General features: G+C 51.6%; 6 protein-coding genes across 17 annotated transcripts; 5 read left to right on the top strand and 1 right to left on the bottom strand.

Moving 5' to 3' along the window:
* Positions 1-20,947: 20,947 nt before the first annotated feature.
* On the top strand, positions 20,948-24,271 carry PSMG3 (proteasome assembly chaperone 3). 2 transcript variants are annotated; one of them, XM_075436897.1, is made up of 3 exons: positions 20,948-21,020; positions 21,701-21,918; positions 23,722-24,271. In XM_075436897.1, exons 2-3 carry the CDS (start codon positions 21,703-21,705, stop codon positions 23,872-23,874), a joined length of 369 nt encoding a protein of 122 aa, XP_075293012.1. In that variant the 5' UTR covers positions 20,948-21,020; positions 21,701-21,702; the 3' UTR covers positions 23,875-24,271. The 2 variants fall into 2 exon arrangements, with proteins under 2 accessions (XP_075293012.1, XP_075293010.1); XM_075436895.1 differs by lacking the exon at positions 20,948-21,020 and adding an exon at positions 21,133-21,317.
* Positions 24,272-26,057: 1,786 nt separating this feature from the next.
* On the top strand, positions 26,058-36,283 carry TMEM184A (transmembrane protein 184A). 3 transcript variants are annotated; one of them, XM_075436829.1, is made up of 9 exons: positions 26,058-26,140; positions 29,189-29,346; positions 30,038-30,203; positions 31,140-31,230; positions 31,323-31,398; positions 32,014-32,105; positions 32,500-32,669; positions 32,769-32,966; positions 33,399-36,283. In XM_075436829.1, the coding sequence occupies exons 2-9, from the start codon at positions 29,233-29,235 to the stop codon at positions 33,647-33,649; spliced, it is 1,158 nt and encodes a 385-aa protein (XP_075292944.1). In that variant the 5' UTR covers positions 26,058-26,140; positions 29,189-29,232; the 3' UTR covers positions 33,650-36,283. The 3 variants fall into 3 exon arrangements, with proteins under 3 accessions (XP_075292944.1, XP_075292942.1, XP_075292943.1); XM_075436827.1 differs by having other exon boundaries at positions 26,063-26,140; positions 29,122-29,346; XM_075436828.1 differs by having other exon boundaries at positions 26,078-26,140; positions 29,186-29,346.
* Positions 36,284-38,138: 1,855 nt separating this feature from the next.
* Positions 38,139-51,945, bottom strand: MAFK (MAF bZIP transcription factor K). Of its 5 annotated transcripts, XR_012765652.1 has the most exons (4): positions 50,036-50,057; positions 44,197-44,276; positions 42,100-43,002; positions 38,139-38,882 (listed from the first exon to the last, which is right to left on the bottom strand). XR_012765652.1 is itself a non-coding variant. In XM_075436832.1 (3 exons), the coding sequence occupies exons 2-3, from the start codon at positions 44,230-44,232 to the stop codon at positions 42,568-42,570; spliced, it is 471 nt and encodes a 156-aa protein (XP_075292947.1). In that variant the 5' UTR covers positions 44,233-44,276; positions 51,861-51,945; the 3' UTR covers positions 38,139-42,567. The 5 variants fall into 5 exon arrangements, 4 of the variants coding, with proteins under 4 accessions (XP_075292947.1, XP_075292948.1, XP_075292945.1 ...); XM_075436832.1 differs by lacking the exon at positions 50,036-50,057 and adding an exon at positions 51,861-51,945 and having other exon boundaries at positions 38,139-43,002; XM_075436833.1 differs by lacking the exon at positions 50,036-50,057 and adding an exon at positions 51,290-51,392 and having other exon boundaries at positions 38,139-43,002.
* Positions 50,982-65,729, top strand: LOC142363307 (lysosomal alpha-glucosidase-like). Its single transcript, XM_075436826.1, is given in 20 exon segments — positions 50,982-51,069; positions 56,032-56,569; positions 56,771-56,916; positions 57,821-57,986; positions 58,490-58,586; positions 59,622-59,741; positions 60,005-60,123; positions 60,196-60,327; positions 61,108-61,218; positions 62,044-62,157; positions 62,319-62,403; positions 62,765-62,882; positions 63,239-63,372; positions 63,493-63,644; positions 63,993-64,141; positions 64,222-64,363; positions 64,562-64,690; positions 64,692-64,949; positions 65,030-65,176; positions 65,422-65,729. Coding segments are annotated over 19 exon segments (2,913 nt in total). The 5' UTR covers positions 50,982-51,069; positions 56,032-56,038; the 3' UTR covers positions 65,485-65,729.
* A 766-nt stretch (positions 65,730-66,495) lies between these two features.
* INTS1 (integrator complex subunit 1) lies at positions 66,496-96,136 on the top strand. Of its 2 annotated transcripts, none has more exons than XM_075436316.1 (47): positions 66,496-66,650; positions 66,765-67,055; positions 68,004-68,200; positions 68,432-68,569; positions 69,299-69,458; positions 69,818-69,923; positions 70,208-70,394; positions 70,533-70,678; positions 70,981-71,122; positions 71,469-71,645; positions 71,916-72,024; positions 72,598-72,718; positions 73,383-73,460; positions 73,996-74,153; positions 75,314-75,410; positions 75,805-75,896; positions 76,221-76,281; positions 76,665-76,862; positions 77,117-77,246; positions 77,434-77,613; positions 77,705-77,854; positions 78,426-78,605; positions 78,790-78,894; positions 79,813-79,980; positions 80,334-80,445; positions 80,906-81,064; positions 82,219-82,365; positions 82,775-82,873; positions 83,255-83,379; positions 84,094-84,348; positions 85,037-85,196; positions 85,740-85,880; positions 86,292-86,472; positions 86,561-86,684; positions 87,224-87,342; positions 88,410-88,497; positions 89,146-89,372; positions 90,254-90,377; positions 90,861-90,994; positions 91,398-91,590; positions 91,850-91,977; positions 92,473-92,585; positions 93,174-93,287; positions 94,183-94,253; positions 94,785-94,876; positions 94,993-95,102; positions 95,523-96,136. In XM_075436316.1, the coding sequence occupies exons 1-47, from the start codon at positions 66,593-66,595 to the stop codon at positions 95,636-95,638; spliced, it is 6,561 nt and encodes a 2,186-aa protein (XP_075292431.1). In that variant the 5' UTR covers positions 66,496-66,592; the 3' UTR covers positions 95,639-96,136. The 2 variants fall into 2 exon arrangements, with proteins under 2 accessions (XP_075292431.1, XP_075292430.1); XM_075436315.1 differs by having other exon boundaries at positions 80,903-81,064.
* Positions 96,137-105,452: 9,316 nt separating this feature from the next.
* MICALL2 (MICAL like 2) lies at positions 105,453-130,136 on the top strand. 4 transcript variants are annotated; one of them, XM_075436818.1, is made up of 17 exons: positions 105,453-105,649; positions 111,992-112,040; positions 115,606-115,747; positions 118,226-118,386; positions 119,041-119,162; positions 119,539-120,204; positions 120,414-120,589; positions 121,450-121,525; positions 121,801-121,916; positions 122,434-122,583; positions 125,293-125,348; positions 125,856-125,979; positions 126,582-126,672; positions 127,035-127,108; positions 127,456-127,570; positions 128,541-128,587; positions 128,676-130,136. In XM_075436818.1, exons 1-17 carry the CDS (start codon positions 105,507-105,509, stop codon positions 128,771-128,773), a joined length of 2,406 nt encoding a protein of 801 aa, XP_075292933.1. In that variant the 5' UTR covers positions 105,453-105,506; the 3' UTR covers positions 128,774-130,136. The 4 variants fall into 4 exon arrangements, with proteins under 4 accessions (XP_075292933.1, XP_075292934.1, XP_075292935.1 ...); XM_075436819.1 differs by lacking the exon at positions 127,456-127,570 and having other exon boundaries at positions 128,676-128,759; XM_075436820.1 differs by lacking the exons at positions 105,453-105,649; positions 111,992-112,040 and adding an exon at positions 115,265-115,340 and having other exon boundaries at positions 128,676-130,135.
* Positions 130,137-137,580: the final 7,444 nt, after the last annotated feature.

Genomic DNA, 137,580 nt, shown 5'->3' with positions numbered 1-137,580 from the left:
TGAGGAGGTAGCGCAGGAGCTCCCAGGAAGGGCAGAGAGGTCACACAGGATCACGTCCTCAGTGTGCCGAACCCCAGGCACCCTGTCCCCCGGGCACATTGAGGTGTGCCAGGGAAGCCAAGAGCTGCAGGAGAGGTGAACGGCTTTGTGTCTTCAGGAAGCATGCTTTAAGCTTTCCATACTGAAAAGTCACATTTTTTGGAGGTCTGGAATAGATTCTTCAATGTATTTGTTTGGAGCAATAATGACATCCAGTGGCTGATTAGCTTAGTCCTCCAGGGGAATCGTGCATGAACATCCTCTGTCCTCTCCCTGTTCAAGGGTGTTCAAGTGGGACAGGCTGGTGCAGACAGAGATGTTGGCAGGTCACTCCAGGCTTCTCTTGCACCTGGAAGGAGCAGCACTAGGACAAGCCCTACGGCTCCTCCAGCAGAAGGACAAGCTGCTCCTAGGACACGCTCCCACTGAATCCTCTCTGGCAAGCCTCAGGCCAGCTTCTTTTGAAGTTAAAAGTCTCTTGGTTTCGGGGAGGGAGCAGGATGAGAGCCAAGAGCTCTATTTCTTCTGGCTGCCCCAGGCATACTCCAGGCTTGCTGGAGGAGCACATATGGTGAACACCAACCTACAGAAGCAAGTCACACAGTGTGGGCGCTATACACTGACCCAGTTTGTGGCATTGAGTGACAAGAGCTGAGATGTTTGAGGCCCAGCTCAGCTCTTTGTGTGCTCAGGGAAACCAGGGATCCCTGAAACACCGGGACACCATGACAGGGTATGTGAGCCACAGGATGCTAACAGAGGCTGACTCGGTGGGGTGTTGCTGTGCCCAAGCCAAGGGTGACACTGACTGCTGTGCCCCATAGCTACCTCAGCAACTGCCCCAGAAGGGGTCCCCAGGCGTGTACACCATGGGGAAGGGGACAATGCCTGGGGCACATCTCAATTCCAGCAATCTCAGCACAGGAGAAGCACCTTTGTCTGCATGGTGGGCAGGAGCACATCTCCTTAGTGTTGGAGGGATGGTCTGGATTCAGTACATCCTTCCAGCCATGCTGCCTCTCCATCAGTCCCGGACAGGCTGTGTGTGTGGCATTTCCAGAAGCAGTGACTGGAGATCCTCTTGGCAGCCTTTCTCCTGCAAGGTTAGGATCCCAAGCAGGCATCAAGCCAACCCAAAAAAAACCCAAGCAGCATCTCAGGGCCTTTGGCAAGACACAGGGAGTTCCTGTCCCTTTTGCCCAAACCCAGGACTGGGACAACACCATTTGGGGATCAGAGGCACAGTATATCAGCAGGATTTACATGGAATGAAATAAGACTCAGCATCTGCGCCTCAGCCACCACAGCGGCTTCATCACATCCCATGATGACAGCAAAGGCAGAAGAATGATTTATTTGAAGCCAGAGCCCAGCTGTTGGGTCTTTTAGGTCTCTGAATGCATCTCTCGCAGAAAGCTAGGTTGGCAAAGCCTGTCAGACGCGGTTTCTCTGCTCACCCCTGCCAATGATTACTGGGTCAGGCGAAGGTTTCACTCTGGAGCTGATGGCTTTACATGCATGGATGTCCCTGGTTCCCCTCAAGGCTCCAGCAGCAAACGCAGCTCAGCTCACGTGCGCCTGCCCAGACCCTGAGCAAGTCACTGAGATGTGAGGAATACAGTTACGCAAGCAGAGCAGCGAGCACTAGTGCCTCTACCCCAGCAGCTCGCAAGATGGGCTAAGCTGGCAGAGGGGCTGGAGGAGACCAGGCTGCCAGCACTGCCGGCTGCAGCCGAGCATCCCACGGTGGCTGCACTTGCCATGAGGGCTCTGGCACACCGCATCATTGCCAGAGTTGACTGGACAATTGGGATCAATATGGGTGCAGGCCATGGCCATGGCACTGTCTCAGCAGCCTCTCACCCCTTGGCAGCAGCCATGAAGCTCTCCCTCACGTGCACTGTAATAAAAGTATGAGGAGTGCTCCACATGTGCTTTTCATTTGCTTCTCGTCTCAGCTGTAACTGCATCTCAGGAAGAGCTGCCTTTGCCCTGGATTAGCAGATTGAGCCATTCATCTCAAAGGAGCCTAGGAGAATGCGAAAGTCGATTAAGCCAGGGGTTCTAATTGCAGAGGGTCAAGAGGCATCTCTTGCTGCCCTGAAGATGTGCAAAGAACCATGAACAGTCAGGGACCCAGAAGATTAGCTGATTTAAGGAATCACCTCTTTAAAAAGCCACCTCAGCAGTAAGGTCACCACCTTATTGCATGATCTGTGCTCTCCACAGTGACTTACATTTCCCCAGCACTGATTGCACCGGTTTCTGTCACAGTCTACAAGTGCTCATACACCTTCATTTCAGTGAGCCAGTTCCTGTGATGGCCTTGCTCACGCTTCTCCCCCCTTGGAGAGGATCGCTGTGGGTGCCCTGCACCCAGGCACTACTATGGGGAGAAGGTGCCTCCTGCCATTGCTGTTGGCAGGGCAAGTCCATGGGCCTCAAAACTGCCTCTCTCCAGCTGACAAGGGAAAGCGGCTCTGTCATTGTGGTGCTTCTCCACCGGGTGTTTCACGTAGGTGATGAATGAACAGGCTTCTTGTTCTTTTCTGCTCTTAAAATTACTAGCAAGTGCTCAGAGTCGTGTCTGCATGGGAGATGCACTGTAGAGCCCAACGTGTCTCTCTCCTGCTGTTTCTGGCAGTGTTTCAGCAACGCCAGGAGAAGAGAAGCCCTGAGGCTCTCCCCTTGAAGTGCCATGTGCCGGTGTGACAAGAAAACCTCTGCTGAAGCGAGGGAGAGATCAGCCACAGCTGGTCCAGATGTACTTTGGTCAATACATCAACTGGATGGGACGCCTTTGTCTTTGCAGAGCTTTGGCTGGACACTGGCTGGGCCCAGGAGCCTGGAGGTCGCAGCAGCTCTTCTTGCCCAGTGGCAGATGTGCGGAGAGCGGGAGGCAATCCAGGCTCTGCTGCACAGGTTTCTCCAGTGAGAAGCAGAAGAAAGAGATCATTGCACAAGTGCTGGAAAAACTCCTCAAATATTTGGTAGTGATTTTTTTCTAGGAGAGACATGAGGGAGAGGCAGCCTTTGTGAGTGTGCAGCACAGTGCGAGAGCAGGGAGTCAGGATGCAGGTCTGACCCCAGCAGTAAGCGGGTCCATGGCCACAGGTAATGCTGCCAGCTGGTCTGCAATCCCATTTCATCCAGACACTGCCTTCCATGTCTTTAGTTCACTGCTGTTGCTCATTTCTGGTCTGTGGGGAAGGGAAGTAAGTGGAAAGAAAAGGAAAGGGAGGGAAGAAAGAGGAAAAAAAGGAAAAAAAAAAGGAAAGGCAAAAAGGAAAGAAAAAAGAGAAAAGCTATTGCAGACCCAAAGGACCCTTTCAGCACAACATTTAATAGGCTTTCTCCTGTTATATTAGCACTAGACAATCAAACTGTTCAGCAGAAGGTTATTTCCCTCTAGGATAGAGCGGTGACTTGCCGAATGCTTAAGGAGATCTAACAGACATGTTATTGCATTCCTGAAGGCTGAGGGATCACCAACGACCCATGCTGGTCTCTAATAGCCTCTGTGCTGCTGGGCATGCTCGGTTTGGAGCGAGACAAACCGGAGGTCTCGGCTGAGGGTAGTCACCACAAGCCCTGCCTTTGCCCCGGGGAGGAAGGGATCCCAATCCCTGGCCAGCCTCTGATATTTGGCATTCCTCTCCCAGCTCACCTGTGCAGACACGCGGCTCCGCTGGGCTTCCCAACGCCCTATTGCCAGATGCTATTGAACAGCTGCCTCTTCGCCCCCCTGAGAGGTCTGTTTTCTAATGCCAGTATCAAATCTTCCATCACTTTGCAAAGTGCTGTGGGAACAAACACAAATTGTAATGACAGCATCCACCAATTACCCATAGCAACCCCTGCTGCCCACACCAGAGACCCACTGAGCACACTAAGTGCTGTGCACTGAGCAATCTGCTGCCCACTTCCACTGTGGGTCCCAAGCTCCAGGCAGTCTTACTGCTAAAAAGTGGGGTTTGGTTACGTAAACTGATCTTTTTCTCTTCCAGCTCATGCCTACAAGGTACAGTTTTGTCAGTCCTTAATTAAGGAAAATAATATCTTTCCTTCCTTTAGGCAGTGCTCCTTACAGACTTGCATCTTAGCCTGAATCTCCTCTAGTTTGCTGCACCGATTTAATTTCCTTAATCATTTGTCCTGTAATTCCTCACTGCAGCTTCCCACTCTGGTGCCTTCGTGCCATGCCCCAAGCTGGATGGGATTCCCCTGTGATCTCCCCTGTGCTGTACATTGCAAAACAGCTCCCGGGTCTTGCACACAGAACCTCCAAGTGGCACATCACCTGCCACAGGAACTTTTTGCTCTCTTTCTCACTCTTTATTTACCTCTGACTCCTTCCTTTTCGCTTTTTCTCTTTCTTTTCCTTCCTTCCTTCCTTTCTTCCTTCTTTCTTTTTTCTTTTCCTATTCTCTTTTTTCCTTTTTTCTTTATTCTTCTCTTCTCTTCTCTTCTCTTCTCATTTCCCTTTCTTCTTCTTTTTCTCTCATACCTCATTTCCTTTGAATGCTCTGACTTCAACCTACAGGCACCATTTCTGTCCTATTATCCTGTTGCCCCCGTCTCACCATGTTTCGTTTTAGACCTCTAATTTACCTGGATCAAGTTATATTATCAACAATAGAAATGTCCATGTAGTTATAGCTCTGGGTCTGAGAGACATGGGTTTAACTCTCAGCCCTGCCACGTTCTGTTTGTACAGTAAGGTGCTTAGATATGACAGCAGTGAGTCCCATAGAAAATCCCTTTTAGGCATATTTATAGAGGATGGTATGGTGCATTTGAACATCTAGTCCCGACAGGTGCAGAGTTGCTCAATCCCACTTTTTCCTAGTCCATGCAGCTCTTCTGTGGAGTTTAGAAACCTCAATACCTCCCCAGCCTGGCACTGCTATGTTGCTAGCATAAATCCTAGCTCCCCTGTGCTGCAGCAAGCCATTTAGACCTCTTTTAAATGACATTACCTTTCCCTTGTATATTTTTGATCCAAAGCACAGGCAAAAGCTAACAGAGGGAAATCAACATTTTAACTTGGTGATGTGGCAGTTCGTAAGCAAGTCAGCTTATACGTGGGTTTGGATGATAAAGAAATTGGCTAGTGGCAAGAATATTTACAGGAGTCTTTTCCCAGCTTTGGAATTAGAGAAAACAATCCTACTAAATTAAACAAAAGTGATAATAATATAAGAGAGTGCTTCTTAAACATAACAGCTTCCTTCCTTGCCAGCAACATAGAACTCAGTGTTTTCAACACATGTATAATGCATTTTTAATGTAAACAGCGGGAGGCATAATTCCAGCATAGGATGTGAAATAGAAAGAGAAATTGTTCAGGAAGGGAGCTGTGGAAATTGCTAACACTGCACACAGGATGAAACTTTCTCTAAATCCCAAGCCCTGTCTGCGGGGCATTACAGCATCAATACCATTATCTCTGCACACCACGGACAGCTTATTGCTATTAATTATGTTAGCAAAATAAAGGATCCTTTCTGGCCGGACTGGATGGACAATGTTAAGCCATGCTGGAAAAGCTGGATAAACCTCATTAAGGAGAATTTGGCACTGGGAGAGATAAGGCTGCGTGCTCACCAAGTTCAGGATACTTCAAAGGGAAAAATGGCTAGTGATAATGGATTTCTCAGGAGTCAGGACATGACTGGGCACTGTACATGATCATCCTGAAGCCAACTGCTCACAAAGGAGGGAAGGTCTTCCTGGGAAAGGGCCATCCACTTGCCTTGCCACCTTTTCAGCCACGTGCTGTAATAGTGCCGCACCATAACTATAATTTTGGGGTCACAAGCCTCTGCCTCTTTGCTTCAGGGCTCCTTTGCTAAAAAGCATGTGGTGAAAGGGCTGTGGCCCCAGGCATGCACACAACGGGATTGCAGATCCCTGGGGAGCTGCTGTTTCCAACGGTTTCGTGTCTGTATGGATGGCTGGGCTGCACATTCTCCTGGCTCCCGCTCCATCTTTTGTTTGCATTGAAGACACGGGTGAGGGATGAAGAAGTAGGTTTATTATGCATGCAGACAAAAGCGATCAGGGAGGGATGGCAAGGACACTTTGGGGACAAGGCTAGAATTCATAATGATTTAGACAAGCTGGATGAAATGGCCCCATATACTGAGGTGAAACGCAAACTGGGGACAACAGCAAGGCACTGCACTTCAGCGGGAGGCACAGACTGCTCACATTCAGGGTGGGAATGAACAGAGGCATGGCCTTTCCTCCAGAAAGGGGCTGGGATAACAGCAGACCCAGGGCAAGGGTCTGTTATGAGAAGACATGGAGTCCTGCAGCTCTGTGCCATATGAGGAATGGTCCCTCTCCTTACGTAGCCTAAGAAGTAGCAGAGGAGCGATGTTAGCCTCGTCTCTCCCCCAGCTTAACTGCTAAGTCTTTAAGGCCTTTAAAAGATAACCTTCAGGGGGGAGGGTACAGTCTGTTCTCCATCGCTGCAGCAGACAGGACAAGACGTCATGGGTTTAAAATGCAGTATGAGCAAATCAGGTTAGACACGGAGGACTGTTTAACAGGGTCTCTGGAGCCGATAACCTTGGGGTGCCGGGCAGTCTCCATGTCGAGGGACTCAACAGCACAAAAGCTGTAAATTTTTCTCTGCTGTTAGTGTACAGGTCTTTTCTCCCTTCTGTGGTGCCTAAAATGCCATCTGTGTGGCAAGCGGAATTTGGGAAATTTACCCATCCTCAAGGAGAGGTGCTGGTCTGGGATCCCCTGAAGCATTTTCCCTAGCACAGGGGAGGCAGGGCGAGCTCATGGTCCTATGTACTAATACTGCTCTGAATATTGGGAAAAGATAGAAGTAATGCTATTTTTGAAGGCAATATTGAACATAAATAGACATGGACAGGTGCCAGCTACAAAACATAACTGTTTCCAACAGAGCTGGGCGAGGCATTCAAAGAGTCTTTTGAAAAATACATTAAGGCTCCATCAAAACAAGGAGCTTTTCACAATGACAGACACATAGGTGCCTCCTTCAGCTCATTCATTGAAATAGAAAAATCAGGCACGTATTCTCCTCATTTTCTTTCATTCAGATTCAACCCCTCCAGGGGAAAAAAAAATCAATACAGTTTCTGTTGTGGGGAAGAAGGCAGCACCATTTCAAGTTTTAACAGATCTTCTATTGATCAGGCTTAAATTTGCTGTGCGCTGCCTGCAGTTGAGACCTTGGCTCCCTTGCTCTCGGCTCCGCTGCACTGCTGCTGACATGGAAGGGACTTAGCAGGCAAGCAGAGAGCTCACCAGTCCACAAGCCTCATCCGGTGCTCAAAGCTTCAACATGCAGAAGCCCTTCAAGGCTGAAAAGCCCAGGCTTTTGCCTTTCCACCAGTAGGTCGTTGAACACCTCTGGGTCTTTGTAATAGTGGCATCTGCTTCATCATTTCAATTTCTGCATGAGTCACGGTTCCCCTCATTTACTACTTTTCCTTCCCCATACTGCCTCGGAGATAAGATTTCAGTGTCCCAGAGCAGAGATTTAAGAAATCTCAGGCAATGGATTCACGTCAAGAAAAAAATGAATCTTATCTATGACAAAAAGAGAAAAGGAAGGGAGGGGAAAAATGGGTTTGTAGTAAAATTGTTAAGAGACCAAACTGGTGCTTCCTTAGGAAGTCCCTGGGATGTAAAGTACCAACTAATGTGCACATGACATGAAATATAAATAGGCCAGGGTTTTGACTCATCCCCCTATACAAACTAAGTGAAGAGCTTGAATTGGCGACACAAGTAACAATTTGAAGAGGGAAAAGCAAAGCTTTTCATCTGGTTCTGGATGTGCCTCTGGCCATAGCGGAGGGACAGAGGAAGAAACACGAGTTAGGAAATGCCAAGATGTGGAAACACGAGCCAAGGGTGCCTGTGGTCTGCCTTGGACACATGCCAGATGAAAGCCCTGGGTCCCCACAATCAATTCTTTCGCAGTCCTGAATCCAATGACTGTTGCAAACTTGTGCACGTGAGCAAGGACTTCAGACTGACAAGGAACAATACACACTTCAGCTGTGGATCCCCAAGCACTGCATCACACTAATCAACCAACCCACTCCATGCCTCTGGCAGTGAGGTATTTTTAAAAGACTATTTTAGGAGACAGGACAAGGACCAAATTGTTGAGAAAGTCACCCAGAATTCATCGTTTGATTCTTTAGAAGATGCTAGTTCTACATGTTTGCAAGGGAGCTGAACACTGGGGAGATTAGGCCCTGCTCCAGGAAAGATCCTCAGGACGCACCCTTGGTTGTGCCCTCCAGCTGTTCGAGGCAAGACAGCATCGGTGCCCATGTCCTGCCTGGCTGATTGATGCTCTGGACTGAGCAGCGCTGGTGCTTAGGAGCTGAGGACAAACCAAAGCCATTTTTGGTGCACGCTCTATTTACAGCTGCAGCACAATCAGATCCATCAAACAGGAAGAGGAGTTCAGTTGTCACTGCCACATCCCAGAGGAAGGCTGGGCTGACTCAATTAGAAGACGTATGCAAGTATTGATTATTACCAAGTACAAATTCTCTCTCTGTCTCAGATATGTGGTACACTGTTACTTTATTTGCCCCCTCCAGGTTATTCTTAATTTCAAAACAACATGATTGTTGTTGTTCCAAATGTACAATACAAATTGACACTGTAATATAGCTTGTATTACCGCAGTCCCTATTGGCCTCTGATGAGCTAGTAATTCAGCCATCTCATTTCCTCATTTTTTTTTTCCTTTTTGCTTGTGGGTTCCACACTCCTTGAAAATGTATTTCTTGTTTATGTTCAAAGAAAAGCCACCTCGCAGCAGTAGGCTGTCTGAAAGATTTTTTTTGCTCTTCCACTACACCATAGAGGAGGCCAGATCAGTTCCAAAGATCTCCTGTAATAGCAGCCACCATTCACTTATCTCATTCCCCATAAAACTTGTGCCTGAGGTGTGGGGTGAGGGCAGGTTCCTGGGAGCCAACCCCTCTCTGTATTGTAGGACAACTGTTCTGGAGGGGACAGTAGAACCTGTCGAGCTCCATACCTCAGTTTAGACACAAAACGCATAAGCTGGCCCTAAGCAAGGAATGGATGTAGCAAGCTAAGGTCTTCCAGGATAAAGAAAGTGTTATATCCTCACCGAATGCATCTGCCTACAGACCTGTTTCTTCAGGTGGGAATGCATCACCTCTGCCTCTGGAAATAAAGCCATTAGAGTATCTTGCTATAAACTTATGAGCATTTAGAGGGTCTCCCATGGCTGAAAACAGAGATCTGAAGGTCCTACAGCTCAGTCAGAGCAACCAGAAAGGTCCAACTTTCTACACAAGCATTATCACTCTCCTCTCCTTGCAGCACAATCTGGGACCCCAACTTCTCTTGCACCTGCAGTTTCTTGCATGGAACTGCCAAAATGCACTGACTGCTTTGGATAAGGTTAGGGACTCAGAGGTCCCATGATCTCACCAGAAGATATTAAAATTCTCCATCTTCCTCTTGCCTGATGAAGGAGGGATGAACTGTGCTTGGGCCAGTTAGAAATTGAACTATTTCAAGTGTATAACATCTATTGCTCTCCTTGGGGATGACTCCGGATGTGAGCTACACATTTCTGGTGGAATGGTACTGGAGAGGACAGCAGGGCCAGCACTTCAGCTCTATATTTATGGTTATAATCAGAAAAGCTTTATTGGATACATATTTTGCATCCCCCTCTCTGGAGGATCCAGCTGACTTTCACAATATTTTTGTTCTCTTGCTTTCGGCAACCGGTTTTATACATGTATGTATATACATGTATATATATATATGTTATACAGAGGGGATTTTGGTAAGAATTCCTTGAAGGAACAGTGGGTGTTTCCCACTTTACATAAGGAAGGAGCATGGAACTCCAAACTTGAGTGCAAGTCTAAAGGGCTGGAGTGGGTCTGACCCTTCTACCTGTTACAGCATCATGCTCCTCTTCTCTAAAGGAGAGCTGCCATGCACTCACCTCGCATAAAGGCTACCTGCCAAAGCTGCTTTTTCTTCTGGCTCCCTGCCGAGATGTGTTGCTTTCTCCATTTAAGCCACCTGTCAAGAGCACCCAAGTGCCCTACCTGAGTGCTAACTGTGAGAAGTGCCAGGTTCCCTGAAGGCTGAACGCCAAGGTGTACTCCTTCCACCAGTGATCCCTGCCAAGCAGCCTTGGGTTGCACTTCAGAGGGTGTGAAGTCTTCAGCAGGTGGCCCCAAAGACCTGCCTGCCAAGCACTGAGCCCAGCTTTCCCCAGGGACACTGCTCACACGGTGGCACGGCCAAAACATCCAACCACTGCATAGCTAAACAAGTGACCTCTCTGCGTCCAGATGTGCAACAGGGTGATTCAGTAACACCCCTGGTTTAGCACCTTGATTTTGGCCTCTGTACCAGATGCCCTCATCAGAGTGCATTCTGCTTTTTCCAAAGGGTGAGAGGTCCTAGGATTTCTTCCCAAGCTGGGAAAAAGAAAGCAATATTTTGAAAGTTTTCAAAGAAACAGCATGTCCCATGGGTAGTTTGGGTCAATCAAATGTTTTCTTTTGCTCTCTTTTCCCATGTAAGATAAAATGTGGATGAAAAATTGACATGAAGTGAAATGACTGCAACTTCATTTGAAAAATCATCAAAGCAGAACACCGTAACCTAAAAGTTACTTTTGAAAAGGGAGTGATCAAAACAATATGGCCTGGTCAAAATAACACTTCCAGCAAAAATTGCTTTGACAACATTTTTCTGAAAAGCTCTTCATTGCACCATTCCCAAAAGGACCATTCCTGGTGATAGCATGAAGAGATCATCCAGGAATTTTCTCCTCTTCTACTTCCTTTTAAGGCAGTGTCAATGTGCATTGGTCTCTCTTTCTTTCTTCCTCTGCTGTCTTTGAGACTTTTAGGCTCTTGTACAAAGGTCTTGTTATTATTGTTGGCCATGGGGAGCATGTGTGTGAGATAATACACAACATTATAGACCTTATGCCAACTTCACAGCTGTATCATGTTTGCCTGCAATAACAGTGGATAGGTCTGAACTGACACAGATGTCCCCAAGACAGCAGTGATTTATCAGGAGTGCAGGCACAGCAAGGAAAGCGAGCCTGACGTGAAGGTTGCACCTTCATATTCATAAGCCAAATGTCCATCTCTTAGCTGATGCACATGTATAGAGCAGATATTTAGAAAGGATGGTGTGTGCTTATGCATTCATCAGCATAGCATTGAGATGTCCGGCACGTAGTAGAAATATATATATAGGAAATGATAGTTGGAGCATGATTGTGTGATCCCTCAGCTCGAGACAGTACATGCAGAACTCTGTCCACACAAGCAGTATGGTACAGACCTGAACAGAGCGTAATGAATGCCCTTCTTCATCACGCAGGTGTCACTTCTCCTGACTCAGATTCAATTACACTCGTGGAGCTGATTGCAGATTTCAGCCTACTCTTGCATATCAAGAGCATATTCAATGTTCCAGGGACTTGATGAAACAAAATGTCAGCACGTGGTCTTCCTTACAGCCCTTGGGTCTTGTTCACCCCTGGTGGAGCTACATAAAGAACGAGTCTGGCCTATTTTGTCAGATGCAGGGATATCTGTGGAATAGTATGTTCAACCCTTTATGTCAGGCCATCTATCTCTTCTCAGCAAAATGCGTCTGTGATTACTCCTCTGTTTGCTGTTTTTCTTAAAATACAGAATTATACAGTAACCCTCAAATGGAAGGAGGGGGGAATGAAAATGTTTAATTTAAAAGTTTATCTCGTCAAAGTGAAGTCAGGGAAAGCACTAAGCATCTCAGATGCTGTTTAACCTATAAATGAAAAATAATGAAGAGAGGGAAGAGGAATATTAAATGAAGTGAATTCTTAGGCGAATCATTTCTTGGCTCACGTACAAGTCCAAGGTGCTGCATGAGAGGAATGGAAGGCTGGGCTGGAGGAGAGGGGACAATCAGTGACTTCCCATGGAAAACAAGCACAAACCTCGGTGGGGCTTGGGTAGGGTGGAAAATGGGTCCATTTACAAAACAGCCTAGGTCAGATTCACTCCACATAACAGTACTGATGGGTTTTGATATCAATAACAAATAGCAAAGCAAGTCCCACGCTCACATACAGCTTAACCGCACATGCAGCTGACATACAGCCCTGTAAGGGTTGTTCCCTTTGCACAGAATTCCTGCGGTGTCAGGAAAGCACCCACAGAGATGGAGTTGCTCTTTCTCCTCCAGACAGGGATCCTGTATCTTGGGAACACACACTGGCTTTTTGAAGATACAGAACCTTTCATAATTTACGGAGGGCTGCCTTGACATGGTCCCTGGATGCTTTCCTTTTACCACGCAGGCATGCAAGCCCCAGCACCAGGGCAAGAAATATCAAACGCCCCAGCAGGTCACTCATCTGGTGGCAAATATGGGCCCTGACAAATTTTTCTCTTAGTCCTGCTCTTTCCAGCTTCTCTGTTCAAGCTGACGCTGCGGGACCCATGTTGCATTTTTGTGTAGATAAGTAGCAACTCCTCCCAAAAGCTCTAGCTTGGCTTCCAAGTCAACAGCAAATAAACTTCTGCAAAGAATGCTGAGTTGTAGTGCAGGTCCCAGCTGGTTTTGGGAACACTGGTCCATCAGAAACCATATTTCACAGTATGTAACTGTGACAGGGTTTTCTGAAGAAGGCCAAACACGTGGGAACATTTCTCACTCCCTGGAAGTTAATGGTTGTTCCTCAGCACAGATTTACAATTTAATTGAAAAACTGAGAGCAAGAGAAGAAGTTTTGATTAATGCTGCGCTTAATCACCAAAGCTTTCACTGGGCACCACCTAGTTCTACCAGCACCACCCATAACATTTATTAGAGGAGTGACAGTAGAAACACTCAAAGAGGAGAATAAAACAAAAATGAGGCAAATGCTGTTCTTTTTTGCTCAGGAGTAACTCCATGACATAAGTAGCTATTCCACATCTATATGGCCACAGAAGCTCAGCTTGGCCAGGTGACTTCTCAGTACTGAACATTTTTCTTGTCTTCTAATCTTCAGGACCATTCCCGAACAAGCATCCCTTCAGGCTCCTTTTTGTAATGTTTGCATGATATATCAGGAAACATCTCTAAAAAGAGACATCATCCTACATGGAATCCTCTCTGGGAAATTATCTGCTGTGCTGCAGGCTGCGAAGGGGAGATCTGTTACCATTCAAGAGCTGCCCCATTCAAAAACTGCTGAAGCAAATAGCAAAAATTCTGAGTCAACCCTGAACCAAAGTCCCAGCCAATATCAGGGAGCCTTATTCTGTCAGAAGAGCCTCTTTTCAGATAAGACTTTCATCCAAGGTTATCCGAACGCTTGCAATCAAGTGGCATTTTGTGCTAACATTAATCCTGGTGTCCTGGCCACATTCCAGTTCAAGTAACAACGTTCTGCCAACCTAAATTCCTCCACAGTTTTCAGCAGGATGCAATTTTCTTCTTCCTTTTTGTCTTCCATTTCTGGGTAGTTAATTCTGGACAGTCTAAAAGACTGACCATGTTCCACCATGGCACTGGCTGCATTTCACTGATGGGTAAAGTGGACCTTGAAGTGAGCAGGACTAAAATACTGCATGAAAACACTTATTAATAATAAATGGCTTTTAAAACACATTTGTACTTTTCTTTTAAATCCTGACGTCAATTTAAAATGTAGAGCTGGATTACTACTGAGATCCTGAGAACGATTATTGGCAATCCCAGCAATCAGAACAGAGAAATGCATTTTAAGTTGTAATAAATATGTTTGCGACACAAATGGAAGGGAGATGTTATGTAAGGGTTTCTTCCACCGGAAAGAGCCTTGACAGGCAGTTATTGCAGTGAGGAAAGGAAGTCATCCAGATGGACTCTTCCGTCACACTAATGAAGCCGTCTCATAACTGTAACAGAGACCTCATGTATCTGCTGTGACACTTAGCAAATCCGGGCATGAATAAATAACCAAAGTCCAATTGAATTAACCTCCAGCTGATCAGCACTACTAAACAAATTATCCTAAACTCTGAACAAGATTAGAAGGACTGGCACAGGCCAGAATCATGTGGCAGGAGTGTTAATTCAGTTTAACAAGTTTAAACCTAATCCCCCAGTGTTCTCTGATCCTAGGGTTTCAGTGCAAACTGGTTCCAAAATGCTCTTGGAAGAGACAGGAAAGGAGGCTCACATGAAGTTAAGAGAAAAACATGAGCTCAGCCTAGAGTTGCCTAGAGAAACAGAAGTATTGCAAGTGCAGAGCAGAGAAGGACTTAGGCAGAGCATTTCTTACAGAGACAGAAGACAGTGGGAAAATGACATTGATTTCCTTATGGAATATTCCAACCTCATTTCCAGGATGAAACTTAAGGAGTTGATAGCACATCTGCTTTTCTTGATTATCTTGTTTCTTGTACAGAAACAGGAGATAGATACGCACCTGCGAAATAAGGGACAATACTTTATTTTAATGACATTTCCCCCAGTATGTAATTGTATTTTTCTCCTAAGAGTACAGTTGCACTGTCCATCAAATGCACAATTCAATTATCACAAACTTCAGTTCATTACTTAGAACGGCACTAACAAACAATTTCAGTACTTATTTCTTTTTATGTTGATTCATAAAATAATTTATGTGGTCAGTTAAAATTAACTTCAAACTTCAGCTTTAACAGACTCAACATTTTGCAGGTTTCTGAAATGTTAAATCTGCTTCCAAGACAAAACATTTATTTTATTACTCTCTAGAGACAGGATTAGATGTAATAAACTCTACAAGTTTTCTAAAATTGAGATAACTAGGATTTGAAGCACTTCTAAACACCAGTTCCTGCAGCATATGCACATGGCTCACAAATCTTTCAAATCACAATATTCCTCATAAATGTATTTCCAATCTACTCTCATAGGTGAATTCAATGTACTAGAAAAGAGGATGCATTCAGACACCAGGCATTTCCACCATCTCCATCTTCAACATCTATAAAGAACTTAAAAATCAGATGGGGCCAATCTTCACTTGATATTCAAGAGTAATTCATAATACCAAGCAATCATTTTGTTATTGTTTCATTGGCAAGGCACAGAGTTTCCCACTTTGTCGGGAAATGCCTAAGTATTTCCACATATTTAAGTTTTGCAAAATGAATACCTCCTGTAATTCTGAAACCTATGCTACACAACCCTCAAAATCAACTCATGACCTGTCTACTGCATACTTTGCTGTTATTTATGCAGCATATAAATGAAAAGTAAATATTTATTCTCATTTTCCACTGTGTGCACTGACTGATATCTCCCAAAGTTAACAGCAGCATTATGAACTGCAAATGATGATACATTGTCAAAGTTGAAACCATTTGGTTATATGCCTCTTACATTTTCAAATATTCCCAGTGCAATTTCATAACTGTCTTGAACATAATGAGACAACGGATTTTTCCTCTTTCAACTGTGTAATAATGAACAACTATTAGAAACACTTTATTATTTCCAGAGTTTGAGGGATCAGTGGCCACAGAGAAAATATGACCTTTTCAACCAAGTTTTTAATTGTTTTCTCACTTGAAAGAGGAGCTAATTTATTACCGGCAGCGCACAAGGCATTTGTCTCGTCAAGATACATCATTTTAACTATGGGCAAATTCTAGACAACAACACTATTTCATTTGCTGTCACAATTAAGTGATTTATACAACTGACTATACTATTAGCATCATACTAATATTCTGACATTCTCTTGTTGCTTCTGCAAGAGCCATGTTGTTATTTTCTGTGCTTTCACACTTCTTAGGGACAGAGCAGTATGAGTTTTGTTCTTAGAAGCTATGCCCCAATTATTTTTACAATCCACTCCATTTGCACGCTGCCTTTCATCTGACAGACCACCACGAGAAACTGAAAAACTCCTGCATAAACTATAGTGAGCTTTATGGCAATTACTGCTGTCTTTACTGATCCATGGAAATAATTTCTTCAGCCATTCCAGTAATGCAAAGCTTCTGCTGTTCACAGGGTGGATCTGTTGATGGATGATACCATCCACAGGCGCTGTCATGGTCATGATCTATGTACGGCTGTTATTTGACAAACGAAAATTATGTAAACAGCACTCAAACTCAATCTCGCCTCACGATGACTCTGTCTGCTCCATACCCCCTGGCTGCAGTGTCCAGTACAGCCAGCTGTTATCTCATGATAAATCTTGGGGATAAAATTATCATTAGACAGCACCAGGTTGACTGCATGATGTAATCCTGACTCTTATAGGTAGCTGGAGCTCTTATAACTCTCCTAGGTAGCCTGGAGCTATTCTGGAGATGCATTTAACACGTTTCCAGAATGTCATTTTCATTTCAGTGGTTGTTGAAATGATTTCTGGATATTTTTTGCAAAGAACTGTAGGATCTGCTGGTTTTAAAGGTACTGAATATATGAAAACTACTGCTGTTCGAGATCAAGCACCCAAGAAACTGTTATCAGCAACGTCCCTCTGTAGGTGTGACTTGCCTCACTTTTGCCAGGCTCTGCAATTTCAGCAGTAGCCCCCTTCTGATACCCTCCCCCAGCACGAAGGGAGCTCCTTTCTCAGCCCAGTTCCATGGATCCTCTGTCCTTCTACCCCAGCCTGCACAGCAGCTCAGAAAACACAAATGACACAGCATAACAAAGTTCTACAAGGGCTGGAGTACTCCTCTATTTATAGGTCGCTAAATCTGACAAAAAAAAAAACAACTTCCAGAGAGCTCCAGTCAAATTGCTACCTAGACGTTTCCAGGCCCAGCCAGAGTGTGCTGGCTTACTGCCATGTTTTTAAATCCTACCCTGCACAGTGAGCTTTCGCAAGAAAATATGCTTAGTGTTCATATGTGGGCAGTTACTATTTACACAGACATTAATGAACATTCCTATATTGTTTTCTTGCTAAGTTGCAAACGCAAGAAAACAAGACAATAGCATGACTTGACAGTCTCAGGCATGCAAAGACATCCGGCATTTCCATTTCAGATGTGCAGCTGAGTGCAGCTCACACAGAGGGGGAACAATTTGGGTTTGAGCTTTATGTTTGTTTTTTTTCTCAAAAGATTGTTGTTTTTTTCCGGCTGAATTCTACACTGGGGAAAAAAAGGTTTAATGAACAACTAAATAGCTTAGAGTGGTTATGCAATGCCTGATTGATTGGCTTAGCCTTCCTCTTACTCATGCAATGAATGAAATACGAGATGTCCCATACAATAAGAGCTGTGTGGACAACTTAAGAACAAAGCAAACCTCTTAGACTTGTACCTCAGAACAAGAAATGATACTACTCGTTATCCTAGGGAGCACAGAAAAGGGACCAATGCACGGAAGAGGCAGAATCCCCTCACCTTCCTTCTTCTCCCAAGTGACCAGTGATAGGACGAGAGGAAATCGCCTCAAGATGCATCATGGGAGGTTTAGATTGGATGTTAGGAAAAATTTCTTTACTGAAAGAGTTGTGAAGCATTGGAACGGGCTGCCCAGGGAAGTGGTGGAGTCACCATCCCTGGAGGTGTTCAAAAAACATGTAGATGTGGCACTTCGGGACATGGTTTAGCAGGCCTGGTGGTGATGGGTTGACAGTTGGATTTGATGATCCTAGAGGTCTTTTCCAACCTGAATGATTCTATGATTCTATGACAATCTGAGCACGTAAAAAGAGACCCTCAGAGCTTTAACTCTGAGAATGCTGTTCAGCTATCATCTAACCCTGGGCACATCTGAACTCCTCAGCTGCTCATATTTTAACATCAGGTTTCCCTGCAAACCCAATGTCCCGTTTCTGTCCATGTGCTGGAGCAGTTGGATTTTGGTCATGTTTGGCAGGCCCATACCTATGTCAGGCTGAGATCTAGAAACCAGGAGACAGAACAGCCAACTCCAGCCACAGCAGGCTTAACTCCTGACTGTGGAAAGACAAGTTCAAAGTTGTGTTTCCACTTTGCACCAAGCAATGACAAAGCCTCTCTCCACTGACTGCAGAGAGAGCCAGCCAAGGACTTGGCTTCTGGGGCTAAAGCTCGTCTTTGAGAACGGCCCCAGATATGCTCCTCTACCCACTTCCCCAAGGGCCTCAATTCAGTAGCATTTTCTGAACACCACCGCTGCCAGACTCTATTTAAATGCAGTGGGAACCACTTGAAAGCACCAGCAGGTGGATTTCTGCTACCCCTCCTACTCCTTTGACACAGCAGCCCCATGGAGCGAGTGCTCACGCCACCCCACACCACCCACAGCCCCCCGACCTTGCTGTGACAGTAAAAAGGGAAGAGGAGCACTCTAATATTGTCTGGCCAGAGGAACATACTTAAAAGGCAGCTCTGCTTCACATACCTGATTTATAACAAGGGTCAGAACAATTCCCAAGCAGCTCCCGCATCAGGGAGCAAACTAATTCCTTTCCGCTCTCCTTGGCTGCGCAGCCCAGAGCCCAGCTGCACCTGAGGTTCCAGCTCGCAGTCTATATTCTGCATCATAAAAGATACAAGAGAGAAATCTAAACTAGGGAAGTAATAACCTGTAAACTAATAAACCAACCCAGCACTTTGATAGCTAGGCGCTCCCAAGAGCAGGGATTATTAATGGATGTCCTGAAACACTGTGTATCTAGTTTTTGAGAGAAGTGGGAAACATTTCTGATGCTCTGTGGATCTTACGCATTTGCTCTATAAAACCAGTTCAGATAAATGCAAAGACTATTATAAAAAGCAGCCTCCTTCCAGTCTACACACACAGAGGCACTTAAGCAGTTTAAAAAGAAGAGCAGTAGGAAACTGCTCACATAAATAATGCTAAAGGTATAAAGCTGCAATATTATGGGTAGTTTTTCTTGTCAAAGCATAGGGCTGCACAGTCATTGATTTTGTCTGGTAATTGAGATAGCGACATGCACGGCTTATGTTTCTTCAGCAGCGAGTGCATGGGAGTGGAAGAAGGGATCCTGAAATCCTGCAGAATCTCCAGTCGAGGATTTGATGGCTCTGAACTGCCGTCTGTCTCAGTTCTTTATTTCCCTCAGAGCGTAAAGTGGGGTATATTAACAATCTGTTATGTCAAAAGAGAGTTTATGAAGCTAAATGTAATAATGTTTGCAATCTGATTAGGGATCTTTGGAGGAAAAGTGTTACAGGTAACAGGAGTATGAGTACAGACACATGTCCTTCTCAGGCAGAAAATGCTGGGAGGCAGGTGACAGGCAGACAGACCCCTTGGGAAAGGTCCCATTATCTGTCACGGCGTGTATTCTCAAATCTCCATCCCCTGCCTCAGTCACACAGACAATAGGCGCCTTCTCCTCAGTCCTTTTTTTTTTTTGATGTGTTTACTTTCAGTGATGAAGATTCAGTGCTCTTGCCACCTGCTTCTCAAGTTTGCTCTACCCCACCTCAGCTCCATCCCAAAAGGAGACATCCAATCGATTGAACCTGTTAAAGATAACTCTCTTGTCCTAAACTGATGAAAACCAGTGAAGTACAGTATTTCCATGTAAATCCGAACTAGAGTGGACTCTTTGTCCTCCTGTCATGTTAAAAATAAAATGGATGCTGGCAAGGATGGCAGGAAGAATCTGGGCCTTTGTGTTTCCTGAAGTAAAATTACTCTCCGGAGAAGGCAGAGCAGGAATAAACTTCTCTATGAGTCAGGAGGCTTTACTGACAAGAGCTGCTATTATCTCCTTCAAACAGGCAAAGTCTCGAGTGATTATGGTAAGCAAGAAAGAGGAATGTTGTTTTTTCACAGTGCTGGAAAACAGACTATTTGCCAAATTGCAAGGAGTGCTGAAAAAGTATCAAGCCTCCCTGTTTAAATTAACCACAAGAATAACCTAGTGAATTAAAAGCTTTTCCGTGGACCTCTGCTGCTCTCTAATGGTGTCTTCAAGGATTCTCAGCACAAAGCATACGTCCTCTTGCTGTAGCTAAGTTTTGTTGAAACTTTCAATGCAAAGCAAAAAAACATTCATGAGGTCCTTAAGAGATGTTACCTGAACAGACAACCCACAACTCAGGTAGCTGTTGCTGCAGCCACAGCCGGGCTATTTTCTGTGTGGTGGGAATGACACTAAAGGAGACCTAGCACTTAGACATGAAGGTTTGGAGCGTTACTTTGAATGCGGCAATTGCAGAAGTCTGGAAGGGTGCACACCTGTGAGAAACCCCAGTTTTCAGAGGTTTGTGTAACTTCGTACACACAATTATTATTCATGCGTACCAGCATTTCCAAGAAAACAAATTACCACTGAGTTAACCGTATGCAATTAAGAGAAACCAGTGTTTGCCTGTATTGCTCACGGGACACAAACATTTCTCTCTGCACCTTTGCGCAGATGTCCTCATCTCCCGTTCCAGCACCATCAGGCGGCCGCCATCCCCCGTCAGCCCCACGCTTCCCTCACGATGGAGCTGGGCCACGCGTGGAGGAGCCTTTCGGCGCCCATCGGTGTCCCATTGGCAGTGAGGCGCGAGACCGGCCGGCCTGTGACAGCGGGGCACAAGGCTGCTCCAACACCCCAAGCGTAGCCTTGTTTTGAGGGGAAAGCACGCTCGAGGGCTTGAAGTGCGGCCCAGCAACACCCAGTGGGCAAAAGCGGTTGCATCCCATCTGAAACTGGGGAGAAAAGCAAAAAACAAAAAAAAAAAGATCAAACTTAGCAGCCTGCCTCCAGCCCCCCACGTTCACCCTGGGCCCTCAAGGGCCTGAGGAGGGGCACACGCCGCTCCCTCACGGCCACAGGTGCGGCTCCTCCCGTGCGACATTCCCCCACACACGATGGGACCCGGTGTGAACCGGGCAGAAACCGGGCAGAGAATGGGCGAGGAGGGCGGGCCGGGGGCAGGGGCCCGGCCCTCGCCATGCCCCTGAGGCGCGCGGGGCCCGGTGCCGCCCGTGCCCCTGAGGCGAGGGGGGGCGCTGCAGCTGGCGTGAGCGGATAATGGCGGCGCGGCGCTGCGGGGAGGGGAGGATGGCGGCGGCCCTGCGCCATCTCTCCGCGCCGGGGGAGGGAGGGCAGAGGCTTCGCTTCCGCCGGGGCGGGCCCGGGCGGGGAGCGGCGGCGGGGGCCTCTCCTCAGGCTCGGCCGCGGCCCGGCGCGGGGGCTGCTGTTTCCCTCAGGAAGCGCCAGGCCTGAGGGGCTCGGGGGTCTCCCCGTCGGTGCCGGCGACCGGGAAGGCTGCGAGGGAGGGCGCGGCGCGGCGGGTCGGGCTCGGCCCGCTCCGGAGGTGCGATCGCTGTGAAGCCTTTAGCACGAAACCCTGCGAATGGCAGCTTGTTCGTGCGGGGGGGGGGGTGTGCGGGCCGTTGCTGTGGGGCGGTTAAATTCCCCCTCCCAGTCGGGGACGTGGGTGTTGACCGTTGTTCCTTCCCAGACTCACACCTCCAGATGCTTTTGTGCTCCGAAATCAGCTTAACCTATTTGAAATGAAGGGAAGGATTCCGGGTGTTTATAGCCTGTGGTCCGTGTTTTTAGTGTAATGTGAAGGATTCGGGGTTTTGATAGCCTGTGGTCTGTTTTTTTAATCTAACGTGAAGGATTTGGGGGTTTTATAGCCTGTGGTCCGTGTTTTTAATCTAACGTTATTTTATTGTTGTTGTTTCTCCGTAGCGATGGAAGCGAGTCCCATCGTGCCGTCCAAGCAGCGGGAGGAGGTGGTACACGGGGTCCCCACGGAGGTGGTGTGCACGGCGTTCTCCAACTCCGTCCTCGTGGTTGTCACCCAGTACGGCAAGATGGGGACGATCATCTACGTGGACCCCAACACAGTCGGTGACAACGTGGGCAGGCCCTCGCTCACCACGAAGGTGCTCCTGGGCAAGGATGAGGTGAGAGCGGATACGCAGCGCGCAGGCAGCGAGGAGAAGGGGGAGATGTAGTAGGTGGGGCTGTGCAAGTTGCCAGGGAGTTGATGAATCACAGCAGTTAAGCGGTGTTTGCACAGTGGTAAGATTAATTTTTAAATCTTTTCTGAGGGAAGAGGGGTTCATCAGGAAAGTATGCACGCTCATCTGCTCTGTGGCGTAATGAAAGTTTAACTAACCGTGAGTGGTTTGGGGATCTGCTGGGTTGTGTCCTACAGGATATGGATTGTTTCACCGTGTTCGTGGAAGGTTTGATAAAGCTCCTGTTGATTTGAGGGCTGCAAGATCAAACATGCAGCCTTTGATAACCTTTTTTGGGTTTCTCTTCCAGTGAGTTTGTTTTCCTTTTCAAGTCCCTTTTCTCACCCCCACCCCTCTCAATCTGTGCCAGTCCCGTAATGGACTTCCGTTGCCCTCTCCCAAGTGTGCCTGCCAGCACCTACCCTTGATAAAGTTTAATTTGTTTTGCTTCAACAAAATGAGTTTTTATCGACCACTTCACAAAGCTGGAGAGAAAGCAAGCAGAAGAAAATGTATTTCACAAAGCATCAACTAGTCAACTATTAAAACAGAAAGTTACACAGCTACAGGATTATGAGGCTTTCCATCAGGGTTGGAGCTATCAAACATTACTTGTTAACCTTAACCAGAAGAACTCTAGCAGCACAAAATCCTGATTCTATCTGTGGCTTCCCCTTATGGAGTTCATGTTCTTCAGCAACAGCCTTCCTTCTCTGGATGGGAGATACTTTCCTTTCCCTGGTGTGATGTCTGCTAGTTCTGATCACCTCCACTCCCAAGCTGGTTTTGTGTTTTATTTGGAAATGGGAAGTGCCTTTGTTTACTTTATTATTTTTAAATCATTTTATCAACTTAATTGATCTAAACTTTAAGAAAAGGCTTTCAGTAGTTTGCTGCCTTCCTGCTTGTCACCGTTAACAGCCCCATTTGTGATGATGCACGCTTCCAAACCACACTGGCAGTTAAAATCAGGCAAACTCATCCTTCTGATAAATACATAACTGTGGGTGTAAATAAAACCAAGCTGGATGGTCTTATTAAAGGAACCTCATTAAGAAGATTATATCCCTTTTCTTCCCTCCTTCAGCCTCACTACTTATTTCTGGTTTTCATTATTCTATTAAAATCAAAAACAACGTATCTTTCACACATGACATGCAATGACTGTGTATATAACACCGTTTTGGGGTCTCTAGGAATTGCAAAAATAACAGGTTTTTTCCAGAGCTTGTCAGCAGAACATACCCTCTTCAGCAAGGAGTTTTTAAAAGAAAATTGTATTTGGAGACTTCTTCAGAAATCTGGCTATGATGGAAATAGAAACATTTTGATCAATGGCATTTCATATAATTGATATTTGGTGACATAGTTTGGGTGGGAGGATTAGCGGAAGGAATGATTCTCCGTACCCACTTTCCAAGTTTTCCAAACCAGTGCAAAAATGGATTCGAGTGCAGCTCCAGTTAGGTGGTTTCAGGGTGGTCTGGGTGGCTGTCACTCATGGGTCCAAACTTCCCTTTTCAGCTGGTTGAGAAAGTGCTTTCCAAAGTTCTGCATACTGTGGCTTGGCTTTGCTGACCAGCCACACCGTGTCTGTTCCCAGTGATGTTGGAACCGCTCAGTCAGAGTCCAGTGTCGACAGGTTCTCAACGCGCCGCATGTCATTGCAGACTTCTCCTCTCCTGACTCGTGTGGGAGGGCTCTCCCAGCTGTGAGAGCGTACATCTGTATACCTTTGCTTTTCAGCCCCTCGTCCATGTTTGTGCCAAAAACCTGGTGGCGTTCGTGTCTCAGGAAGCTGGGAACAAACCTGTTCTTCTCGCCATGGCTTTAAAGGACAAGACCATGGAAGGAATACAAGCTCTACGGGAAGTGATCCGAAGTTGCCAAGTGTGGTGAAGTTGTGCCATCTGGATTCAAGGAAATGATCTTGAGTCCATGACTCATCACCACTTATTTAAAAGGACAAGAAATGAAAATGATGGAATGTCTTTGTGCTGGTTTTGGACCTACTGAGGAATTTCATGAATTTTTCTCTACTGTGTAGAACGCTTGTGGGTTTTGTTACTGTGACAGGTTTGCAGTCCATATAGTTAGTGATGAGATGAGAACAATTGTTTCGACATACACAAGAAGTATTATTTTTATCACATTGGGTGGGATGTGTATTTGGGAAACGGCACGGCTCTGCGTTTGTGTCCTGAGGAGTGATAGATGCCAGGCTCTGTAGCTACGCTGTACCGCAAAGGGGGAACACCCAGTGCAGAGTGAATAAAAGAAACATTGACGAGTCTAATTTTACCTGTTTTCTTTTTGCTCTGTGAAAATCGCTTCAATTGAAATACAAGCTTTGGTGACAAATCAACAGCAATTGCATAATAGCAAAGATTTTCTTGCCTGTTTTTAAGGAAAGGAGTCCTATATGACTGCTTTTGTCCTTATGTCAGTCCCTTCCTGATGTATTCTGAATTCATTTTCTACTTTCACTCCGATTTTAAAGAGAGGCAGATAATTATGCTCCGCAAATTTCATGAAAGCTGACATCAGGGTGGAAGACAGGAACCCAAATTAGTGGTGAGAAGAAGACAAAATAGCAGCTGCTTATGGATTGCATGGTACCAGCACATCAGAGAGGCAGCACATACATAGCTTGGACCATCTGCAAGAAGCTGTCCCTCTCCTAAAGCACCTGTCATAGGAGCCATGGGGACAGAAGGGTTTGAGGGGGGTTACACAGGAGTGTTTCTTTGAAGTCCTTTGGAAAAAAGCTTTAGATGAAGTTACGTGAGTTGATGCAATGCTTGATAGCCAAATTTTTGCCATTTGCTTGGAAAGCACATTTGGTTTTATTTCTTCTTGTAAAAAATAACACCAAGCAGTAAATTTTTCAGTGAGCTGTTACACCTTTGTCACTTGTGGACTTGGCAGAGCAGACAGAGGCCAGGTCTTGGATGCTGGGCAGGGAAGACTCGTGCTGTGTTAAGACCTGCTGGTATCGGCACTGTCAGCACAGAGCCTGTGCCTGCCCCACATAGACCCAGTTGCTGGGTCATGTCTGTTGCTGGAAAAAATCCCCTAAAAGTAGCAAATGCATTTCGAAAGGACTCTCTTCTCTGAAGTAAGGGTTATTTACAGTATTTACAGGATTATAGGAAATGAAACTCTTTTTTAAAAGTACATCCAAACACTACAGACTTGCAGCTGCCCTTGACAAGAAATTTATTCTAAAAATAATTTTCTGAACTGTGCTTCCAAGAATCAGAGATTTGCATCTGTCGGAACTCCAAATTTTCCCTCTTTTACACTTTGTTTGTGTATAGGAGGGCTGAGAGAGGCACATGGAATTTGTTAATGTCAATCCTGGTTTGCTAGTAGGGATTCTTTCCCAACACAAAATTCAATGTGATTCCCAAATCCTGGTGCTTTTAAGGTGTCCATAGCTCCAGCAACTTGTGGAAGCCATACATTCATTAGCAAACTGAATGTAAATCACATTTTCCACTATGGTGATACAGTGGCATACCGCTGCTATGCCCCTAACACCAGAGTGTTGCTACGTAAAAGCCAACCACAAGTTAACCCCCTTAATTTCCTGGCTCTGTGTGCCACCTGGTCTGTAAAGGGTGGTGGGTAAAGAGCCAGGGCAGGCTTGTCTTGTTGCCTTTCCACTGGCAATAAATTAAACCACAAGGAATTGGTCCTTTGACTTTGCTCCTTTCTGCTCTGCAGTGAACCAGGGGGAAGGCCTGCCCCAAAAACCATTCACAAGTCTGCCAGTATCACCAGCTGCCTGCCTTTTAGTCATCACTGTCCTCCGGGTAAGGATTAATTCCCAAATGCAGGAAAACCCACCTTTGCCACCCAGGCAGAGCGCTTGCCCCGGCCACAGACCATGCGTCGGGCTGCTCCGTGGCTTTCCATCTGTGTTTGCTTTCCGGGCGTGTGTGCCGAGCCCGGCAGACTGGAAGGGTAAGTTGGGCAGCTCTCCGTGGGAGGCAGAGCCCAGCCGGCCGCCCCAGCTCCCGCAGGGCCGGGGCGCAGCGAGGGGGAGCTGGGAGGGTGCCCGGAGGAGGAGTCTCCTGTGGGTGCAGGTGGAGGAGGAGGGCGCGGGGATGCGGAGGCAGGTGCCTGGCAGCCAGACCCGCTCCCGGAGGAACCCTGCAGGGTGAGTGGGGTCTGGGGGGTGCGGAGCAGCCGGGGACACCCCACGAGGAACAGAGGTTGCCACAGCTTTCGGCCCCGAACACGCGTGGGAGCTGCTGCAAGGGCAGAGCTGGCTGCAGGAGCCATGTGCATGCGTCACCCGCTCCTCCGGACGGGTTTGAGGGAGGGCTTGGTGCTGCCTTGCCTTAATTTATAGCCGTGTGCTGTAGGTCATTCCTCCTGGGTGGTGTGGGGGTGATAGAGGCTGATCAGGTGAATAACCCCCGTGTCCCGGCTTTATCTGAAAGCAGTCAGGAGGAAAGGCATGTCTCCTGCGCTGGTGGGGCTGAGCCTGGCTGCTCCCCTCCCCGGGGTGGGGGTCTGGGATCTCTGTCCCCTTGCCAGGGAGCGCAGCCAGCACTGCAGAGGCACTTTTGGGGGGATCGCCTTTGCTTTCCGGCCACCCAGCCCCGTGGTGGCTGCTGAGATGGGGATTTGTCCCGGGTGCTCCGGGCCGCTGGGAGCGATGTGAGCTGGGAGTCCAGGCTCTGGCAGCCTGTGGCTGGAGGGGAATCCCTGGCCAAGCGAAAAGCCCTATTTGCAGCTGGTCTGCCTGAACACAGGTGTCTCTGCTCAGTTTATTTTCTGCTGAGTGCTCACTTAGCATCTCTAATATCCCAGGGAGTGAGTGGAACAGGTACACACCTGTGCGTGGCAGGTATCTGCAAAGTGTCTGAAAACAGCCAGACTGGATATGGCACTGGCGCAGTCCCATCGAGGAGCTGGGTTTTGCAGCTAATATTATTCTCTTGTATCTTCTCGCTGCCTTTGTTTTGGAAGCAAATGGCCCTCTAGCTGCATTGAATTGCCCGACTACCTTGCATAGCCGGGATCTAATTACCTCTGGAGCTGGGAGCCCTGTCTCCAAGCGGCACCGAGGCTTTTGTTTTTAATGACTTGCTCTGCCGCGTTCAGAGTGTGACAATGTAGGAGAGCCTGCCAGGACCGGCTGCTGGTGCCACTGGGCTTGTACCGCGATGGCTGCAGCCAGGCTGGGAAAGCTGATAGGAGTCGGGATGTCTTGGGCCAAGAATCTGTGGCACGGCACTGGGTTGAAAACAGAGTAAATGGGTCTAGTGATGAGCACAGCTCTCTGCCGTGTCCTGGGAAGCAAGCTGGGTTCCAGCCTTCCCTATCATGATGCTTGGGCAGAGGGAAAGCGTGGCCAAATCCAGCCGTACAGCCCCAGTCCGTGGCAGGGCAGCCCCCAGAAAGAGCCAGGAGCGGCAGGAAATGGTGTGCAGTCAGGCTCTCGCCTCCCTCCCCACGCCATGAGCTATCTCTGGCCTCCTGTTAATGTTTACAAGGCAGGTCCGGCGTCATCATGGCCTGTCCAAAGACCAGATCCCTCCTGGCTTTCCCCGGGATCCTGCTTCCTGCAGGGCAGGGCTGTGGAATGGTCGCAGGGAGGAAAAACTCGGCTCCCCGCCATCTCTGTAACACTGTCATCGGCCCCGCTCTCTCTCCAGCTGTCTCCAGCTCCACTTCCCCGCTTGCGGGCGCAGGTACGCTGGGGTGAGCTGCTGGGACCTCGCCAGCACGCCGCCACCCCAGCTTCTCTGCTTACAGGCAGCTCCTGCCAGGCGGAGCAGGGGAAAGGTATTTTTAGGGCTGTTGATTTGACACCATCTGAGTTTCCTCTCCTGTGAGGCTGGAGTTCGGGGAGAGGGCAGGAGAGGAAGCCGCAGGGTGAGCTCCTGCTTTGGTTTGTTTTCTGTGTTTAATGGGACCGAGGTCATTCCCTATCACTCTTATCTGTGGCAGATATTTTCTTGCCTCTCACCAGTTCCTGCTTACCATTTTACCCCCAGGCAATAGTTACCCAGCAGCTAAAATCTTTGTTTATTAACAATGCACCGAGAAACATCTGTATTGTTAGAGCTCTGCTTGCAGGTTGTTGGTTTTATTTTTTTAAACTGCTATTGTTATACTGGGGAAAAAGCAGCTTTCCATAGATTAGCAGAAAGACAGGCCAGACATGGCAGTTTGTGCATCTGTTGGCCTTGAGATATGAAGCTGCCCTATAAATAAGAGCATATTATTAGGTTGGTCCTTGCTATCTGGAGCCACAGGGTACACAGTGCCCATACACCTCAGCCACGCTCTATGACGGGAATGCTCGGCGCCGTGGGGCAGCCGGCTTCGAGGGGAGCAGACCTGCGAGGGAGATGCCGGAGCACTTCAGCATCCCCAAAGGGCAGCAGCTCTGCCTGCTCTGCCTGTGGCACGGCAGACTTGCTCCCTGGTGCTTAATTCGGGTACAGGAGGGTACACATCGAGACCCTCACGATACCAAAATGGCCAAGGCTGGCCAAACGCCCTGGGTGATGCCAAACCTCCAGCTTGTTGGGCAGCCCTGGGGTTTACCCCAGCAGGCCACGCACAAGGAAAGGAGCTGAATTTGGGGGGTGGACCACAGGGATCCCTGTGTTTTCTGGGGTCCCAAGGAGGACATCAGTGTCCTGATGGCTTGTTGGTAAGGGGCTCATTATTATCATGGGTGAGGGATAACCTTAACCCTTAAGTCTCTGGTTCCTGATGGAAAAGGGTCCTAAGCCACCAGTGTGAACTCACAGGGGCACAAGTGCAGGCAGGTCTTTCCTTTTCAAGTGGGATGGTGACCCCTGAGAAAACGAGAAGCAAGGCTGGGAAGGAGGAGCAGGTGTTTTGGAGGACACAAGGACCGCATGCACCTCCTCACTGAAAAGAGGGTCTGCTTTTGAAGGACATTTAGATTTTCCTGCTAGGAGAAGCATACCCAGCCATGGTGAATAGGATGGTTTGGGTGAGGGACAGCCTGGAAAAAGCCTGGGGAGGAGATAAACCTTACAGGAGGTTTGTCCGTACTGTGTGGGCTGGGAAATCTGCTGGGGCCTTCCCCTTCATCAGCTTACCTCACTCCTGCCTTCCTGTGCCGCTCCCCTTGCCTCTCCCTCCCTGCAGATGAGTAATGCCACACGTGCCTTGCTCTCTCCCTTGCTGCCTGGCACCCTGGGGCCCGGCACAGCAGCCCGGCTGTCCTCAGCCCCTCCATCCCCAGCCCTTGCCCAGCTCATGGCCACCCACAACAACTCCCAGGACAGCCAGCAGCTTTTCCTGACCACGACAGCAGCGCAGGTCATCTCCGGCATCTTCGTGTGGTCAGCGCTGATCGTCACCTTCCACCAGGTATGGGCTCGAGCAGAGACAGGGCTCGGTGCCGGGACTGATGCAAGGGCAAGCCTATTGATTGCCCCCCAAGTTCATTGCAAATCACTCAGCTCCGGATGGATATTTCCTCCTGTTGGTGCCCGGAGGGGAAATCTCTGCTGTCGGGAGCCCGTGCTGGCAGCTGGGGAGGGTGGACTTTGTCCATGCACTCCCCAGGTGGCTGCCAGAGCCCGGAGCAGCTGCAGGGCATCGGCACTGCCCAAAGGCAGCACCCAGCGGGGTTTCTCATCTGGCACCCCGGGGTCTGTGGCTTTGGGGTGTGGGCTGCCGGCTGCCTTGAAATGTACTGCCAGCGGGCATGGCTTTGGGTGCTGTACGGATCCATGCTGCTGAAGGCAGCCCTGGGGAAAGCTGGTGCCTCTGAGCGCTGGGATGGGGCTGCACGTGGGCTGGCATGGAGGAGGGCACACTCCTTGCACAGTGCCGAGGAAGAGACCCAGTTTCCACGTGGAAAGGATTGCCCCGGGGACCAGGATGGAGCCTGTCTCATGTGTCTGTTCACCGCAATGGGGCTGTGGTGGAAAGCTGGCGGTGCTCTCACCCCCAGCGGGAGGGCTGACACGGGATGAGTCTGCTGCAGGCTGGGGGTACCTCTTGTTCCCCTCCTGACTGGCAGTAGCCACAGCTCTGCACACTGGGCACTTTGCAGATCTACACACACCTGAGGAATTACACCGTACCCAAGGAGCAGCGCTACATCATCCGCATCCTCTTCATTGTGCCCATCTATGCCTTCGACTCCTGGCTCAGCCTCCTCCTCCTCGGCAGCCACCAGTACTACGTCTACTTTGACTCGGTGCGCGACTGCTACGAAGGTGAGCAAAGCCTTTCCTTGGCAGGGAGGCTGATGGGCAAAGCAGGGCTCTCATCTTGCTGACCTGTGTCTCTGGAGTGTCCTGGATTGCACAAAGTGGCAAATCTCCATCTCTTTCGCTTCCCACTCTCCTTTTCCCTGTGCAGGGGTTTTCCCCTTCCTTCTCCAACAGCAGCAGGGAGGGGATGCCCCATGGGCAGACACGAGCTGGTGCCTTTCTGCTGCCTGCCTGCAGGCTCAGAGGGACCGCAGCGTCATGCTCCCGGGCAAAGAGGTTTTCTGGCTGCGTTTGGAGTAGAAATGCAGCTTCTCTGAAGTGTAAGGTAGACATACCTAAGAAATAGGGGAGCTGGGATGTTTTGAGATGCAGGGGAAGATTGTCACAGTTGAGGTTGAGGTTGCTCTTCCACCTTGATGCTCTGCCCCAGTGAACAGAGGGGTGTGGGCATGTGTATTACTTCAGGTTTGGAGTATATAGAAAGTAAGCGATGGTGATGTCCAAGAAAACCATTCAAGACCTGCTCCTTGCTGGCCACCAGCTGCTTGTGCTGCCCCTTGGCATTGTTGAGGTCCTTCCATGCAGATGGTCTCTGGCCGTTGCACTCCTGCCTGGGCTTGTCTGGCTCGAGGCTGGCTCCATGAGCACCGCTGGGACATCTGACTGCTGCCACATGCACTCAGGGGCTGTGTGTGCACGGAGGAGCTGCTGCCTCTGCAGTGAACGCTGTGCACGTGGCGGGTGCATCTGACTGTGCTTGGAAGTCAGACAGATTTGACCTGCTGCTCCTCTCGTTGGGCTCCCACCCACCAGTGTCCCGAATTCTCATGCGGTCCTGGGGTAGATAAGACACCTGAACAGGAAGGAATGTGAAATGTAACAACCCCTACCCCAGACCTCCATCAGCCCTGCTGATCATGCCCGCCCTTGCCTTGCCAGCTTTCGCGATATACAGCTTCCTGAGCCTGTGCTTCGAGTACCTCGGAGGGGAGAGCACTATCATGACAGAGATCCGAGGGAAGCCCATTGCGTAAGTCCCAGCATCCCATGAGTTCCTCAGACCTCCGCCCACTTTCCCCCATCCAGCAGCCGCAATGGCATCTCCTCGGCTTCTGATTCCAGGTCCAGCTGCTTTTATGGCACCTGCTGCCTTCAGGGCATGTCCTACACCATCGGGTTCCTGCGCTTCTGCAAGCAGGTGGGTACCCGATGGGGCACATCGGCTCTGCTCCCCCCTGATGAGGGCTCCCTGGGCAGCAGCTCCCTTCCCTGCTGCCCTGCCGAGAGGGCTCTGCTTCACCGCTTTCCCGAGATGCTCTTTTTGGGTTTTTTTCCACCGAGGGAAGCAGCTCACCCAGCTTGCAGGCACCTGGCCAGCAGCAGGGCGCCCGCTCGCTGTCCTTGCCTCTGACTCACTGCTGAGTCAGGGTCTCCTCCCACTGCAGAGCTGAGATTGCCATCTCTGTCCAGTCCCAGGTCAGCCTGGACGGCTCTCTGACGCTCCTGCGCTGCGCTGCTGGCTGAATCCTGTCCCCAAGCCACCTGGTGCTCCCCCTCGGAGTAGCTACTCTGCCTTTCAGGAGCTGCCTTTTGGGAGCCCTGCTCCCTCCCGTCTGCAGACCTTGAGCTGGTTCATGTTTCACCCCACAGCACTGGTCACTCCTGTAATGGAGAACTGCTCTCTCCTCTGTGTCTCTGTCCCAGGAGCAGAGGGGTTGGCTCACGTGGAGGGGCCAGGGGTGGCAGGAGCTGCAGGGAGGGTGGTGGGACATCCCTGCTGCCCAGGGTACACAGTGTCTCTCCCCCTGTGCAGGCCACGCTGCAGTTCTGCATCGTGAAACCCCTCATGGCGATCATCACCATTATCCTGCAGGCGTTCGGAAAGTACCACGACGGGGACTTCAAGTGAGGATGCTGGGTCGGGCTGGGTCGGGTGAAGGGGACAGGTTCCTGCTCCATCACAAGGGACAGGGTGTCCTGCCAGCTCCCTCCCCACCAGGGAGCTGCTCCACGGAGCCCAAAGCGCCAGGGAACAGAGACTCACTACCCCCAAATAAGAAAGGGACAAAACTCCTGTGAGCCATAATACAAGAGGTCCCACCCACAGAGGAAAAGCTGAGAGTGGCACCCTGCTCCCCCTTTCTCCCTACCCCTCCTTCCCCCCTCTCCGGGCGGGGCTCTCCCCCTGGCAGAGCCACGCACTTCTCCCCCGCTACCATTTCTTTCTTCCTTGCCTCCGGTTGCACTCGCTTTGCTTCCTGCAGCCCAGGGCAGCAGCTCGCTCGCTCTCTCCCTGCAGCGTCCAAAGCGGCTACCTCTACATCACCATCATCTACAACTTCTCCGTCAGCCTGGCACTTTACGCTCTCTTCCTTTTCTACTTTGCCACCATGGATCTGCTGCGTCCATTTGAGCCGGTCCTCAAGTTCATCACCATCAAGGCCGTCATCTTCCTCTCCTTCTGGCAAGGTGGGTCCCACCACACATGCCCAGCACTTCTCCTCCCACAGCCCCACCTGACCTGGGGACACAGGGACAGAGCTGATCCCTCTCCCTTCCCCTGCACAGGGATGCTGCTTGCAATCCTGGAGAAATGTGGGGTGATCCCTGAAGTTCAGCTCATTGATGGGAAGGAGGTAGGAGCTGGTACGGTGGCTGCTGGCTACCAGAACTTCATCATCTGCATTGAGATGCTCTGTGCTTCCATTGCCCTGCGCTACGCATTCACCTGTCAGGTGTACAGAGAGAAGAAAGAAAACTCAACAGGTAACTCTTCTCTCTTTTTCCTTCCTTCATTGGTGAGTAAGAGGAGACCCTCCCCCTTAGAGCATTACCAATGGGATGCTAAATGCCACCAGAGGAGTTTCCTTCACCTGTGCTCCATGAGTTCCTTTGCCCTCCTCCCTCATGATACCCACGAGCCACAGAGAGTGGATAGGAAAAGAGACCTTGGCGTGGATGGGCAGAATTAGGGGATTATGGTTTTATAGCACATGCTGCTGGAGAGGTTCCATCCTCTTTGAAACATGGAGCTGGGGTTGCCTTTCTTCTCCTTGGGCCTTGCCACCGCAGCTGAAGTGGCCCACGATGAGGCCCTGACTTTGAATTTCTGAGGAAAAGTGTTACTCCAGTCTTGGAGTGCTTGGCCTCAGTGACTGACTGATGTCCCATCACCCTCCCGCTCTCCCTGTTTTTCAGCAAACCTTGCCCCGATGCAGAGCATCTCGAGTGGACTGAAGGAGACTATAAGCCCCCAGGACATCGTGCAGGATGCAATCCACAACTTCTCACCCACATACCAGCAGTACATCCAGCAGTCGATGCAGGAGGCAGAGCGCAAAGCGCCGAGGGAGAATGAGCAGGTGGCCGCCAAGGTGGAGGGACCGAGCGGCAGAAACAGCAAAAACATTGAGAAGAGAGTGCTGATCCTGTCAGACGAGGAGCTGTAGGAAACATTGGAGGGGACAGTGGCACTGGAGAGATTTAAACCCGTGAAAATGGGAGCTGTCTCAAGGCCAAGACAACCTGGTCTAGTTGGAGTACCAATAAGCCAGGAACTCTGCCCAAAAAGCCAGTCTCTCGAAGGGATGATGCAATAACCCAGGGAAAGGTTAAATCAAACAGTGCCAGCTTCTGCTGTCCTGTCTCTACTGGTGTTAGGGACTGGGCTGACTTTTCTCCTGCCATGGAGCAGCCCTGTATTGCTGTCTGGGCTTTGCTGCCCCAATGCCTGTGTCTGACACCAGCCTCATGCCCGCACCCACGCCGAGGGATGCCAGGAAGGGAGGGGAGCCAGGCTGCAGGACAGACCAGCTGCCCTCGCCTTCCTCTTGCCTCCAAGCAGTGCTGAGGCCTGAGAGAAATGCTTTTCTCAGCACAGTTCTGCTCTAGTTTCTCCCAATTTGAGTAAAAAATTATCTTGAAGGGCCCCGTGGAGAAAACCAGCCCAGGAAGGTGACTTCACTTCACCTCAAAACCCGGTAACAGTCGAAAGACGTCATTCCTTATTTTTACATCTTCTCCCTTCTCTTTCTCCCAGAAAAGCGTACGGAGTTGTGCAGAAGACCCTTACAAGGGAGGAAGAGTAAATCATCCTCTTCTCCCTCCAGATGGGGATGCAGCTGTCTGAGTAACTCCCCTGGGAGTGGCAGTGAGGTCCCACTCGGGGCTAACGCGCGGTCTCGCAGCTGCATTTCTGAGAGCTGCCGGTGGCAGAAGCGCTTGTTTATGTCTAAACCAACTTATCTCTGAACGAATCAGAAGTTAAAAGGGATTCCAGCTTCCTTATCAGAGTCTTTGTAAGGGAACCAGACTGTGACTGGTGGTGGTAGGAATGCGCTTATTGGGAACTGTCTGTTCCTCCGAACCACTTGCTATTCCCCGTCCCTGGGCTTTGCCCAGCCTGTGGGGAGGCCGGCGGGAGCTGAGCCCGGCCGGGTGACGGTGGGGGAATGGAGAGGCTCTGGGGGCTGCTGCTGCTCGGGGCAGGACCGCTGGCAAGCGGAGACACTGCACGGAGGGATCTTCCCCATATCAGTGACGGAGAGCGTGCATCCTTCTGTTAAACTTCCTCTCTGCTTCTTTTTTTTTTCTCTCAATTTTTAGTCCGATTTCTATTCCCCTGTTAATCAGATGATCCTGGGGAACTAACTTAGGCACTGGCCGGGCTGTTGTTTGGGGGTGGGAGCTGGGTAGCGAAAAGACGAGGGCAAATCTACAGCCTCAGATTTGCAGTCGCATGGCAAACAAACCTGTGGGGTAAGGCTTAGAGCCATTTTACATGCAACTGCTAGCAGATTTTTTTCCCCTGCTCTTTCTTTCACTTAGCTCAGCAAGCAAAGCCCATGATCTGCCTGTTCCTGCTCTAATGCTGATGCTTGTAAGCTCAAGGTCCTCCCTGCCCCTCGATGCTGGCCCAGCAGAAATACCTGCACATGCAGCATCCTGCACATTTTGGCATTCCGACTGGATTTGTGCCCATCTTTTTCACTCCACAAAGAGGTGCGTGCCCCCCACTTCCTCTTCTTGCACTGCACCTCTTCCAGCCCTCGCCTAAGCTGCGGATGCAGCACTTCAGAGCTACTGGATCTGCTTTAGCCAAGCTAAGCCCAGACTTCATCAGCAACAAGACAACCTCTATTTATTGTTATTGGAGAAAACTTATTGTGCTGGAAGCCCAGACTCCACATGAGCAGCCTAAAGCTATGCCAGTGTTGCAAGTCCCTCTGCTCTGAAGCACCGCTGCTCGTACCTGCTTAGCTGGTGAGACCGCTGCCACTTTTCCTGCAGTGAGGTCCATATACAAGAGCCATACGCTCTGAGCATCCACGCATCCATCCAGGGTCGTGCGCATCCTGGAAGCAGGACCCTCCTGCCCGTGAAGTGCAGCCTCGATGCTCAGGGAGGAGGCTGCTTGGCTCTGTAATGCAGCCAGCACCCAAGCAGGGACATCTCTCAGCTGAACATCTTGGTCTTCTCCACCCCTCTGGGAAAGGGCCAGCCACAGCTGCAGGAACAGAGGCTGCTCCGGCTCCCGGGGCGAGGACAGACTGCAAAGGTGACGATGGTGCATCTGTCGACGCGCTCGCGGCTGCTGAGATAAAGACTTGCACAAGAACGCAGCGAGGAACACAGTTGTACTTCATTGCACAAATGACTGACCCTGGTGCATAATGGGCTGCATTCATTGCTCTTACCAGCAGGTGCAATTCCCATCGCAGACAATAACATTTGCCTATTTATGTCAAGCCCTGATTACTGTATTATATGTAAAACAGGTCTTTCTTGCAAGCAAAACAAGGAGGAAAAGAAAAAAAAAAATAAAACCAGCTGTGACTCATCCAAGTCAGCAGTGTGATACCAGCCTGAAGGAGCCGTGCTGGGCTGGACACCAGCTGGCTGCTGTGCCGTGCAGCAGCAGGCAACGCTCCCCTCTCCGGCCGGCGCGAGCTTGGCCTCCTGGTTGTCTTTTTTGTTGGAGAAGGGAGAGAGGCAAGAGCTCACGGCTCAGGCCGGGTGCTGTCACAGCCCTCAAACCGTTCCACTGTCAAAACGCATCCACGGAGAGCAGAAATACCAGCAGTGTTGCAGGCTGAACGCGTCCCCCAGCAGACACGGTCCTGTGCTCCTCTGCTAACACGTCTCCTCCACCTCTTCAACAAGGACGCGGGGAAAGCTGGCAGCGAGCACAGGGGTGACCTACACAGAGCCTGGCTGTGCCTGGAGCCATGCCAGCAGGCAGCTTGGGAGGAACAGGCTTCACTCGCTGCCAGCAGCAGGCTCTGGTGGTCGGCAGATTTTTTTTCTAGTTGTTGCTCATCTTGGCTTTCCCCAAGGACAAGGCTGGGCTGTGGCTATCGGTTCTCCCAGTGCTTTTTGGGCTTGGGTCAGGCAGGTTTACAACCCGCTTGCGCCGGGGATGCGTCCGTGTGGGGCATACCCTGCCACGGCACCTGTGAGAGCTGGGGCCGACCACGCTTCCTATGAGCCGAGAAGAGGGAAGGCGGCTGTGCATGCCAGAGCGGAGCCAGTGCTCTTGCGCACGGCTGCTTGCCTTGCAGCACCCAGAGGCAGAGAGATTTCTTTTTTGGGTGTTAGCACCTACCAGCGAGTCCCTGGTCACAGCTGCTGACAGGCAATGGGCTGCCAGACCTGCGCCACAGAGCAGGATTCATGCTCTTGCAGCCCTGCTCACAGGGAGTCTTCTCCCCCCCCAGCTCTAGGACTTTCTCCTCCACTAAGTATGGTGAAGGTTGAGTTTCATTGCTGAACCTCCACCTGGCCCATTCCTGATGCCCTTCTCCTCCTGAACTAATGCTCCTTCATCCCTCTGACAGACATGACTGATCCGCCTCCCTCTCTTCTCCTCTCCACGGTCACCAGCTCCTTGCTGCAGTCTCCAGACAGGAGCTGAAGCAGATGATGGTGATTTTCTTGCTCAGCATGGTGACTGCAATCACCCCCCCAGCTGCACCCGCGTCCCTGCTCAGCCAAGCCTGCCCAGCCCCACCTCTGGTGCCTAATGACCATCCATTACCTGCTGACACACAAAGCCTTCTCAGCCCTGCTTCTCTCCACCGTGACCATGTATAATCCTACCTCTAATTCCAACTTAGGCCAACACACCCATCTGCCTCCAACCTATGCCTCAGCCCAGCACAGGCCAAGCGTCTTCCTCCTTCAGCCATCGCCTAAAGAAAATCAGCCCCTTGGAACAGGGGATTAAAGCTAATGTGGCCCCTAGGAGCTCACCGGCACAAGGTACCACCTCTTTAACGCCCAAACAGGGAAAACCAGAAAGATGAAATATTGACATAAGGGATTAAAGCAGTTTATTCACAAGCAGCTGCATAGGAAAGCAGTGAAGGGATATTTCCCAGCCTGAAGGAGGAGAGGGGAGCATCTCTCTCCAACACTGTGAGATGTCACAGCACAGGGTCTCCAAACCAAGAGTGGCCTTGGCCAGCATCACAACTGTGGGCAGGTGCCTGCTCAGCTATCGCTCCCTGCTTGCATTACCACAAATACCCACTGATTATATATATATATATATATATATATATATATATATATATATGCACACCCACTTATTATATTCTTCCTACTGGGTCAGAACAGATATATGTGGACTGAGCATGGGATCTACCAGACAAGCGGCTTGGCCAAGCGCTACCCCTTGAGCATGTTCCAAACACGCCAAGGAAGCACCACAGCGAGGATGGGAGATGGACAAGCTGGCTACACTGGGCAGGGTTGGACGCTTGCAGAAGCCCGAGCAGCCGTCGCACCCACCTTAGCCCAAACCCACATTGCTCACCAGCAGAGCCGCAGCCAGCCGTACGCTGCACTGGGGACGGGCAGGCAAAAAAACCCAAGGAAAACACTGAAGATCAATTCAGGCTCCAAAACGCTGACCATAGACCAGGGCAAGTCTGAAACCAGAAAATGCTTTATTGGAAAGGTACAAAAAAACCAGTCACTGCAGCTAAATTTACAGCAATAAATTACGTTGTGGCTGTCAAGAGAAAGTAATGGACACATACACAGGGCTATTCGCCTTACAAACAGGAATCCACATTGCTTGGTATATCAATAATTTATTTTATAATAAAAAAGCAGCACAAAAATAAATATTGAAATGAAATTACTGAGTAACCACAGAGGATAGAATGAGCTGGTGATAAAAAACAACTTAAAACAGAAGACTTCTATCATTAAAAAAATGAAAGCAAGTATCCACCATCTACGGAAACACCCCAGCAGACTGAAATACAGACGAAGGAAAACAAATCCACCTTACAAAAGTTTTTCCTTTTTGTTTTGTTTCATTTTTTTTTTTTAAATAAAAACAATCATGACAATGAAGTTTAAATGATTCGAGAGAGAAAAAAAATGCCACCTTCTCCTCCTCCCCGGGTCTGAGCCGTCCAGTGGCCTGACCACTCCGTGCTCCCGTGGCATCGCGCCCAGCCCTGCCACAGCTTGCCTCCATGCTGGCTCACCCCTCCCCGGCCGTCCCCGCAGCTGCGGTGTCACCCAGGTCTCCGAGCCCGCGCTCTGCGGTCTCCTCCGGCACACGGTTGAGTTGGGCAAGAGCAGAGACGCTGACTTGCTTCAAAGGGATCTGGAGCTGCCCTGGAGGGAAAGGTTCCCCACTCCCAACAGAGCGCACAGCAAACACATCTGCAAGAACAGAGATGTCCCTCCCGGTCCCTGCCCGACACCTTCTGTCTTCTCCTGCCTCCCGCCCAGCCTGTTCCCATGTCACACTGCGGATGGGGAGCAACCACAGAAAGGCCAGGCCCAGGGGAAGAGGATCCCAGCACTCCAATCCAGAGCCCCCACTCCTCACTGGGGCAGGACACATTAAGAGGGGCAGGGAAGGGAGCCCCGGCATCCAAACTACTGCAGCAGAGAGCCAAGCGAGAGGTCCGGCGGCGGGGGATGGCTGCAGAGCCAGGGCCCCACGCTGCGCTCACCCCGGGTGTCAGGCTTGCAAGTGCAGGACGGAGAGAAAAAAACAAAACAAAACAAAACAAAAAACCCCAACAGAAACAAACCGAACCCCAGAGGAATGCAATGCGACAACCCCAAGCTGGAGGGCCCTCCAGGGCGGAGGGTGGAGGAGCTGGGTCTCCAATGCGGTCAACAGCTTTCGGGTCATTCCTCCCTCCACGTTACCTTGCAACTCTGATCCCTCTGTGGCAGTTTAGCCAGAACATTTCATTCCCCTCCAGGTCACCACCCAGGGAGCCCTGGACTGGCAATTTCTTTTAATAAAGATTTACAGTATCAAACTTGGAAAAAAAATTATTTTTTTTTTTTTACGAAAAATCTGTACGATAAAATGTATATAATTATATATTTATATATATATTTCTCTCTCTTTAAATATTTCCACGTGGTCCTTATGGATATCCAATATGGATTACCTACCATGGCTATGGTATCAACAGCTTTAACAACACCCAGGCCTCTTGTTCATTATCGAGTGACCAGAGATTTAAGTGCCTACCAGCACTAAACTAGCAATCACTTGGACAAGCCTTTGGCACCCTTCCAAGAACTGGAAAAAAAGAAATACTTGGCCACAAGGGAAGTGCCACGTAAAAGATATGTTTCTCAACTCATTCCAACAGCAAGAAGACCCCATGGAACAAAGTTCGACCTCCGTCCCCCTCGGTGCAGCTGGTCTGATTTCCCCGGCGGCGGGGTCAAGGGCAACCAGAGGGTGTTCCTATCTAGCCAGGAATGTTATGGAGCTCTGGAGCTGTTTTAAAGACTGGAAGCATTCGGGCATTTTCAAGTCAACTGGCCTTTTTCATTAAAGTTTTCATTTAAAGCCCCAACAGTGCCAGGAGTCTCCATTTTGCCTGTTTTCGGAGGCACCTGTAAGGTCTGGGAAAGTTTCCAATGTCTGTGAGCTGGAGAACATGAGAGGACCAGGAAATGACAGTAACATCTTTCTCTTCCTCAGCTTCTGCTGTGGGAGTCAATAACGAACTGATACACAGGACATCGATCTGCCTGTTCGGAGATAGGGAGGGAGTGGAGGAGAAATGAGGTAACGCTAAGTGTCATCCAAACTCTACGGGTTGGAAAATCACTTGAAGGAAACTCCCTGCTCCCCTCCGTAACACGTGGGTCTGGCAGGGGTTACGAGCCTTCGGGAAGCGTTTCACTTATACCCTTTCTGGCTCAGTAAGGTCATGGATGTCAATGTTGAGGACTGAATGAGAACCGAGGTTTCTCTTTTCATTAACCTATTTCACAAAGGACCCTCCTGGGAAATCCAGAGACTCCGATGACAAGGTGAAAAAAAAAAGAAAAAGCAAGCTAACAACTTCTTCCAAAGACAAGTAGGGCTTCACTAAGTTTCTACAAACTTACTGCATTTCAAGTCAAGACAAAGCCTCAAACAACAAATTATACCGGGTGTCAGATGCCAGTTCGCTGTCCCCTTTGCAACAACAGTGGCACTTGATTACTCTCTTTCAGTCCAAAACACTCATGAATTCTCCATGATCTTTGTTTTCTGTTCTGGAGCCCAAATCCTCTAAGCTCTTCTCCTCATCTTAAAATTCAAAAATCTTATTCTCTTCTCACCTGCATGACAACAGGCATCGTCCATTCCACAAGTCTCTGACCTGCCCTGCAAAACTCACAGTCCTTTTTCTTTCCTACTTCAAAAAGAAAAAAAAAAAAAACAAAAAACAACAAACCAAAAAACCAACAACAAAACACACAAACACCAACATAGCTAAATTTTTTTTTTTTTTTTTTTTTTTTTACAGTGACCTGGAAACATTCGTCTCTTCAGCGCTGCTGCGCAACAGCAGAATCTCTCCTTTCTGCTTCCCACCTCCTGCCCATTGCCGAGCCAGAAATCCCTCTCCTAAACCACTGCTCAGAGCCATATGAACGACTTCTCAATCCCAATTCTTCCGTCCCCTGTACACACCGATTCTCATCCTGCCCTCCGTGCGCCTCTCGGGTGCATTCACCCAATCGCAACAGAAAGCGTCAAGTTTCAGGGTCACATTCACACAGGTTGTCTGAACACTGAGGGCTGTACACTGTACTCTTTGGATCCCACCTTCAGCGCCTGACACACTGCAAAGAAAAGACTCTTCCAGCTCTCATCCAGCCTCCCCATAGCCCTTCTCTGGCCGTCGAAGACTGGCGAGCCCAGCTCTCCAGCAAGGATTTTCATTGCTGAACCTACCAATGCTTTTGTCAAAGAGGAGGCTCGAACTTCTCTCCTCCCATCTGAATGCTACTGCCCTCCAGTTATACCTCAGTGCTTTGAAAACATCTGTCCGAAATACTCTGCGCAAACCCCTTCTCATAGTGCTGATCCCAGCAGAACAGCCCCACCTCCTCGCAGCCAGCTCTGCCTCCACCTGGTAATACTTGCAGCATTTTTCCTCCTCATCTCCCCTTCTCATCACACAGATCTTCACAGCATCTACTGTGCCTCCTTCCCTTAAGCTTCAGGGAATCCAGAGGAAAAAAAAAAAAAAAGCCGCTACTTCAAGACTGTGGACCATTTGGAAGAAATAAACTGCATAAATACACCCAATTCACAGGCACACCGCAGGGAAGGAGCTATCGGGAAACTTGGGCTTGGAATACAGGAGGCTGCAACGTAGTTTTTATAGGCCACACAGGTAATGGGGCATATTAAAATATGTAAAATATATATTTTCCCATATTTTAACAGCATGGATTGAAAACAAAAAGGTTATTCCTAATGGGTGTGGTCAGACCCAAGCATTAGTCCCCATCATCCTCCCGCTCCCATCCACTCACAGCAGGATGAAATCTAATCCAAGAAGCCTATATCCCTGCCCTCGTAATACCAGACGGAAGTGCGGAAGGTCGGGGAGACCCTTCTTACACGGAGTAGGATGCCACTAAAGGAAACTCCTTTTTCCATACATTCATCTCACATGATGATTTCTGCGGCCCATCTGTTTCCTGGCTCTTGAGCATCATTCACGAGGACTCCGGAGGCTCCTCAGGTATCTTCTCCCAGCTGGAAAGCTGCCCACGGCTGAGAGGGGTTTGGGGCGGCAGGGGGAAGGAGGAAGCAGATCTCGCAATTTGTACTGCATACAGAGCTCAAATCCTGGACACGAGAGGTTGATGGAGCCACCAAGTCCAGACAGAAGCAGCCAGTTAAGTTCCCTTTGTAGGGTTGGGTTTGTTTGTTTGGTTTTTTTTTTTCTTTTTTATTTATTTTTTGCACTTTTGGAAGAGAATTGTTAAAATGCCAATTCTTGACGTGACCAAGGACTCCGGAACAATGCGTAAGAGCCTTTTCCCCTCCCCTCTGAAAGGCTGCTAGTTCCCCCCACCGAGGGCACTAGGACGCTGCTGAAAACGGCACAGAACTGGATGAGATTTCGGCTGATTTCACAATGGTGATGACACTGGTGGTGGCAACTTTGGTCGGGGTAATAGGCCCTCGCGCCACAGTACGAGCAAAGGTCTGGAGTGCTTCGTACTTGGAGCGCAAGGCGTCCAGCTCTAGCTTCATGCTGCTGTTTTCTCTGGCCAGCTTCTCCACCTCTTGCTGCAGCTCGACCCGCTGCCTCTCCAGCTCCTCTTTCTGAGTCACGCGCTTGATGCGGCAGCTGGCAGCGTAGCCCCGGTTCTTCAGCGTGCGTCTCCGCTGCTTCAGACGGATGACCTCCTCTTTGGTGAGACCCCTCAGGTGCTGGTTCAGCTCCCGTACGGACATTGACACGAGTTCATCATCACTCAGCACTGGGGCATTCTCTCCTGACTCCTCCTTTACCTGCAAATACCAACAGCACAGGGGTAGCAGCAACCCTACGCAAATGGATGTTGTGGGCAGCGAAGAGAGACAAGCCACCCCTCAGCAACGTGACACCCCTACCAGAAAACACCCCCGAAGCGCTGGAGAGAGCACTCCCTCCATGAACACGGCTGGGTGAAATACGGCCAAGATCTGAGCGCGGCTGCTGTCTGGGTTTGGGTCACCCTCTCGAGTCAGAGAAAGCAGTGAGCCCTACACACCCAGTGTGAACTGAAGAGTAGGATTTTTTGAGGACATAAATGTAAAGCAGACTGAAGCCTTTTGTGTTGCCTCTGCCAGGACCCGGAATTCATACTGAATGCTAGAGATGACACCTTTTCCCAGCATTATGCTGGGACACCAGTGCAGCATCTCAAAAGCAGAATAGCCACTCGTATGCAGGGCTTAATTCAGCATTTTGTGGCTTTTTGTTGAAGACTGCTCATCCAAGTAGTAAACAAAACCAACCCTGCTTGGCTTCAAGGACCACAGCCTGATTCGGTTCTCCTGGTGCACAGGCCAGACTCTGAAGCTACGCGATAAAGACACCACGGCCTTGTGCCTTTTTCTCAGCCAGGTCTGCTGCCACAATTATTTTCAGAATCATAGAATCATTTAGGTTGTAAAAGACCTTTAAGATCATTGAGTCCAGAACATTTAAGACATTGTCCTTTTGTCTCTTCAGAGACTGCAGGACATCTGGAATGAAGAGCTAAGGCACTGGAAAGACACTCAGACAACGCACGCACAACCCATGCGTAGATCACGCCAAGCCGGTATGTCCACGGCATTTACTGTCTCGTGGATCTGAGAGACACCAGCTGAACACATCCTTTCCCCAGTACCTCCCAGCAGAAGTACTTCATTGATGGGCCTGGGAGCACTGGTTTCGGGATGCTGCCAGTACCTGCTGTAGTCAAAAGTCTCTTGGATAACAACTGGGATGCTGTAGCCCTCACATCATCCCAGAAACTCCAGACTTCTTTCTGGGTATCACCAGCCTTCTTCTACCCTAACCTTTCCTGTAGATAGCGGGAAATTGTATCGGCACCTGTTTGCAAGAGTCTATCAGAGCAACAAAGAACAGTCACGTACAACCGACGCTGCATGGAGCACGGCTCCGTGACAGCCTCCCCTGCCACCCAGCATCGCCCACGCAGCCTTCTTCCCTACCTTTAATGCCTTGTTCGGTTTGGGATTAGTCGTCATAACCTGAGCACAGTCTTCTGGACAAAACTGCTCAGAAATTGCAACTGGAAAAACAAAATGAGATTTTCAGGTTATAGTAATCTCAGAGGTGAAGGTAGGAAGAAAACACCCAACACAAAACCCCACCTCAACCACCACCGAAAGAAATAACCACACAGTTGTTTAAAACACCAGGATGGATCCAGAGATCAGTTTACCCCATTCAGATACAAGAGAGAGAAATTTGTCTTGACAAGTGCATTGCTTTTTAACGCTAAAGACATCCTATTTTGCTACTAACTACACCAAGAATAAGCGGGGAAAGGAGGGCAGGGAGGGGGGAAAAAGACACCAGCTCCGTCTGTGACCAGCACGCACTGCCTTGCAATATGCCACCCCTGCTCACGGGGAGCGCGGCTGCCCAGGCCCAGTCACTCACTCACCTCCCTCCAGAGGAATCCCAGACGCTCAGAATGGCCTATTAGGGACTGAATTAAGAGTTACCTCCGCTCATAAAAGACACCGAAAAGCCACAAGACAACAACTCCCTTCATTCTTATTTTGATTATTATTAACCCGGCTCGAAATTGAATCAGCAACCCATAAAGGAGCTGCCTGGTTTGTAACCTGCTTTCAGTGCCGTCCCCACCCAGAGGAGACGCAACCAGAAAACCCAGACAACAGAACAAAAGCCCCCCCTCCCCGATAACAAAGCCAGGCAGGAGTTTGCCTCTCCCAGCACACCAAGACTGTTGCTTCCCACTCCCCTCGGCCCCAGGCTGCGAGGGCTGACCTGCCAGAGGTTTCTAGAGACGCAGAGGCACGTCCACCGACGGAGAGCCCAGCCCCTGCCGCGACTCTGCCCTTCACCCTCACCTTAGCCGGTGACTGCACCCCTCCGACCAGTGAGTCACAAAGACCCACCTGCGTGCACCCCCGCCCAGAACCCCGACGTGCGCCCAGAACCCCCACGGCTCACAATGCGGTGACAGAAGCGCAGCACTCCGCCGGGTACCCACCGCCAGAGAGGCACCTGCCGCCCAGCCACCATCACCGCCTCTGCCCGTCGCTCCCCGGCGGGGAGGGCGCGAGGGTCCCGTCCCCCCCGACACACGGCCCCCAGGGCTGCACCCAGCGCCGGGCAGGAGTCCTCGCTCCCCCTCGTCTCTCCCCACCTTCTCCAGCCCAGCCCAAACCCTCCCCGCTTCCACGTCTGCATCGTGTCACACATCCTAATCATTCATGAAAAATCCAGCCAAAGCATCCCAAGCATGATTCCCTTCTGATAGTTGCCATGGTGACCTTGGGAAAGTAGCCAACCCGGAGACAGTCGCCATGGAAACAGAGAAGCCCAAAAGCAATAATGACTTCAGGTCATGTCTGTGCAAAGACATCACGAGGTCGTCGGAGAGTAAACAAACTCATTCATATCTGCAAATGGGGGGTGGCAGGATTCTGGGGGGGGGGGGGGGGGGTGCCAAGGTGGGGTGCGGGGACCGGCGGGAGCCGTGCGGGCGAAGGTGCTGGCTCAGCCCGCGCTGCTGTCACTTGCGTTTTATCAGTCGAGACACCTCATCATCACACGACTTACGTAAAAACCAAGATGAACAGCGGGGGGGATATAATCCCGTAAGTGCAAAGCTGCGAGATACTATCCTAGATATTCGGGAGCGTATTTAGGCGCCTCCTCTATTTTTAAGCCTGAGACAGCACCGCTCTCCATGTCTGGAGGAGGGACAAGGACAGCCGCACAGCGCACAAGCCGAGACGCTCCGTGATGAATGGACCACTCGCAGCAACTGGTGTGCGCTGCGTTTTCCAGAGCATCACCGAGCCCTCCCCTCGTCTCCTCTGGCACCGAACCCCACCCCGGGCACATCTCCAGCTGCCCCTGCCTCGCCGGGGCCACCGGAGTGAGCCAGGCACAGGGCAGGGGAGCGAGCCCCCATCCCCAGAGACCGCCTTCGAGGGATGGGGATGTGCTCGACCTCCGGCTGGGTGTTTCACACGAGGGGCTGGCCGCAGCCGGGCAGGATGCCCTGCGAGCACAGACACCACTTCGGACCCCATCGCCGCCCCTCGGCCATCCATCGGAGCCCCTCCGTGCCGGGCGTTCGCCGCTCGGCCCTACCTCCAGGCCGGAGGCGCGGACGCACGGAGGAGGAAGGAAGCAGCTCCTCGTCCCGGCGGGATCAGGAGAGCCGAGGAGCTGCCGGTGCGCGAAGGAAGCGTCCGGCAGCCCCCTCCCTGCAGCCGCCGAGGGCCCGGGCGCAGGCAGTTGGTGCCATAGCTATGCAGTGAGTCACCAGCTGTTTACAGAGTTTGAGAGCTCGCATTCCCACAGCATCAGAAACTCTTCCTCCCCTCGGCATCCCCCCCCTTGCCCAGTCCCTACAAGGAGAGGGGCACGCTGCCGTCCCGCTGGCGCGCTCCGCGCTGCTAAAACCGGAACAGGAAAGTCAGAAAGGAGGGGGGAGGCCGACGACGGACCCGTCACACCCGCCGATTACACAAAAAGCCTTTTGATCCTCGCCCAGCGCGTCTTCAAAGCGCGCTCTGCGCCAGCCGATGGAAAAATTGAACAGGGCGGCCTGGCTGCGCCGAGACAGAAAGAAACGTAAAGTATCGTGGAAAACGAGCGCCGAAGTCGCCTCCGGCGGGGGTCAGCGTGTGGGCTCGCCAGCCACCCCGAGCAATGCTCCGGCTCCACGTGACGAAACTCCTTCTGGTCACCTGTCGCTCCGTGTCACCCAAGCAGCATCTCCTTACCCTGCGCATTCCTCGGCGGACGGCACAGACGCCTTCACGCTCGGTACGGGGTCTCGTGCCGCGGGCCCACCTGCCCCTGCACGCCAAAGCAGCCCGGGTGGGCCAGCATCCCTCCGGGACGGGCTGGGATCCGTCCTGCTGCAGGGGGGTGATGTGCCAGAGCCACTGCTGGCCCAGGGAGGAGCAAGGCGGTTGAGGGCATCCTCAGCAATCGTGACGCCAGGCCCTCTTCAAACAAGGATGGGAGATGGGGGCCTGCCCTGACCCCAAGCGCACATTTGGTAGCGCAAGCGGAAACACTCAGACAGGCTCAAGTCTCACGCTCCGACACGAGTGCCGGGGCGAGTCGTACCTCTGCACGACGCGAACCCCACAGACATGCCCTGGGCTCCCCTCGAAACCAATACAATACTGCTCACAACCCTCACCAGCAGCCCTCCGGGGCCTCAGGCTCCGTCCGCACCTCCCCACCTACAAAATCCTTCCCATCGGGACTATTTGGGACTGTTCAGCCACCAACAACAAGTAACTAAAAGCAGCACGGCACCTCCCACAGGTGGAAGGCAAAAACCCCACAACAAAATCATAAACGGTCCTGCAAACGTCCCCTGTCCAGCAGCATCCCCTACAAACGCTGTACGGGGGTCTTCTGGGACCCTGCCTGCGAGTTGATTATTAGAACCCTTTTAGTCTTTACCCTATTCCTGCCCTTCTTTCCTTAATTGTGTTTGCTGCATCGCATCTAAAATTAGGAGCTCGGCTTTTTGGAACAAGGACCGCAATACATCTCCACTCTGTAAGCGGTACGACACACTGAACGCTACATAAACAAAGCGGCGAGTAGTAGTACACCAACCGTAAGGGGCAAAGGCTTTTCCCGCGCAGCTCCACGCTTGTATTTAAAGCAAGTGTTTTGACTGTGGCTTACACAAAGAGCCCTTGTAATTCTGCAATAAAGTTACCCATTGACAGCCTTGCCAACGCCCTCTCCCTCTCACAGACGACTCCTATGCCTCGTGCAGCATCCTCCCCAAAAGCCGGAGGTCTCCAGCTGACGTCCGGAGCCTGACGGTCTCAGCTCGGACTGTCCAGCGATCCCCAGTTCCTTTGCTACGAAAAGGGAAGGCGGCAGAAAGCCTGACTCGCACAGAGGTAGGACAGAGCTTTCCAGACAAGGCTCGCAATTAAGAACGAAAACATGCCAGAATGAGATTTCAGACTTTACACGCTACAGGGCTTTCAAAGCGCATCACGCATTAAGGAATTACTATAAAGTCATTGCTGACACCAAACAACTGCAGATGAACTCGCATTTTAAAACTCTTTCTGCACTAAAAGAGAACCCCGGCCAGGGCACGAGTGCCTGGCGGACAGCCCTGCTGGTGTTCAGCTTCCACCCCCAGACACGCACCGCAAACCGAAGTCACGCAGCAACCCTCACCTCCAGCCAGGCCAGCGACGCCTTCCGCCGGGCAGAAAGGCAGCGTGGGGTTCAAGCAGCAACAGGGATCTCTGCCATCGCGTCCCCACTCCACACCCACAGCTACGCGGGGGATACCCTACTCGTTCCCGAGTGCGGCAACTGAATCCCCAGGCAGCCCTTTCAGTGAAGTCACCCAAACTTCTCGTTTATCCACAAGTTATTCCCAGCTCCAGCGTGCCAGCCAAACGGACAGGATAATGTCGGAGCTGACAGGTGAAGGGAACTACAGATGCTTAAATCTTCCTCGCCGTGCCTCTGCCGCTCGCAGGCGCGACACGGATTCCCAGCACATCGCCGCATGGCAGGCAGAGCACCGTCCCTCTCCCCATCATTCAGAAAGCCATTCTCCCGCTCTGACAATCTTCACACATCCTGTAAGGCAGACTGACGCTTGTCACTCATTCGTAGCGCGAGCGGGGAGGGACGGGCTGGTGGTGTGAATCAGAGAGTAGAAGCATATGCGAGGCAATGCATTTGACATGAAGAGAGAGAAGACACAAGGAGGGGGTGAGTCACTGTTTACTGTTCTAGAGGAGCTCCACGCAGCCCTCGCCCAGCTGGCCAGCTTTCCGTTTCCCTTATGGATCGGAACCAGCATCCAGCAGCAAAGAAGAGATAGAGGAGCCTTCGGGGCACATTTGAGAGCTGCCAGGACACAGCTCTCTGAGGCGCTCTCTGGGGAAGCCTGGACACAGATCAGACAGTCCTCAGCGGTTTGGTAAACAACCTGGTCCGACGCTGCAGAGAGCCTGCGGTTAGGGAGCAGAGGAAACGGGGTAGCGCAAGGGTATGCTCGTGTGTCACCTCAGAAAATCCACAGAGGAGGTGGCTGAAGGGGAAAGGTATGCGGCAGACAGCCCCGGCACTGACAAGCACACAGCACTTTTTCCATCACGTGCTTACAAAACGCAGTGACGGGGCTACGCCAGAATGACGCCTCAGCATCACTAGCCCAGAGGTCCATCTCCCCCCAGACAGCCAAGCCGAGCCACCGAGCAACAAACAACTCGCTCGGACGCACAGATGGATCCCGGGGCAGAGCAGGGATTCCTGACTTCACTGCTCCTGACCCCACGTGCCAGCCACCGCATCAGACACCTGCACCGACTGCTCACACCGGAACACAACGGCATCGCTATTCGGGGTCCTAAAACATCGCAAAGCGGTGGGATTTGCTCCGCAACCCGTCCCTCCGCTGGGGAGCTCAGCAGCAGGGCAATCGCTCTCATTGCTGCCTGCTTCCCCCCAGCTCCCGCGCTGACGGCCACCGAGCACCGCACCGCTCGGGCTTGTTCCGTGCTCGGAAGGCTGTCTGCCCGAGTTCGAAGATAGCCTGAAACAACGGCCCAGACGGGAGTGGAAACTGCCTGTTCCCCTCCGCAGGGTGCTGAGCCTGAAACTTCCCGATGATTGGAAGTGCTAGCGCCGCTCAAGTATTTCACAGCTGGATGTTTACAGAAATGATCAGCGAGCCAGCTTATCCCGCAAACCCCGGCTGCCGCGGGTGCCAGCGCTCCCAGCCGTCCCTTTTTTGCCTCCCAAACATCTCACACAGCTACAGATTTTCAATACCCAGTTCCGCAGCACATTCCACGCCATTAATCATCTCCCAACGTTGATGGAAATCAGAGTGCATCAAGCCGATCTGTATTTTTCCCTTTCAGGAGGCGCACGGCGGTACCGAACTCCTTTGCTGCAACAGATTGCCGAGACGGGTGACGGCGCAGAAATGAGATAAAACATGACAAAGCACGCTGTCCTCGACAGGCAAGCAAAGCGAAGAGCCAACAAATTTCTGCCTCTGGTTCAGAAACACTTGCGGAGCAGGGCACGCGCCCGGCGTAACGCAGCCGGGAACGCCTGACACGGCGCAGGGGCAAAGCCCCGCCGGGCTCGGAGCCCGCAGAAGCGGGTCCTGAAGGCGAGAGTCACCGCGCGCCCCAAGCTCGAGGCGATCGCCCCGCCGCTGCCGGGCGGCCATCCGTGAGCAGAGTTAACGCCGGTGCCGCGCAAGCCCTTCGTGCCGCCATTGGGCAGCCGCGGCGTCCATCACCCCTCGGAAGTGACTGCACGAGGGAAGGCTTCTCCGCAGGCAGCACCGCGGACACACGGAAGGAGACAGGGAGAAGCGGAGCGACGCGCGCCCGTTTCCATCAGTGAGAAAACCACAAAAAAAAACCACAAAAAAACCAAACCAAAAAGTCACCAGGTAAACCCATTTGCTGCTAAAACCCCGACACCGCCGCGACGCGCAGGGCTGCGCTTCTCAACGGGCTGAGAGAGACCGAAAGCGCAAGGGAAAAGGCGTGCGGCTTTCCGGGGGAACGCTTTCCTCTCACCGGCTGCCCCCGCCGTCCCGGCTCAGCTTTGGGACGACACTTGGCGAAGGAGGGGGCGGCCAGGCGAAAGCGAAAATGGAGGCCTTTCCCTTTTCTGTAACGACTTTGCCCAAAGGAGGCTTGTTCCTAATTTGAGACCTCGTGGCCTGCTTTCGGCGGAATCTGTAAAATAAACCCTCGGCGGAGCGGCCCACGAGGGAGAGGAGCGGGCTCTCAGCCCGAGGAAGAGGAGGACGGAGGCCTTCCTCAGACAGACCCCGGCACGCCGTGAGAGTCCGGAGATCTCGGTTCCACCCCCCAGCTAGGGAGACCCTCCCCCCTCCCCCCAATTTCTCATTAAACCCCCAAACCGCCCCACGCCCCTCACCGTGTCACCGACGCCCCGTGTGCGTCCCCCCCACCCAGGGGGTGACCGCAGAGCACCCCGCTTTCAGGGCTTCCCCCACCCCCCCGCCAGCTCCGGGACCGACCCCACCACCCCACGCACCTCTCCCCCAAAAAGCAGCCGTGCTCGGGGGGGGGCATAACCTCCCCCCCGACCCCGGGGGATCGGAGGGGGGGTTATGCCCCACCGAAGGGAGGGGACCGGTCACCCAACGGCTCGGCGGAGGAGGGCGGCTAACCCCCCCCAGAGCGGTTATTTTTAGCCGGCGGAGCGCGCGGCGTCACAACAGGTCTCCCCACGCGCATTTTAAGCGCCATTCACAAGCAGCGTGGAAGGAGGGGGGGGGGGGTAACAACAACAACAAAAATTAATAATGAAAAATAATAATGAGAGAGGGGGGACGGCGCGGATCCGCCCCCCCCCCCCCCCCCCGAAAGGACCCCGAGCCCCGCCGGGCGCGCGAGGGGCGGCGGCACCACGTGCCCGGCGCGGTGGTGACTCAGCACTTTTACCTCCGCCGCCCCGCCCGAACCCCGCACCGAGCCCCCCCCCCCCACCAAGTCCCCCCTCCCGGATCGGCGGCAGCGCGCGGCCGCGCACCCCCTTCCCTCCTCTCCCTCCCTCCCTCCCTCCCTCCCCCCCCCCGCCCCGCCGCGCCCGGGCGGTTCCTCACCTGCGGTGCCGGCGGGAGCGCGCGCGCCCGGAGCGGGGGCGGCGGCGTGGGGGAGGGGGAAGGGGGGGGCTCGGCGGTGGCAGCGGGGGGCGGCGGCGGCGGGGTCGCGGCTCGCTCCCTCCCTCCGTCCGCTGCCAGCGAGTCCCGCGGACAACAACAAGCGCGGGGCGGCCCCCTCCCTCCCGCCGCGCCGCCGACCAACCAGCGCCCCCGCCGCTTCCGGCATGGGCGCGTCACGCTTCGCGTCACCACGCCCCGCCCCTTCGCGTCACCCCTCGGCCGCGCCCGCGCCCGTTCATTCATGGGGAAGGGCGCGGAGAAAGGGGGCGGGGCGTCGGCCGCCCTGGCGTAGCCACGCCCCCACCCTCACCGCCGGGTGTGGAGGGCCGGGCACCGCGCCCCGGAGCTGGGGTCTCCATGGGGCTTCTGTGTGGGAGCATCTCCGGTGCGGGGACACCCTCGCGGGTCTGCGGCGGCGCGGGGCGGGGGACCCCGTCCGGGACACCGCGGGGCTCCCGGGGCGGTTGCGGATCCCCGGGCTCCGTGGGGCGGCCGCGGGCAGGCCTTGCTGCTTCGCCCCCGCGCCGCCGCGTCCCGGAGCCCACCCGAGCCCCGCAGCGGGTCCGGATCCTGCCCCGGGGCCGGACCCTGCACCCAGCCCCTGCTCTACCCTCCCGGCATGGCGAGAGCTGCTGACACGGCCCCCTGACCCCAGCGGCCTTTCAGACCCCGTCAGCATCCGAAAAGGCTGAAAATGCGTCCAAAAAACATAACAACACGGGCGGCTGACCAAACCCGACTGCCTCCGTCGCAACCGGGCTCCCTTTGATTGCTTCACGTCCATAACTCCGTCAGCAGGTCCGCATCTGCCCCAAGCGATTTGTGCTCTCAGGCCTCGGGGCCGAGGTTCCTCGCTGGAGCAGATCCAAGGCCCGCAGCTGAGGCTCTGAGCGAGATCCCGTCTTTTGCTGCTCCCTTTGTACAACGCGAGCTGCAAAACGTGGGGAGCCCCATGCCTGGCATGGCCGCACCGGTCCACGTGGCCGGAGCGAGCCCTGGCTGAGCAGGGTTCAGGCACCTCCCTGCATTAAGAAACCCCCTTTTTATTTTTTAATTGAAACTGAGCTAATGAGGATGGTGAAAGCTCCCAGGAGATGGCTTGAAGCTGCTGCCTGGTGTGACTGCAACAGCATCAGCCTTCACCTTTCCCAGATATCCAGACTCTTGTCAACAGCCTGATCCGGGAGCTGGGACAGGGCGAGCTCCGGGCTGGAAGGCAGATTTCACCCAGCCCAGTGGCCCCCACTGATGCGTCCGAGGTTCATCTCCAGATCCTCTTTACGTCCTGCGGGGGTTCTGGTGGCTCAGAGAGCCAAGACAAGAAAGCAGAGGAGTGCCGGTGGTGGGAGCCTTGGGGCCACCCTTGTCACCAGCAAGGCCACCTGCCCCCATGGGGGATAACAACTGGGAGTGGCCAGAGCCATTCTGCATCATCCAGTGTAGACATCCACGAGACGATGGTCCCTGAATGCGGGACGGATGGGCTGGCTGCATCCTGGGTGGGGGTCTCACCCGCCACAGTGACAGCCCCACACGTGGGGCTCGCCAGAATTGAGGAATTTTCCTTCTTTTTCAGCAGTGGGTTTGACAGATCACATATGGTGTGGGTGGGGGGAGGGGGAGGACGTGTCACCTGAAATTCTGTTCCTGGGTGATTCGTGGTGCTCAGAACACCTCTTGCTTTTTGTTTTCATTCCCTGCTCCGAAGCTCTGTTGTCCTTTGCTGCTGACCTTTAGACTGCAGTGGCCTTTAATAGTAAACAATGAGCAGCTCTCCAGTCCCCCGAGAGTGGGAAAGCCTGGGCAGGGAGCGCACAATTATTGACACTCGTTAACCAGACGAACAGGAGTGCAGGGCTGAAAGGACCTCTGGTGAAAACCTGGATAAAGGGCTTTGTTTGGGGAAGTGTGGATGTTTGTGGGTCTAGCCCACCCGCTGTGTCCTCAAAACACATCGGGCATCACAGTTCCCTGAAGCCAGGGTGCAGGAATTTGCCCTGGTTGCCAAGAAGGCCAATGGTCTCCTCAGGTGCATTAAGAGGAGCGTGGCCAGCAGGTCGAGGGAGGTTCTCCTCCCCCTCTGCTCTGCCCTGGTGAGGCCCCATCTAGAGTACTGCATCCAGTTCTGGGCTCTGCAGTTCAAGAAAGATGAGGAGAGAGTCCAGCGGAGGGCTACGAGGATTATGAGGGGACTGGAACATCTCTCCTATGAGGAAAGGCTGAGGGAGCTGGGCTTGTCTAGCCCAGAGAGGAGAAGGCTGCAAGGGGACCTTATAAATGCTTATAAATATCTGAAGGGTGGGTGTCAGGAGGACGGAGCCAGACTCTTTTCAGTGGTGCCCAGTGAGAGGACAAGGGGCAACGGGCACAAACTGAAGCCTGGGAAGTTCCAGCTGAACACGAGGAAGAACTTCTTCCGTCTGAGGGTGACGGAGCCCTGGAACAGGCTGCCCAGGGAGGCTGTGGAGTCTCCTTCTCTGGAGATATTCCAGACCCGCCTGGACGTGGTCCTGTGCAGCCTGCTCTGGGTGACCCTGCTTGGGCAGGACGGTTGGACTGGGTAACCCACAGAGGGCCCTTCCAACCCTGAACATTCTGTGATTCTGTGAATTCAGCCCAGGCCCCCTTTCACGCCGCTTTGGGTGAAGCGATCTCACCCTAGAAGGGAGGTGGAGACGTGGATGCTCAGGGTTTGGACATCCTGTGTGCATCCAGGCTGGGGAAAATCTAAAAAAATCGCTGATCTCCCATACTCTCCACCTCGGGGCTCCCGAAGTGGCGGGAGAGGTGTATTGGGAGGCGCTGCTACTAGAGAGCGGCGGTAGGGAGCGGCGCGCCGCGTAGGTGTTTTACGGCGGCGCCGGCCGAGCTGCAGGGGCGGAGCGCCGCCCGCCGCCACAATGTCAGCGGGGACGCGGGGATGTAAGCGGCTGCCGGGCCCGGCCGGGCGGGGGGGTCCCGGGCTGCGGGGTTTTCCCGTGCCGGGCTGGGGATCCCCCGGCCCCGTGTATCCCCCCCGCACTCCCCAGCTGCGGCATGGCATGGCATGGCATGGCATGGCATGGCATGGCATGGCATGGCATGGCATGGCATGGCATGGCATGGCGTCCCCGGGGGTCGCATGGCAGGGGGGAGGGGGAGGTAGGTGGGTGGGTGGGTGGGTGGGTGGGGTGGGTGCTGCCTCCCTCGGGGCCACCCGCCCGGTGGCTGCGTGAAGCCGAGGAGCTGCGCGGAGCCAGGCCCCGGCGGGTCGAGCCGTGCGGGTGGCCGGGGGTGGGGAGGGGGCTGCCGAGGGGAATAAAACCTGCTCCGCGGGGAGAGCCGCTCTGCCGAGCTGCCGCAGGGCGCGGGGCGGAGGGGTCTGAGTGCCTGGGGCCGGGGGTGGCGAGGAGAAAGTTGTGTCTCGTATTTAAGGCGCCGAGATTGCTCCCTGCGCTCAGCGGGAGCGGGAGGGTCTCCTTTGCTGAGGGTCCGGGAGGTGTTGGCCCGAGAGGCCGTTAAAATCAGGTTTTATCAGTGGGAGGCAAAACCAGACTCCCCGCCATCTCTCCCCCAGCCCTCCCCGGGGCTCAACCCTTGGAGTCGGGGCTCTGGGCGCTGGTTGGAGGGTGCTCGGGAGCAGAGCGGAGGGTGCTTGGAGCAGAGCAGAGGATGCTCAGGAGCAGAGCGGAGGGTGCTCCGCACCTCACAGCCGCGGTTCCCAGCAGCATGGCTCCGCTCCGACGGGCACAGGGAGCTGGGCTTTGCTTGCAGCTTCCAGAAACGCCGCAGCCCGTCAATTCAGACTTGGGAAAAACTCCTTGAGGGGCTGCTCTGCCAAACCCAGGGAGCAGCAGGTGGGGTTCGGGGGGATGGAGCTTTGTCCCTTGGGGCTGCCAGGGAGCGTGGCAGCATCTCCCCACGCTCCGGCAGGGTCAGGACCACCCGATCCTGGCAAAGACATGCTTTGCCGAGTTTGCCGTGCGTGCCTTAGCTGAGGGTGCAGGGTGCTGAGCCAGGCCGGCCCTGCCCGAACCGCGGCTGGTGGGAGCGGGGAAACCGTCCTCGAGGCTGGGGCGAGCTCTCCCCCTCCGTCTCCTTCACACCTGCCTCCATCTCCCCCTCGCTCCAGCGCCAGGATGATGAAGTCGTACCAGAAGCTGACGACGGCGGTGCCGCAGCCGGCCGCGTGCCGGGTGGAGGAGGAGGGCTCCGGCCTGACGCCCACCGGCCGTGGGAAGCTGGCCCCGTGGTGGGTGGGCAGTGGGCTGCTGGTGGCTGCCGTGCTGCTGAGCACCGTCACCGTCTGGGTGCTGCGGCAGGTATCGGGGGGCTGGCCCGGACCCACCGTGCCTCCCAAATGTCTCCTGGTACCCGAAAGCCACCGCTTTGACTGCTACCCAGAGCAACACGTGGTGGTGACCCAGGAGCTCTGCGAAAGCCGGGGGTGCTGCTTCATCGAGAGGCCCCCGCCGGCTGGGGGCAAGCGGGGGGTGCCCTGGTGCTTCTACCCCCCCGACTTCCCCAGCTACGTGTTGGAGAGCCTCAACCAGACGGCGCTGGGTATGGTGGGGCTGCTGGTGCGGAGGGAGAAGGCCTATTACCCCCGGGACATCGAGATGCTGAGGCTGGACGTGGAGTTTGAGACAGACACGCGGCTGCACATCAAGGTGAGCTTCCCACTGGCTGCCCTCCAGAGCTCATGACCCCACTCCTGCACCCTCCGTCCCACCTCTGCAGGTGACCGTCCCCTGCTCAGACCAGGGCTGAAAGCTACTTCAGGCATGGCTGATTGTGGCCTCAGTGACCATCTCCAACCCTTTGCCCTCTTGCTTTGCTGGTCTTTAAAGTGGATTTTCTCCATTTTGCAGATAACGGATGCAGCCAACCCGCGATATGAAGTTCCCCTCGAGGTTCCCGGGGCAATGAAGAGAGCGGAAAACCCAATCTACAGCCTGGACTTCTCCTGGGACCCCTTTGGGGTGCTGCTGCGGCGCAGGGCAACGGCGACAGTGCTGTAAGAACCCACCTCCTCCACATCCCACAGCCGGTGGGGGACAGCTCATCCCACCCTAAGCAGGCTCCAGCATGCTGCCTGGGGTGCTGTGGGATCTGCAGCCAATAATTACTCTTCGTTTTCATCTTTCCAGGGGTGCTGTGGCAGCACGGGCTGACCACGTGCTTGCTGCGGCCGTGGCAGGGCTGGGTGGGATCAGCACCTCTCCAAAAACCTCCCAGTGCCCTAATTCCTCGCCAGATCCTACAGCAGCCAAACATTGTGCTGGTCCCTGGCACCTCACCACTAAGGGACCCGGTGGCTTGGGGAAAAGGCCGCCAAAGGGTTGTGGCTTTGCCTGTTTCACCCTGCGTGTGGGTTTCCCTGGCTCTCCAAGCTGTAGGAACACCCACAGCTCCAGGCTTTTTGTGGAAAAGGAGTGTGGGTGGCTTTGCTGCGCTGCTCTCAGTCAGCTCCATGGCTTTGCCCACACTGAGCCGTTGGTGAGCCCCAACGACTGGTGGATGCATGGCCATTAGAGATCCCAGTCTTTCCTCCTCCTTCCCGTTTGCTGGCGCCTGTGGTCTGTGCTTTACTTGGGAGCTGCTTATCAACGACGACAGGCAGAGAAACCCCACCGCCACATCGCCTCGGTGGTTAATAATAACTTCTGGTGTCAAAGGCAAGGCTGGGCCGTACTGGGCGAGGCTGGTTCAAGCTCGGGCTGTGCCTCACGTCCAGCCAGACCCGCATTTGCCACCTGGGCTGAGGTGTTGGGGCTGGAGGCAGGGTGGGACATACGCTGCTGCGCTGGCCCTTGGGATGCTTTGAGAGGGAAGGGGTCAATTGGTGGTGGGAAAATGGATCCAGATGGATCGCAGCATCCCCTCTTGACTCCTCCTCTCCCTTGGTGTCACCCTGGCAGGCTCAACACCACCGTGGCCCCCTTGATCTTCGCTGACCAGTTTCTCCAAATAGCCACATCGCTCCCATCCAGGTTCCTCTACGGGCTGGGGGAGCACCGTGGCACCCTCCTGCACAGCCTGGACTGGAGCACCCTCACGCTGTGGGCACGCGACGTCTCTCCCACGGTACCATCTCCCCGCGGGGGTGCAGGGGGCGAGGATGGGGGTACTGCTCTCCAGTGCGTTGGACAAGCCCTGGGAAAACATGGCAGAGGGTGGGGAGCAGCGCTGGGGGAGGCAGGGGGTGGTCGAGGCTAAGGGGCAGATGTGTGCCAGGGAGGATTTCAGAGCTGTTGCACAACGCTCTTGGCATTCTGAGGGCTCCAGGTGTTTTCTGCTCCACCCTGCCACTCGTGCAACAGGTTGTGATGAGGCAGGAGGTTCCCCCTTCGCCTGGCCCAGCTCAGCAGCCGCCCCCATGCTGCGAGGAAGAAGCAGCCTCCCATGGCCTTCAGCGCCAGCTCCGAAACCATCCTCATCCCTCGCCTTGTCCTCCACGGGGGGTGACAGATGCCTGCTTGGGTGGTGGCAGTAGATGCAACTCGGGGCCATTTGTTCGGCTCCAGTGATGCAGGGCTCTCCTGCTTTGCCTGGGAGCTGCTCCCTCACCCAGCACCTCCTCTTTGCAGGAATCATTCAACCTCTACGGCGCTCACCCCTTCTACCTGCTGATGGAGGAGGGCGGAGATGCTCACGGGGTGTTCCTCCTCAACAGCAACGCCATGGGTAGGTGTCCCAGGAGACCCCGGCTGGCTTGTCCCTGGAGGAGGACACAGCAGGTGGGGACAGATGGGAGCTGCCGGAGCGGCCGGTTCGGGAACTCGGGGTGAGAGGAAGCTGTAAAAGGGAAAGATGTGGTTTGACGGCTCCGTTATTGAGCGTAGCCATCTGTTTCCTGGCTACGGCGAGGCTCTTTAGCAACTACCGAGCAGTTTAACCACACACCCAGCTGCCAAGTTGCCGTCGGAAAAGCAAATCCCATGTGTGCGGGTCCGTGTCCATTCCCCCTCCGCCCGAAACGGCCTTGCCCCTGGGCCCGGCGGTGTGGCGCGGCTGGGGCGCAGCCGGGATGCCGTCTGCCACCCACGCTCTTCCCAGCTGCGCTCCGCCGGCTGCGGCCGCGGCGTCCACCCGTGCGTGCCAGCTGATAACGCAGCAGCTCCCGCGGGCTCCTGCCACGCTAGGGATGGCACCGGCGACCACCCGTCCCTCCCAGCAGCCGCTGCTTGCAGCCAGCTGGGCAAATCTGCGCACGCCGGGGCTCTCGCAGCTCCAGCTGCGCTCGGCTTTGGTGCGCTGATGCTCCCGAGGAGCAGCTCACAGGAGATGCAACCGCCTGAGCTGAGGTTCGAGGGCTTGTTCGTGTGAAAAGCCCTTCCTGGGAAAGCCCTTGCTCCCACATGCTCGCTCGTACAAGGGGCTCGCAATTCACTTGGGAGGGGATTTGGCGGGGGGACATGAAGGAAAGCCGTGCATGTGCTTGGTCCTTAAGTGGAAGCCAGAAGAACAACACAACTTTAGGCTTAGAGAGCAAATTTTTAAGATAGCAAACTTTCTCCCCACGTCAACCAGTGATCTCCTTGGGCTGCGATGGTTTAAGCCTCCAGACAGCCGTTTAGCATCTGCTGGGTGCAAGGCAGGGATTTCTCCGTTCCCCTGCCAGGGGCTGAGCGTTGCCTGTGGCACTGCCTGGCCCCGCCGTGGGGTCTGGGGTAGCTCCCCAGTTCTCACTGTCTCTTTCTCTTCCCCACTCCTGCAAAGAGGTGGCCCTGCAGCCCGCTCCGGCCCTGACCTGGAGGACCATCGGCGGGGTGCTGGATTTTTACATCTTCCTGGGACCCGATCCCAACATGGTCATCCAGCAGTACCAGCAGGTGATAGGTGAGTGCCCACACCCCGACGTGGCAATCAGCAGGCACATTCCCCGCACCCGCATCTCTGTCTCACTCCAGCTTCATCACCGTCCCCAGTCCTCCCAGCTGGGGAGTGGTCAGCGGTCCCTAGCCATCCCATCCCCAGCCCTCCCAGCACGTCAGGGGTCAGCGGACACCTCCTTTCCCCATTCTCCCCTCCCCCTCCCGTCCTTTTGAGATGCTGCTGTCGTCTCGGTCCACCCCATCCCTGCTCCTGCTCTCCCACTGCAGGTTTCCCGGCCATGCCACCCCTCTGGGCACTCGGCTTCCACCTCTGCCGCTGGGGCTATGGATCCAGCAATGAGACCTGGCAGACCGTGAGAGCCATGAGGAACTACCAGATCCCCCAGGTAACCCCCCAAATCCATGGAGGGGGGGGGGATCTGGACTCTGTCACCCATCCCTGAGCCTCTGTCCTGCAGGATGCACAGTGGAATGACATCGATTACATGGATGGGTACCGGGACTTCACCTTCGATCCCCAGAAATTTGCCTCCCTCCCCTCACTGGTGGAAGACCTCCACAAACACGGGCAGCGCTACGTTATGATCTTGGTACTCCCCTTCCTCTTCCCCTGTGCTGTCTTTGCTGCAGAGCTGGGATGCCAAGGCAGGGGTGTAAGGGATGCTCGTGGTCCCAGCTGATCATCCCCAGCCCCAGGGATTTCTATCCGAGGCCGGTCCCCTGTGCTGGGCAGGCAGCTGTAAACTGCCACTGGAAATCCGCCTAATGCAGTGACGACGGAGGGACAGGCCAGGTTCTCGTGCTGTGCTCCTGTCTGCTGTGGGAGTACAAGGATGCCCCTGTACCCCGTGGGCAAAAGAACAGAGGAACTGTGGGGCAGGCTGTTTAACTTGTGGGTGCTTGGCTCGGGTGCTGGGATCCCCGCGAGTGCTGGGATCTCATGACCTGGCTGTGATCTCCCCGCTTCCCTCGGCGAGGAAAGGGGATGCAGGTTCTGCTTGCTGGGGGCGGTGGGGACCGGGGGGTCCTGGGGAGGGAAAGGTCGGGTTGCCTCCCCATTGAACTCCCTGTTGTAGCCCAAGTCTGGCCGTGACCTGATGTTTCTTGCATAAGCGCGAGATTTCTTTTATTTTTTCCCCCCTCCCCAAAACGCCCTAACAGGTCCTGGGGACTTGCAGAAGTGGCATTTTAGAAAACATGCCTGGAAGTGTTGAAGCAAGTTTCTGTTCCCCTTGAGGGAAACAGCCACCGTGTGTGGGCTCTGGCTGAGTCCGTCTGGGTTGTCATCTTCTCTGAATCACACTGGCCTAAGCAGGAGGAAGGGGCCACGGTCTGCCGGGAAAGGCACTAACCCTCTGCTCCATCCCCAGGATCCTGGCATCAGCAGCACCAACCCTCACGGCTCCTACTGGCCCTTCGATGAAGGCTTGAGACGGGGCTTGTTCCTCAACACCACCCAAGGGCAGCCGCTCATCGGGCAGGTGAGGAGCTCCGGGGGAAATCCTGGCTCTGTGGGGTTGTGCAATAGCAGGGCTGGGATTTCATCCCTCGTGCTGGAGGGAAAGCCAAGCGGTCAGGGGACCTCTCCGGGATGATTGCCAGAGCCTGGCTCAGCCCTCGGCCTCGCGTGTCGCCTCCCGGCATCTCCACCGGCCACAGGAGCCAGCCCCTGCCCCAGTGGAGGAGCCTGTGGAAGTCATATGAGCTTAAGGGAGTTGGCGGTGCAGCCCAAGGCCTGTCATCTGATTTATTTACCTTCCCGTTTCTGGGGTGAGGGGAGGTTGTCTGAAATGGGCACGTGCCTCCGGATCTGCTCTGCGGTGGTTCCCTCCCAGTTTCTCCCCCCGCTTCCCCAGCCATTTGCTCCCACCGGCTCTCCCTCGCTGTCTACAAGGAGGGGGCTTTTAACGCAGCCTGAAAACTCGGGGAAAAATGAATCAGCCAAAATTCCTGGAGTGAGGCAAAGTGCGGAGAAATTACAGCTCTTCCCTGACGTGCCCCGGGCTGGGTGGTGTCAGGGCTTGTGGAAGCAGAGGCAGAGCAGCTGCTCCATCAGCCGCTGCTGCCCGCCCGGCTGTGTGGGGTCCCCAGCAGCCCGAGGCTCCCGGGTAGCATGGGGGCAGAAGCGATGCTGTACATGCAGCATCCAGGACTCGAAGCAGTCAGCCTGGGTTTATCTTCTGCTTTACTGCCCATTCCACCCTGGTCCTTCGGCGTGCTTACAGCCCCGTGGCACCCTGTTCCTCGTGGCTGCCCCCCCCACGCCTCCTGCAAGCTGAACTCGTGGTTTTGTGGTCTCACCGCAGGTCTGGCCCGGCTTCACTGCCTTTGCAGACTTCTCCAACCCGGATACGCACCAGTGGTGGCTGGAGAACCTGCAGCGCTTCCATGCCCACGTGCCCTTCGACGGCCTCTGGATCGTAAGTCCCTCCTTGCCCCCAGGTCACTCCCTGCCAGCAGCCCGGCTCGCGCCCAGTGTGTCCCGGCGGGATCATCTGTCCCTCACATGCAGCTTTTCCAGGTTTATCTGCTAATCCCCAGAACTTCCCCCTTGAAATTGCTCCGTGATTTCTTTGCTTAGGACATGAATGAACCATCCAATTTCATGGATGGGTCTGAAGAGGGCTGCCCCCCGGGAGAGCTCGACAGCCCACCCTACACCCCGGGTAAGGAGGGAGAAGAAATGCAAGGCTGTGCTGGAGGCACTGCATGCCTGGAGATCGCTGGCAGCTGAGTGCTGTGCGGCAAAACCACGTCAGAGACATCACGTCTCCGTTTTACACCCTCAACATCTCCATCCCTACTTGCGTGTGCTGGTATCCATGCCCGAGCCTTGCACGCTTGTTGGGGCCGTGTCAGGGTGCAGGATGGGACCATCTGCGTGAGCTTTCAGTGCTGGGCTGGCAGCGATGGCTGGCTCCTGTGGCTGAGAGCCAGCAAGCGGGGGGTGGGGGGGTGGGGGGGGAGGGGTTCGCATCCTCTGCACCCCCCCCACCGCGTGCCAACGGGGTCTCTCCCTCCTGGCAGCCGTGCTGGGCGATTCCCTCTCTGCAAAGACGGTGTGTGCCTCGGCGAAGCAGAAAGCCTCGGTGCACTACAACCTCCACAACCTCTACGGGCTGATGGAAGCCAAAGCCACGGCGAGGTACCCGAGCATCCCGCTTCCCGCCGGCCTGGGCATGGGGTGGGACAAAATCCTGCTGCTCGGGGCTGTGTGGGAAAAGGACAAGGATTTGAGTGCCTGACCCGAAGGGGGGATGCTCTGGCCACTCACAGCTCCCAGAATGGGAATAACTCAGCAGAGGAGGGGAGCCAGCGCCGCTCCGGGAGGGATGGGTGGATGGTCCTGGTGCTGAGCCTTCCCCGTACTGCTCGGACCAACCCTCCGGCACCACAGGGCTGTGGTGGGGCCGGACCTCTCCCACCACGTGTGAGGGATAAGGTGAACTCCTGGTGGGCTGCTCTCACCTCCTGCCCTCGGCTCTCCCCGTGTTTTTCCAGCGCCTTGATCCAGATCCGGGGGAAGCGCCCCTTCGTCATCTCCCGCTCCACCTTCCCCAGCCAGGGCCGGTACTCGGGGCACTGGCTGGGCGACAACCGGAGCCAGTGGAAGGACATGTATTACTCCATCCCAGGTGGGTGGCACGGGCTGCATGCGGACCCCCCTACCAGCACGCCCAGCTCCATCGAGCTTTCTGCTTGTTTGGAGACGTCTCCGAAAATCCCTGTGCCTTGCTGACCGTCCCTGCCTGCAGGGCTGCTGAGCTTCAGCCTCTTCGGCGTCCCGCTGGTCGGGGCGGACATCTGCGGCTTCTCCGGCAGCACCTCGGAGGAGCTGTGCACCCGCTGGATGCAGCTCGGCGCCTTCTACCCCTTTGCCCGCAACCACAATGCCCAGAATGAGAAGGTCAAGGGCAGCGTGCCTGGTGGGAGGCATCCCAGGGGTGGGATGCGGGACTCAGGATCTGGGATGCTGGGTGGAGGATCTGAGATGCAGGATGGGGGATGAGGGATGGGGGATGCGGGATGGGGGGATGTGGGATCTGGGATGCTGGGTGGAGGATCTGGGATGGGGGATGGGGGATCTGGGATGCTGGGTGGAGGATCTGGGATGCAGGATTGGGGGATGCGGGATGGGGGATGTGGGATGCAGGATGGGGGATGTGGGATGCAGGATGGGGGATGCAGGAGGTCAGGGGCAGAGAGGATGCCCAGCAGGGATGGGGTGGCTGCTGACTCCTTGCATCTCCCCCAGGCCCAGGACCCGACAGTGTTCAGCCCCGCAGCGAGGACGGCCATGAAGGACGTGCTGTTGACCCGCTACTCCCTCCTGCCCTTCCTCTACACCCTGTTCCACCGTGCCCACCTGCAAGGGGACACCGTTGCCCGGCCTTTGTTCTTTGAGTAAGAGCATCCCTGCCGGGAGCTGGGGAGATGCTTCGGCTGGAGCAGCTGATCCGAGCGGCGTCTCCGTCCCACTGCAGGTTCCCCCGGGATGTGGCAACCTTGGGGCTGGACAGGCAGTTCCTGTGGGGCCGGAGCCTGCTGGTGACACCAGTGCTGGAGCCCGGGCTGGACTCGGTCACGGGCTATGTCCCCCGAGGCGTGTGGTACGACTTCTACACGGTGAGGAGCACCGCAGCGCTTGGCCAGGGGTTGGATGGTCCCTGTTTGACCATCTTGGGGTTGCAGATGGGAAGCCGTGGCTGAGCCCAGCAAGCCCCAATGGAGGAAGGGGTGGGGACCACTGCTCCTCAGACCCATGCCTGAGCTCCCTGCCATGCCCTGACCCCCTCATGCCCATGTCTCTCGCCACCTGCCCAGGGCTCCTCAGTGAACAGCGGCGGGGAGATGCTGAAGATGTCGGCCCCCCTGGAGCACCTCAACCTGCATGTCCGGGAGGGTTCCATCCTGCCCACCCAGGTGGGCACCCACCCGTCACTTCCTGGGGGCTGTCCACAGCGTGTGTGTCCCCACCAGCACCTCAGCTCCCAGATCCCCTTCCTGGTGCTCGCAACCCTACAGCACCCATGTCTTTGAACCCCAGAAAGCAGGGACGACCAGCGAGGTGACCCGAAGGAATCCCCTGCGCCTCATCGTGGCTTTGTCCTCGAGTGGCACTGCCTGGGGGGACCTCTTCTGGGACGACGGCGAGAGCCTAGACACCTTCGAGCGAGGCAGCTACTCCTACCTGGTGTTCAACGTCACGCAGGTGGCATGCAGGGGGGAGTGCAGGGCTGAGGGATCCTGTAGCACCCGGCCACCTCGAGCTCATGCCACCCCCTCCTGCAGAACATCTTCACCTCCACCGTCCTCCACGCCAGCACTGAGGCCACCGAGGTCACCATTGACATGCTGAGCATCTTCGGGGTGCGCGAACCACCCAGCAAAGTCCTCCTGAATGGCCAGGAGAAGCCCTTCTCCTACCTGGACAACCAGGTATGGCCCCATCTCAGGGTGCCCTGTCCTGGAGGTCCCCATCCTGGGGGTCTCCATCCCTCCTCCCCCAGCCCTTGTTACAGGGTTTGTGGCCAAAGTGGTGGGTGAAGACTCGGGTGGCTCTCCGGCCGTGTCGGTATTCAGGGGGAGCAGAGCTCCACCAAGCTGGGTAGGGAATGGGATGCTCCACCCCCTCCCCCCCCCCCCCAAGGCTGTACCCCAAAATGTCTCCTGTTCTCCTGCAGGTTCTCAATGTGAGCAACCTCGGCCTCAGCCTCAGCCAGGGCTTCTCCCTGCGGTGGCTGTGAGCAGGGGTCTGCGGGCTCACCCCCACCTCCCCGAGCCCCCCCATCCGGGAGATGCTCAAGGTCAGGATGCTGCCACGGAGGAGGCGGGGGGGGCTGTCCCCTGCGGCCCCCCTCCAGTACGGCTGGGCATGGGGGGGCACGGGGTGGGGGCTTGGCCACCGCGTGCCACCCACCTGGTCCCGGGTGGGTGGTGGGGTCGAGGCAAGGGCGCCCGCGGTCCCCGCTGTAATAAAGGCTGGTGGAGAGCTTGTCCTGGGAGCGTGACGTGGGGACGGGGGTGGTAGCATGGGGGGGCAGCTGGTCCCGACAGGGCCCCCCCAGTTCTAGTCCCTGGTCTCGGTCCTGCGGTTCCATCCTCCCCCCCCCCCGGTCGCAGCTGCTCAGTCCAAGCCCCGCCAGTTCCAGCCCGTCGGAGCTGAACGCCCTGAACCCCCGCTGGCAGCGAAGCACCACGCAGCCGCTCGCTCCCCGGCCCCGCCGGAAGATGGGGAGGAGAACTGGGAAGAAAAAAGTAGAATTCAGGGGTTTGATAAAGACAGTTTGGTGGGATGGCAGAGGAGGAAGTAATAATGATGGTGATAATTAACAGAACATGCAAAACGAGGGATGCACAGTGCAGCTGCTACCCACCCGCTGGCCAACCCCCCCGGTTTCAGCCCTTTAATCTCAGCCCCCCCAGTCCCATGTTCAGTTTCTGCCCCCAATCCCTTCGCCCCCCCCATTCCAGCTCCCCCATCGCAGTGCCTCGAACCCCCCTCTGATCCCAGGCCCCCCCAGCCCCAGCGCCACCAAGCAGCCCCCCCCCGCCTCAGCCCCTCCCACCCCGCCTATCCCAGTCCCTCTCTGGCCCCAGGCTCCCCCAAAAGCCCCCAGCCCTCCCCCTGACCCCTCGATCCCACCCCCCATCTCCTCCTCCCCTCCCCGGGGTGCAGTTCCCCCTCCAGCCCGCTGGGGGGAGGCAGTGCACCCCGCGCCGCGCCCTACCGCCACCAGGCGGCGCTGCCCCCGGGGGCGGGAGGTTCTGGCGGCGGGGCGCGGCGGAGCGCTTCAGGTTCCGGGTAGCGGCGGTGGCGGCCGGTGGGGAGGGAGGCCTGCGCTCCGCGGCACCATGAACCGACCGAAGGCGGCGGCCGTGCGGCGGCCCAGCGCCGTGCCCAAGCCCTCCGGTGAGTCCCGGCGGGCTGCGGCCGCCCGGCCCGGGAGGGGGGCGGCGGGGGGGGTGGGGGGACTCCGGAGGCCGCGGGCCGGTGCCGTCACGCCTGTCCCCTGTCCCCCCGCAGCACACCCGCCGCCGGGAGACTTCATCGCGCTGGGCTCCAAGGGGCAGAGCGGCGAGGGCAAAGCCGCCGCCACCCTGCTGAAGCCGGCGCCCCCCGGGCTGCCCTCCGAGCGCAAGCGGGACGCGGCCGCCGCCTTGGCGGGCCCGGCGGGGCTGCCCGGCCTGAGCAAGCGGCCCAAGCTGTCCTCCACGCCGCCCCTCAGCGCCCTGGGACGCCTGGCAGAGGCGGCCGTGGCGGAGAAGCGAGCCATTTCCCCCTCCATCAAGGAGCCGTCCGTCATCCCCATCGAAGGTGAGGCCTCGCCGCGCCGCCGCCGCGACCGGCACCGATTCACACGAGGGCGCGGGGCTCTGTTTGCCTTTCCCAGAGCTTTTGCCCTGGAGCCTTGCCCCGAGCCTGATGGTTACACTCTGTATATTATGTTATATATCACAGAATCACAGCATGGTGGTGACTGTGTGACCCACAGAGGTCCCTTCCAACCCCCTGCTGAAGCACGGTCACCCAGAGCAGGCTGCACAGGACCGCGTCCAGGCGGGTCTTGAATATCTCCAGAGAAGGAGACTCCACAGCCTCCCTGGGCAGACTGTTCCAGGGCTCCGTCACTCTCAGAGGGAAGAAGTTCTTCCTCATGTTCTGACGGAACTTCCTGTGCTTCAGTTTGTGGCCATTGCCTCTTGTCCTGTTGCTGGGCACCACTGAAAAGAGTCTGGCCCCAGTATGTTGTATGTCAGTATATGACACATGCCCTGATATGTTATATGTCAGTATAATACTGACAGTTAGGCGCTTCCCTTCTGGATGTGGGGGCAAAGGCACAGCTTTGTCACTTCTGTTGGCGCTGGGGTGTGTTCGTCCTGTCCGATTGCTGTTGAATAGCGGCATCGGAAAGACTCCCTGAGGAAGTCTTTGAGTTTGGATTATGGTGTTTTAGTCGTGTGTTTCTTTAGCAGACTCGGGATCTGAACATTGCTTGCTTTTTTGAACTGTCATTCCCTTTTGTGGTGTTACGTACATTTGCAGAGCAGTAGTCTAGCAAGGACCAACCAAAAATAATGGAGCGGTGTTGTCAGGTGTGAAGGAGAACTTTTAATAGTGGTTGGGTAGGGAAAAGCATTGCAGGAACGAAAAGTGGGCAGACCCACGCTTCGCTTTCCTGGCGACTGGCCCTGCCGGCATCCTGGGGCTGGTTGCTTTGTGTGAGGGTGAATGCTGATGCCCGTCTGTTGGTGGTTGCAGTTGTCCCCACTGTGCTGCTGGATGAAATTGAGGCAGCAGAGGCAGAAGGCAACGATGACCGCATTGAGGGGGTGCTGTGCGGAGCCGTGAAGCAGCTGAAAATGAACAGAGCCAAGCCTGATACCACGCTGTACCTGAGCCTCATGTACCTGGCAAAAATCAAACCAAACATATTTGCCACCGAAGGGGTTATCGAGGTGAGGGCTGTGCAGCATCAGGACTCTCGGGCTTACTGACCTGTTGTTGCTGCCAACTTGTGAGCATAATTTTAGTTTCTCTCTGGCCAGAGCATAATCTGATTGTCTTTGTAAATACCATGCCTCTGTGGCAAGCTGCTGCAATTTGTACTACTTTTTCTAAAGGTTTTCTGTATGCTTTCTTGCTAGATAGCTTGATTATTATTTTATTTTTTGTGGGTGATATTCCAGGCACTGTGCAGCCTACTCCGAAGAGATGCCTCCATCAATTTCAAAGCCAAAGGGAATAGCCTCGTGTCTGTCTTGGCCTGCAACCTTCTCATGGCAGCTTACGAAGAGGATGAGAACTGGCCAGAGATCTTTGTCAAGGTTGTTGAACCAAGGGGGCTTCTGTCGGATTGTGGGCAGACTGGGTAGAACCAGCTGGGGTTGGGAAGGGTGCGTGTGTTTGGGGCAGGACAGAGGCAGAGGATTTATTCCTGCTGCAAGGGAAGGGGTTATCCAGTGGCCTGGCGCCCAGCGTGGGGAATGCAGCTGGAGGAGGCAGAAATTGGAGACTGGGCCCGTGCTGTATCAACAAGGGAGAAAAAACAGAGTCCCTGGCTTTGTTTAAAGGAAAATCTCCACTGGTTGTTGAAATGCTGTGGTCTCCTTTGCCTTTTGTTGCTTTATCTTTGCTCTTTTCTCAGCTGCCTTTGACAATCTGTATTGATATGAGTGTCACAGAGACTGGTTATTGTCTAGTTTGTAGGGATTAAAACAGCCCGTTTATTTAAAAAGACTTGTTTTTAAAAAGGCCACCTTCTATATTTTGGTGGTAGAAGCTGTTGTGAAATCCCTGCTAAAGCTTGCTCAGCTTTGCTGCTGGAGAGGTTCGGTGTCTAGTAGAGCGTGGGATGGGATGGTTTGGTTTTTTGCTCTCACGTGACTTGCATGCACCATCTGGGCTCTTTCATCCGTGCAGTGGTTATGCTAGTTGCCTATTTTGCAGCTGTATACTGAAAATAAATAAAAACTGGGGAAGCTCACAAATACTCCTTTGATTAACCAGTGAAAAAAAAAAAAAGGCTTGAGCATGGTTCGTGTCCTCTTTTGCAGGTTTACATTGAGGACTCCCTTGGGGAGCGCATCTGGGTGGACAGCCCTCACTGCAAGACATTTGTGGATAACATCCAAACAGCTTTTAACACAAAGATGCCTCCCAAGAGCATGCTCCTGCATGGGGAAGTTGGACGTAGTGGAGGGGACCTTAGTGCAGGTAAGAAGATGTTTGGGAACTGGGAACAAAGTGGTAGGGAGGGGATGGACCCTGCTGAGCTTGTTGACTGGTGAGAATAGTTTGTTACTGGATGGAGTCACATAGGCCAGGCTTTGAGTTCCAGGCATTGCTTTTCCCCTCTTTGGGGTTCTTCCGTTTCTCAGGAGTGTTTGAGGGCAGGCAGTGAAGGAGGCCAGGAGAATGTGCTTGTTATGTGATACAACGTGAGGAACCAACTCATGGCATCCTTCAGCATTGCTGAAGGAGATCCTTGAAAGAAGCTGAATGCATAAGAGAGTGAGCGATCTCTAGAAAATAGAGTTGTCTCAAGAAGCGTACTGTGTGCTGATCTCTCTTAGGGAGTAGCCCACACCCTTCCATGACAGAGGAGGAAGACAGCCAGAGTGAGCTGCTGATTGCAGAGGAGAAAATGAGCCCAGAGCAGGAGGGCCAGCTCATGCCCAGGTACAGTGCCTCTCCTTCTCCTGACATAGCTGTGTGGCAGATCTGTCTGTGCTCACCCACTCTTGCAGTGCTGCGGTGATCCCTCTCTGCACTAACTATACTGTGGCACTTACTAGAGGATGATGAGCATCAGAGACAGCTGGTTCTAGGAGAAAAGAGTAGATTTTTATTGTTTGTTTGTAATGCGTACCATGAACTAGAAATGATGCTGATCTCTGGGCGCAGCAAAGTGTGACCAAGCTGGCTTGTGTGGGAGTGAATACCATGTAGTTTGTGTGGCCCAGGTATGATGACCTTGCGGAGAGTGTGGAGGAATATGTCCTAGACATGCTGCGGGACCAACTCAACCGCCGCCAGCCGATGGACAATGTCTCCAGGAACCTCCTTCGACTGCTGACGGCAACCTGTGGCTACAAAGAGGTGCGGCAGATGGCTGTACAGAGGCTGGAGATGTGGCTGCAGAATCCAAAGGTAAGGATAGAAGCTGTTAAACCACAACTTTTCTGGACCCGGTCTGAAATCCAGCCAGGGGGGCCGCGTGCAGTGTGCCCGTTACGTTTCTGATCTGTGGTGGCAGGTGGCTGTAGCCTTTCTCTTCTTCCTCTGCAGCTGACCAAGCCAGCTCAGGACTTGCTGATGTCAGTCTGCATGAACTGCAACACTCACAGCTCAGAGGACATGGAAGTTATCTCCAACCTGATCAAGATTCGTCTCAAGCCCAAAGTCCTTCTCAACCACTACATGCTGTGTGTCAGGTGAGTGATCAGGTCTGTGACGGGAAGAGAAAGCACTCTGTAAGAGGTGCCCAGGGCCTTGACGGTCTCAATGCCTCTGCACAGTGGTTTTAAATACCAGCTCGGACCACGGGCTGTTCTGTGTAACATTTAAATGAATTTCATTGAGCTGGAAGTCTTTCAGTAATCCTTTGCCATAACTGGACGTAGGTGCTGCTCCATCCTCTTCACTTTTGTGTGTTAAATACTTCAGAGAGAAATCAAAACAGTGGGTCTAGCTGCCATGAAACCTCAGCTCTGATACCACTGGTCTTCCCTTGCAGAGAGCTACTGAATGCGCACAGGGATAACCTGGGCACCACAATTAAGTTTGTGATTTTCAATGAACTGTCAAATGCAAGAAATCCCAACAACATGCAGATCCTGTATACCGTGCTTCAGCATAGCTCAGAGCAAGCTCCGAAGGTAGGTGTAGAGTCTTGTGTGGCTGATGGTGATCCCAGACCCTTGCCCGAGAGATTTAGCTGAGCTGATGCTCGAATTAAGTCTTTCCACAGACAACTGTGATCTGTGTCATACTGCTTTGATATTATACTGTCGCGTTTGTTGGGAATAAATGTGCATGGGCATTTTCTAACTCCCAAATTCTGGGTGACCAACCTTGTGGTGATGAAGTTTCATGAGAAACACGTAGCTCCCCGGGGTCTGAAGGACAGACGTGCCACCAGCCTTATTTCCCACCGTCTTTTCGTTTTGTGAATGCAGATACGTTACAATGCACTGAAAGTTTTCTCTTTCTGTATGGCCTCAGTACCTAGCAATGGTGTTCCAGGATCTTTTGACTACAAAAGATGATTACCTGCGGGCTTCACGGGCTCTGCTGCGAGAGATCATCAAGCAGACGAAACATGAGATCAACTTCCAGGCTTTCTGCCTGGGTCTTATGCAGGAACGGAAGGAGGCCCAGTATGCAGAAATGGAATTCAAGGTACCACTTGGTTTGACCCGTGTGCTGCTGGATGTACCAGTGGTGTACCGGGCTCTTCTGTATCTGTGTTTCTGGCTGTTCTTTCTTTTGCTCTTTGATACCTGAGTGAGTTGGTATTTGTGTGTCTGATTTCATAGCAGCGCTCCCATATCCTGTTTCCAAACATGCATGATTGTAATTTTTGATGATGAAACACCTTTCCAGAAGGCAGCTTTGGATATTGCTGATTCAACTTACGTTTGTTTGTTTGTTTGTTTGTTTTTGTTTAAGGAACGGTTTGTCATCCACATAACTGATCTGCTAGCTGTCTCCATGATGCTTGGTATCACAGCTCAGGTGAAGGAGGCTGGAATTGCTTGGGACAAAGGAGAGAAGAAGAGTAAGCAGAACAACCTAGGTTCCCTTTGAAGATGGGCAGCTTGGTAGATATCTCCCTGTGAGGTTGGGGGAGCATTGCAGCTGGGATTAGGAAGGGGTGCAAGCCTCCGTTCTGAACAGAGGTGTGGAGGTGCTTGCTGTCATCCTGAGACTGACAGAGTTGGGGGATGGGGCGTTTGCATGGCTGGGTGCTTCTTGTGTCTATGGAAGCAGTGGTTGAAAGGCTGCGGAAAGGGGCCTTGAGCCTGGAGGGGCAGCCGTAAAGGTTACCAAGTACCTAATGCTGAGAAGACAGGCCTCTGGGGCGGCATTGAAGTGACTGCCCAGATGTCTTCTTCTCACAAGGCTAATTTCTTCGTGCTACATCTCAGGCTTTTGTTGCAGCGCGCATCAGAAAGCAAAGCATGTGCGCTGTCAGTGCTGGGATGCTCAAGGCTGTCCGATTATACCCCTCCCTGGTTAACTGTTGGTGCCTCAGAGTCCTGGTTACTATTTGCTCTTGAAATGGCCACCCTCTCCTGCTTGGCTCCCAGTGGGGCTCCGATACATGCATAGTTTGTGACCTGTTTTACAGACCTGGAAGTGCTACGCTCTTTCCAGAACCAAATTGCTGCTATCCAACGAGATGCTGTCTGGTGGCTTCACACGGTCGTTCCATCTATCAGCAAGCTGGCTCCAAAGGACTACGTGCACTGGTAAGAGAGTCAGCTTGGTAATCTGCTGGGCGTAACCTGTCCCTTTCCCAACAGTGTATAACAAATTATGAAAAAACATGTAAATGCCAGGGTTAGATTTCTCTCCCCTTCTCAGACATGGAGCAGAAACAGTGTTTTAGCAGGGTTCAGGCTGGGACTGCCTGCCTCTCAGGAATTCCTGCAGATACATCCTCTTACCAGAAATGTATGAGAATGGACAATATTTCTGACTTATGTTATTTCGGTCCACCCAGTAAGGAATTTCCAGTGACCTGACCAAGCATGATGCCTGTGGACCCATTGTTGTTCTTTTGTCTGATGTGCTTTTTCAGGCTGTGTGGTTGAGGGCTCCACAGACAGTGCTGTGTTCTCTGCCTGCTGCTGGTTGCATCCTGGGGTCTGGCTCAAGGCGTGACTGAGGCAGGTTAAGCCAGAATTAATAGTGTCTGAGATGTGTTCACTGGAAGTGTAAATGCCCAATACCCATACTGCACAGTCCTCTCTACTGTGATGTGAGTTGTTATTTTTGCTAGACTAGCTCATCTGAGGGGGCTCCTTCATGTGTGGGATGAGAAGCATTAGCAAGAGTTTGGGAATACTGAACTGTTGAATGTGTTCTTGAGCTTCATGCAGATGGTGTTTACTGTCCTTTTCACCTCTACAGCCTCCACAAGGTGCTCTTCACAGAACAGCCAGAAACCTACTACAAATGGGACAACTGGCCCCCTGAGAGCGACCGCAAGTGAGTGCATGCCCCACCCATAGCTGGGTACAGGCGCTGAGCTGCTGTAGCTGGAGGCAGAGAAATTGCTGTTTTCTGGTGTTCCTTATATGGCTCTGTCTTGGAAAGGCTTGGAACTGTGCTTAGATTTTCTTCATCTGTTGCATTGCCTTAAAATTGAGGGATGTTGCTCTGTTTTCTGTCTGTTCCTCTTCCTCCTTCGTTCCCGTTCCCTGTGCCAAGCTGTTTTGTATCTTGATGCTGTAATTAATTGTAAGAAGGGCAGCCTTGCACTGTGTGGTTTGTACTGGGGTAACCTTAGGGAGCTCAGACTCAAGTAGGCTGGAGTGCAGAGGTACAAGGCAATGCGAGCAATATTCCGTAAAACAGTTTTTTTTACAGGTAGTTGCATTTGGAGCTGGAGACTGGGGAAGGGGTTGTGAACTAAGCTGTGATTTATCTTCTGCTCAGATTAGCTCTAGGGTTCATGGAGGGTTTCAGGAACCCTCATGCTGCTGTCAAAAGAAGCATAATTGATGTCTCGTGTCTCACGCAGCTTCTTCCTTCGCCTCTGCTCCGAGGTGCCCATCCTTGAAGACACACTGATGCGAATCCTTGTGATCGGTTTGTCGCGGGACCTTCCTCTTGGCCCTGCTGATGCCATGGAGCTTGCTGACCACTTGGTGAAGCGGGCTGCGGCTGTGCAAGCAGATGGTGAGACTGCACGAAGCTCCAGTCAGCAAGTGGTTACTTCTGTCTACAGGTCCTCTTATTGCCAGCCAGGGCTGAGGCAGCTCCTACTATGTACCAGAGACCCTTTGTGTCACTTAAAGCATGTTTTAGTCACGATGGCTAAGCATTTGGCTGGAAGCCAGACTTGTATTGCTGTTGCTTTCACACTAGAGAAGCTTCTTATTTTCTCCTACCATGTCTCCCTGTTACTATTTTTCCATCATGGAGTGTTTGGGAAATTATTGGTTGTGTTGACGATGAAGGGCTGTGAGTAACCACCCAGAGTTTTGAGCTGGCTTTTTAAAATTCAGTTTAGTTCTTAATAGATACCGTAAAATGAATACAAATTTTTAAGCCATGCAAAAATGAAGGGGTTGGAAGTTAAAGTAATTAACCCGTGTATTTTATGCTGCTCCCAATTCCATTATTCAAACACTGTTACAAAAGCAGCCTTAACTCTTACCCCTTTTATGAATTCATTCAGCGTTTGTCCAAATTCCTGCGTCCTTGGAGAGTACATCCATTCAGCTGAGCTGTATGTGTTTGTGCTGAGGAGGTGTCAGAGTTTGGTTCTAAAGCATCTTACGTGCTCTTAGTTCTGACTGGTTAATAGCAAAGTCTAATCCAGATCTGGTCAGTGCAAGTGGAGTGAGCTAGACTTTGCTGTTGAATATCCTGTGAAAACAGGTCCAGCCTCTCAGTATAGCATTTTAAATGCTGCACCATTGCAAATACTGGAAGACTCAGGGTTAAGTTAGAGTGAGTCTGAAAACTTGCAGCAAAGTTGAAATGCGTTTTTAGTTCCTCTGAGCCCCAGAAGTTCTGAGCAGATTCACTGCTTACCTGAAGGAGTGTATCCGAGTTCTGAAAAAGATACAGGTATCATATTGGATGCATTTGGGAAAAAAACTGCCCTTAAGAATTTAAACCAAATTGCAGCTGAAAAGCTCGATATCCTTATGTATTGACTTGTAGCCTTTTTAAGTGTTGTTGGGTTTTTGTTACTGTACTATCATGAGAACAAGCCCACAATAACATAGTTGCTTGAAGTAAAATTTTTGTTATACTGTGATGCTTTTCTTGAAGGACTTTGAGCCAGGTAGACAGGTCAATAACTTGCTTAGTCTTTTCTTCTCCTCCAGATGTCGAGGTCCTGAGGGTAGAAAGAATCCAGCTGATCGATGCAGTCTTAAATCTGTGCACTTACCACCATCCAGAGAATATCCAGCTACCCCCAGGGTAAGGCTTATCACATAGACAATCTTGTTGTGATCTAACTTATTTTCACCTTGTGACTAACAATACTGGCTCACAGATTTTAAGATGCTTTTCCCTATTACAATTTCTAGTAGCAGAATCGTGAGGAAACCTTTCAAATGTCATGTTCAGGTGGGAATTTCTCTAGGTCAAGTAACACCTGAGTCATGGAACAGACTTTCCTCTGCAAGCACTCTGATCTTTCTGCTCTGCTTTAGAATAAGTGGGTTTTTTTGGTTTTTGTTTTTTTTTTTTTTGAAAGCCCCTGAACTGATGTGGCTGAATCTAAATAGTACATGATTAAGGAGAAAAGCAGTCTTGAGATGACCTTAAGTAACCAAATCCAACCATTTGTATCTGTTGATGGCTTTTACAGGTACCAGCCTCCAAATCTAGCTATTTCTACCCTCTACTGGAAAGCCTGGCCTCTCCTGCTTGTAGTGGCTGCATTCAATCCTGAAAACATTGGTGAGTATGGACATTTCTCAGGATCCTAGTTCTGCTGCAAAAATAGGCCACAGTGCTGTCTGCTGAAGTCTGGTTGCCTGTGTCCAAGGCATGTGCTGGGTTGGTGAGATAGCCGCAGTTAACTAACTGTGTGTTCCTGTGTGTGCAAAAATACACAGCGTGGGGGTTTGGACCAGCACGTGGCTGGAATCGCGGTGTCTGCGCTCAAAGTGTGGTGAGCTGTTCCAAAGTGAGTTTGTGTGTCTCCCCACCTTGGAGTATGTTAGAATATATATAAAGACTCACTTTTTTTCCTGTATCTCTGATTGCGCTTCTCTGCTGCAGGTCTGGCTGCATGGGAGGAATACCCCTCTCTAAAGATGCTCATGGAAATGGTCATGACCAAGTTAGTATGCTTAAATCCCTGCTTAAATCGAACAGGCCACCAAACCCACATACTTCTGAATGACGTTTGTGCCAGCTGTCTCCTTCCTTTTCTGTGGGACTGGTGTAAAGTAAGCTGACTGGCAGCAGCACTGCAGTTTGAGTGGGAAAGGTGCCTTCCCCCAACAGAAATATTAGAAGCAAGTGAATAAAGCTGAGAAAAAGGGAGGGATGACTGTAATGTGCCTTGCTGAAAAGGTCTCAGTGTCCCTGGCGCCTCTGGGAAGCTGCCTTGTTTTTTCTATGTTGCCTAATGGAGCTGAGGTTCTGGGGACTTTGTGACTGTGGTTCATGAGTTTTGAATAGGTGAAGATAACCATTTTCTTTTTTAACTTATTTTCTCAGTAATTATTCCTATCCTCAATGTACTTTAACGGATGAGGAGACACGCACAGAGATGATTAATCGTGAACTTCAAATCTCCCAGAGGGAAAAACAGGAGATTCTTGCGTTTGAGGGTCATCTGGCTGCTGCATCCACAAAACAAACAATTACAGAGAGCAGCAGTCTCTTGCTGTCCCAGCTGACAAGTCTGGACCCTCAGTAAGTAGCCTTCTGCAGTCTGGTGCCATAATGAAATCCCAGTTAATGCTAGTCAGGAAACTACTGCTCGTAGGGTGGTAGATGTGGGCAAGAAGAGCCCTGTGATTTGGTAGCCCGTGGGATATGTGTCACATTTGGTCCTTCTCTGATTGCCACCTGCACATGGCCCTCGTGCACTACTGAGCTGACTGATCCTCATCAACACCGGAGTGAAAGTGTGTCTGCCTATGGATAACTTCTTGTTTCTCTGGCAGGGGCCCCCCGCGCAGACCTCCACCACATGTCCTGGAGCAGGTGAAAAGCCTGAACCAGTCACTTCGCTTAGGCCACCTCCTGTGTCGCAGTCGTCATCCTGACTTTCTTCTCAACATCATTCAAAGACAGGTGGGCTCCCTCGATGGCTTGGCAATGTTGGGATCTGATCCCTCGTCTCTGAAACTTGACCAGAGTGAGGGGCAGAAGCAAGCTAAGAAAGATGCAGGGGAAGGCAGTTTACAGCTCAGGAATTAAATGATCGGTGTGCTGCATCTGTGTTCTGCTGATCTTGCATTGTCATTCTCCTGGTTCCTAGGCCTCATCGCAGTCAATGCCATGGCTGGCAGATCTGGTTCAGTCCAGCGAGGGCTCCTTGGACGTCCTACCTGTGCAGTGCCTTTGTGAGTTCCTGCTTCACGATGCTGCTGATGAGTCGACCTCAGGTGAAGAAGAAGAGGAGGGCGAGAGTAAAGAGCAGCGTGCCAAGAAACGCCAGGTAAGTAGTCTCCTGGGGATCGGTTCTGTTATCTACTTTCTGTGCATCCTGGATTTGATTTAATTGGAAAGGCCAACTTCTTGCTCCACAGAGACAACAGAAACAAAGGCAGTTGCTTGGACGGTTGCAAGACTTGCTGTTGGGTCCCAAAGCAGATGAACAGACAACCTGCGAGGTGCTTGACTATTTCCTACGACGCCTGAGTTCCTCCCAGGTGGCTTCACGGGTCTTGGCCATGAAGGTGAGCAAAATGAAAATCTTGACTAGGGTTTATCAGAAGCTGAGGGCAGATTCCTAGATTCTCATGAGACCAGAGCCAGTGCAGTGAAATTGTTTCATGCCATCCTTCTTCAGTAACTTGTCTCAATCTCCAAACCCCATCAAATGCACTTCTACTCCCTGCTGCTCAGAAGCCGCCTTTGTTCAACAGCCAGGTAGTACTTTCCTTGGATAGAGCTGGATTTTACTATGTTTCCTGTGAAGTTCAGGTGTAGACTCAGCAGATCATGTGCCACGTGGACTAATTGGCAGCAGCTGTTGTCTGTGGGGAATGTAAATGAGTGAGTGCCTGGTGCTCTAGAGCGCAGTCAAGGCAAGCAGAATTGCAGAGAGAGCTCAAAAAGATGAAAACTGAAACTTCAAGCAGGGTAGCTGTCAAGCAAACCCTTTATATGAGATGTGAAACCTGTTGTGTGCTGCATTTGGATTGTTCCATGGTATTTGAAGCTTGTTTCTGTTACATTCACAAGTATGAAACGAGTGGTCCAGCTGTGGCTTCAAATGCAACAGCTACGTCCTTGTGACTTTTGCAGGGCTTGTCCCTGGTGCTGTCAGAAGGGGGACTGCGTGATGGAGAGGAGAAAGATCACCCCATGGAAGAGGACTCTGGCGATTCTGAACTGCTGCAGGGGTATCAGTGGCTGCTGAGAGACCTCCCAAAGCTGCCGCTCTTTGACAGTGTTAGAGCGACAACAGCTCTTGCCTTGCAGCAGGTAGGTGTTAGTAGCTGGGATAAGTGACCAGCCGCTTCTTTGTCCTACTCATGCTAAAACAAACCTGAGCAAACTGGCGTGTGGGTGCGATGTTGACATGTTTATATCCTTGCAGAAGTATTTTTTCTTGTGCTGGTGCTTGTTTTCATGAAATCCTGGTTTCTAATGAGAGAAATTCTTTTAGGCCATCCACATGGAGACAGATCCCCAGACCATCAGTGCTTACCTGGTGTACCTCTCCCAGCATGCGCCAGTGGAGGAGCAGGGACAGCACAATGACCTCGCCCTGGTGAGAGGCCCGGCTGCCTGGGCAGAGGGGTTGCATGGGGGAGACCTGGCGTGTGTCAGGACGGTGGTAGACATGTGACTTGCTGTACCAGCATGACGAGGTTCTTGAGAGCACGTGAATCTGCTAACTGCATGTTTGTGTTTCTGCATATGTGTTGGAAGGCAACTTGTGGCTTTGGTTTCATATCACAAAACTATACCGGAGCAATAACCTCCAGTCCAGCAGCCCATCTCAGATGGCATGGGGAATGCAAGAGTGGATAGTGATTTGAAGGAAATCCAACTAGCTGGTAGTGTTTCGCAAGTCAGCGGGTGCTAAACCTGCAGTCACGTGTATCTGGGGAGAGAATGGGAAGTCAGGAACCTTAGTGGTGGCATATGCACTCTTTTTTTTTTTTCATTTTGGTGATTTTTAAATATTTTTTTTTCAATGTTTGGCTTTTATACAATGTTTTTTGTTTTCAGTGTTCTGTCTCTGGGTCCTTTGTTTTTTCATTGCTTCTAAGTCCATTGAACTCCATCTTTCGTAACAGTCTTTTGGAGATGGGGGCACAGACCTAGAGGCTCACATGTTCTGCCTGCATAAATCTGTTTAGATACGTGGAGAATGTTAAATGTAAGAGTCAGTAGATCTGTTTCTTCAGAGAAATCAGATTTTTACTAAGTAAATGCTCACTTTGTAATAGGATGCATGAGAATGGAGCTATGCTACAGCTGAAGACACTGTACGGTATCACAAGATGCATGCAAAGCACTGGTGTTTTCTCTTTTGTGATGGTTCTGCTCTTGACTCTACATGTTGATCTCCAGAGTGGTGTTAGCTGGGCTGATGATGGAAACTGGAGAATGTGATGCAGTGAAGCCAGAGGACCTGGCTGTGTTGTTCAGCAAAGACCTTATGGATCCTTTCCCCTTGCAGGATGTAGCCCGACTCATAGTGGAACGCTCTACCATCATGTCTCACCTCTTCTCCAAGCTCTCGTACTGTGCTGAATCAGATGCAGTGCTTGTTGCTCTTCTCTCCATCTTTTCTCACTACATCAAACGCATGCGCCAGAGTAAGGAGGGCGAGGAGGTGTACAGCTGGGTGAGTGCCTCCCTGCGTTTGTTAAGCAGGTAGAAGAAACTGGACAAGTTAACAAGAGAAGCATGTTGTGGGTTACTGAGTGTAGAAACCACCTCTGGTTCAAGAATTCCCTGATCTGAAAATTACTGGACATTTGCATAATACCAGAGCCAAGTGTATGTGTCCATGAAAAGCTTTTTTAACTTTTCCTTGAGTAGCTTTTGTTGCCACTGTTAGAGATACTGGGCTAGGTGGAACTTTGATCTGACTTAATTTGTCCATTCTCATGTTCTCCTTTCATCTGCATCTCACAGATCTCGTTCTCCTTTCTCTCCCCACCTTTGTTCATCCGGTTTTCTTCTGCGTTTTTCCAGTCAGAGTCCCAGGATCAGGTGTTCCTTCGTTGGACTAGTGGGGAAACAGCCACTATGCACATCCTTGTGGTTCATGCCATGGTTATTCTCCTGACACTAGGGCCGCCTCAAGGTTAGTGAAGTGTGCTCAGAATTATTCAAGGGGTCATGGGCTATACAGAGAGCCTTTCCTCTGTCCGCCATCTCCTGGATCAGGTCAGAGTGGTGTTAATCCTTCTACTCACAGGCTTGTCCCTTGCAGTATTTGTTTGTAGCTGTAAGATCTATCAGAATATTGCTGCACAGAGTGAAGGATTTGCAGGCGTATTTTTTTGCCTTCTTCAGACAGCAGGAAATACCAAAATGATGGCGTGTCCCTCCCTGCTAAACAAGAAGGACTCAGACTTACTGTAGTGTGAGAACTGGGAACTCAGATGTGTAGTTCACAGTTCCACTTGATAGTGTTGATTCCCAAGTTGTTTGTGACCTTTTGAACAAGAAAGTGTTCTGGTGTATTGATTTGTACAGATAAGGCTAAGGTGTTCTAGGTGCCTGTGAACATGAGAGATAACTTTGTATCCACTCTTAAGCAGGGGATGGTGATTTTTATACCTTACTGGATATATGGTTCCCAGAGAAAAAGCCCCTTCCTACTGCTTTTCTGGTTGACACCTCAGAGGAGGCTCTGCTGCTCCCGGACTGGCTAAAGCTGCGTATGATCCGCTCCGAGGTCCCGCGTCTTGTGGATGCAGGTGAGCCTGTGGGATGTTTGTTGGTATTTCAGACCCTCCTGAAAGGAAGGGAGAGGCTTCGCTGCTCAAGTCCTCTATGTGCCCAGCCGTCCTACTGGGATGAGGCCATCAGGCACTGCAGGCACTGCAGCTGAGCAGAGAGCTGAGCAGCGTGTCTCTGGATTTTGTGACAGTCGCAATCTAAACGTACAGTAGATTATTTGCTACATCCCTTAGGACTGTCAAACAGACGTACAGAATATGAGCTGGTTCCAGGCAGGGAATGTTGTGGGATTCCCTGCTCAGCCATGATGTAGTTCATGTAACAAGGGTTTGAGAACAGATACAACCTTGCTAACCATCAGACCCCACAGGTTAATCTCCACAGCATTAAGAGCAGAACCCACTGAAAGCTGAGACTAAAGAGGCATTCAGTGCCTTTGGTAGAGCTCGTTACTGCAGTATAGAAGGCATTTCCTCCCACTCTGATCCAAGCACTGAATCTTGCTGGCTTTTAGATGCAGTCACTATTACTTTTAGAGTAGGAGAGTGAATGTGTGGATATTGCACTTTCTGTGCATTTTAAAGGAAATTACTCTGAATGGGAGCCCCATCTTTGTTACAGTTCAGATTGAACTAAGCTGTGCAGTCACCAGACGACAGGCACAGCACTGCTTCCACAGGGCATGGTGTGCTCAAAATGTGGAGAACGGTGTCTGAAGCATGTAAACTATAACCGTAGTTACTTTTGTCCTTGCACAGCTTGTCAGTGCTCTTTTTCTTGGTATTCAGAGCTTTCTTCCCTTTCTTACTAATTAAATGACAGCTCTCTATAGCCAGTGATTGAATTATTCAATAATTCCTGCCTGCAGACATCAACAGATAGGGTTGAAGTTATTTTTTAATACGAATTATTGGGTTCCTGAGGTTTTGATCAAATTAAACAGAAGATCAGATTAGCCAGTGAGTGAATTAACTGGAAGATGCAATAAGAAGGCAATGATTTGCAGAGCAAAGAAAACATAGTAGGCAGCTGTCAGACTTCTGGCTTTAGGCTTTCTGCAGCCTGGTCATTAAAGTGTCACTGTTGGTCCAACAGCACAAAGATCAGGTAATAGGGATAACCCTCTGTGAGCAATTCAGAGATCTGAGTACTTGCTGTTTCTGTATTTCAGCCCTGCAGGACCTGGAGCCACAGCAGCTCCTTCTCTTTGTTCAGTCCTTTGGAATCCCAGTTTCCAGCATGAGCAAGCTCCTGCAATACCTGGATCAGGCAGTATCTCATGATCCGCAGACACTGGAGCAGAACATCATGGACAAGAGTAAGAGCTTCATATGAGGCTGACTAGGCATTTTACTTTTTCTTGAATAGTTTTCACAAGTATCTGCTGTGACTTCCCTGGAAGAATCCAAACTAGTTCAGCAAACTCTGTGCACAGTCTGCTTTGGCAGCCTGTTGTCACTGTAGGCACCTCCCTAGAGCTTGTCTGGATGGTCCTTGGCTGTATTTCCCGAAGTAGAGAGAATTTTCTGGATTGGATTGTGCAGAGTCTAAAAAGCAGTTTGGAGGCTGACCTGTAAAAAAATAAGGCTGAGAAGCATCATGTTTACAAAGTCCATGGGAACAGCAAATTCCATTCACTGCAGGAGCTGTACAAACAGCAACCAATTCTGCCCTGCTTTACTAAAGAGGGGGAGATGATGGTGTGTTCATATCTTGTCCTTTTTCAGACTATATGGCTCACCTTGTGGAGGTTCAACATGAGAGAGGAGCGACAGGAGGCCAGACTTTCCACTCCCTGCTCACTGCATCCTTACCAGCCCGCCGAGGTACTGCCTGGGGTAGCCTAAACTTCTGAATATCAAAGTTGTCTTCCAAACTTCCTTCCTCTGTTACTGTTGAGAAGGACAGGAAAAGCTGCCTTCAGAACGGGTTGTGTTGCAGCATATCAGCAAGGTACAGTTAGACACCAGTCCTTGCTAGAGTTTTGCACTCCTGGCGAAGGGGAAAGTTCCGGTATTATTGAGTTTACTACAATGAGTTGTTCTGAGTGATACGGTAAAAATAGGTCTTGCTTGGCCTTGAGAGAAAAGCTACTGAATTCCTTGGTAGTTAAGAAACTGTAAAGTTGAAGGTGATCCAGTGTTGGGGCTCCAGTTGCTAGCTACCGTAATGACATTTTTCTTTCTTTTCATTTATTCCTCTTGCAGACAGTGCTGAGACTGCAAGGTCAAAGTCTAGTCCTGAGAACTCTCAAGGCCAGAGCCGGATCCGGGCCTTAAGCCAGGTCCGGGTGCTGGGCCCAGAAGATGATCTAGCAGGCATCTTTCTGCAGGTACTGCTATAACCTCTAGCCAGTCGGCTACTTCGTTGCAGCGGCTTCATAAAATCAGTTTCCCTTATTACCTACATCTTCTGACCCCTTCCTCCTGCTGGGTTTGTAGGCAGGAAGTATGAAAGCCCTGCATGTGATGAGGCTGCACCATTACAGCCTGGTGGAATTGATACTGGAAGGATTTGAAGGATTTTTTTTCTTGTGGTTTGAACATGGTGTGGCTTTTGATCATGTCTAGTACTGTCAGTGCCTACTAGCGTGTTACTGTCTCTGCGCCTTGTTTGTTCTGTGTATAGTGCCTTTCCTCTCAGCAGCGGATGGAGGATTTGTGAAATGCTCGCAGGGCCTTGGCAGCAAAGCTGTGTGCAAACAGCATTTGTACTCTGGCTTGTCTGCTTGCAGAGCTTCCCTCTCTCCGCTGACTCCAGAAGGAGCCTACAGGGAATTAATTGGCCAAGTTGGTTGCCTGTATTTGGGTAGTATGGTGATTCCTGCATGGTGTCACTGTTGATAGTCACGTTGGGATCGCATAGATGCTGCGCCTGTTCCTGGACCAGGTGCTAAAATATTGAAAAAGCTCTATCAGAAGGTTCCAGTAAGCCAGCAGTCAGTGTGATTGTACAAGGTAAATCAGTCCTCTGCCTCAGGATGTTTATGGTATAGCAAGTCCTTTTATTTGCTCTCATAAACATACTGCCTTCTGTATCCTACCAGCTTTTCCCACTGAATCCAGACCCACGGTGGCAGAATTCAAACCTGCGCCCGCTTGCCCTGGCCTTGCAGCAGGCCCTGGGGCAGGAACTGGCTCGCATTCGCCAGGGGAACGCGCCGGTGACTGGGATCACAGCACGGCTCCTCCAGGCAGTAGCTGCACTGATGAACTCGCCACACAGCGGCGCGTTGGTGATGGCAATGCATCGTAACCACTTCGTCTCCTGCCCGCTGATGCGCCAGTTGTACCAGTATCAGGTGAGCAATGTGGGACAAGAATCTTTGTAGCATTGAACAGAGAGGGGTGGGGAGGAAACAGAAAGTCTGCAGAGCATCTGCTTTGTTGTGTGTAGACCCTCTACCTTTGTGATGCTGGAAATGGAGCCTGGCACAGAGGAACTCAAGTTGTCTGGACTTAGGCAGGATGCAGGCTGGCCACATTAGCCTACAACTGCTGAGAACTGGGGCTTACACGCAGAGTTAGGTGTACCCTGCCTAGTCTGGGAGCTGCGCAGCACTGTGGATTTGCAGCTGTGGGTGTCTGTTGGTTTTGGGATCTCTGGTCTGTGCTGTTTTGTAGCGTGGACGTGTCTTGCAAGCCAGAGCACTTGCAGACAACTTGAGAGCTGATGTCTGTAATTCCTTAAAGAAATCTTCAGAGCAGGCTGAGATTTATCCAATGAAATATCTCATTCCTTTCATCGCTATGAAAGAAGGCAGAAATTTACCCTTAGTTATGCTGAGAGAGGTATTATGTGTGTGACTGAGTCTTCTGCCTTGCATTTGTACACTAGAAACTTCTGCCTTGATTTGAGTGAGCTGTGGTCCAACAGAGTAGGTGTGCTCTATGTGTTCTTGGCAGTATGTGCCACTATCTGCACCTTTTCTGCTATCTTTGTTGTATTCTTGAAATGTGTATAAGCAAGTCTTTTTCCGCTCTCCCTAGCGCTGTATGCCACAAGACACTGCTTTCTCCTCGCTCTTCTTCAAAGTCCTCATGCAGATGCTGCAGTGGTTGGAGAACCCTGCAGTGGAAGATGGTCCTCTGCGAGCTCAGCTGAAGGCCTTTGCTGTGCAGTACTCCTCAAGGCACAGGATCAGTGACGGTACTGGTGTTGTGCAGCTTATGGGACTCAGTGGGACAAGAAAGGGCCAGAAGCAAAACTGCAATACAAACTCCACGAGGATGCAGACAAGTGATTTAGCTCTGGGGGTTTGCAGTAGACACCTGGTAGCATCTCACCAAGCACAGTGGATCTTTCAGGGATTACTTCCAATTGCTCAGGCGAGGAATTCTGTGCTAGCTGTAGTCCTGAAAGATGAACATGCAAGAACACCTCTTGAACAAGGTCACATCATGACTTGTAGAGTTGTTTATCATCTGCTGTCTGTTGGGAGGAGGAGTCTGTAACCGAAAGATTAGGGATGGAAATGCGTTTATGGTTATACAATTTTCTCTTAACCACGTGTCCCTGTAATGTGTAGAAGAGCTGTCAAGGGTTTTGGGGAGAGTAAAATGGCAGTAGAGTGTAGTGTGTTTGGATGTTTGAGTAGTTGTGCCCTGGAGCCACATGGGGCATCTTTAAGAGGGAAGCTTGATGTGGGGGCTGGCTTGGCCCTGCGATGCCAATGCTGTGATTTCTTTGCAGTTCGAGGTGGCTTTTTGCACCTCACAGAAGCTCTGACTTTCCGTCATGACACTGACTTGATCAGCTCCACGGTACGTGCCATCATTGCAACCCTGAAGTCAGGAGAGAAGTGTAATGTGGAGCCAGAGCTCATCAGCAAAGGTATGGCTGTCCTTCTGCCCTCCTTCGCTGTTGCAGCAGCAGGCTGAACTTCCAGCCCAGCAAGGGAGTGCCTGGTGTGCAGGGTGTGGGAAGCTGCCTTCTGCCTGGATCAGAAAATGTGAACTGATCTAAACTTGGTCCTATCTTGTATCACCTCCTTCCCCTGCACTGGTATGTGGGTTTATAAACTGTGATCTGGGGCTGGGATTAAGTCTCTTGGTAAACTGTTGGTTTCTGCTCACAAAATGAGAAATAGAAGCCTACTATCCCAGACAAAAATGGCTTTCCTCTTCCTTGCTGAGCTGGGCTCTTGGGAATGCTGGACTGATTGCTTTCATGATACTCTTATAAGGTTCCATAGCTTTCACCACATCCTGAAGCTAATGAGTGACATCTTTCTCCCTCTACTAGTTCTTCAAGGTCTAATTGAAACTCACTCTCCGTACTTGGAGGAACTCCTGACTGTCCTCTTCTCAGCTACTGTTGAGACCACTGCCAGGTTTCCTGCCATGAAACCAATTGCTGTGGTGAGCTCCTTGTTACTCCAAGACAAAGAAGAAACACCAGTGAAGGAGGAGCTGGACAGTTGCAGGTGAGCCTAGGCAATGGTGGGAATTCACTGGTAGGTCTGGGTTCATGACATCACCGCTGATACTATGCTGGCTTTGGTTTCTTCTCAGCACTGAAGCAGCTTGGCTCGGGCCCTCCTCTGGCCTTCTCAATGACTGGCTGGAGATGCTGGACCCAGAGGTGATCAGCAGCTGCCCTGATCTCCAGCAGAAGCTACTGTTCTCCTGGAACAAAGTAAGGGTTGTTGGGCAGAGGGACGACTGTGCTGAGACCACCTTACTGGGGTACTGACCTGCACCTGGTAACAGGGCAAGGAGTGGTTTTATGTTTTGCCACGCCTTGCTATACTGGTTCCGAAGCAGTACAGGCTGACTGCCAGAGGGATTCTGGTGCATCCTTCCTAGTGCAAGGCTTATGTTTCCTCTTATCTTTATATTTCCTCAGCTGTGTTCTTTTCAGGACTTCAAAGTGTGTTACAGACACAACATAGTCCCATAACAGCCCAGCCAGCTGTGATTTCATTGGTATTTTTGCAGACAGATAAATTGCTTGCCCAGAAGTGCTATGCCAAAGCTAAGAGTAAAACTGAATTTCACAGCTGATGCCGTGTTGTGTTAGAAAGTGCTGCAATTCAAATCCTAAATCCACACGTTGTCTTCTGTGCTGTCTGTCTGCCTGGATCATCCTCCTTCTGTAATATGCACGGTATCTCCTACATCCACCTCGCAGCAAGGGTCTGTTTATTACATCTCTTCTTTGTTTGGTCCTTTCAGGCAGGGTCCCAGGTGCCCTCCTTCCGCCCGTATCTCTTGGCTCTTCTCACTCACCAGTCCAGCTGGACCACGCTACACCAGTGCATCAGGCTTCTGCTTTGCAGAAACCGGGAGCAAAGGTGAGTCTGGTTTTTCAGGCCTAGCAAGGAGTTGTAAGTTGGACAACAAATTGTGTCTGAGAGAGAACAAACAGAAGCTGAGAACAAGAGCTGCCACGCTCCAGTGTGCATCTGCCAGGAGATGTAACCAAGCCAAAAACAGGCTTTGTGAGAAGGATGCTGATTTCAGTCATGCTGATTTGTGTACCTTGATATAAATGTTACCTGCTGTTTGATGGAAGCAGCACATAAAGATTTGGCTGTGTTCTAAACAGGAAGTGCTAATCACTGGGTAATCCATCTAGCATTGCCCTTGTTGATAATCTTTATGAACATGAGGTTTGAAAGATGGCTTGGATAGGGAACTGATGGCAGTCTCTGTACCTGGGCAGGCTCTGCTCGATCTTTTGGTTGTACTAAACTCCATTACTGGTCTTTCTCTAACTGTCTTCCTGATGTCAGGCTCCCAGTCTGATCTCTGGAGCAGCCCTCGCTCTCGGCTTCTGTACATTGCTCTCAAATACTGAAGTGCCACTGTAGTAGTATCTTGCTTAAACTTGTTACACTTATAGACCAGGAAATGCTAACACCTAACGGTGGTAATTCAGGGCGTGACTAAAGTAGCGATACTTCTAAAGCTGGCAGTATTTCAGTTTTCTTATTGTTTTATTATTGATCTCTTGCTCACTAACAATTCCAGTGATTTCTGCAATCCAGGATAACAGGCAGGGTAGGATGTTCTGGACACTGGGACAGTAGGGTCACTGGTCTGATTGTACCAATTGTTTGTGCTGATAACCAGCTTCTGGCCTTGTGATGCAAGTCTCTGTGTAGCCACCACACTCTTGCTGAATGCCATTTGTTCAGCTCCATATCCTGTGCCGTGCTTATTGCAGCAAATATTTAGTCATAATCTGGGAATGGAACCAAACCCCTTCTTGGGACTTAATGGATCCTATTTTTACATTTGCAGATGTTTCTTTCTTCACAGTACTCATGATGTTTAGAGACACTGCCATGTGTTTGTGTGCTGCCCAAGGGCTGCGTTGACTCTAATTGCAAATCTGTCTTCTTTTGTCTTCTGGCAGGTTTGACCCATCTGCATCCTTGGATTTCTTGTGGGCCTGTATTCACATTCCTCGGATCTGGCAGGGAAGGGACCAAAGAACTCCTCAGGTAGTGGTTCAGTTCTTCCAGGAATCCTCTCTGGAAGGAGTGAGAGGCGATGCTTTCACAATGCCTTTTTTTTCCGTGGCCCAAGAGGTGGCTGGAGTGATGCAGGTGCAGCATGCCAAGTTTGCTGCATGTACCTCAGCTGGTTGCTTAGCTGCTCTGCTGTGCTGTGTTACATATTACAGTGGCAATTCTGAGTCCAGAAAGCTGATATGAACACACGTAAGTCTGCCCACTTGGCATTTCCTCTGCAGCTCCTGCAGCAGTTGCCACCATATCTGTTAAACATCTAGGCACAAGGCTACAGTGGTGAGCAAGCTAAAACCAAGTGTGGGATAATTCCCGTTTCACCAAGAAACAGGGATTGCGTCTCTTCTCGACAGAGGAATTTCTTTGGTTTGGTGACTGAATTGTGGTTTTTGTTCCATCACACACATGCAGAGTTGGAAGTAAATGAATTCAGAAGTAGAAGAGGGATAAAGAGACTTCATCTGGGGCTGTGATGCATGCTTGCGGAGCTCTAGATATGGGGGAGTTCTTAAGTCTAGGCCTAAGACATGTTCTGTTCCAGTTGGGGAAAGTGTGACTAGAAGGAATTAAGGATCTAGGGATTCAGCCTGGATTCATTTTGGGTGTTCTCTTGCATTACAGAAGCGCCGTGAGGAATTTGTCCTCCACCTAAAGGCATCAGAATTGATCAGCATGGTGGAGCTGATCCTGGCTGAAGCAGAAACCAGATACCAGAACACGGAAGAGGCCTCCTGCACGCTCATCCAGTCTCGACTGCCTTTGTTGCTCAGTTGTTCTCATGGGGACCTTGAGAGCATCAAAAAAGTAACGGAGTATCTGACCAGCTGCATCCAGCAGTGGGGAAGCAGGTGGGGTTGCAAATGGGGAGCACTGTCTGCCCTAATTGTATTTACTTGTCATTTTAAGCGGTACTTGGACCAGGAAGGTCACTTTTTAAAAGTGACATTTCAAGGCCCTTTTGCTTTTAGGACTTCAGGACAAAATGTTTGCCATGTTTTTTGATTTGTTTATTTTTGTTTGGTTTTGGTGCTTTTTTTTAGGCAATGGTTGGTTTTAATTACCAGTTCCTAACGTGGGATTTCTTGTCTACTCATCCCTTGAATCACTGCTCATAACGCATCCTGCTTCTGACCATTATGATTGCTCTCAAAGCTGAATGGAGACTAGATTGTTTCCTAACAGCTGTGTTAGCACTGAGGGAAGACCAGGAAGAATGGTGTGTTTGTGGCAGTGAAACAAACTGACCTACTCCTAACCTCACTTATGGTGGTGTTAGAAAAGGCACTGAGCAATCCCAGTTGCCATTGCATTGTACTGCGTCCCGGTACAGACGGTGCCAGGGACCTATGGAGGGCAGGTGTGGAGAGAACAGGCTGCCTAGTGTGAGTAGTTGTGCTTCTGACTACGTTTCCAGTTGGGATGGGGATGACCACGAGTACCATGTGCAGGAACTCTCCGCTGGAGATGCAAGCAGAGCTGTCTTGTCCTGTGCCCCTTTGTAACTGGAGTTTTCTAACTCCAAACGGCCCAATGATGGATCCCTGTAGACTGTGAATGATTTGAATAGTTCAAAAGAAGCAACGACTGAATAAACACTGCTTCAGATTAGCAGTGGCTGCTCTTTTGTATTTTTGCCGTACGCAGGAAGGCTGTTACTAATCTGAGGGGTCTGGGATGTTTGCTGGTTGAACGTAGTAACGAGTGGCTGACCTCTCCCTTTTTCCTTCAGCTCTGTGGGAAAATGCTGCCAGGACCTTCTGCTTCAGATATACCTGCAACTACCCGAGCTCCTTGTGCCTCTGCCTGAGATGCTTCTCACCAGTGAAGGAGCCAGAGATAGCAGCACTTGCAAGGTAAAATTAGAGGCATAGGAAAGCCCCTTTTCAGTTGTGCACCCAGAGTGGATGCTACCTTGTTGCCCAGTCTAAAAGGAGAGGACTGGCAAAAGCTTCCTTGGTCACTTTGGTTGCTTTACATTGCTCTTCTGTTGTCCCTTCCCTACCTGCGCTCTCAGAAGCAGAGAGTTCAGTTGTGATTTATTTTGCAATGTCCTTCTATAAAATAATATAAGCTCCACAAGCTTCTGTGTGCCAAAGGCTTCTATAAAGAACAAGTGTGCAGGCGTCTGATCCTGCTTTGATGTCTGTAGGGACTGTGGACTTCAGATCCTGTGCCAGCTGGAACGTTCCATCTGCAATGTTGCATCTGCTCGCATATTCTACCTGAAAATAATTTTTTTAACCCCCTCTGCAGCTGGAAAGGAATTAGGAAATACTGCTGAAGAGCCAGGGGCTTCACTGTGCTTTAAACTTCTTAACTGTTTACTTTTCTTCTAGCTCGATGCCCTGGTTCACAGATTCATTAACCTCCTCGCAGACACCAGTGATTCCAAGTCATCAGAAAGCCGCGTGTGGGATGCCAATATGGCCTGCAGGAAGCTAGCTGTGGCTCACCCCATCCTACTTCTAAGGTACCGCTCTCCCCTCTGACCCTCTGCGTGGCTGGCGTTCATTGAAAAGCACCCACCCTTGTCCTAGAAGGGGCGCAAACTTGCAGTAATTGTGATGATTGTGACAGAATCCACATTCACGTACAAAAGTCAAGAAAAAGGGCAGCAAAGTCATGTCTCTTTACAATGAGGCAGCACCTCGTTTGGCTCTGTGGAAGTCCAGAAACAGTCCTGTTGGAGTTGGAGACTAGAGAACAGAATGTGGGTGGTAAATGGGGCTTTGCTGATTCTATGGATACAGGGATCAAATCCAGAACCCTGGCACAGGCTAAGGGACGCTTTCTTCCAGGAACTGAGGTGTAACAGCATATAACTGTTTTTAGGAAGAGGGTAGATATGGATTTTTTTCTGTTTGGCATTTCAGGCACTTGCCAATGATTGCAGCACTGCTGCACGGCCGTGTTCACCTCAATTTCCAGGAGTTCAGGCAGCAGAACCACTTGACCTTCTTCATCCACGTCCTGGGGATCCTGGAGCTGCTCCAGCCGCAGGTCTTCCAGAACGAGCACCAGGCGGCACTATGGGACTGTCTGCTGTCCTTCATCCGTCTGCTCCTGGTAGGACAGTCCCTGCTCCCCCTCCACACACGGGCTGCCAGCCACCAGAGGGAGAAGCTCACCAAACATGGGGCCAGCCCCGCCTGTTTGAAGGGAAAACCTTCATGTATCTAAGATCAGAAAAATGTATCAAGTACCTTGGAGAGTTTAAAGAGGAGGCAGGAGATCAAGAAGCTACTCCCTGGTCCCCAGAGGTGCAGGGTGGGGCAGTGCATCGCTGCTTTTTTTCTTAACTCTCATCTTCTTGGTCCTTTCTCAGAACTACAGAAAATCCTCACGGCACCTGGCTGCCTTCATCAGCAAGTTTGTCCAGTTTATCCACAAGTACATCACATGCAATGCCCAGGCAGCTGTCTCCTTCTTGCAGAAGCACTCGGATCCACTCCAGTAAGTTTCCTAACTCCAGCTAGCCCATGGTTAGCTCATGGAGAACTTGTGCAGTCAGACTGCTGTGAGCTAATCAGATGGAAGACAGCAAGAGGATGTGACAAAATAGCTATTAATATGGCACATTTTCACCCTTAGCTCCCTTAAGTCTCTGTTGAGATGAGCAGCATATCCCTTATTATAGGTGAAAACTGAGGCTAAAGAAGTCAGATGATGTTTTCAGCTCGCATAATGGCCTGAATGTCCTATTGAGGCATTGTAATGCCCTGCAGTCATTTCCAGAGGGCCAGCAGGAGGGTCTTTTCCTCTGGTGGTGGCTGAAGGCTCCCACCTGCAGATACGGGGAAAAATGCATTGGAGTTCCAGTTATGATGAAAGGAAAAATCTTGTTTCTGCTTCTGAGAAACTATTCCTTTAATTGTACATATATGTGCTGTTACTCGTCCTGGTGCCCTTATTGCTACTGAAAGCTAAACATGCCGTCTCTTCCGCCAGTGACCTGTCGTCAGACAACAGTGACCTAGCAATGTTGAAGTCCCTCCTGGCTGGGCTGAGTCTGCCTAGTAAGATTGGCATCTTGGACAGGGGCTCTGATGAAGAGAAGGATGGTGAGTCTGAGTCGGGGGAAGAGTTACTCCAGCTGGTGAACCCACAGTATGTTTTGGAGGACAGATGCTTTTATGGGCTGTATGCTGTGCTCATTCTTCTTGTAACAGCCCAACAGAAGGATGTTTAGAGTGGAGAATCACACTTGTATACTCAGCAGTTTGGAACTAGTATCTGGGATGGGTTAATTTGTTTTCCTGTCAGTGGTATGACTACTGGAGCAGAAGAACAGCTCGTAACAAGGGCAAGTGTCATTGTTGTGGATTTTGCCTTCCTCAGCCACACTCCAGGATTGACCTGTCAAGAGACCCTAAGGGTACATCCACTTCTCCACTGTTTTCTTTGCAACTTGCATGGGAAAACTATTCCCTATTAGAACAGCTTGGGAATGTTCCTTCTCTTTTCATCAGATGAGGGGTACCAGAAGTTCCAGTGAGGCCAGAGATAAATGTGAGAGCCAAGAATTGTGTTATAGTGTTGCTGGTCAGCTCATGATACATCCCAGTACTGACAGGGGACGCTGGACCTGTCTTCCTGTTAAAACTGCATAGCCTGTTAGAAGTGACCTGTTCGCTCTGTCTTTCCCCCAGATGAAGCAGCAGCTGGCTCTCTCCCCCTTGTCAGTGTGTCTCTCTTCACTCCTCTCACACCAGCTGAAATGGCCCCGTATATGAAGAGGCTCTCTAGAGGCCAGACGGTTGAGGGTAAGTGAGGACCTGCAGAGCTGTAGAAAGATGCAGGGCAAGTGCAGACAGATGCCAGTCCTGTTACTTATCTGTCAGCTACAGGCTAGTTTCCTGTTGCAGTCTTGGGTTTGGAAGTCTCCAGCAGTTAGGGTATGGTTTTTTTTTGGATGAACATGTCCATAGCCGCCTGTGATTCTGTGACAGAGGTTTCCTGTGGTGCTGTTATCACTTAGCTAAGCAGTGCTGCAACTGTCTCTGCTTTGGGGCTCTTTAAGGATCTTGTAAGTGCTCTGGGAGATAGTATGAGTAATTCAAGGAGCGCTGCAGTTCATGTCGAGCCAGGTCTGGAGTGCTGATAGGAATGCTATTTATTTTTAATGATATAAAAATATCAAACTGATGAGAAGCAGGATTTTTTTAGAAATCCCCAACTGACCTTCATGGAAGAAAAATGTGGCAACTTGGCATACAGGAACAACATGTGTCTTCTCCAAAGGTCTTCTGAAACCACAGGTGTCTGGTGTTCAGGCCTAAGTTGCGGTATTGGGGTGACAGTTTTCCATCCACACTAAAAACAGGGGGCAGAAATCCTGCCTGGACACTGTTTTTAAAAAGGCTTTCTATGAAGATCTTTCAGGTACAGAAGAAGGTGTTCACACCCTACTCCACATCTTTGCCCTGTGTAAGGCGTGACAGTGCTGGTGCCCTCTGCCTGGGCAGGCTGGGATGTGCTGATCTAGCACATGACCTACCGGTTCTCATTGTTTCTGAAGAACGCCTTTAGTACTGTAGCTCTGTGTGGAGGTGGGAAAACTTGACTGCTTGGGAGAGTGGATTTGTGGGGAAACAGAAAAAGATCTTCTGCTGGATCAGTGAATTTTAGTCACCCCTTTCAACCTGTGTCTTCCACCAGACATCCTGGAGGTGCTGACAGACATTGATGAGATGTCCAGGCGGAGGCCAGAAGTCCTCTCCTTTTTTGCTGTGAGTATTAGCGTCTCAGACTGCCACTGGAAGGAAGAGATTTTTTTCACCAGAGCCTGTGTTGCACAGCCAAAGTACCACCCTTCCTCTGCTTTTTGGGTGGTTGTTGCAGGATCTTAGGAGAAATTTATCTTCAGTTAGGCCTTCTGACAGCAGGCAGTATTTACTTCCCTGCCATCTTCTCTCCATTGCATACTGGGTCTGTCATCATCCACTTTAACTTCTCTTTGTGTCAGAGGAAAAATTAACCCTCTGTCCCCTTCCCAGTATTGGGGCAAGGAAAGAGCTCTGTCGAAAACAGTGGAGCCTAGGGAAAGCTCAGCTGGCCCAGGTGGAATAAGATTCCAGGAGGGTGCTTTAAAGTATTCGGAAACAGGATAATCCTTCTCACAGAGAGGGATTTCCTGGCTCAGCCAGTACCTGCTGGACGTGCGTTGGGCTGGATTGGTGCTGGAGGGGTAGCAATGCAAGTCTGAGGCATCTGTGCTCCCTGGATGGCCCTGTGATCCTAACTCGTGCATCGTCTCTCAGACAAACCTGCAGAAGCTGATGAGTTCATCAGAGGAGTCCTGCCGAAATCTGGCCTTTAGCCTGGCTTTGCGCTCCATTCAGAACAACCCCAGGTGAGGAGCACTGGAGCTTAGGCTGTCCCGAGTCACAGATGGGCACTGGCTGCCCATCTTGTATGCCTGTCGGCGGTGAGCTGGGCTGTATTGACACTGTCATGTTTTAATCCCAGCATTGCTGCAGACTTCCTTCCCACCTTCATGTACTGCCTTGGCAGCCGAGACTTTGAGGTGGTGCAGACAGCACTGAGGAACCTGCCTGAATACACCCTCCTTTGCCAAGGTAAGTTGATATCTGCCACCTTTGGTGCATGCTTGGCCTCACAAGGGTCAAAGCTGAGCTTCTGTGCTGGGAACAGCCCCACAGGGAAGTTGCCACGGGTCGGTGTTACCTAGACCAGGCCATCGAACACACAGGTGATCTGTGTCAATAGCAGCCTTGGCCTGAGTATCACAGGGGAGATTTGCCATATTGACAAGAGAGGCTTCCTTGAAGTAGATTTGCTCCCTTAGGATTTTCTCCGAGGTGTGATCCCTTACATGATCGCATACCCACGGAGCTATTAGAGGGTGGGTTGTGCCATGATCTTACAGAAGGAGAGCATTTCATTCACAGCGGCAAAGTTGTGCCTGTTGGTGGATTGCTCTTGCTTGTGTGTTGGAGCTCTTGGGTCAGTCCTCATGCTGTCCTTCCCTTTCACAGAGCACGCGGCAGTGTTACTGCACAGGGCCTTCCTGGTGGGGATGTATGGCCAGATCGACACCAGCTCGCAGATATCAGAGGCCTTGAAGGTTCTGCACATGGAGGCCATGATATGAACATGGGGCTCGGGGGCTCCACTTCCAGAGGAATTAATTTAACTGGACTCATCGGCTGCATTGAAGCCCTGTAAGAAGACAGTGTATTTCACCCCATGTGCTGGAATATCAGAGGTGATGTAGCAGGCCAAACTGCTGGAAGAGGAGAGTGTGCTGACTGAAGATCAGAAAGGGGCAAGGATCCATCTCTCTGGCTTAGAAGCCATTATTGCAGGAGAAAGATCTCTTGAACGTCGTGCCACTTCACAACAGGGACCATTTCTTTCATGGGGTCTTAGGGCAGTGGCTGTCGGTTTGTTGTTTGGTTTTTGTCTCTCCAAGAAGGCAGAGCTGCTGGGAGAGCAGAAGGGAGCGCTGGCCCTTGCACTTGAATTCTCTGCGTTCTCTCTATTGGAGGGAACATGCAGATCTGTGCAGGGTGAGAGACCACTTTGTTTTCTGAGGGTGGGTGTTTGGGTTTTTTTTTTCCTTTTTTAATTAAAATTGTCTTGTTTCTGTTGTGCCTTTCTCTGCTCTGTGCTGCCTTGGGCGTAGCTTGACATCCCCCTCTCCCTGTTCTTCAGCCTCTTGTTGTTCTAGACAAAGCATCTCTGGAAGGCCTGTCTCCGTGGCCAAATGCTCACAGAGCTATCTTGGCCTTTTGCAGAACATGCAGGAAATGGAGGAGGTTTAGAAGGGTCAATGGGATATAATGGATGCATTTGGTCAGCACCAGCTGCTGACAGGACAACTTTTAAGAGGTTCCTTGGAAAACTTTTCTTTAAAAAAAAAAATAAACCAAACTTCTTGGTACATCTGCAAACATCCCAGCAGCTGGCCACTGTCACAGTGGAGTCTTCGAACAAGCAGCTGGGTTTCTTCTTTGGGATCCGCCAGTTCCTCCCTGTGACTCTTGTGACCACTGCTCTCTGGTCCTTGTCTGTTGATAGGGGTGATGGCTTACTTGCCAGCTGTCGTTGGAGGACAGAAAAGCAGATGTCTGTCTTCCCTCTGCTCCAGAGGAATAACTGCCGCATATGCTCATTCTCCAGTCTCACTTAATTCTAGTCACCAGTTTGCTTTTGTGTCGTTTGTCTCTATTCCTCTGGCACTCCGCTTACTAGCAGAGAATCTTTGTAGCATTCTAAAGACAAAGATCCTGGAGGAATTTTATAGATAGCTGTAAATAAGTCTGTATCTCCTTCCTGGTGGCAGGGACAGTTGTGACCTCATGGGTGGCTGGGTGGAGAAATATTGTCCATTCTTGCAAATGAGGCGTGCCACAGCTGAGCACTTTTGCTAATGTGTCAAAATATGAATGAATGTCCGGCTGGCTTTGCAGAGGGGCAGAGGAGAGATCTGAACCTCCCATCAACTGTAAGTAGCCTTGCCTTTAAATAAAGAGATTAGAGCCATAGCTTAAGGATGTAACATGCTCTTTTCCTCAGCAGCATCTGCTTCGCATCCGGATACTGCTCAGTTTGTCAGAGCAGGGAGTTGGTTCTTTTGGTGCTTGTATGGGCCTACAGCAACGGGGAACTTGTGGGACTGGCTGGGAAAGGGCTTTTCACAGGACTGGGAATCAAGGAGAAAGGAGGATGTCTCAAGACCGTTACCACAGCAGACAGAGTCAGACAAGGTAGTGGTGCTTTGGTGAAGATCCTGCAGGTGGGGCTTTCCAGAAACCCCGCTCCAGGGCTGCAACTAGAAACCTTCATGGGCAAAACCAAATTGCGTGGTTGGCCCCGACTTCTGTTCTCTCTGTTGGACGATGCCTGCTATGGGCAGACCAGCTCCAGGAGACCTGGTTTGAGGGAGCTGGGGATGTTTGGATGTTGACAGAATTTTTTAATGATGTCTCACACCAGGACAGCCATGCTTCGCAGAGCAGTGGGAAGAGAGATGTGTGTGAGAAGGTGGAAGGAGCATCTCTTTATGAGCAGCAGCAGAAATCACCTTTAGGGAGCTCAGGAAACAAATTCAAAGGGAAGGAGAGTGGGTGGAAGTTATTCTGCAGAGCTGAGCCTTCCCTGAGGCTCAAGAAGCATCATCCATGATTTGTTGATATCTCTGCTGTATTGAAGTTCCCGCTATGCATTTGCTCTGCTACCACCCTCTGCTTGGACCCAGTGGAGCTGAGCAGGTTGCCCTGGCTTGGAACACTTCACTGAAGACAGGTCAGGGCTGAGAACAGGGCTCTCAAGGGGTGTGGGGCTGTGCAGAGACAGCTTGGGGCAGCAGCCCATCCCTCCTGTCTGCAAAGGCAGCCGTGACAGATCTAAAACAGTTAGTGACGGCGTTACTGATGCCCTGACACTTGCCCGCCTTTTACTCAGTGCTCTGTAACTTCCACCTCTGCCTGGCTGAGCACCTTCTCTCCTCTCGTTGCTGCTGAGCTGACGGTGTTGTCCTTCATGGGTCTGCCGGGCTCCTCCCAGGGGCTGGGGCCATCTCCTCTGTCTTCAAGGAGAGCTGGTGCCTTCTGAGAAGAGTGGTGAGGAGGTTTGCAGGGCTGTTCCTGGCCAGGCCCGTGAGGCCCCCGTGACTCACCCAGTGGAAATCACTGCTCCCATCTGCGTTCCAGACCACACGTCCCACAGTGGGGCAAAATTGCTGCTTAGACACTTCTCTATCACGATCTGCTGTAAGTCGAGATCTTCCCAGGAGACCCATGGGCTGCCAGGGCTTGTCTCTGAGGGAGTCCACCTGGGGACACACCTGAATGTGCTCAGCACTGACTCGTGGGGAGGCTTTTGGTCTGCTTGGATACACTGGGAATTCCATTCCAGCTCCAGGGGAGGCACAATGGGGAAGGGAAAACTGGCCGCGGACTTGTCTGGCATCCTGTGGCCTCTGTGCGTCAGCTGCCCTGCTTTGGAGGGTGCATGACTGGCGTTGGGCAGAGGTGGTAGAGGGCTGGGGAGCGAAGGGAGCCCAGGAGGAGCTGGGCAGTCCTGAAGCAGCCATGGGGCTGCAGGGCCCCTCTGCCAATCACCGGCTGGCAAGGATGGGGCAGGAATGCCTAACAGCTGAATCCAGACAGGGAGCAGGCCCCAGCATGCTGGGGTGGAGGTGGTGGCATAGTGCAGGCAGGCTGCAGCGGCAAAGCTGAGGCTTGGGAGAAGGGGGACATGACACCTCCTCACCCATGTTGCAATGGCCTTCGGGTTTGGTCCTCTCAAAGCCCAGCTGCTTCCCCACAGAGGTGGCCAGCTCCCACCTCCATACCCCACAAGCATCAGGGATCAAAAATCTCTTGCAGACACCAGGCATCTCTTGTGGTGGTTATTTCTCTCTGCTGCAAAGATCAAATGTTTTTATGACCCATGATCAAAATATCATGTTTTTATCACCCAGATGTGGCAGCTTCAGGAGATGGACACTCGTCCAGCATGAACATGATGGACCATTGCTGCCTTGGCTGGGCACAAGTGGGCATCTCTAACCAGACCATACCCTGTTGCTGCCAGGCCCGCTGTGGCTGGGAGCGTGGCCCCTCGCGTGTGCCGATGCCCCAGCGCAGGGGTGCAGGTGTTTGACCCAGCTCCCGGCAGGGCTGTGCATCCCAGGAACTGAGAGGGGTGTCCTGGAGCACCACGTGAGTTAGGCCGTGAGCAGGGCATGACTAACCAGGGAGGTGCCTGACTCAGTGGCAGCTGCCTCTGGGCATGCTTGATGCTGGGGAACTGGAAGAGTCCCAGCACTGAGCTCGGAAGAAAATCTGCCCGACCTGCTATGTCAACAGCAGAAATGCAGGGAAAGGTAAAGGGGTAACTGCTAAGAAATGGGATTTCATGGTTACAGGCACCGACATTTTGCCAGCCATTAGAAAAGAGGAAAGGCAGAGAAAGAAAAGCCTCCCTTTGCAAGGAGCAGCACGCAAGAGATCTTGTGCAAAAAAAGGGAGAGGAAAACTCCATCTCTGTTACTTATCATCTGTGTGTAGATTTCTAAATTTTTCTATTCCCGGGACTGCTCCCTGGGGCTCCACCATCCTCTTCCTCCAGCCAACCTCCTCTGCCCTCAATTAACTTCCTTCTGGCCATACCACAACTCAGGACGGTGATTCACGCTTAACTAGAGGAGTTGTTCGCTAAAAGCTAAAAATGGCAAGACTTGTTTTTTTTTTTGTTGGCTTTGGGTATGTAAAAGCCAGCCTCACACCAGCTAAGTAGCCTGACTTCTATAGGGGTAGGATTTGCCTAAGGTGAACTAATTTTTAAACTTCTTCATTGCCTCTACGTGTGTTTATATAATTTGGCCCTAAAGCAGCAGAATATAGAGCTTTCATTTTCCCCTCCTTTTAAATTCAAGAGACCTTAATATGTCTGCCTGTCCTGCATAGCTGGTGCTGTCTTGCCCTTGGCATTACCCTGTTTGCATGAACAGCATCTCTAACACAAGAAGACAGTGGGCAAAAGAACGTCAAGACCCCCAGCAACAATTAAAAAATTCATTAAGCTACATTAGGCCAGTCATTGCTGGGTAATTATTAAGCTGTAGGAATTGTTAATTGTCTTATTAGCATTAAACAATTATGCAAATAATGGAAAACATACCGTAAGAGTAATAAAATTACCTCCCTTCCTCTTTTTTTTTTTTTGTTAAACAATAATGAGATTTAAAATCTAAAATGATGCTTATGGCTTTGCTCTCCAGGGTTTATCGGGAACACCTCTGGAGAGGAGTGAGCCCTCTAAGGGCACTCAGCACAGGGCGAACAGGACATCCTGAACCACATCTACCACGAGTCGTCTTGCAGAGCTTTGTAGGGGCTGTCCCCCTGTTCTGCAGCCACCCAGGCAGCAACACAGGGATGTTGGCCAATGGCCTTGGACGACCACGCAGTGGTCACGCTGCTAGGTCAGGACTGGAGAGAGAGCGAGCTTGAATTTTGTACTATCATAGACTTCCTATGGGAGTCCCCATTCTCCCCCCAAACAACGCATGGGGTGCTTCAGGTTTGGTCTGGGTGAAAACAAGGCAATTCATAGTTTTTCACATCAGTTCAACGCAAAAGTGGAAAGTTCTGGCATTTAAAGTTACACTGTCGCAAGTATTTTATTACTATCAAGTTAGTAACCTGAGGTAAGAGCCGGCCTCTCTTCCGGGGCAGGTTCCAGCTGGATTTCGGAGGTCAGCAATAAGCCGAGGGCCGAGCACATGCCTTTGTGTTCCTGTGAAACGAGAACAAGACCTCGTTTACCCCCACCGCCCTGAAAATGTGACTTCACTTCTTCATGTCCACAAAGAGCCTGGAAGAGGCAAAGTGCTACTTTGCTTCAGCATGTTAACCTTGTTAATCACTAACAAGTATTATCAATTTTCCAGGCTTTAAACTCTGCTCCACTGATAAGACACAGCATTTCAAAGCAGCCAAGCCAGCTCCTGCTCCGGGGTGGGTCCTGCTCCCATGGTGATGCCACGATAGATGTGGGTCACCTCACCCAATCTTGTGATCCAAACAGGTTTTGACCAGCGAAACGCGCCTTCACTTTTGCTTTCTGATAAGAGTGGTGAAGTTTGCAGCTCCCCGAGGACCGGAGGGAGCGTTCTGCCATGGCAGTGCAAAGATCAGGAATCACCACCGCCTGTTTTGACTTTGTTGGAAGAGGAGGGGAGGTCACCTTCTGAAACAAACACCATCCCCAGTCCCCTTGGAGAGCTGCTTTTAGCTCTCTGGTGACCCACCAAGCAGCTGTTTATGGCCTTTTCATTTTTCCTTCTCATCTGGTGTGTAGGATGGAGCACGTGAGCAGTCTCTCGTCCTTGTTGCCTGGAAATATCTTTCTGACATCGACCTCTACCCTGTCCCTCACCTCACCGTTTTGGGAGGCAGGAAAGCCAGCAGGTCATCTTGCCAGTGGGCAGGAGGGACAACAAGGGAGAGAGACGTTTTTCTTTTTTGATGTGACATTGTGTTATAGCTGGGTGACAGGACACGCTTTGCTCTGATGCTCGCTGGTTTGGGTCCTTTGAGGTTTTAGGATAATGGATTTACTGTTTATGAGCTTCTCGGAGGTATGTGTCATGGAGAGATTTACCAGAGTGCCTCTTTCTGTTACCTCACATTTCACTTTCATCTCCTTTCAGTGGAAATTTCTGTTCAGACTTGCATTTTGTAATAACTTTTTTTTTGCTACTTTGCAGGTCAAACTAGCCAGACTCCGAGGAGAGGCGGGCATCACACAGAAGCGTTTCTGTGTGAGTAGCTGTGAAATTGTTGGGGCTTTCTTTTCCCTGGCTTGGGCCTTTCTGTCTCTGTGGAGTCAGCCTGGCTGCCTTCTGGGAAGACAGAGCTGATGAGGCATGTTACTGATGAGACGCATACTTTCTCCTTCTCATTTTGAATCCCTCAATTTAATACAAGCTGTTGGCACGGGAATGTATGAGAGCTCTTGACTACGACACACGCTTCCTATTGTTGGGAGTGAACAGTCCTGCATACAGCCTGCAGCAAAATTATGAAGTAGCTCAATTTGATCAGCTGATTTCCCACAATAGTTAAAAGATGTGGGTTTTGTATGATGTAACACTCATGAAAAAAAATCTGCATCACTTGATTCTCAGCTTCACGAGGCCCCACATTGTCTGATATAAGCGATCGACACTTTCCTCCCTTCCGCAAGTCTTCAAGCTAACAAACGTTGGTTGTTTTTCTTTGGGCTTTAGGGTGGTCCTAGTCACATATTTAACTTCTTTCTCTACTAACAGTAAAGTCCAGTCTGCTGCATACGGGAACCAGGATAAATTTAAGAGGTAATGGCAGAGGGTGATCCCCACTAGTCACAGTCATAGCAACTGTCAGGAAGCACTCGGCATTTCTCTGTTGCAGTTTGGTATCTAGGAAGAGAACTGAAAAGGACTGTGGAAGAGAAAGAAAAGGAGACGTGTCTGTAAGTAGAGAAAAATAAATCAGTCCATGTCTGTGGAGTGTTGTTCTCCAACAAGCTTCCAAACATGCCTCGGGAACAGATCTAGGGGAGCAGGCACTGCGCTTGCAGGATGGGCTCTGCTCCGTGAGCCAGCGGTGCATCACAAGAGGGAGATTTCACCCAGCAGCACTGGGAAAAGCTCAGTGAGTGCGGTCAAGGTCCACAAAACAGGATGAGGACATCTAAGGCTCTTCTAAGGAAAAGATGTAGAAGGGGAAAAATACAATCCAGAGTAAAGATTTGTAAGCATCATCACACAAGGAATGTCCTGGGAGAAGAGCGGTTGTGGGTAATGGGTAGGCAGCTGCGCAGGCAGCTCTGCTCCCTTCCTGCCCCGTTCCTCCCTCCAGTGCTTGTTAGTTTACCTGTTGGTGCATTAAAGGCTCATCATAGCTATAAACTCCTGCAGAGCTCCCCTTAATCACCAGCTAAGAACACTGCACAAGTCGCTGATGCCTGTATTTTGAAAAGCCATTATTGGGCCAGTAATAATACTATTACTGCATTAGCTAACTCATTCAGCAATGTCATTTTAATCACCTTAGCATATAACATGGACCTGATTCTTCCAGTGTAGCAAGGGCTGTACCTCCAACCTAACCCTCTCTCGGGGTGCACAGCTTGGAGTCAGCGACTAACAGCTGCTTCTTCTGGTCGCTGCAAGCCTGGACACCTTTCTGATATGATTGTCTTGGTCAAACACAGATGACCAGGCTCAGTGCAGGGGTGGACGAGGTGAAATGTAGTGCCCGAGAGTATTGACTGAAGTGTTTGGTCTCTCACAGTCAGATGTGTCCAGCTGGGGGAGGACCAGGTTGGGTTTTCTGTACTGTGGTTTTCCTCCTATTCCTGAAATTCTGCCTTTTTCCTCGTGTTCCCAGGACAGCCTGCTGCTTGGGTTTGTGTGCAGAGATCTCTCTTAGAGGTGTCTCACTTCTGGTGGAAGCCCAATAATATATACAGAAAATGGCAGCTGCTCTCTGGGTCCAGCCTGCCTTTCCGCTCTGTGGGTCTGTGTCCCCTGCCACCCAGCCCCAGCTGCCCCTTCCCAAAGCGCGGGGTAATGAGAAGGGACTAACCGCATTGATTCATTAACCGGGTTTGTTAGAAGACAGACTGTCGTGTTAAACAAATATATTTTTTAAAAAACTGAGTATCGTTCCCTGGGCTGTGCCCCATCTGGGCTATTAAATCTGAAAGGGGTAACTACAGCTGTGTCAAAGCTGAGCGCAGAGGCTGATGTTCACTATTTGTACTACTTGCAGTTGGCAACATCTCCATCTTCAACCACGTTTTCTTCTCCTGGTTTCCCAGTGCTGCACTATGTAGATTGCAAGCACGGCGGGGGGAAGCACACTGCTAAACAAAACAGTCTTTGGGACTTAGAAAAAGGAACCCTTCAACTGCATTTCCTAAACCCATCATGTGCCGTTTATTTCTTGCCAGCCCCTAAGTTACCTGATGACAGAGGATGGGAAAGGCTGCCCATCGTTAGCCAGCTGGCTTTTTGTAAATTATGCACATTTTATTAGTCTAATGAAAAGGTGGGGCGGAAACAAAGCAGGACAGCTCAGCTTTCAGGTCTCCAGCGCTGCAAGTTTCCAACTTGCAAGAAAGCAAGCACCTTTTTCGAGGAGAGGGGAAAAAAAAACAATGACTTTGAGTTAATCCAGCATTTCTTTTGACCGGTCCCTTGGTAGTCTGCTTAATTTTGAGTGCAGATGTTCATGCTTTCCTTCACAGAATACACCCAGCGCTCGGGAGCAGGCTCCCCGTGCCGTATTTCCTCCTTGCCACACCGTTCTTGTTACAGTTGTGCAGCAACATATGCTAAGGCCTTATTACAAGGGATTCCTATAAATGGCATAAAGGATTAATAATGTATTTATAACACAACTTTGTTTTAGTATAAAGTGATCTATAAATTTGTAATAAATGTTTTATAATGTTTTTGTAGCCTGTTATAAATGATAAATGGGAGACTATAGATGCCACATCAAATATTCATGCTGCATTGTGTGCATTATTATGCCGTTACTGTTCAGGAAACCATTAATAATAAAGTGAATGGAGATGTAAAAGTTGCTGACATGCCCAGCAAGCCATTTATAATGAAATGTATAATCCTTACCATAAAGTAAATACATTGGCCAGTGACTGTTGATGAAATGGAAACACACTGAATTATTTGTGAGGTATTTATATATTAATGTATATTATCCATATCATGTCATAGAAATGCCATTAATATATTATATGATATGTATTATTAATTATTTTTACCTAATTTATAGGCAGCTCTCAAAGCGTTACCTGGTCCCTTCGGCAGTTTTGTCAGCCGCAGGAGATCAGGTGAGTTACCTCAGGCCACGCGCCTGCGGCCGTTGGCGATGGCGGGCCTGCCCTGGCCGCGGCCACCCCGCAGCCCTCGTCCTGCCGCCCCGCTCCTCCTCTTCCTCCTCCTCCTCGGTGGGGACGGGGAGCTGAGGTGGCTGCGGGCGATGGCCGACAGCCGCTGGTCGCAGGCCGGGCAGACACCCTGCCATGGCCGGCCTCCCTCCGTCCCTGCCCGCGATGAGGCCTCTGGGCAGCCATGCTTCATCCTCCCTCCTCCTCCTCACGAAGGAAACGGGACTTTTTGTTGTGCGGGTGCAGAGGAGATTTCCTTTGTCCCCAGGGCGGAGGCCCAAGGCGTGGGATCCGCGTCGCCTCAGGGCCGTGGCGGGAGCAGCCCCCCCGGCCCCACACGACGTCCCGGCCCCGGCGCGAAGAGCGGGGAGGCCCCGCGGGGCCGCCGCCCGCCCCTCGCCCCGCCCCTCGCCCCGCCCCTTTCCCCGCCTCCTCCGCGCCGCGGCCGGCCGCCACACGCCGGCAGCCTGCGGCCGGGCTCGGTGCGGTGCGGTGCGGTGCGGTGCGGCCGGGGGGCTCCCGCCCAGCCGCTGCCCGCCGGGTCCATGGCAGCCATCCAGAACCTGCAGCTGTGGTGCAAGCAGCAGTGCGAGGGCTACCGCGACGTCAGCATCACCAACATGACCACCTCCTTCCGCGACGGCCTCGCCTTCTGCGCCATCCTCCACCGCCACCGCCCCGACCTCGTGTGAGTACCGCGGCCGGGCGTCGAGGCCAGCGTGCGGGCTTGGCGGGGCCGAGGGGCCTCACTGGGCTGCGGGCAGCCCGCTGTTGAGCTGTGGACCCTGGTCCCTCGGTCCGCCGTGGTCCCTCGGTCCGCCGTGGTCCCTCGCCTTCCCAGCAGCCGCAGCCCTGGCAGAAATCCCGTCTCCTGCCTGGGAGATGCTGCGGGCGGGCGGCCCAGCTCAGCCAGCACCCACGCCGAGAAGCTCCAAGTGAAGAGCTCCGCTCTAGCTGCCTACACCCTTGGTTCTTTTCCCTTATGTTTTTAGGTTTTCGTCTTGCTTCACTCTGTGGCTGGAGTATAAATATTTTAAATGCATCTTTTCCATTGCAAAACGAGCTCAGGCACTGATTTCTGGGAAGCATTTCCTTCTTTGCTGTTGGTGTTTGCTTAGGCTGGGCTTTCCTTGCCCGGCCCGACGGCAGCTCAGCCGCTCACGAGCTGGGAGGCGAGGGCTGTTTAAACAGAGTACAATAGAAGGGCAGGGCCCGGCAGCCGCTGGATTCCTGCACATCACTCGTTTTTTCCATCCAGAGCTCTGTCTGGGGGAGGCAAAGCACTTTCCACCCCTGCTTGGTGCCATTGCTGGTGCCCTGTGGGTTTCAGCCTGCCCCTGCCCGAATGTTAACGTCTGGGTAGGGAAGTCGCTGAAGGGAGACATAGATCCTGCTCCCTAGTTGGGGTTTTTTTTCACTTCTGGCCTCTTTGAGCTTTGGGGAGCGAGGGGCAAGGGGCAAGGTCAAGGCAAGGGAGCAACACAAAGATTGCCAAGAGTATTGATTGAAGTGTTTGGTCTGTCCCAGTCAGATGTGTCCAGCTGGTGAAGGACCAGGTTGGGTTTTCTGTACTGTGGTGTCCTTAAACTCTGCCTTTTTCCTCATGTTCCCAGGACAGCCTGCTGCTTGGGTTTGTGTGCAGAGATCTCTCTTAGAGATGTCTCACTTCTGGTGGAAGCCCAAGGAGAAGATCTCCTCTTGCTCTTCTCTGTTGTTTTGAAACTTGGAAGACGCAGGAGCAGGCTTGGGCAGGAGGAGGTTAGTGCAGGAGCTTCAGACACGCTTTCTCTGTAGTTCCCAGTGCTTGGACAGTCACCATGGTGTTGCTGTGTGTGGTTTCCTGACACGCTGTCATGTCCATGTGACTCCAGATATTTCCCTTCCTTCCTTTGATTCACAGTCCCAAAGATAGAAAACACCAGGGCAGAAAGGTTGATGTGACCAGGAGGTGCTCGTAGAGGGACCGTGGCTGCTTCCTGGCCGACTCTGCAGCTGGCCCATCTGGAGCGTGGGTGTAAACAGGGGCTCAGTGACTTGAGAGCCGCAGTAATCCTGTTGACCAGTTTAGTGGGTTGTTTATAATCCTTGAACTGCGCATCAAGAGTTGTGGACAGACATATCTTAAATAAATGCTCCTGTGCTGAAGAGAGAAAATGTTCCTTGTGGCGTCTCTCTGTTCCCATTCATTTTCTTTTACGATGGAAATTGTGCCTGACTTTATTCAGGACCTTACAGAAGCTCTTTCTGACTTGGACCAGCTCAGCAAAGACTGCTTGAAGGCTAAAGTAAGAGCAGCTTTTATCAGTGAACCCCCCTCAGCAGCAGGAAAGCACCAGGTGTATCCTTGGCTGGGCAAAGTCCTGCTGGAAGGAAATTATGCTTTCGAGTCGTTGGTGGCCAGGGCTGCCAGGAACCATGTGTCGGATCCTGGGGCTGAATACCTGTGCAGGTTCTCCATGAATCTGTAAAAGCTTCTCTGAGCACTGGTGGTGCAGGAGCCACCGGCAGAGAAGTGCGGTGGGGTGCGTGTGTGGCTGTGACTCCTGCTTACCGAGGGCTTGAAGTGGTTTATCCTGAGCTCCTCCCCTTGCTTCTGGCAGGGATCCTAGCTGGAGGTTAAAAGCATCATACTGAAAATAAAACTAGAAAAGGGTAATTGGTGTTTGGAGCGCTCAGTGTGTTTGCAGTGGCTCTGCAGTATAAATCACAGAACATGATTCAGTCACAGCATCAAAGTTTTGCAACAGTGTGTTTTCCGTCCTGGTTTACACAAATGACATTCTTTGGCTGAGGAGTGCAGGGTATTTCTCCTTGCAGGAGCCTGAGAAATTCCCGGGAATGCTTTAAGCAATTACAAAACATGGTCATAATCATGGGCTTGTTTTGTTGGGTACGTGGGTCAGAGGACAGGCTGTTGTGGGTCTCTCCTCTCTTGCTGTTTTCTTGCTGGAAAACCATATGGAAAATACGATAACTCCTCTCAAAATCGGTTGATGTCAGTGTTTATGTTATCGGTGAACAGGGAAGGCTGTGTAAAATTAGAAATGCATTTCCCACCCACTTCCCACTCACTCAGGGGTGCTCTGGGGAAGGGGAGACGCATGCTGAATTACCATGGAAATTCATTTCTCTCTCGTCCCAGCCGAAGAATGCTTCGCAGCCAGCCCCAGCCACGCACGCTGCATCAGGCATTTCCCAGCCCGCTTCCTGGGGTGATTGCGGAGCCCTGAGGCTTCTCTCATCAGAGGGACGTGAAGCCTCATGGCGGTGTGGCGGGAGGTTGGGGTCTGTGGCTGCCACATGTGATGGCAATGGCTGTGCGAGCTCCGGCCACGGTTTTAGTGGCCTTGGCCTGAGAAGTGAGCTAGAAGAAGCAGGGGAGCTGCGCACAATCACTTGGGTATTAATGCCAGATGTCGAGGGAAGGTTTTGATTAAGTGCATTCTCTTCGTCCGGGAACTTGTTCGTTCCCAGACTGGTGTCCAGCTCGGCGTTCTGGGCACAGACTGGTGGTGAAATCCCCCTGGGCGGCTGCCCAGCTGCAGGCTCCCGCTCCTCCAGCAGCATTCCCCGGGCCGCTGTCGGCTCGACAGGGCAGGCTGAGGGTCACCCACAGGGACAGGGAGGGCCCTGGCCGTGCTGAGGATGGGATGCTCGCAGTCTCCATCTCCTTGGCAGAAGGCTGGGGTGAAGCAGAGCTGCCTCCTTGCCTGGCCTCCGCAGGGCTGTGCTTTGCGTGGCAGACGTAGGCGAGGGGAGGAGGGTGCTGGGGTCATGGGGTCTCGTCAGTCGTTAGTCACCCCCAGCAGCACGCTGCAGCTCGCCAGCGAGACCGGAGCAGCGTGGAGCGGGCATTGCTGAGAGGGGGACGTGCACATGGCGGTCATCTTCCACCTGGGATTGCCATCCCTGTCCCCTCTCCCCAGGCTGGTTGCACCTCCAGAAGGAGCACAGCCAAAAGGTCCCATTCCCAGCAGAGCACGCTGGAGTTGAACCCTCTGTTCAAGGACTGTGAGCAGGCAAAGGGTGCTTCACTCTTTTTCAGTGATCCTTTTGAATGCACGTATCTTAATGTCTCTAGAGAAAATAGTACAGTGCTGAGAGGCAGAAGCTTTGTGAGGCCATCATGGCTCTGGGAGTATTTTTGCTCAGTCTGCTCTGAGGTAAAGTTTCCAGCCGAGTTGGTGCTTCCAGCGGCAGAGATTCCTCCTAGGGAAGCACATGGGCTTGCAAAGGGCTGCGGCGTGCTCTGCGAGCGCTGGGTCTGTGCAGCTGGAGCAGTGGGTGGTCACGGGGATTTGTGGTCATGAGAAATGCTCAGCTGCTTTTTGCTAAGAGAAGGATTTTCTGGGCAGCTAAAAACTTCACTTCTATTCCTGTGCTAGTGAACTCCACTCTGATTTGTTTCCAACAGTGGAGGCCCTCTCTTGGGTCAGATTTGTATTTCTCACCTCCTCCAATTAATTCAGTTGCCTGTGTTTTCTCAGTGGAGAACTCCCTACTTCTCCGTTTGTATTAACTTTGCTTTCTTAGGATTACATTGGTCCAGAGAGCTTTGATATTCCAAAATAGGAGATGCACCAGCAAGATCAATTTCCAAATAAAATATTATATGTAAGCAGTTCACCTGACTAGCTAGGGAAGGAGTGATGCTGAGAGGGCAGGAGGCTGTAGAAATGACCAGGTAACTTGGATGTCTGCACTCCCCTTTGGGGAACAGAAGGGAATTTCTGACATTCACCGTCAGAGATTCAGGTTTGTAGGTCTCTGTTCCATGCCAGGCAGTGTGAAGCTGCACGCACGCTGCCATAGCAAACAGCATTCAGCGTGGGGGCAAAAGGAACTGACCGACCATGAATAGGTAACTCCAGTGTGCTACGTCTTACGTGGCAGGGTGACTGAGGAAGCTGGAGCTCCCCTTTGCTCTTGCAGGTGTTCTCCTGTCTTCAGGATATCCCTGCGACAGAGACTTTATTCGGGAGCGGAACCGGGAGTGAGGCAGAGAGCAGCAATCCCCTCCTCAACTGGCTCTTAAAAAAGTTATTTTCTTGCCTGACACGAAACAGGATGATTGTAGCTATTGTTTCACTGAAGCTTTTTTTGGCTTGTGATTATTTTTGTTGCTCTTTTTAATCCATTGTCTCAGGGAAGGGAAATCTCGAGGCAGGAGCACTGCTGGAAATAAACCCGCTGCAAGTCCCTGTGATTTTGCACAGAAGAGAGTATAAGATTTAGAGGTGCGATGTGCCTTGTCTTTACGTGCTTCTTGGGGGAGTTTGACCTTTGGGTCTTATCTGTGGTTCGTTCTCTCTGTATCCCACATAGCAATGCCAGCTGTGGGAAGCAGGGAGGAGGCGTAGGCTGCGGCATGACGGACAAAGCTGTTTGCAGGCGCCTCATTTATAACGTAACGCTCCACTTTCTGCACTAAGTAGATGAAGGACCTGGTTTGCTCCTTGCTGTTACAAGTCATGGAAAAAGTTCCCCTGCTGCGATGCAGCTCGTGTGTTCGTCTCATGAATAGGCCGCTGCGAGCCAGCTTTGCCCTTGCCTTCACACGGTCGTCCTGGCTCCTCAGAGGTGAGGGACTGACTAACAAGGGCAGGTCCACATCGCTTACAGAGGTGCTACGTACAAAAACGCAGCGTTGGTGCGGTGGCCTTTTTTTGTTTGTCAGCGAGAATTTCCTCTCTGTCACCAGCCTTCTGTTTAGCTCTGTGCTGGCAGGTAGAAGGATTGTAAAGTGAAGCTGGGTTATCGGAAAGGAATTGACCCTGCCCGCTTGCCTGGGCAGCAGGAAGCAGTGTTGGAGAGCAGGGCTGCCAGCCAACAGTTGGTTTTGTATTCCCAGTTTAGCAAGTGGCAGTCAGTTTAAAACAAAGCTGACGGTGGCTGTTTCCTAAGCGAGGGATGTGCTCTGCTATGGGTGAGAAAGCACACTGTGTTGCAGCTCTGCTTCCAGGAGTACAAACTCACTCTCCCCCATGCTTTCTTGCCTGTCCTGCCAGATCCCAGTTTCTGAGTTCCCAGCACAGAGAGGGGTGGTATCTGGGTTGGACCAGAGAGGGGGAGAGCAGATCTGGAGAGAGGGGAAGAGGGAGGTGATGTCCAGGGACAGCAGAAGGGAAGAAGGATTGTTGACTTTGGCTGGTAACTGCAAAGAGTTATTGTCTCTTCCTTTTCAGTTATTGGTTATGATTACAAATCAAAAGTGACAGCCCTAGGGAAAGGAGAATAAGATTCCTACAGGCAACTTTGGTGGTGTCAGCCGCAGTATTGTGTTGTGGGCTGAGGTATTTCCCAGGCAGATTCCTGGTGCTGTTTTTGTGGAGCTCTGCCAGAAGCGAAAAGAGGATTTGAAATGAGAACTTGTGTGCTGGTGGAACCAGCGGCTCCTGAGATCAGAAGATACAGGTGTGTCGGAGAAACGTGCGATACATGCAGCATCTGAGGGATCCACGCTTCCTTGGAGCTGAGGCCTCTCTGTATGGAGACAACTGGCAAGACGGGAGAAGAGCCTGGATGAGACTGGAAAGTAATTCCAGGGAGAGAGTGTTGCAGATCTGTCTGGCAGGCATTGGTGCATCTTTTTGAGGTGGGAGAGGAGCAAGGCTTTATTGGGGGGAAAAAGCCTGCCCCATGAGTTAGAGGTTGCTCCTGGCTGTCTCTGCAAAACTCCTGAATCTGCATGGGATGTTTTGACATCAGCATGTCCCATCTGCAGGAGGCTGCGGGGGTTGGCCCTGCAAGGGTAGATGTGCCAAAAATATGTTGTGCTGCCTGTGGGCAGATGGCTGTGCCTGCTGGGTCTCTCCTGCCCATCTCTGTCCTGGGAGGTACAGCAGGTCTGTGACTGTCTCAGGTGGGATCTGCCACACCGCTCCCTCTGGAGCATCTGGGGAAGGCAGGGTGGGAGGAGGTGCTCTGTCCCCCAGACCAGTGAGGCTCAGAGAGGTTCGAGAAGCTGGAAGTGAAGCAGCTTGCTCTGCATCACCAACCTGAGATTTTTCTCTTCTTTCTGTTATTTCAGAAACTTCAACTCCCTCAGTAAAGAAAATGTGTATGAGAACAACAAGTTGGTAAGTGACTTTTAATGTTTTACTTTTGGTCTGGTCTATGACCTGGCACCTTGCTTTTGTGGTTTAGTGACAGAAACCCTGCAGACGCAGTGTGCTGAGTGTGCTGTATTCAAATCCTGTGCCTTATTCTGCATGCATCCAACCTTCTGATTTGAACAACAATGTCCAGGCTTGCTGGCTGCTTGAAAGCACCCTCAGACTGCTCACACTTCTTCTCTGGCTGCACAGCAATGCCTGTGTCCAGTGTGTCCTCTGGCTGCAGGAATTTGGACAGAGATGGTGGGGGTCAAGACATGGACATGTTGAATACCTGATGATCCTAAGGGATGGACCAGGAGGTAGCTGATGTGAGAGGGAAAGCGTAGGGAGTCTTCCCCACTTCTGCTCATTCCCAGTGCAGGGGATGAAGGCTGCTGGAAGGTGGAGGTGTCCTAAAATCTCATCCTGCCTCACACTTCACTCCAGGATGGGTTTGGAGTTTCTGTTGTTCTCTCCATGAAGAAAGTAGAAGTTGGGCAGGCCAACCCTCTCGTGCACTGGATTCAAGCATGGGCTTAGTGCTCTGAGGAAGGATTTTCTCCTCTCTCTCTCCTTCGCAAAAAGAGAGGCAGTGGATTGAAATGCTTTTTTTCCCTTGATATCACTCCACACAGCTTCGTGGCTGCTTGGCAGGAGCTTGGGATGTGAATGAACCATGGCAGCTTACTCTTGTCTGGACTGGAGGAATGACATCCTCTGACGCAGTGAGCCATCTGAGGTGGTCCTTGCCTCCGGAGACCTGAACTTGCCCCACCACGCTCCTTAGCTTCTGCACCCCTTCGGCCCTGGCCGTGCTCACAGTGCCTGTGACGGACCCCTCACTCCCAAACTGGGCTGCAGTATGTGAGCAGTTATTCACACTCTCTAGGGTTCAGCCCTGCATGTTCCTCTCCTCTAGGTGAGATTCAGACCCAGCGTTTTTGCCCTTGGGGTTTGGTATTTGGCAAGCATCAGGGCCCCTTCGCCGTGGATGGTCATCCCGGACAGAGTGCTGTGGAGCCCTGAGTGTTCCCCCTTCCCGCTGGGCTAATGGTGTCTGCTCTGCTGGCAGCTTTGCTTGTCTCTGGGAAGTGAGCTGTACGAGCCATCTCCACTGCTTTTATTAATGAAAAGCTTCTTTGTGCCTCTCATAAAAAGAGTTGCTCTGCTCCTTTGTCGCAGCCTGTGTTCCCCCCCTCCTCCATTTCTTTGTTTCTTTTATGTCCTTCGTTTCGCTCTCTCTTCCTTATTCCACCTGCTGTAGGATGACTTGTCTGTGTTGCCCTTTCTCTGCTGGTGTCCTGCTGCCTTGGCTCTGCTGTGAGTGGGGTGGACCCCTCCATCTCCCTGTGGGCTCTGGGTCTGGCCTCCCCCTCGGACTGCTCTCCATCCTAGCTCCTACGCTTTCTTCCTCTGGCTGCCCTTGGGATATGAGTGGGTCTGATTTCTCCCAGCACTGTTCCTCAGCTGTTGTTCAGACCCTCATTGATGCTTCACTATTCAATAACTTCTTTTCAGGGGCTGTATTACTCAACTAAAAAAGTCTTGTCTGGGCTGCAATTTGCCATATAAGGTCTTCTGCCGAGGAAGAATGTGTCACTTCTCAAGTGCCAAAAAACCCAAGCCCAAAACCTAGAAAAATTTCAGTTGGTGCCGTTTTTTTGCTAAAGATTTCATAAATACCTAAAGAGGAGAAAGGTTTCTAGAGGTCTTGGATCCAGTTGTTTCAGTGCTAATGGATGGTGGCAAGGTGTAGCTGATGCAGCGGTGGCCTGTGTCAGAGGAAAGCTGTGCCTGGCTGGCTCGGATGGCCTTGAGCATATCACTTTGCCTCCTCTGTACAAAATGGGAGCAGTGGCACTTACCTCCTTCATAAAGCACATGGAGCTGCACTGATGTTATGCAGAAATAACGTGTTGCTTCTTGAAAGGCCAGCCTGGGCAGGCAGGTAGAGGAGAAGGGCAACTGGGCCATGTTAGGTGGTGATCTTGTTGGATCTTCAGGCAAGAGCAGTTCCCAGGAACGTGAGGATGCTGTAGGCGCAGGGGACGCTGCCTCCTAATGCTGCTCGCTGCATTGCTCACCTGGTCCTGGCCAAACCAGTTGTGTGCATAGAGCATCCTCCTCTTTGTGGTCCAAGCAGCCCTCGCACTTGTTCTGTGCCTGTTGGTCTCACCTGTGGCTCCATCTGGCAGGAGGTGGCATGGCCTGCCTTCCCACTAGACTGCACACTGGGAATGTCCAGCAAGAAAACCCCACTGGTCAGACCAGTTGAGCAGCCAGTGCAATGGGGAACACTCCGAAGAATATATTAAGCACTAGGTTACGAGACAGGCGGGTGCCAGGCTGGGCTGGCAGCTGGGGTGACGCAGCCGGAGGTAACTGGCTGAAAGCGTGCTTCATGTCCTCTCAGTTACATTTTTACTGGGATACCCAATGGAAAAAAATGGTAATTATCTTGCTAAAAAATAATGGCTGTTTGTTTCTTCTAAACAGGAATAGTTGGCTTGTACACCAACGCTGTTGAGTGTCTGTGCCAGAGGTCAGATGCGGAGGATTTTAATAAGTTTGAGTCTTTCTTTAACTCTTTCGCTGTGGGGTGTTGAGCAATAGCCTTCCTTGTGCCTCTGCTCCTGCAAATGCTGTTTTCCTTTGCTTTGTTGACATTTCAAAAGAGATGCTCCACAGGGGGAGGGAGAGGATTTTTCCCTATAAGCCAGGAAGGAAGAGGGCTGTAGAAAGTCCCTGGTAAAAGCCCTACGCTGAGTTGAGCAAGGGCAAAGTTGCTTCATGGGTGTTGCATTTTTTTGTCCTCTAGTAAAGGCTCTTGTTCAGAGGCAAAAGAAAATAGGTTTTTCCTCCTTTATCTGACTTTGATGCTGCAGTTTCAAAGCACAGAGGACCGCAAAGAGGAATATTTCCCCCAAATACATGTTAGGCAGCATGGAAATGGTTAAGCTGGAAGGGAGCTAGGTATCTGGAATTCTTCTGCATTATTCCTCTATTCGCCTTCTCTAGTCTGGGAGCTAGAGCTCGCTCCTGCAGCCCAAGAATTCCCCGTTTTCAGATGGGGAAGAGCAAGCAGTCGTAGGCAGGAAGATAGAAAGCTGCCTGCAAACACCTACCAGCGCACCGTTAATTGGGGAGTGCGCCGGCTTGGGCTGGAAGCCTGGAAAGGAGTCTGCCAGCCTGGACTGACACATCCCCTTCTGCCAGGCCTCGACTCCGCAGCTGTGCATACGCAGATAGAGGCAGGCTGGAGGAAGAGCAGGGGAAGCCCAGGTGAGTTCCTGTGCAGCGAGCTACGGCCAGCTTGCCAGGCCAGATTTTTGGCTCCCTGCCTGAATTTCTCAACGCGGTGTCTGGAAGCCATGGGTCCGTTGGTTCCTGTAACGGCCGTATGATGTAGGAGTTAAACTGGTGCAGCTGTTCCCCAGTAGAGTTATTTTTTGAGTAGGGCTGTTTGAAGTAGTTTCTTACTTCTGATGAGGAGCAGCTCTACTGCCTGGACAAGACCCTCCTTTTTTTTTTTTTCTTCCTTCTCTAGGCATTTCGAGTGGCGGAGGAGGAGCTGGGGATCCCAGCCTTGCTGGATGCAGAGGATATGGTTGCCCTGAGGGTACCAGACAGGCTGAGCATCCTCACCTATGTTTCCCAGTATTATAACTACTTCCACGGACGGTCTCCCAGTAAGTACCATGGTCCCTGGAGGGGTGGGAAGGATCGGGGCTTAATTTTGTGCTTTACCTTGCCTTCTAACAAGCTTGGAAATGCAAAATAGGCTGCACAGAGGCCTTTTGGTACCAGAACTATTTGTATGGAGGGTCTGAACTCTTTACACACTGGCCTACAGTAGCACCAGTGCTTTTGGAAGGGCACAGGGCCGTGCCTTGCCTTATGACTAATGCCTTAAAATTTAATACAGAATCTAAAATTTCTTATGGTTCAGCCAGACAGTAGCAGTGAAGGTTTCCCTTTGTGGTTCCCACCTCATCTTTCCTTTTCGAGCACCTCCATCCCTGTTCCAGTCCTTCCGACACTGGAGGGCTGCTGAGAAGCCAGTCTGACAAGGCTGAGCTTGTCTATGGGGCTGTGCCAATGGAACAACATCCATGGTAGGGCTTGTACAGCACAGTAGTACTGATATAAGGAAGCAGAAGAAAATGGCATAATTGTGATAGCAATTCATTCAAACATAAAGCAGGCCACAGAGCTGCCAAGGCAATATATTCACTGGAGAGTTTATCTGGGCTCACAGGAGCATTATTGTAGACTTGGTTTATATTTGGCTTTAAGCTCATACAAAATGAAATAATACAATAAACCAATTTCATAGGTTCCTCCAGAGGAAACTTTAGAAAGTGGGACATGAATGACTTAGCTGGTTAAGGTGAATCTAGATGGAGAAAAAAGATGTGTTGAAAATGTCCTACATCTTGGACAGAAAGCACAATTCACTCTGAGAGTTGCCTTTAATGTGTAAACTCTTCCCCCTTCTCTACCTCTTTACACATTTAAGCATGCTTTCTCTCCCTCCAGAACTTCTGCCCTCCCCCCTCTTCATTTTTTATTTCGTGTTTTACAACCATGCTGGTTGAAGTCAAACAAATTCCATCGTGTTTGTGCCAAGTGGTGGGAATCTGTGTCAGTTTGGGGTCTTTACTCCCTCCCCCCCAGCATCTTGCCTACCACGTCATCAAGCACAGCACATTTTTATACTCTCTAGTGTCCCACAAAACACTCTGGTTGCATTCCTGTTGCTGGGGTGAATGTGCGTGTCTGAAAATGAGCCCGGCCAGGAATGTGCCCTCTGACACCAAGCAGACTCCTAATGCCATAGTCGTGCCCTTCGAATGAGCTCCAGCAGGACCATGAAGTAAGCAGGGCACAGAAGGCCAAAGAGGGCCAGCAGCCAATATTTTGCTGAGGTCAGGCATTTACAGAAGAGCAGAGCTGAAGCCACCCGTCTTTGTGCTGGCCTTTGGGAATTCAGTGAATGGCACAAGTGGGAAGTGAGGGGGCAGCCCGAGTCTAAGCCATTTGCTGTGTTGGCTGTCACCAGACCACAGGTCGCTGCGGTAAAAGCCCTGAGTGTTTATTTGGATAGCTTGCTTTCTTGAGAGAAGACTGCTGGGAACTGGGCTTCCTCTCTGCTCCCTAGACCCTGCCCAGGCTCCCTCTCCCTCCATATTTACCGAAAAGGGTACAATATCTTTTCAGACGGGTGGTCATTTAATTGGTAGCTCTTAAAGTGAATCTGTGGCTCAAATATCCCACAAGGAACACAGAGACATCTCGTTCACAATAGGAAGCTGCGCAAAAATAACATCCCTGTGAGACAGATGAGGGGCCTCGCCTGTAAAAATCGTGCGTGAAGCCGTATTTCCCAGGGAAGCCTCCCTGCACTTCTCAGGGCACGGGACATCATTCCTTGCTTGATTGAAGTGTGTTTGGGATGCTCTTTTCTCCGCTAGTTGAGTATTTAGAGGGTTTCTCTTTCGTGTGCAAAGAAAAGAGGATTGGGCATTTGCAGGCTTCTTGAGGCAAGTCCTGTTGGTTTCTGCATCAGCACTACCATGGCACCTCCAGGTCTCTGCTGCTGTGGAATTACCCGTCATTAGTGGCCATATCTGCATTTGACGAGCCTATTTGCTCCGTGAGAGCCCTAGCTGTGCTGTGGGGTAGACACCCACAGCAGTGAAGGTTCAGGTTGTGATGGAAGCCTGGAATCACAGCAACCTGAATGAAGCAAACCCTCCGTGCTGGAGTTCCTTAGCTGTGATACCGAACAGCAGTGGCTGTCTCAGTGGTGATCAATTCTAGCCAAACTGTGGGCCCGGGTACAAATCCAAGGTCTTGTTTACATTGTTGACTAAAGGTGTTTTGTTTTTCTTCCACTTTTTCATTCCTTTCTGTGGAATTCCCTGAGAAGAAGAAAAATCAGCAGTTTCACTACCAGATGATTCCAGCGTATGTTGGTAAAATTCACTTGTTGCTTCTTGCTCCTCACTCCCCTGCAGAACTGCTTGTGAAGGAAGCCTGTGTCCCCTTGTGCTTTGCATGTTATCCATCAGGCACCTCTGGATCTTCGTATATTGTAAATGACTCCTATGCTCATGGCTTTTCCTTATGTTACCTTAAAATCTGTCCTTCTTCTTTTCTTCCAGTTGGAGGCATGGCTGGAATCAAGCGTCCTTCCTCTGAACCTCAGGAGCAGCCTCTTGGGAAGAAAGCTGTTTCAGAGCCTCCTAAGCCAGTGCCACCAAAACTGCCTCCTGCCCACCCACCAGCCAGAGCTAAGCCAAAAGAAACCTCCCCAGCCACCACGGTAAGAAATGTGTTTTGGGGTGTTCTTTAAACCTTAAATCTATTCAGTGAGCTGGAGAGTATTATGCTGGTTCAAGGCTTGTAGTGGTAAGGACTTAGTCTCTAAATTTTCTGCTCACTGTGGGGGATTTAATCCAGAGGTCTGGTTACTGTGCAGATTCAGGTGGGAGTCATTGGAAGGCAGTCAGTCAGCTGCGATTTATCTGATGGTTGAATAGGGCATGGATGCCTTAGGACATGGCTATGCTGTGCCTAGACCTTGGTGATGGAGATTTTTAACAGAAGATATTATTTTTGCTGGAAAACATTGGTTAAATTCTTGGAAACAATTTCAAAGCGGAGTAGGGACAAAAACAGGGTGGAAGAAGGGAAGCTCCTGTCTCAGTGGATTAAGGACCTTTCCCAGCTAATTCAAATCGGAGACCTTTGCACTTTAGTTCCCCACAGACAGACAAAACACCCTGGTCCTCTGACTTTGTGGGATTGAGTATCCCTTACTCTGTCCTGCCAAGGGCTGTTCATATCAACTAGGGGTTAGCGGGAGCAGGGATTTTCTGGATATCACTTCTCTGCCCTAGCCAAGTGGCTGTGCAGTCGAACTCTCTCCTGCCTGGGAGATCCGTGCTGCCTGCTCACCCACTGCGTTTCCCCACAGAGAGGGGTCCTGGCGGAGAGCAGGAACATCCCTAGCAGCAGCTGTGGAGTCTGCGGGAGCCACGTGCACCTCGTGCAGCGCTACTTGGTCGACGGGAAGCTCTATCACAGAAACTGCTTCAGGTACAGCTCTTCAAAGCGGGGCCTCGCAGATGAGCAGCCCGGTTCCTTTGGGACTGGAGGGAGAGCGGTGTGAGGCACTCAAAGTGTTAGAGGACATTGGTGTCAGAGTGGAGGCAGCCTGGGCCTGCTCTTGACCTGTGCGCAGGGGAAACTCTTCACGTGGGTCTGTTTTCATCCACACCTTCCCTACTTCGGGCCGTGGTATCAGCAGCTCCTGTTTCGGTGCCTGAGGAATGCGCGCGTGGGGTCTGCTCACTGCCAGTGTGGTGCCTTCGCCTTGCCTGTGCTGGCGGTGGAGTTGTACCTGTACTCTTAGCTGTGTGGCAATGGCCACCCAGAGCTCTGGAGCGTGTTTCTGAGACTTTTGTATCCACAGGTGCAGGCAGTGTTGGAACGTGCTTCTTCCTGGAAGCTACAGAGTTGGGCCTGAGCCTGGTACGTTTGTCTGTACCAGCCACCAGCAGCCAGACAATGTCCAGATCTCTGGTCTCCACAGCACCGGGAGCAAACCTGAGAGCACCCCAGCCCCTACCAGTGCCAGGGCATTCCAGAAAGCAGCAGAACCCAAGAAACCGGAGCAGGTGTTGAAGAAACCCAGCCAGGAAGGCCTTACTAATTCAACCAAGCCATCTGTTTCATCTTCTGAAAGCTTTCGCTTCAAAACTGCAAATACTCCATGGTCCTCTTCAGCTGTAAATAAACCAGATGACTGCAAAGGTACCCCGCTGGGAAATCGGACAGATCACCATGAAGGTACCCCCTCAGGGCCTCTTTGGACAACCTCCACAACAAAGACACAGCAGGCCCGAGAAAATTTTTTTTGGTCATTAGACTCCACCAGCAATAAAACCTCTGACACTAAAAAACAAGTCCCTTCTTCTCACGGTAAAACTGCCTCTGCCAGAACCACTGCTGAGGTCGGTCCAGTGCATGCTGAGAAGGATCGGGCACGTAACCATATTATACAGGCTCTGGCTGGATCAAACACCTCTCCGAACAGGCCAGGAGGACTCAGTTCCACTGGCTCCTCAGCATCCAGCAGGTAAGTGCTATTTCTGTTTCCCCCTTTACTCCCAAGATAATCCTTAGGATAACTTGGAGAAGTCCCTGCATCTTTCTTCCCTTTTCCCTGATGGCTTTTGTGGCTGAGATTTAAAGGCATGTAGAGGGACTCATCCAAGTCTTTGGAACAGAGGCCAATAAAAAGGTCTGTCCTTTCAAAAAGACTCACTAGTTTGTTCTTTTTTGCAGTGGCAAGTTTTCTCCCACCAGTTCTCAATGGCAGAGTCCAGCTCCAAAAGGACAGTCCAACAAAACAGGGTACACAGCACTAAAACAGGAAAAGATTACAGACCCTCTGCCCAAGAGCCAGGCTGCCAGCAAACCTGCTGATTCTGTGCACAAGCCAGAGTCGAAAGGCATCAAAGGTGAGGGTGACTGGTTCACATACAGCTCTGCCTGGACACAGCATGCTGACTTGATGCTTTTCTCTTGGACCAGTACAATGAATGTGTCAGTGACACCTGTACTTTCTGTGTTTACCCACCACATAAGAGTTTTCTGAGTTCTGGGGCTCAACACACCTCCATTTTTCCCTGTGCAATTGCTCCCTGTAGCATGGTGAGTTTTTCTTCTCTGAGGATCGCCAGGTATCTGAAATTGTACTAGCTGTCATCAAACGTTGGGATAGTGGTGGAGTTCAGAGGCTTAGGTAGACTTTCCCAGGTGGGAGACCGTGCCAGAACTTCAGGATGATTTTGTGGTTGCAGTTGGGCTCCCCTAGCCTCCATGTCTGTTTTGAATAGCTTCCACCATGGTGACTGAGCAGTGGGCTCAGGGATGATGTTCTGGGGGTACCCAGTGTCTCAACCACTTCCAGATGACCTGGCTTTTTTTGGGCTAGAAGCAGTATCTGCCTGCAGTTTGCTGTGAGCTTGTGGGGTTTTTGTCTCTCCCCCTTCCTGCCTCATCCTGTAGTCTCTGAGATCTGAGCTGTTTGTGTTATATTGCCTGTTGAATATGCATGTTCATTTTAACTGCTGTATTTCTGTAGCCGCGTAGGTTTTAAAGCATTTGAGCTGCAAGGGGCAAAATGCCACCAAGGTTATTTACTACCCATTGTGTGTGAATCTGTCCATGTTAAACTTGTGGAACTGGTGCTGATTGCTGCAATAACAGCAGATAAGCCCCAGTGCATGGCTTATCTCCTCAGATCCTCATGAGACTCAAATATGACTTGTTTCTTTTTATTGGATCTGATATTATCCTGCTATGTCCCTTTCTTTAGGAAGCACAAATGTTAGTGAAGACAAGTCTGAGAGCCCAGCAGAGTGGAGATCTCGGTTGAAGCCTGTAGCCAACAAGTGAGTGTCTTGGAGCCTGCAGCTGTGTTTGTTGCTGCAGGTCTGTGTGTACATAGGAGGGAAGAGCTCCTGTGTTTGCTTCTGTTTTCAGCAATTTGATGGGAAAGGCAAAGGCTTTCATTTCTGGGGAGGGAAAGCGTATTTCAAATTGCTGGACTCAGATTAGAAAAGCGTGACCATCCCAGATGAAGATCCAGCCCAGGATGTCCAGAACTCTTCCTGTGGATGGTTCTGCAAGAGGGATGGTTTCCTACCTTTGTCTTTCTTCTTTGCAGAGACCAAGGTGGCTCTAAGAAACCTACTGATAACTCCCAGGTGGGAACAGGGAGCCCAGCGCTCAAGGAGACAAAGCCAAGTCCATTAGTTGTTCCATCAGCAAAGCAGGACTCTGGTATGAAGGATATAAGCTTTGCCTTCATTTTACTGGCCAGGCAGGGGACAGGCATTAGTGCTGCAAGGTACAAATAAGGAACATGGTGGAGTTAGTGCCTTGCTTCCAGGGATTTTTGCTCTCTGCACCTACTTCGGCCCTGTGGCGCCTTTATTTGGAGAGCCATCCTTCCCTAGGGAGAGGGACTCAGTCTTCACAGGGTGTCCTTCTGCAAGACAGCTAGCAAGATTTAGCTTACCCTCTCTTGCATAAATGTGTAATGGTGAGAAATCTTGGTGGTGGTTCCCAACCATTTATTCTTTTTCTCCACCCTTCTCTCGTACTCTGGCCTTGTAATCAGTGGTTTCTCCCCGTTTCCTTTGGGCTTCTGCCCCTCTTTGTAGTCAAGAGAGGAAAACTAAGACTAGAAATGAAAGTGGCTAGTGGTGAATGCTAGAGATGCTGGGCAATAAAGGGATTTTTGTGAGATGAGTGTGGAAATTTCTTGCCCAGAATCTGTCTGTGCTTCTTAATCCAGCTTCATCTGGTGGATTCACAAAGAAGAAGTTGATCCCCAGTGCAGATCTTATCAGGAGCTGTCAGAACTCAAAGCAAGGCTGGGAAGACCCTGGGGGCTCTGCAAAGAAGGAGGAAGAGGGCAACCAACTGAAGAAAAGCACTATCACAGGTAAGGTCTCTTCTGCATGCTTAGAGGCATTCTTTCCTCTGCACTGTCAGGGAACAGCCTGTGTGGTCCATATGGGAGATGTGTCCCCGAGCTTTCTGTGGCTAAGCTTGTGGCTGTTGTCATGGGGAAAAAATCTGTGTCATTAATTTTTATTAGCCAGCTTGGCATAAGCAGAAACTAGGCAGGCCAGAGAATTCTGTGGGAAGTGAAGAAGTTAAAATAGGGATTTATCAAGGTCACTGCCCTGTCATTCTTTAGACTCAAAGCTATGAAGAGGACCATCTCCTAATTCAGGGAACTGGGATCTGGTAGATGTCTCTGTTCATCTCCAGTACTCAGCTTTGGGGAAATAGAAGGAATGCAGAGAACGGTCAGCCAGAGACTCTAGCTGGCAGGACCCACAGTAGCAACAGCCAAGGCTGCTGCTTCTTGGACTTTCAAAGATGTCCTGACCAGTTCTGACCAGTTTGTCCTACCCTTAATCCAGTTTCTTACTCCTGTATGTTCAACCACAGCTTTACTGTGTACCTCTTCTCCTTTGCCCAGTTGTCCTTGCTGCTACGTGTCCTACCACAATGCAAATGAAGTTTCCTGGAACTGACCTGATGTTTGCTTGGCTTGTTTGTTCTCCCCTTTCCTTACCCCATCTGGCTCTGTCTCACCTGTTTGGACTAGCAGATCCTCGCAGCAGAGCTCTGATGTTTGTCTCAGAGCAAGCAGGGTGGGTCCCGATGGTTCAGTGGCCTCATGCTTTAGTGTTTGTTAGATGGTTCCAGCATTGTCCTTAGCCTGCACCTCCAACAGCTACAAAGCATTCAAACTCCTACTGTGCTGTCTATTTTAAAAGTTTCGCATGTCTCCACTGCCATCATTTTCACAAAACTTTCCATCTCCTCTTTCCTCAGACTCAGCCACAAGGTTCAGCATTACATCTTCCCCAGGAAGCGAGCTGTTAAGATAAGGGAGGCTGGTTTTACATCTGTCTTTCTAAAGCTAATGATTGCTGTTGGGAAGTGCCCGCTATGGGAAACTTTCCCAGCAGCCTCCCCCCATTTTTCACCTGCGTGCAAGTCTGCCATCTGAAAGGCTGTTCTCTCGCTGCTGTCGCTTGGCAGCCTGTGGGTGAAGGACAGACTTGTTGCGCCTCTGCATAGGTCTTTGCCTCAGCGCTCGGAGAGCTGCTGTGAGCAGTCGGCTGCCATTCCTGCCCGTAATCCGGTGTGTGTTGCGTGGGGCTGTGGACGGCGAGCATTTCTGTAGATCATTAGTTTTCTTTGGCGTAAGTAGTGTTTTCTGTTGAGAAAGGAGGCTCCAGGATTTTCTTGCCAACTGTCCTACTTCCAGTTTGCAGGCAAGCAGCCAACCCATCTTGTGTCTGTCAAGACAGAACTTGAAGGTTTCAGGGAATATCAGACCCTGAGCTGGTCAGGAGAGCGTCGTTTTACTAGCTGTTCCCTTCCAGTGACCTTGGCTTTCTCGAGATCAGTGGTGCAGCTTTCTGCCTTGATTGGAGATGCTGCAAAGATCATCCGTGAGGAGCCTGGAGATGCAGGGCTGAGCTGGGAGAGGGAGGTGTTGCTTGGGCAGCAGCAGCAGACTGCCCGTGGCAGGCCAGGTCCCTCTTGGAGGAACCTTAAAGAGAAGTGTGAGTCAGAGGTAGCGTACAAGGCAGCAGACCAGCAGCATCCAGAGGGAAGAGATACTTGATGGAGGCCAGCAGTGCAGAGACAACACAGATGGTTGCCACATCCATTGTCTTCTCCTCTTGCACTCTTCCTAGCAAATGCAATAGAGGAAGGACTGGGCAATTGGAGAGCTGTCCTTGAGCTCTTCCTCGAGTCAGCGCCAATTGCCAGAGTGTGTGTGCTGAGCCTGCACCGCTGCTGCCTTTCTTACAGCCCTGCTCTTTTGATGCTAGAGTTTTCCTTCCTATCACATCCACGTATGCCTCTGTTCTCTCTCTGCGGTAATTATCCAGCCCAGCCCCTCGGGTATCCGAATACCTCACACTCTGCTGTAGTTATCCTTGCAGCACAGTTGGGCAGAGGAAGCCGAGGCACAGTGGAACAAACACACATTGCTTAAAGATTGATTTTAATAGGTGTCCAGGGCCTAAATAATGCTGTGTAGCAGGGCCTAAGGGACTTCTCACCTAGAAAGTGTTTTGTGGAAGGAATTGAACCTTAGTTTCCTGAGGCTTGTGCTAAGGTCCCCTAGACCATCTTTGTTTCATCACTATTTACTGATGCTTCTTCGTACAAGAGCACTTAGAGGGGCATTTTTAAATATGTCCTGGTGTTTCCTGTGGCAGTAACCCAGTATTTCTGTACTGTGCTTTGGAAGCTTACTAAGGGGTGGCTTTTGCCGCAGTAAGTATCTTTTAACAAGATAGTGAATGAACATGGAAGTCAATACTCTCGGGTGCAAGCTCCCAAGTCACACCTGAGTTAGTTGACTGCCTATGCCCTGGGGATGCAAGCAGCATCGGACCAGAGGGTACCTGCGTGTCCAGCCGCGAGGAGTATATCAGGCGGTGCTGTTTCCTGTGGACACAGCTCTCAGTCTAGCATGCCCATGCGTGTGTGTCGTCAGGGCCTTCTGTTGGGTGGCAGGGACCTGTTGTGCTCTGTGGTGGTGTAGGCACGGTCACACACCACAAAAATATTTAAAGTTTGTTGTGACGGTTTTGGGGTTTTTTCTTCCTTCTAGTTAAACCCACTGCTCCGAAAAGCACCCAGAGCCCTGAAGTTGTGTCCCCAACCAAGGTATGGCTGGAAATCAGGTGTAAGGGGAACAGGCTGGGGTTGCTGGGTATCCTGCTGGAGTGCTTGCCCAGAGATGTCTCACTTTGTCTTCTTGGGAGGGTTTGTTTGAGTTCCCAGGGAAAGCATGAAAGGGTCTGGGGCAGAGACAAGATGGAGAGACTGCAGGTTATCTCCCATGCAGGGAGATGATAGAGGCTGGAATAAGACAAAGCCAAACAAAATTCTGGTCGACTTAGCCTTCCCCAACAAAGGAGGGGGAATGTCTGTGGGTTAATGAGTGTGAGTAAATGTTGTCGCTCACACCGAATGTATCACAGCGCTGTAACACTGCAGTGGCCGCCGCTCTGTTGTGAGCAGCCAGCTCTGCACCTCTGCTGGCATGGCCCTTCCAGGACATGGCTCTGCAGTTGGACTCCCTCTGTCATTTCCCACCGCCGTTAGGGCTGTGACCTCAGCAGGCAGTCGGAGGGCACTAAGCTGTATTTGTTCCTACATTTGTTTCCCTAGCTGCACCCAGACTACCTCCCCGAGGAGGAAATCCAGGAGAAGGTGCGCGACATCGAGAAGCAGCTGGATGAGCTGGAATTGAAAGGAGTGGATCTGGAGAAGCAGCTACGTGGCTGTGAGGGAGGTAATGATGACCAGGGGTCAGCTCTGTTGTGGTGAGAAAATGTGAGGCTCGTGTCCTACCCCTGGGCATTCTTGGCTCCATTTCTAGGAGCTCATGCTACCTGTGAGACACCAGGTTGCCAAAGGTATCTGGCATAGCAAGATAAAGCCCTGGTAATTTTGAACCCTCTCTTGGCTGTTCCCTAACCTGTTATTTGAGCAAGGTCTTGTGTTTATTTGGCTGAAGATCAGGCAGTTTTGGGAGTGGAAGGCTGCCGTTGATCTGGCTTTTGCTTCCCAAGCCAGACTGGCTGTCCTGGCTGGCTCCAGTTCCACAGGGCTGAGTGAGTTCATTCAGAATGCCAGAGTTGGGCTGGCCACGTGGAACACGAGCTGGGTGCCCTGTGGCAGAATATCTGTGAGCAGCTCCCTTGAATCTGCAGGGAATGATCGGTGGCCTTTCCCTTGTACCCAGGAATACCAAAGATGAGCTGTTTTCCCTTGAGGTTGCCTATGGCTTATATAAGTAATCTCAGGCTCTCCCTCAAATGATTGTGTGTTTAAGCCGGAGAGACTGAACTGATGCAGCTTCTGAAGGAGTCTTACCTGTTGTCTCCTTTGCAGACGAGTCTGAGGATGCCCTCATGGTGGACTGGTTCAAACTGATCCATGAGAAACAGCTGCTGCTCAGACAAGAATCGGAGCTGATGTACAAGTAAGTACAACCAGAAATTCACCCATCTGCTTCTGCACTTCGCCTGTAAGCAGTGAAGGAGAGGGAGCGTGGCAGCCCCAAAAAATGAAGTGCCAGTTGGTGGGATGAGGAAGGCTTGAGGATCTCTGGGAGAACTGCGGCATCCTGATGTATTAGCTGATGGGCCTTCGAGCACCCAGGGTCTGTGATGAGCTTATGGGGTGGGAAACCTTGCAAAGATGATGGAGGAAGATTTCCCCCGATCCACCAGCCCATACCCAGGTGGTTGGCAATGCAGAGATGAGGCTTTAGCATGATGTGAAAAGGGTCCAGCCCTGGGGCATGGAGCGGCAGTAACTCTTCACTTCTGTGGTTCCTTCCAGGATGAAACAGCAGAAGCTGGAGGAGCAGCAGTGGAACATTGAGACAGAGCTCCGACACCTCATGAACAAGCCAGGTAAGGACCAGCTGGACAGAGAGTCCTGCTGGCCCCTGGGTGTGTGGAGTCCTCAGCTCTGCACACCAGCCCTGGGATGTCCTTCAGATCTGAATGACACTGCCAGGGATCACAGTTTCACTGGGGGATCTCTCCTGACTGCTGCACTGTTGAGCTGTCAGGTGCAGACTCCCTGTAACATCCAACCCACCTGCGCTTTCTGAGGGCACGTAAGATTTGCTCCTGAGTGTGAGGATGATAAAAGATGAGCCTGTGAGAGGGACTTGCTGGAGCAGGGTGGACGCAGGAGCCACAGCGGGGAGGTACTCACCTGTAGCTGTGAGATGGACTTCCCTTGTCTTGTGCAGAGGAAGCAAAGACACCCAGGGAGAAGGAGCGAGAGAAGGAGCTGCTGGAGTCATACCTGAACACAGTCAATGATCGGAATAATATTGTGGAGTGCCTGGATGAGGACAGACTCAGGTGAGGGCCTTTGGGTGGTGGGAGATGAGCCAACACCAGGGATGATTTCCATTGTATTTCCTCCACTGCCCAGGCTGTGGGGGTGGATGAATGGCTGTAATCCAGAGTTCTGTTCCATGAGAGGTGGGTGGTGACCTGTCACCAACCAGCTTGTCCTAAATGCTGCTGCCGTTGCTTTCTTAGCAGCTGTTAGAAACCGAAATCAGAACCGCAGCCATGTTCGGTGCTCTCTCAGGCTAATGCTGCTCTGAGGACAAGGGCTGTGAAAATGTAGAAGACAAGGAGAAGAGAAGGAGAGGCTGGAGACGGGGAGGAGGGAGGCAGCACGGGACCCGCAGGAGTACTCTGGGAACGTGAAGCCAGGAGTGTGTTCATCTGCTGCAGCAAGTGAAAGAACAACTGTGGCCAAGAGTTGGATCCTCCCCAAGTTCAAAAGAAGACTGCTGTGTCAAGTAGCTGGATTTGTGCCTCCTGTTGCTGAGAGCAGCCTCTGTTTCTTGACCTTAGGGCACTGACTCCAGCTAGAGGATTCTAGTAATGCCCAGGCTTTTGGCTCTGGACTTGCCCAGGCACGAGGAAATAGCAATGTGTGTGTTTGTGACTGTGATGTGAGCACCTCTGCAGCACCCCAGGCTACCGGTGTCTCAACCTTTGTTCATCTCCTTGGGTGTGGTGCTGTCTCGAATGATTCATAGGCCAGCTGGGAGAAGGGCCTCCCTGCTGCAGTGCTGGACTGCCACGGTCTGGAAATCCCCACACAGGCCCTTGCTTTCAAGGCAACCGGATGCGATTTGCTAATGCCTAGGACTCCTCTAACTGTTTTTTTCCTGCAGCCTTCTTGGGGTGTGCTATGGAGGTCGGTGATTTCTGACTGGGGGAATAACAGTAACCTTTTACGTTGTCTTTCGGTGTCTACCAACTTGTCATAAAACACAGCAAAGTTTTCTAATGCCGTGCTGTTCCATTACAGAGAACAAGAGGAGGACCAGATGTTGGCAGACATGATCCAGAGGTTGGGTAAGGGCCCCTTCTGCTCTTCTGGAGCAGCTCTAGGTGGCACTGGGGCTGTGGGTCTCAACCTACTCTGTGTCTGCTCGTTCTGCAGATGGATCTCTAGAGAGCCAGGAGTCGGAGAAGAAGAAGAACAAGTTCCGCTTGTCCAAAATATGGAAGCAGAAAAATAAGACTAAAGCTCAGGAGTGATGTTTCCCACCCCAGCAGCCAAGAAAGGGGCATCAAAGGGATGTTCCTTCTTCACTGCTGCTTTCCTGGAGTTGTGCAGGACTCTGATGAATCTCCTCTGCTCCCTGACATGGAGACTGCAGATTTGCAGACCAAAGGGAGACAGCGTGAATTCGCTCTGGCCTTGGCATGGGGCCCAAGAACACCTTTCCCAGATGGACTTTTAAGACTCTCTTCCTCCTTTGGATCTAGCTCAGACCTGGCTTCAGCCTCGTTGGCAGCTCAGGAGGGCAGAGCTCAATTTGTCCATCCACTGCTTGGGTCATTAAAAGTCCCGAATGCAGGAGCCTGGCACTGCATGTTGCCCCACAGTGCCCGTCTCATGTCAGCCGGGGCTGTGCCAAGGATGCTACACAGGTGTGCGGAAAGGCAACTCTCCCTCCCTCCCTCTGTGCACGTGCTCTCTGGCCAGGATCAGAGACGCAGAGAGGGAGGTGCTGCAGGGCATGAGAGATCGAGGGCCTTCCCCTTACTATGCCGGTGCAAACTGGAGCTGCAGGCTCAACAGCAGGCAGAGAGCGGAACCAGCTCTGTATCTATGGGGTGGGATGCCCTAGACCTGGAGGGGTTTCAGCAATAGTGCTGTTTCCAGACCTCCTTTGGGGAGTTGCGGTAGGCTGGATTCTCAAAGCCATGAGGAGTTGCTCACTGCTTCATTCCCTCTGTGGGGGAGATTTGTAGCTTCCTTATTTCTCTGACTGCACACTGAAGCAGAGTTTTCGTTGTCTGTGGCCCATTCCACTGAAAATGAACAGAAGTCTTAACAACCTGGTGCTAACCAGGAGGAGAAGGGAATTAATGGGTTTGCCTCACCCGTGAGTCTTCTGCACGGGACCGATATTTCAGTTCCCAAGGCTCTGTCCCTGAAGAGCCAGTGCCTTCAAAGGGTGCTGGGGTTCACCTTGGTGAGACCAGGTCCTGGCCTGTTGGCAGTGAGTCCTTCTGCTCTTCCCTCAGTCCAGTGACAGCAGCCAGACACGTGCCCTGTGTGGCAGCGTCCTCTTCTCAGTCAGCCTGGGGAGCAGGGATGGAGACAGGCTGGGAAGCATCAGATTAATTCGTGATGCCTCTAGCTCTGGTATGTGTGGACTTCCCTCCTCCCTCCAAGGCAGGTACTTCGAGGTTTCTCCGGGTTCTGTTCTCCAGCAGGCCCTGGGGTTTCGCGGGGAGGAGGCGATGCGTCCCGTACCCACGAGGTGGCAGTGGGACTCTCTGTCCCCAGCAGCCGCCTTGGGCACTGCTCGGTGCGGAGCCAAGCACCCAAGGGGTTCCTGGTGTCCATGGTGTGTGCCGTGTGTGTGCGGTGGGTCACCCTCCACCTGCATACGCTTTTGTCCAATAAAGAGTTGTTGGAGCAAATGTCAGAGTCCCGTCGGGAGTTCGGGTGTGGGTCACTGGGTGCAAGCTGCCCCGGCCACTGTGAGCACTGACGATCCCTCTCCGGAGCTGTGAATGGTAGCGGGAGCTTGGCGTACCTCTGGTGGAGAGGCTTCCCTGCCCAGAGCTTGCAGACCAGCTGCAGCTCCTGGGAGAGCAGCAGCGCCGAGGGGCGTCTCGGTGGTTTCGTTCTCAGATAAGTGCATTTTCCCCCTTGCTGCTTTAGCATCGCATGTGTCCCCAGGCCTGGGAGGATCCCAGCCTAGCCAGCAGTCTGGGGGAGAAGGTGAGAGGCAGAGCTTGTTCTGCCACGGTTGTTCTGTGGCCTTGGTGACTCAAATGGCTGAACCGCAGTTTCATCAGGTAAGAAGCTGATGATGGAAGTGCTGTCACCACACCCGTTGCTCCGTGCTGGCCTGTGTTTGCCCAGAGAAGACGAGCTGGTTTTGGGGGGGCATGCTGACCACAGGGGCTGGCATGCTGTGCATCACCATCCCAGTCTGCTTGTAGGGAAGCTCTTTCTTTCCAGGGGCTGTGTGTAGAGACGAGGGGAGGTAGGAGAGCCCCTCTTCCAGACCTGGGCATTAGCAGCAAATCCCAAGAATTAAACCTGCCTGCATGGGCTGCCAGCTGGCGGGGGGGAGCTGAATCCTCGTCTGCTGAAGGAGAGAAATAACCTTCCTAATGAGTGAGCCCCCCTCCCACAGCCGTCCCAGTCTGTCCTTATTGCTGGGCTTTCATCTTTTCAGGCTCAGATTCTCCAACCTTGAGAAGTTTAGTCTGTATGGATCTGGGAGTGGCAGCATCGTCCAAACTCATCTGTTCCTTCCCTCTCCAGGAGACACGGGGCAGTTTAACCTTTGCCCAACTTGAAGACAAGAGATGGGTATGTACAGGACCATGATCACAAGGTGCTTGGACTACAACTCCTGGGCCCCTGCATTGGCAACGAGCGCATGGTTTGACCTGCCTTAGAGTTTGCCAGCAGTCGGCCTTCTCACGAAAGCAGAGAGCAGGCACTCATTACACCTGCTAGCTACGTGCTTACCTGCCTCCAGGAAGGGGTTTTGAAGGGAAAACTCTGCTGCTTCTCCAGCCTGGAGTCTATTGGAGATGGTAACCATAGTCAAGCGGATATGAGGCTCGCCTGAAATGCTGTGTGAATTTAAAAGGTTTAAGTGGTCTGTAGGTAGAGAAATATGGAGAATGGGAATAGAGACAGGGCCCCGGCCTTTCTTGCCGTGCCACTGAGAATAGGAGGTTATGGGCTGGTGCAAGGCTGACTTCAAGACTGACCTCAATTATTTCTACACCAAAGATGAGTGGATAAATAGTGGAGTAGTGATCCAAATGGATCCTTCCCAGAGACCCCAACACCGGTCTGTACTGATGGAGCACTGGTCATGGCCAGGGTCTACCAGTACCAAGCCCCACACAGCCTACCCAGCCCCACAGCTCCTGCACACCCGGACAGTTGCTGGTTGTGAGCATGAGGACAACCCAGCTTGTTCCTCCCTCCTCTACCTTGAATTTGGGACTCAAAGGATTTGCGTTTCCACCACTCTCCTAATCCAAGGCTTGAAAGGAGCCCCAGACAAGCTAAGCCATTGGCGAAGGTGGAGAAAGGGAGTGGCTTTTTTCCAGCTGGCTGCTTTCAATGAAGCAGATTCCCCCTCCTGACCCTCGTTTGCTCTCCCAGCGCAAGCAGCTTTGCTCGCCCCGTGGAAGTGCTCCAGGAGGCAAAGCAGGAGGATTTGGCCTTAGGACTGAGCAGGGGGGGAAGTGTTGGGAAACCATTTCTCGGCTGCCTCTCCACTGTGGTCGCCCCTGAGTAATTAGGCAATTCAGGCACCCTCCTGTAACCGAACAGGAATCAAATTCCTCTCCGTTCTCAGTGGGAAAGGACTGTTTTTGCTCTGCTCGAGCCCCATCAGGCGCTGAGCCCCAAGGTCAGGCTAGTAGGGGTTGACTGATACGCTGCTGTGTGCATGTGGGTGTCTGTGTTTCAGTGATGACTGAGAGCTTAATTGCTCTCCTAGGTCAGCAGCTCCACTTCCAAAATGGTTTTAAGGGGGCTGAGCTTCCTGCTCATTTCCTGATGGCCTCCAGTTGGGTTCGTGGCCTGGCTGGCTCCTGGATACCTGGAGTGCTGCTTCTGCTTGCTTCATAGCTCAAGAGTAGTGTAGAGGGCTGTACAGGGCCTGAGGGCTGCGACCCTGAGCCTCCTCTGTTTAGGAAGCTCTTGGGGGTCTTTCTGCAGGCTTGGGGTGACGGGGAGGCTGCTGTCTGCTCTAACACTTCAAGACTTGCAGATGAAGCTGTGATTAGGCAGTGTGTGTGTGTGTGTGTGTCTGTCTCTTTCTGTCTTCTGCTGTTTTCTTTAATTACAATCTCGGAGGTAATTTCTGACGCGTCATTAACAGTTCTGAGTAAACAAGGGGAATTCTCCAAATTATTCGCCATGAGCACAAAGGGAAATTGGCTTTCATCGTCTCCGTCTTCATCCAAAGAAGCAGCTGATCTGCAGTAGGCATGTGGAGGAAGGGAGCATCGTGGCTGCCCTCAGACGCCTCGAGCCAACTTGAGGCAGAGCGGCAACCCATCCAGCTTATCCAGCTGACTGAGAGGCCAGCGCTGCCTGCGGCTTTTGGTCCCTGCTGCTGAGCTCAGTGGCCGGGGCTCGTCACGGTTGGGACTGTAAATGCGAAGTGCCTCTTGCCTATGAGAGCTCTGGGGGCTGCTTTTGAGTGTTCACCTCCTGTTTCCAGCTGGATGAATGGGTACCCGAGCTGCTCAGGAGACAGAACGGATCAAAGGCCTCCTCAAGGCTGTGTCTCAGCGTGGAAGGTGACACCTTGTGGTGGTGGTCCCTGGCTGTCAGGCTGAAGGGTAATGCCTGAGGCCAGTGTTGGTTGGGAAGGGTGGAGCACTGACACAGAGGGAGCTGGGGCCTGGGGAACGAGGTTTGGTCTAAAGCAGAGCTCAGAGGGATGCTGGTGTGCCCTGAGACAGCAGCAAATATGCCTGGCAGCTGGGGTGGGAGGAGGTGACTGGAGAGGACCTCTTTGCTGGGAGTCTGTGAGAGGGCATTCCAGCCTAGTGCAGGGCTCGAGGAGAAGGAGCTTCGTTAGCGGGGTGGCACGTGGAGCTCAGATGAGGCAATTGCACCCGCTGGAGCCACCCACACCCCTCCCCACCCCGTGCAATGTGCTGACAGCCCCTTCACCCACGCTCCAGCACCATGGCGGTGCGTCTGTGGCAGCAACCAAGGGAGCAAAGGTTATTTACATTCATGTTGCAGCTCTGCCAGCCGTGACTCTGTTATCTGCCATGCATGAATATTATTTGAATACAGAGTCTGTCGTGACTATTCTTCCACGTGAAACGAGGGATTTGCTGTGGGATGGGACCCCTCCCTCCGGCTGTCAGTCAGGAGGGGTTTCCTTTTCCTGTCTCGTTGGAAGCCGTGTCCCCAGCAAGGTGAGACAGTGGACACTTTTTCTCTTGTTAATATCCGTGTCTAATCTCCTCTCAGAGGGGCCCTTTGTCCTAGACTGTAGCCAAGATGAGTAATTCAGGGATAGATGAGACGCTATAATTGGTTTGTGACAAATTAAAACATTTTTCCTTCGGAGCTGAGAGCAGGACTGTGGTCTGGAGCTGTCAAGCGTCACAAGGGAGGGCGATTTTAGGAGTAAGCACGTTGCAAATTGGCTCCAGATATGCCTTGGAGTCTGAAATTAAACTCCAGCTGGTGACTCTTCTCAGTTGGGGTTTTATTTTAGAGGGGGACAAAGGGAACATGTGTGGGGATGGAGAGCCTGGTTGATAAAGAGAATGCGATTTGTTTTGCATCATGCTATGAGCTGGGGACTGGAGCAAGCTATGGTGGGGATGCTGGGGAGCACCCAGAGGTGTGATGAGAGTGAGCGGGCTAAGAGCTGGAGCCCACCATTGCCTGCCTTTCCTCCACACTGGTCTGAACGGTTCCTCCATCACATCCCAGCAAGGAAGGACCATGACAGAAAGTTGCAGCTCACACCATCCCTTCCCCTTGGTTGCGAGTAGGTGCCAGGTACTGATCCTTGCCCTGTAATACTTGCTTTTGTGGGCTAAGGAGAGTCTCTTACCTCCACCCTGGAGGGTACAGGATTGGCTAAAATTCAGGAACACTGAGTTGATCAGGGCAGAGTATCTGGTTTGCCCCCAGGGTGTTCATGAGCTGGCTTTGGGCAAAGGGATGGAGGTGGGAGGAAAACAGCTTCTTGATGCAACTGCTCCGTGCTGCTCAGTGGAGACTGCCACAGCAGTGACATCTCCACCTTGCGATGGAGGTGGATGGAGAATGAAGGAGTGCGTGAACAGCAGGCTTGGGAACCACGTGTCTCTGTAAAGGGGGTTTAAAAGAGGCAAGAGGAGCCACTACGTGGGCTGGTTTGTGTGGAAAAGGCAGTGGGGAAGGAAGCTCTGAGACGTTAAGAGTGGACCAAGTCCAGAGGACAGGTGTGTTGGGGCTGAGCCTTGCCAAACCGGTAGGGTGGAGGCCACAGGCAGGTTCAATATGGGAATGGGTCAGATAAGGGGAAAAGAGGCCTTGGGTCACTGGCCTCAAGATTTTGTATCTGATAATGAAGAAGAAGGAGGCCCAAGGAAGGGGTGCCATAAGTTTTCCAGGGGGGCTGTATTTCAAAGTGAAGGAGATGGTCTGGAAGAGAAACTTGTAGGTATCAAAACAGGGAAAGCTCAAAGACTGTCAGGGAGTTGGAAGAGTTCAGACCCTGTAGGTGTCAGGTAGGGAAAGGAGGAGGAGGTCTGTGTGTCTCCTAGATGGGAAGAGTGTAGCTAGCAGTCCAGGCTGGCAGGGTGGTGGTGATGGGGGATTGGAGGCCTTGGAAGGAAGGAGCACAGGATCTAGTTTAGCAGTGGGAAGTGCATAGATGCAGCAAATCCTGAAAGGCAGGATCAGATGGTGAGCTGTGACTGGTGTCACTGGCATTAAGACGTTAGCTAATCCGGTTTAAGGGGATAAGCCCAAGGAAAACTGTGGAGACCTAAATTGGAGCTTGTCACTCTCCTGTGGAAGGCAGAAGTGTGGAGGAGGAGGAAGATTTGCTGAAGGAACCCCTGGATGGTTGGTCAGGAACAGAGGGCGGCTGGAGGAGGGCTGCAAAGGTGAAGGGTCAGGAGGTATTGGATGGGAAGGAAGGACAGGAGTCACCGAAAGATGCATGGTGTAGAGAAACCATTCGCTGTGGCGAGGAGAGGCCATGGGACAGCCTTTGTGAGGGGTGGCCAGGGCAGAAGATGACCTAGGGGGCGTGGGAGGGGAATCAGGGAAAACCTGCTTGAACAGAGGTGCCTGTGGCTTAGTGCAGTGAAGGGTATGCCATATTTCAGAACTCACACTCAGTTTTACCATCTTTTCTTACTGTAAGTGTGATGATGTTGCAACAGAATAGCAAAAGGATAGATGAAGTTCAATTGTCGTGCTGATGAGAGTAAAATAACTTCTTAGCTGCATACTTTTTGTCAGTATTGCTATATATATGTTAAAAAAAGGAGACAGGGCGGCACTGAGAGTTTGTAACTGGAATTACAAGTTCCAGAAGAAATCACTGGTCTCGTTTCAGTCCATATATAACTTTCATTGTTACAGTGTGTCCGCGAGCCTTCTGGGCTGTACAGTCCCTCTTTCAATAGCTGACCTATAGCCCATCCTGTTGGTGAAACTGATAAGGTAGCAGCAAACCTGTAGAAATGCAGTGATTATGGTCTGGGAAGCTCATACGATGCATATCAAAGCCAGTATGTGAATTGCATAAGTGTGATGTAGGTCTGGCACTAAAGTGATAAGAGTCATATCAAGGGAATAACTTAATTAACTGGTCTTGATCAAAGAACTGTATGAACTCAATAGCCCAGTTTTCAGCGCTAAATGATGAAGTTTAGAAAAACTGCACTTGATGCAATTATCAATTTTCCTGTCCGAGGAGCTTTGAAGTGGTATTAAGAAGGGACAGTCTGTTGTTCCATTTAGGACAACTTTCTCCCTCCCTCAAGTGATCAGGAGGCAGAGAGGCTCCCTCTCCTTTTGAGTGCTCATTTGAAATGGTCGGAAGCATAATAAGCACTGGATGCCACGGGGAACGGTATCTCGGCTTTCACAAGTTAATTGTTTCAGACGGTGTAAATCAGGAACAAAGAGCTATCCAGCCAGAAAAAAAGTCTTTATTTCCCTGTAGCTTTCATTTTACCCAGGATTTTGGAGGGGAAGTGGTCTCATTTAACTTCCAATGGTCCTGGACACTTTTGTCCCTCTGGCACATCTGCCTAGCTGCGTGCTGTTCAAAGAAGATGCTGGGTATAGAATCAGAGAATCGTTTTGGATGGAAGGGGCCTTTAAAGGTCATCTAGTCCAACCCTGGGGTTGGTATGAGAGCAAGCAAGGAGTTAGACTGTAGAAAGGCTGCTAGAAGTCTTTAAAATACCAAATGCCACTTGTGTTTATCCAGTTTGGATGTGTCTGTGTGTACCACGGTGCTTGGTGTCTATCCCACAAGTTGGATTTCTGTGCTGAATGACTCTTTGGGCCAAAGGGAGGGGGAAGTTTCTGGCCAGCCTGAACCACAGTGGTCCAGACTTAGACATTTTGTCCACCTGAGCTTTTTCTTCTGGATGGGTCCTTCGGCTGCCAACTCAAACGGCTCCTGGAGTTGGGTTTGCACCTTGATTAACCAATGCCTAGAAAGCATTGATACGGTCTCTGGAGGATATACACAGAGGCGTCCTGCCACAGCTCACTCAAGCTCAAGGATGTGGATTTGCCCCTGCTACAGGACTGATGCACCTGAATCTGGCTGCCAGGAGGGAGGATGTGCAAGTGCTCTGCAGACTGAGAACATTCCAATCCCTTACTTTGAATTCACTCATAACCAGTGAAGAAGTCAATGCGGAAACGGTGAGTCAGAGAGAAAAAGATGTCCTCTGCTAAAGGGGCATCAACCAATGTGCCATATCAAGGGATAAACAATTCTGGAACACGTTGAGTCCGATGTTTCTTTATTTTATCAATATTTTAAAAAAAGAAAGAAAAAAAGATATTTTTTAAAAATGAGAAATAAATGCTGAAAGATCATGAGGAATAATAGTGAAAGGCCTGTTCTGCAGAGGGGTAGCATTTTAATGGACTTTCAGTAAAATCTGGCCTGTGTATTTGGTCTAGGACTGCAAATGGTGTCATCATTAGTTAATGAGATGTTTGGCTGATGAAATCCACCCCCTTATGGAAGCTGAGGTTTAACCTGCAAAATTTCACAGCTATTGTGAGGGAGATGAGGAGGTGGGCAGCCCTGCACTGCGCCCTGCATCACTGCACGCGCTCTCCTCCATTT

This window comes from Opisthocomus hoazin, chromosome 15, assembly GCF_030867145.1.
Source record: "Opisthocomus hoazin isolate bOpiHoa1 chromosome 15, bOpiHoa1.hap1, whole genome shotgun sequence".
Lineage (NCBI taxonomy): Eukaryota > Metazoa > Chordata > Aves > Opisthocomiformes > Opisthocomidae > Opisthocomus > Opisthocomus hoazin.
The sequence above is the reverse complement of the archived record's forward strand: the minus strand, read 5'-3'. Positions and strand labels throughout refer to the sequence as shown.

Excerpts from the sequence above, each read along its gene's own strand:
- PSMG3 (XM_075436897.1), top strand. The coding sequence starts at position 21,703 with ATGGAAGCGAGTCCCATCGTGCCGTCCAAGCAGCGGGAGGAGGTGGTA. Across the intron at positions 21,919-23,721 it reads TGCTCCTGGGCAAGGATGAG|CCCCTCGTCCATGTTTGTGC; the intron begins GTGAGAGCGGAT and ends TTTGCTTTTCAG.
- TMEM184A (XM_075436827.1), top strand. The coding sequence starts at position 29,122 with ATGAGTAATGCCACACGTGCCTTGCTCTCTCCCTTGCTGCCTGGCACC. Across the intron at positions 31,399-32,013 it reads TCCTGCGCTTCTGCAAGCAG|GCCACGCTGCAGTTCTGCAT; the intron begins GTGGGTACCCGA and ends CCCCCTGTGCAG. Across the intron at positions 32,670-32,768 it reads CTTCCTCTCCTTCTGGCAAG|GGATGCTGCTTGCAATCCTG; the intron begins GTGGGTCCCACC and ends TCCCCTGCACAG.
- MAFK (XM_075436832.1), bottom strand. The coding sequence starts at position 44,232 with ATGACGACTAATCCCAAACCGAACAAGGCATTAAAG. Across the intron at positions 43,003-44,196 it reads AACCGAACAAGGCATTAAAG|GTAAAGGAGGAGTCAGGAGA; the intron begins GTAGGGAAGAAG and ends TGGTATTTGCAG.
- INTS1 (XM_075436315.1), top strand. The coding sequence starts at position 66,593 with ATGAACCGACCGAAGGCGGCGGCCGTGCGGCGGCCCAGCGCCGTGCCC. Across the intron at positions 66,651-66,764 it reads CGCCGTGCCCAAGCCCTCCG|CACACCCGCCGCCGGGAGAC; the intron begins GTGAGTCCCGGC and ends GTCCCCCCGCAG. Across the intron at positions 68,201-68,431 it reads CCACCGAAGGGGTTATCGAG|GCACTGTGCAGCCTACTCCG; the intron begins GTGAGGGCTGTG and ends GTGATATTCCAG.
- MICALL2 (XM_075436818.1), top strand. The coding sequence starts at position 105,507 with ATGGCAGCCATCCAGAACCTGCAGCTGTGGTGCAAGCAGCAGTGCGAG. Across the intron at positions 125,349-125,855 it reads AAGTTGTGTCCCCAACCAAG|CTGCACCCAGACTACCTCCC; the intron begins GTATGGCTGGAA and ends TTGTTTCCCTAG. Across the intron at positions 127,109-127,455 it reads ACACCTCATGAACAAGCCAG|AGGAAGCAAAGACACCCAGG; the intron begins GTAAGGACCAGC and ends TGTCTTGTGCAG.